Below are 144,179 nucleotides of genomic sequence, written 5' to 3' on the forward strand. Positions count from 1 at the left end.
ATTAATTATAAAATATTTAGTAAATAATAATATAATATTTTTTTAAAAATAAATGTTGATATGAATAATACAAAATACACATCGAAAATAAATTAAATAATATATATAAATATATTGACTAATTTTAATATATAAATAATATTTTTTATTTTTATAATAGTAGTTTTTTTATTGTTTTATATTATTTTTCTTTGCAGAACTTACTCAGACTATGGAAGTTAGTGTGGAAAGTGATGTTCATAGTTTTGGAGTGCTTTGTTTCGAAATCCTCTTGGGAAAGCATCCGGCAGATATTGTAAGTTCATTGTTGTCTCCATCAGCAGCATCAATAAATTACAATTTGCTATTGGTTGATGTTATAGATCAAAGGCCTCCCAACCCTGAGAACTCATCAGTTGTGGGGGGAATAATGTATGTGGATCACAAAGTGGGCACTTGAGTGCTTGAACCAAAGTCCACGATCTTGGCCAACCATGCATCATGTATCTAAAGAACTCATGATGGGAAAATCACCTTTCGCCGATGCTCACTTTCCCATGATCAGACTTGGACAACTCGGTGAAGAACTATTAGGAAGTCTACTTATGTGTGATTAATCTTTCTTTCTTATGAATAACTATAACCCAACTTTGCATAGGATTGTTTAATGATGAGTTTTGTGGTAGCATGGATAATAGTGGCTAAGAATGCCCAAGATTTGACTAACCAATAATTTTAGAACAAGTGGCAAGAAGAGTTTTGTGAATGTAGTGGATTAATGTTGCATTATGTAATGGCTTTTAGATAAGCACGGTAACTTCAAAAAGTTTACCGGTCAAACATCATTTATGCTAGGTGGGCCTATAAATGTGTGGACAAAAACCAATCAATTTAAAAGCCTGTTTGGTATCTAACCAAAAAAGATAAATAAATGAATTTTGGACTTTGGACATAAACTATATAATAATTTGGAGAGGCCAATATGGATGAAAAAATCAAAATACAAAAAAAAAGGTAACAATTTAACGTATTTTTCACCTTTTGAAAATTAAGATTAATTATGGTTATGGAGGTTCTCAATTTAGTGCCATTTGTTTTTTTCATAATTTTATATTACTATAATACTGAAATGTCAAACATAAAATAATATATATGACGTATGAAATAATAAATTATAAAATTCTATAATAATCAAGACTCTTCTTACGCTAACGAACTATAATTCAAATGGCATAATTTTTCCATACTCAATTAGAGATCATGAATTTAAATTTTTCTTTTTTTGGAATATATACACACACACATATATATATATATATATATATATATATATATATATATATTCTACAATAATCAAAACTCTCATATTTTCAAAAGCATATAGAACTCATTTTGGATTTTACTCAAATAAACAAAAATTATTACCAAATTATTAATTTTATATAATTCTCATAAAAAATAATATTGTATTTTTTTATTTTATGTTTGATTTATTAAGTTATCTTTAGTTTCATTATTTTTTTAAGTTATCAATTAGTATTTTATTTAAATTCTCTAATTGTATCACATATTATTCTTTTTTATTATTATTCTTTGTATAGAAATGAACCCAAAAAGGAGTAATATTAAATTTTACATTTTTATGTATGAGAATATTATGGCTTATTATGTTTTAAAAAAACATCGTACCACATATAGAAAATTATAATTATATATTTACTTTTTATCATTTATTTTATTTTCTTTTAATAGTATAAAGTAGTCTATATTTTATGAAATTATTTATATTATTTATTCAATATTTTTTTGTTTTTAGTAATTATCCATTGATAAATGTTGAATTAACGGTTATATTTATTATATTTCAATATATTTATTTTAAAAGCATTTGTTAAAAATATACTCATTATATCATGTATTTTCTTCTTATTACAAATAAAAATATAATAAAAAACTAAGAGCAGCTAAATTCAAAGAATATTTAAAGACTTCACTGTCATTTGATTCATAGTATTTTGGATTAAACATGGTAAAAAATTGAGTTTTCAATATTTCATCCACTTGTAATATTATATTAGTAGATATAAATCATCTCTTACTTAGTAGGAAGCTCATTGTTTTTTTTTTTTTTCATTTGGTGACAAAAAAAAAAAAAAACAACCAAACCAAAAAAAAAAAGAAAAAACAAAATCCTAAAAGATTAACAAGATGTAGGACGGTCTCGTTGAATACTCAACTCAAACTCTTTTTAAGGCACTACAAAATCGACATATAGAGAGTGTGATCTTATCACTATCTTTGTCATGGTGTCCGCTATGATTTTTACGTCTCTCAGAAACAGGCAAAAATCAATACGCCACTTCCAAGTCATGATATAATGAATTTTAGAAATAATGAATTTTTTATACATAAAAAAATTTAAATATTTTAAGATGAAAAAATTAAAAGAGTAAAGTATCGTTTTTGTCCTCAACGTTTGGGGTAAATCCTATTTGTGTCCCTAACGTTTAAATCGTCCTATTTGTATCCCTAACGTTTGTAAAAGTGATTCAATGTTATCCTGCCGTCAATTACACATCATGAGCGGTTTAGTTTGAGTTTTAAAAATCTCTTCTTGAAGTTAGAATACCAATATTTGGGATAGAATTGATGATCTACTTCGAAAAATAGCTCATCAAATGTTGAAATTAATTCCTATAACATTTACATAATTCACTTTTCCAGGGACATAATTGAATCTAAACACAAATAGTGGGTATAATATTAAAATCAACCACATCCAAGTGAGACCTAATTGAGAATGAATACATCTAAGTGAGAATAATTGAAAAATATAATCTGATTTGTTAGTATAATTGATAGTAGGATAACATTGAATCACTTTTATAAACGTTAAGGATACAAATAGAATGATTTAAACATTAAGGACACAAATAGGACTTACCCCAAACGTTGGGGACAAAAACGATACTTTACTCAAAATTAAAATAATAAAAAAATTAATTATCGTTAATTTTATGACTTTTATAAAATATATTTTATTACTTTAATTTAAGACTAATTAATTGTTTATTTTATTAAGTTATTACTGACTTTTTTTTTCGTTTAAAAAATATTGATTCATAAGAGAAAAAAAAATCTCACGTTACCTATTTTCCATCCTATTTCACAAACAATAAGCTTTAAATTAATTTGTAAAGAGAGATGGAAAATCAAATCATTTTAGTAACATTTTGTTAAAATTAAAATGTAACAATGATGTTAAAAACTTATTTTTGTAACCCATTTTTTAAAAAATTTTAAAAAATACAAATTCTTTAACAATTTATGGTTAAAGAAAAATTGCAAAACTGATATAGCATTTACTAATAAGAAGTTGATAATAATAAGCTCATTTTTTACGGACAGTAAAATTAAATTACGTGAGACACTGAGTTAATTAGTAATTTTCATCCTTTTGTTTTCCTTTACTAGCAAAGTGAGCTTGAAACTAATTTCAAAAACTAAAGACAAATTCACACTGACTGAACCCTATCAGCTACTGAAATCCACGTTTTTCATCGCCCATGGACTCTCCGTCGGCCATACGGTGCTGTAGCCGCCGAATAGAAGCTAACCTCTTCCTCCAACTTTAATTTTTTCCGTCGGCATCGCTCAAGTTACTATAAGCCATGCTGATTCCTCCAACTCTAATTTTCCTGTCGGCATCGCTCAGGTTACTGTAAGTCATGCTGACAGTATTTTTTGCCGGTGCACCTCAACTCCGTCGCAGACTCGCATGCCTATTTTCGGAGTCATTTTTTTTAGATTGGACATTTGTTTTCTTATCTGCCTTTGTTTCTTTTCTATTTCTCTGTATTCGCCGCACTCTATACATAATTTATATTTTATGTTAGTAATTTGACAAATCAAAATGTACTACCAAATTTTTTTTATTGTAACTAAAATAAAATTTTAATTTAACCTCCAAAATTGACTCCTTCTCCTGTTTTTTTTTTTTTTTTTTTATCTTTTTCTCGCTTTTCTCTCGTTCTCTAATTTTTTTCTATTCTTTTGTTCTACAAAACATAAAATTAACAATATAATATAATTTAAATAAAAAATATAATTATATGCATATTTTTTTTATTTAGCTTTAATTTTTTATTGGATATCTTTCTTATTTATGTTTTTACTTTTTTCTATCAAATATTTATTATATATAATTTAAAAAAAATACTAATATTGTTATTAAAAATTAGAACCGATATAAATTTTTTATGCTAATATGTAATTATATTTTTATATATATAGGGTGAAAAATATTAATTTTAAATAGCAAATATAAAAATAAATTATTTTTATTTATGCAACAGACTTAATACCTAATCAAATATAAGAGTATACAAGTTAAATTCTTTCAAATTTTACATAACGAATATAAAAATTAATTATTAATAAAAAATTAAGTTCTTTTATATGAAAATAATGAAAGAGCCTAGCAGCGGAAACGACACAAATGTCCAACACAAGAATAATATAGAAGCACTTACAACACAATATGGCAGCAACTATAACAAGCAAATATATAGCAAGTAAAGCAATAACAAGAACACACCGAGATTTTAACGTGGAAAACCCCCTCAATGTGAGAGGTAAAAATCACGAGTCGTCCAGACCAATGAAATAGCTCCACTATAATCAAATGAGGTACAAGAGAGTCTCAAACAAAGCACAAAAAAAAAGTGCATATAACCAGCCAAAACATCAAAGCACCAAAGCTTACAAATTAGAAGCAAGAAGATGAAATATACCCAAAAAAATAGAGCTGCTGTCGAAGCCAATTTCTCCCTCTGCAGATCTCCAATTAAAATCTCCACTGTTCAGAATGAAGAACAAGATGTGAAGAATCTACAGTCTAAATTTCAAGCCGATCCAACGATGAACAACTGAGAAAATGCCATTTGAAATTTACTGCTTTGGGCAAAAACGGGAATTCTGTTTTTCCCCTTCTCTTTCTCTCTTTGGTGGCTACTCTCTCTTTGTTTTTTGGCCAACCGTGGGGAGCTCTCACCACCGGGGAGATTTCGGGGAGGAATCAAGCGAGAGAACATAAGATGAGAAGACACCACATCCAACTCAAAACCTTAAGGTGTCAAGTTAATGGGTCTCTCATCTTATAAACTCCTCACTCTTCCATGCTTTCTTTGGCATGGGACTAACTTCAACACTCCTCACTCTTGCAACATTAACAAATAATAACTAAAGAATTGATTATTTATTTTTTTGTATCTATGGATCGGAGACTCTGGTCGTCGTTTTCAAAGGAGACTTTTATCTTTTACAACCTTTTTTGTAAAAGTAGTTTAATGCTATAATTTTTTTTATGCATAATCAACAATATCAGGACCGACGTAATTTTGTAAGATTTATATTCTCGTAATGTTATTTTGGATAAAAATACTAGTCAAATTTAAATTAAGTCACACATGTATTTCCGTACAAATATATTAATTGTTAATTTCGGTGACTAATTTTAATATAAGAATAGTTTTTTTTATATAACATAATAAAAATGATTAAGTTTTATATATATAAATTTAAGAAAACTATTAATAACTAATAATATCTTTCATGTTTGACAAATTAAGCTTAGCTTTATGTTACGGCCCGGCCCAAGACCCCTGCGGGTCTACCTGACCCGGACTCCACCCGGCCCGGCTAAGCGCCTTTCAACCGACCCGGACACGCGTTCCGTACGGCCTGCACGCAGCTATGGAACAGCGTCCTTGAGAATATGGGCCTGTCCTTCCGAGGGGCCCACAGCTGACACGTATATAACGGGAAGACTGGCTCTTCCCCCAAGGTACGCCACATTCTTACACCATTCTCTTTCCGCCTGCACATATTCTGACAAGAGCTTCGGAGTGTCTTTGCAGGTGGCACCCCCCTCCTCTCCACACGAAGTGCTCGGGACCTCGCATCCACCCGGTTGGAGGACTACGACCTGACGAGCTCCTTCCACCACTCAGCATCCAGACCCGAACCATCCAGTACCCGACTTACCGAACATTGGCGCCGTCTGTGGGAACTCGTCCATGGACTTCGTGCTAGTCCAAACTGGGACAGGTTGCGAGGCAGCGCCTCCCGTGCCGGGGGGAGGCGCCGTCGCGGCGGAAACTCGGCAACAACAGAGGTCGCCCCCAAGGGACGCGACGCAAACCCACGAGAGACGCCCCTTCGGGGGGACTGGCGACAACCACGCCAGAATAATGCAAGAGCTGCGCCATAGGATGCAAGACTTGGAACGCAGGCTAGTAGACAGAGAACGCGACCAACGCACTCCCAAGCAGAGCCCCACCCGCTCCCGTTCAAGAAGCCGCTCGAGGCGCACACCCAGCCCCCAATACGACTCGGAGAGCAGCGGAGGACGGGGGCGCGCCAGAAGAAGAAGCCGAGACCCCATCATTTACGCCCGTCACGAGAGGCGGCGTGCGTCGAACAGGGGCGAAGAGGACACCCGTCGGGAGAACGACGAGCCGAGGAGAACTACCCGGGGACCCGTGATAATAGGGGCGACCCCGTTCCACCGTTCCGTATTCGAGGTCCGGCTGCCGAAACACTTTGACAAGCCGACGGACTTGAAGTATGATGGAACGCAAGATCCCCTGGAACACTTGACGGCCTTTGAGGCCAGGATGAACCTAGAAGGAGTGGGAGACGAGGTCAGATGTCGCGCCTTCCCGGTCACCTTAGCGGGCCCAGCGATACGATGGTTTAACAACCTCCCGCAGGGCTCGGTGACCCAATTCTCCGACATCAGCCATGCCTTCTTGGCTCAGTTCACGACCAGGATTGTCAAAGCTAAACACCCAATCAATTTGCTAGGGGTGACACAGAGACCCGGGGAGCCGACCAGGAAGTGCCTGGACCGCTTCAATGACGAGTGTTTGGAAATTGACGGTTTGACGGACTCGGTGGCGAGTTTGTGCTTGACGAACGGGCTCTCGAATGAGGACTTCAGGAAACACCTTACCACAAAGCCCATCTGGACAATGCAAGAGATCCAGTGCGTGGCCAAGGAGTACATCAATGATGAGGAAGTCAGCCGGGTCGTGGCTGCCAATAAATGGTAACCCGCTTACAACCAAGCCCGACACTATGAGAGCAGAGAAAGACCAAAGGAACACGCCAGAGACGGCGGTCCGAGTAAAGCACCCAAGCCGTTCCCCCGAGTTGGGAAGTTCACTAATTATACCCCCCTCACGACATCGATCACAGAAGTCTACCAACAGATAGCGGAGAAGGGGATACTGTCGAAACTCCGACCTCTGAAGGACAGGACGGGAGGAAACAAGAACCTCTACTGCGAGTACCACAAGGGATACGGCCACAAAACCCAAGACTGCTTCGACTTAAAAGACGCCCTGGAACAGGCGATCAGGGATGGGAAACTAGCTGACTTCTCCCACCTTATAAGGGAGCCAAGGAGACGCCGTCGGGACCATGAAGGCGAAGACAGGTCCCGGCCGACAAGGCGACGCCAAGAACCAGAGGGTGACGACCACGGCCTCACGGTGGTAAACGTAGTGACGGCCAGGAATACCGCCCCGAGGTCAAAATCAACGCAGAAAAAAGACGCCAAGGTCCTAGCGGTCTCCTCCTCGTCCGCTAGAAGTTCCCGAGGTCTCCCATCCATCTCCTTCGGCCCAGAAGACCAATGGTTCGACGAGGTGCCGGAAAGTCCACCCATGGTCATCACGGCCCGGGTCGGAACAGGCCTCGTCAAACGAATCCTGGTAGATACGGGGGCAGACTCAAACATCATGTTTCGAAACGTTTTCGACGCCCTGGGATTGAGAGACGCCGACCTGGCGACCCACCAGCACGGTGTGGTAGGGTTGGGGGACCACTTCATCAAGCCGGATGGAATCATCTCATTCCCGACCTCTGTGGGACAGGGACCGAGACGAAGAACAGTCATGGCAGACTTTGTAATATTACGAGATTCCACGGCTTACAACATCATCCTGGGGAGGAAGACCATCAACGACCTGGGGGCGGCTATTAGTACAAAGCTACTGGTGATGAAGTTTATTGCTGATGACGGATCCGTAGGATCCATTAAAGGCGACTTGGAAACGGCGGTCGCTTGCGACCACGCCAGCCTTTCTCTCAGGAAAAAGTCCAAAGAAGCATCAGGGGTCTTCCTTGCCGACCTGGACGCCAGGATAGACGACAAACCCAGACCAGAGCCAGAAGGAGACCTGGAAAAGTTCAGAGTCGGCAAAGAGGACGATAAATTCACATTCATAAACAGAAACCTCCCCCATGAGATAAAGGAGCCTTTGATGGAAATGATCAGGGCTAATGCCGACCTCTTTGCCTGGACGCCTGCCGACATGCCCGGGATAGATCCCCAGCTCATGTCACACCATCTGGCCGTCAAGGTGGGAGCCAAACCAGTGGCCCAGAGGAGGAGAAAGATGTCGCAGGAAAGGGCAGAAGAGGTGGCCAGGCAGACGGCCAGCCTCCTAGAAGCAGGGTTCATCCGGGAACTGGACTACTCGACCTGGTTGTTGAACGTGATTCTGGTTAAAAAGCACAATGGGAGATGGAGAATGTGTGTGGACTACTCTGACCTCAACAAGGCGTGTCCCAAGGACTGCTACCCCCTGCCTAACATTGACGCACTCGTCGACGCAGCGGCGGGGTACCGATACCTGAGCTTCATGGATGCATATTCGGGATACAATCAGATACCGATGCACCGACCCGACGAGGAAAAAACGGCGTTCATAACACCAGGAGGAATCTATTGTTACAGGGTAATGCCTTTTGGTTTGAAGAACACCGGGGCCACATACCAAAGACTGATGAATAAGATATTCAGTGAACTCATAGGCAAAACGGTTGAAGTCTACGTGGATGACATACTCGCGAAGACCGCTCGACCGGATGACCTCCTGAGCGACCTTAATGGCGTCTTTTCGTCCCTCCGACAACACGGCATGAGGCTTAACCCGCTTAAGTGCACGTTTGCCATGGAGGCTGGAAAGTTCTTGGGATTCATGATCACTCAAAGGGGAGTGGAAGCCAACCCCGAGAAGTGCCAAGCAATTCTCCAGATGAAGAGCCCAGGTTGCATCAAAGACGTCCAGTGACTGGCCGGGAGATTGACAGCTTTATCCCGATTCCTCGGCGCATCGGCAGCAAGAGCCCTACCCTTCTTCAATCTAATGAGAAAGGGGATGACGTTCGAATGGACCCCAGCGTGCGAAGAAGCATTCAACCACTTCAAAGAGATCCTAGCAGCACCACCAGTTCTCGGGAAACCTAAGGCCGGAAAGCCCCTTTACCTCTGCCTATCAGTAACCGAGGGAGCGCTCGCCACAGTACTCGTTAGAGAAGAGGGGAAGACCCAACAACCCGTTTACTTCGTGAGCAGGGCCCTCCAAGGGCCAGAGCTGAGATACAGCAGGTTGGAGAAATTGGCACTGGCGCTCCTAATCTCCTCTCGGAGGTTAAGACAATACTTCCAGAGTCATCGTATAGTAGTGAGGACGGACCAGGCGATTCGCCAAGTGCTGCAAAAACCTGACTTGGCTGGTAGGATGATGACCTGGGCCATCGAGCTCTCCCAATATGACCTACAGTATGAGCCCCGACATGCAATTAAAGCCCAGGCAATGGCAGACTTTTTAGTTGAAGTGATGGGGGATCCTCCCGAGGAAGCGGGCGCGCGGTGGAGGCTTCACGTGGACGGGGCCTCCAACCGGACATCCGGAGGAGCAGGGGTCATCTTAGAGAGCCCAGCAGGGGTCATCTACGAGCAATCGACCAAGTTCGAGTTCCCAGTGTTGAACAACCAAGCAGAATATGAAGCTCTCTTGGGCGGACTGACGCTGGCTTGGGAAGTCGGGGCGACAAAGGTCGAGGTATGCAGCGACTCACAAGTTATCACCTTGCAAGTAAACGGAAGCTACCAGGCCCGGGACCCCCTCTTACAAAAATACTTGGAAAAGGTCAAAGAAATGACAAGTCAGTTCCAGGAGGTCGTCGTCCAACACGTCCCAAGAGAAAGGAACACGCGGGCGGACCTCCTGTCTAAGCTGGCGAGCACAAAGCCAGGATCGGGTAACCGGTCTCTCATCCAAGGCATGGTGAAGGAGCCAATGGTCGCCCTCCATTTGACGAAGTCAAGCCCCTCATGGCTAGACCCCATCACCAACTTCTTGGAACTCGGCAAGGTGCCTGAAGACGAGAAAGCAGCCAAGGCTTTGCGGAGGGAGGCGGCCAGATACGCAATCATACAAGGACAACTATTCAAAAAGGGACTCAGCCAGCCCCTATTGAAGTGTTTGCACCCCGACCAGATGGACTACGTGCTTAGAGAGGTCCATGAGGGGTGCTGCGGACACCACATCGGGGGCAAGGCTCTAGCAAGAAAGCTCATCCGAGCCGGATACTATTGGCCAACAATGATGAAAGACTCACAGGAGTTTGTCAAAAGGTGTATAAAGTGTCAACAAAACGCCAACTTCCACAAGGCACCGGCCTCCGAGCTAAGCTCTCTGACGACTACTCGACCTTTCGCACAATGGGGAGTCGACCTCCTGGGACCTTTCCCGGTCGGCCCAGGACAAGTCAAATACCTCATTGTCGCCATTGACTACTACACCAAATGGGTGGAGGCCGAACCATTGGCTACGATATCGTCCTCCAACTGCCGGAAGTTCATGTGGAGGCAGGTGATAACCCGTTTCGGTATCCCGGAGGTCGTTATCTCGGATAACGGGACCCAGTTCACGGACAAGAAGTTCATGGAGTTCCTCTCTGGCCTAGGGATAAAACAGAGGTTCTCCTCGGTAGAACATCCCCAAACAAACGGGCAGGTAGAGGCTGCAAACAAAGTCGTCCTCCTTGGTCTAAAGAAGCGTCTAGACAATAAGAAAGGAACATGGGCCGACGAGCTCGCTTCCGTCCTATGGTCCTACCGGACAACCGAGCAAAGCGCCACGGGGGAAACTCCCTTTCGCCTAACATACGGGCTCGATGCAGTGATACCCGTCGAAATCGGCGAACCGAGCCCCCGACTGTTACTCACGGGCATGAGCGAAGCGGTCGAAAAGGACCTGGTCGAGGAGACAAGAGAGATGGCTCACTTATCGGAAACGGCGTTGAAACAAAGATTAGCCCTCCGTTACAACGCCAAAGTCCTCAAACGAGATTTTGAGGAAAGGGACCTCGTCCTGCGACGCAACGATATCGGTGTACCGACCCCAGGAGAAGGAAAGCTGGCGGTGAATTGGGAAGGCCCCTACAGGATAAAAGAGGTGCTCGGCAAAGGCGCTTACAAGCTCGAGAGACTCGACGGCAAGGAAATACCCAGAACATGGAACGCAGGTAACCTAAAGAGGTTCTACCCATGACCTAACGGCTCGCCGACCAGGGAGCCTAACCAGATAGTTGATACTTGCCCTGTCCACATGTTAATTTACCTTGTCTATTTACTTTATCAAATGCTTGCCCAGCTGACGATTAATTTTCACTTGTTAAAATTTCTTACTTGTTAAATTTTTTTTTTACTTATCTGCTACCCCCTAACATGTGTTTTACACGACTGATCCCTAAAACGGTATCCCGGGATTGATCACCCCGGGAGCCAGACGGATCATAAGCCATAATTGATTCGGCGACAACACGACCAACCCGGACCGAACCGTTACCAACGTAAAAACGGCGAGACGGGCACAAGCAATAAGCCCGCCCCGAAAAAGCGGTAACAAAGAAAAACAATCCAACGAGCAAGACGGAAGACAATAACGGCGACACGACCAGACGACGACATGAGCGTAAATCATAAAACAACCAAATAAGCATAACTTATAAAGTGTCAAAACACGGATCGGACAAGCAATTTGTTCAAAACAAACAAACGACAAATACGCAAAAGTTACAAAGTATCACTTCCTTGGCATATCTACAATCTTCCCATCTTGGATCATCTTGAAGACCCCGATAGCAGAGATGTCAAAGTCGGGAGCTACAATCTTCACTTGAGCCTTCAGGGCATCCTCAGTCATAGTAATTGCATTCTTCCCCTGCTCTCTGGTCGCCTTCAGCTTCGTTTTGAGCCCCTCGACTTCCGACTTAGCGGCCTTGGCCAACGAGACGGCCTCATCACGCTCTTTCTCCAAGGCCGCCACCCGAGACTGGGCAGAGTTCAGCTGGCCCTCCAAGGTCATCTCCCGCTCGGTTAGGCGGGCCACTGTCTCGTCCGACACTTTCAACTTCTCGGCAGCAGACGATGCCCTCTCCTCCGAAACCTTGAGCTTCTCCGTTGTCTCAGACAACTGGCCCTGGATCTGCTCAACTTGAACTTTGAAGTCGTTGTTGGCTTTAACAGAGGATTCGAGCTTCCTCCGGAGGGCCTGCATCCCCGACAACTCGAACTCGGCCTTTCGAGCTATCACAGCCCCCCGGAGCAAAGTTCGATACATCCATCTAGCCTGCCCAGCCAGCTCAGTGCCGAGAAAATGCTCCTCCGTCCCGGGGATCAGCTGGGAGTCTATAAACCTTGTAGCATCGAAGTTCCTCTCCATGATGCTAAGGGCCCCCTCCGGACTAGCTGACGACCTCCTCTTTTTGGGTGTGTGGATAAGTTCCACATCATCATCTTCTTGGCGGGAAGTGGTCGAGTGTCCGCCGGTCACCTCCTCGGGGATGGGGGAGTCCAGCTCCTCGACAGGCCTTTTCCCCACCGCAACGGCTGCCCGCGGAGAAGGCTCAGTCTGATCCTCAGCCTCCACGGCAGGACCCTCCGACTTACCGGCCTGATCCTCCGGCTTCCCAGCCTCCCTCTCAGCCTTCTCGTCATCACTATCTTCGAAGAAGGTCTTCATCAAATTTTCAAGTCCAACCACAGTGGAAGACATTTCCACTACAACAAACAGCAAACGCATTAGTCGTCAAATCGGATAAAGAAAGCAAAGATAAACACGTAAGGGCAAGCAAACAAGACAACTCACGGATATAGCTCCTAGCGGCCTCCCGCTCACCCATAAGGAGATGAGGGTGCACGGGGTTCTTTTCAAAAATGGCGAAAAGTACGTCAGCTATTTGCTTATCTACAGGCGACAACCTCTTGTATGTCACCTTGATGAAGGAATTCGACCCCGCCCTAAAACTCCAGTAAGTTGGGATGAGGCGCTCCCCCTCCAACGACAACCAGAAGGGATGACGACATTTGGTGGGACGAACTTTGAAATACTTGTCTTTGAAGCCATGGTAGGAGTCCTCAAAGAGGCCAAAAATTCTCCTACCCTGGGCAGAACGGAAAGAAAGGAACCCCTTCCTTGCTTTCCCCTGCTTGGAAGGGTTGGTGAGGTTGAAGTAAAAAAGGAAGACGTCCACCAACACCGGCAGCTCGAGGTACTCGCAAACCATTTCGAAACAGCAGATCGAGGCCCAGCTGTTCGGATGGAGCTGCGAAGGGGAGACGCATATCCGGTTGAGGAGCGCCATTTGGAATTCGGAGAACGGTATCCGAACGCCGACTTGTGTGAACATGGACTTGTAAAACCAAATCCAGTCGGGGACACGAGGAGAGTGGAAGTTGAGCTCATAGATGCGCTCATGGGAGGCAGGGACGGCGGTCTCGTAGTTGGCCTCCTCGTCCGTCCCCCCACACAAGTAGCCGGCTCGCCGGAACTCGGTCAACTCCTCCAAATCCATCTGGTTGGGCGAGTCCTTTACATCGTCAGTCACCCAGGTGTACGGGTCGTAAGCCGCGCCAGAAACAGAAGCCCGGGAGACGATGCGAGGCATACCTACAGCGGGGTACCACTCCATTAGTTTAGGAGGTCGGGAGTCCACAAAAACCCAGAAACTACACCTTTTCAACTCTACCATGACCAAACACGGTCAAAGCCGAAGCCCACCGCACAAATTACCCCAAGAAGCCTATCCCGGAATGGTACCCCTCCCATAATTTACCTACCCCAGCATTGGAAAACCATTCGGTAAAAATAAACTAGGCATGGCATGCAACAAACACAAAACAGCAATCGCACAGCAGCAAGACATAGCGCAGATACAAAAGGATAGGGACCAAAAAATTACCTGGAATGATGGAAGAAACTTGGGTTGAAAGAGAAACAGGAGGGGGTTCGCACTAGGAGCTTTGGATGTCAGGGAGAGAAGGAGTTGAAAATAGCAAGAGTGGGAGGAGGGGAGAAAGAAAACTGTTTAAAAACCATCACAAGAAGCGCGAAAGAAGGCAGGGGCAAAATAGTCTTTGCACACATGGTTTTTTTAAAATCATTATGAGCATTTAATGCTCAGCGCGAACAACGAAGTGACGAACGAACGCCTCAGCAGACCAAGAGACACGCGTACAAGAGATGCGTCTCTCCCACGGTTAGCCGACTCGACGACAACACACGAACGAGGGCATCACGCGCCACCCATGGCCTTAACGACCATCACTGGCGCATCGGGGGCACTGTTACGGCCCGCCCCAAGACCCCTGCGGGTCTACCCGACCCGGGCTCCACCCGCCCCGGCTAAGCGCCTTTCAACCGACCCGGACACGCGTCCCGTACGGCCTGCACGCAGCTATGGGACAGCGTCCTTGAGAATATGGGCCTGTCCTTCCGAGGGGCCCACAGCTGACACGCATATAAGGGGAAGACTGGCTCTTCCCCCAAGGTACGCCACATTCTTACACCATTCTCTTTCTGCCTGCACATATTCTGACAAGAGCGTCGGAGTGTCTTTGTAGGTGGCACCCCCCTCCTCTCCACACGAAGTGCTCGGGACCTCGCATCCACCCGGTTGGAGGACTACGACCTGACGAGCTCCTTCCACCACTCAGCATCCAGACCCGAACCGTCCGGTACCCGACTTACCGAACACTTTACTTGATTAACTACTCGGTCTGTGTGGCAAGAATTTTCGGTTATTGTTATTTTATTTTTTTTTTTGTTTTTCTTATCATAAATAAATTTGACTTTAACAAATTATATTTATGTAATACAAAAACTTTTAATATTGTTTGAATATTTAATAATATAAAAAATATTTAAGACACAACTAAATTTTTTTTAAAGATGGGCACAAATACAAATTACGATATAGATATCATACATATTACAATAAAAATATTGAAAACATACATTTTTTTAATTATCATTTACAGCATAAATATCTGTTTTTTTATTAAAGTTGTTTGTTAACAATGAGTTGTTATTGCTCTGATAAATTTCTTGAATAAAAATTAATAATTTTGTGACATATAAAATAATTATTATATTCTTTGATATTTTTTTGTTATCCTAGTCGAGTATGACCGAATATTTGACTTTAAGTTTATGCACAATTGTATCAAGATCTTCTAACAATTTACAACATAGACCTTCCATGCATTATATTTATCTTGTTGAATTTTGTGTAATCAAATTACTAGACCTAGTGTATTATTTAATTCTTCATACATGTTTTATTAAAATTTCTTAATAAAAAGAGACATTTAGATATTAAATAGTGTGAGACATTTAGATATTTAATAGTTTGAGATATTTTTAGCTGTTTGTTAATGTGCAGGATTTATTAAATACATGACATTTTATACATTCTAAATTTTGTACAACTAACTACGCGAATCACAAAATAAAAACTTGGTATATTTTTTAACAGAAAAATATTTGCTTTAAAAGGAGAATATAAAACTTCAATAATATGGTGTTGCGTCCAAAAGACTACATCTTAAATTGTTTATGAAAAAAAAATGAGATATTATCCTCAAAAGGACAATCAAAGTTAATAATGTTATAAAAACGTATTTTAGGGTCAGTTCCTATAAAAATTATTTAAATTATTGAACTTTAGTTTCGATAATATTTACCCATCGTAAATTATGTTAAGAGGAATGCTAGGAGCCAGAAACTTTTGTGATTTGTAGCCGTCAAATAACCATCAATGATGATTTTAATGGTGTGAGATTGATGTGAGATTTTATCCGATGGCTCACGTTTCTTTGCTGGTTACATGCTGGCCAAAATTTAACAAAGTTGATGGCCCCTAGACTTTTTCTTATGTTAAATATATTCCAATGTGACTGACAACAGTTAAAAAAAATCTTCATAAAATTTATTTCCAATATTAAAAAAAAACAAAAGTAATCATAAAAAATCCACTTGTTTTTTTGTTATAATTAATCTGTAAGGACAATTAATTCTTCTTACTCGATGTTCTGCAATCTATATGAAACCCCTTTTCATGCATAATTAAGATGAACTTGTCATTTTAATTCTATAATACCCGGTTAAATGATCTTAATCAAACGATGAACAAACTAAAAGTAAATGCACACTGTAGTCAATTTTAACTTATAATTTGATTATAAAATGTAAACTTCATAATTATGGAGCACAACATTGATGTCATTTATAAAGAAGAATCAAACCTCGTCCGCATTATCTTCATCTGCCAAACAGTTGCGGCGGTCATGACCGAACCCAAAGCACCTTCTGCAACGTCTCCCATTCTTCATATGAGTGCTGCCTCGAGGAGTACCCTTTGACCTTATGATATGAAGATTTCCAATGTCAATGTCATTTCTAGCAGGATGTGCCTGTCCACCCTTGTTGCCTATGTAGCACATGGACTCTAACTCGTTAGACGTCTTCGCGACTACATTCACCACTTTTTTGTAGGTTTCTGAACCCTGTGCTCCCAAGAAGCACATCTTCGAACAAGCAGCCCACAACGCACCGTACCTAACGCGGATTGCCCGGTCCGATCTGACTAGACCTCTATTGTGCTAATTCTATCGGATTTTGCATCTTTACACCACCTCTTAAGAACCAATCGATCAGGCAACTCTTCTATGTCCAGCTCTTTCAGAACGCAGAATATGTGACCATAAGGAATACCTACACTATTCCACAACTTGCATGAAAACTCGAACTTGTCAGAACCCCTATCATACAGCACCGCATGAACACGATGTGGCTTTCTAAACTTCCTTAGCATAAACTTCTCAGTGCTACCAAACCTATCTTTGTGCAGTACAATCATCCCACCAACACTTTCGATTTGTTTCTTTACCTCGAAGAATATTTCCCTTGTGTACAACTTACTAGCCGACCCCTCAAGAGACTCCAATCCGGTCGTCAGCACAAGATCAGTATACAATGACCTGTAATCCGCAATGAACTCGTTGTTGCGGTAATCTTTCACAACACGATCGAGGTTCTCTACCAGCTCAAGCAGGCAATTTCCAGATTTTATAAATTTCTTTAATGATGAGTTGATGCTCTCACATCTGGATGTTGTTCGCAAGCCTGCACAAAATTTGTCGCACAAGTAAGCATGCGCCCACTACTCCTTTTTCTCGTATGTGCTTGCAATCCAATCATTATCCTCCAACCCAAAGCTACGGACCACTTCTGCCCAGTAATCTTCAAATTCCTTAACATCAAAATGGCCATACACAGCTGTCTTGAACGCAGCACAGAAATCACTATCTTTTATTTTTTGAAGTGCATTCCGAGCAAGGTGCCAGCTACAGAGTCGATGGGTCGCGTTAGGGAACTCACTCCGAATCGCCTCCTTCATAGACTCGTCACCATCTGTGACAACAACTTTTGGCTCCTTACTCTGCATAACCTCCAAAAAACAGCCCAACAACCATTTATATGATGGAATCTTTTCATCCTCTAGCAAACCAAATCCAAACATAATAGTCTGCCTATGGTGGTTAGTACCAGAAAAAATAACCAGAGGCCTGTTGTATAGATTCTTCTTGTAAGTGGAATCAAATGCCAACACATCTCCGAAGCACTCATAATCATATTGCATGTGGCCGTCTGACCAAAAAAGATTACCTAGATGCTTCTCAGCGCAGTAAGAATATTTTACAACTGCTAACGGATCCATCTCAGTTTTATCCTTTAGATAACTAATTGCTGCCGCAGTGTCTCCTTCAACAATGCGGGATTGCCGAACATCATCCATATAGTTATACAAATCCTTCCTGATAAAGTTGACATTCCGATATCCACCACACAAGTGAGCAAAGAACCCCATGATTTGAGTTGTCTAGAATCCAGCCTCATGCATGCTATGTATGTGAGCTTTGTCTCCATCAGTCAGCTTCCGATGCGGCGCCATTACGTTGGTGAAATCTGGTGGGGCCAAATCGTGATTATGATCCACAATAAACGTTTTCGTCCTCCACTTTCTAGAACTCATGTCCAAGTATACAACATACTTGGCATGATAATTGGTTCTTGTCTCTGCTTTATGAGCCCTCTTCCTATCGACCCTCTCATAGTGCTTCTTCTCACGCAAACCTTGTCGATTGCAATAAAAGAACTTCTGCACGATATTCCCTTCCTCATTTTTCACAGAATCACCCTTTCGTACAGCGAATCCAGTTGCCTTCGCAAAAGCCACTATGCTTTGTACGCCTCTTCCACACTATTATACTCAGCTGATTCCAATGCGGCGGCAGTTAAAACCGCTGATCCCAATTCTTCGTCACCATATTCTGTGTCAGCCGCAACGTGTATTCCAGTTGGTACCGGCATGGAACCCTCATCACCAGCCACTGAACCATCTTCTCTATCCCCCGCTGCCGATTGAACTTGCTCTGTCTCTAGTGACCATGCAGCACTTCCTTCATCATCATCCGTTAAGTCCGTGCTCCATCCATCAGTCCATTGGACGGAGAAATTAGAACTTCCTTCTCCATGGCTTTCCATCTCAAATTGGCAGCACTATGTAAAGAAATTCTCATTCTCAATAAGGCTAACTATTAATACCAAAGACCAAGGACAAGATATCTGATTAGCAGAACGGCTAACAAGATAGATCGATAGCAGAATTAAATTAAATACTACAATTAAATTAAACACAATCAACAAGACAAAAATAACATGCAGGATATTGGCTACGAAAGAACATGATAACATGGTGCGATGAATTAAATTAATAACTGGCAACACCACAAAAGCACTATGCACCATCATGGCTAACAAGGAAGATGATAAATTCATCCATTGAATTAAACTAATTAATTTAAATTAACCATAACGGCTAAGAATAAAGGTGAACTCATTTGCTACAATAAACTAACTACAATCCACACCACAGAAAAAGTATGCAGGTCACGAAGTTAGTGTAAATGCTCTCCACACTGAGCAATTCTTCTTGGGATTTAACTGGCCATTTAAGTTGGCAACATGCAGATTCATCGTCAATCATACAAGAGACGAATGTGATGTAAAGAATAAAACAAATCAAAGGTTACACTTACCTCAGATCGAAGGCGCCTTTGGCGTCGATAGCCACCCACACGGAGGCGAATGTCGCGGACCTGGAATGAGGCTGAGTGCCTGCGTATACTGCTTCAAGGATTGCACCCTACCAACAAAAAGATACACAGCCGCACATCGGAGGACACTTCGATGTCGTCAGCCACCCTAACCTCTGCGATTGTTGCGGACCTGGAACGACGCAGTAGTGGCTGAATCTGCTACTGTACCAAATGCGCCCGAACCACAAGATGATCGACAACTAGAATCCTCCCCCGAAACAACCCGGGGGCTGACTCATGAAACCACTGGTTAATAACTCACCGCCAACAATGGTCCAAGTTGACCGCAACATGAACTCCGGGTGATGGTCGCCGTCCACAGCAAACCTTTCAAACTCAAGCCTGGAGAGTTTTTTGGTCATTTAGGTTTTTTTTGGGTAGTTTTTTGAAATTCCTAATTGGCCCTTCCCCTAAATCTAATTAACTCTCAACATAATGTTCCTAATTTACCATCTAAATTTTTTACCTTGTATAATTACCTAAGTTATTATGGTCAGCAAAGTCAAACAAACCTTTGGATCTCTACTTATTAAGCCACATGCCAGCATTCATTTGGTTTGGCCCACTTAGTCACCTTAGCCACAAAAAATATAAGCCACCAGAGTCTGCACCTTGTTTAATTTGTCAGTGTATGCAACATGTATGTATGAGATACTTTGCTTCTTTGATGGTGTTTCCAATAGCAAACGGATTGGTGTGTAATTTGATCTGGGCCAGCATCTACCTGAACTTGTGTAGGTGACTAGTAGATTAATGTGTTTTGTTAATGATAAGTTTGTTGTACCAACCTACCAAGATAGATAAGTTATGTGGTGTGGGAATGCATGAATAAAAGCAAGTCAAGTCATTATTAACTTTCAAAATACGAGGGTCCAATTTGTTAATTAAAATTAAAAAAAATAAAATTTATATTAAAAAAAACACACACCAACTAACCATTACATTAGATTACACACAACCTTTCTCCATTTCTAAAAAAAAAACCTTTATTTGCCATACCTTCGATTAGTCCCCTTAAAAATATGCTTTTGGATTTTAGTCAAAAGAAAAAGACAAAAGTAGCCTATGAATGAACTCAATTATTAATTTGATCCCATAAACTACATGAAAAATATTAAAATATACATGTTTCTTGCCAAGACAAGGACTAATTTATATGCAATAATGCTTCATTGAAAAAAAAAAAAAGAAGCAAAAAGGAAAGTTATTTCCATTGTGGATTGAAAATTATGTTGATTGTCATTGTTTTAATTTGGACACATTCTTTATAGTGACCTTTACTTTGAGACTAATAATTGAAATATGAATAGAGGAATACTAGGGGGCCAGCAACTTTTGGGATTTATAGTCATCAAATAGCCATCAATGTGGCTTTTAATGGTATGAGATTAGTGTGAGATTTCATCCAATGGCTCACTCTTCTTTGCTGGTTACATGCTGGCCAGAATTTAATAAAGTTGCTGGCCCTCTAGATTTTTCCATATGGATAATTTGTGACACATGAAACCAGCTATTGGATGCTCAAAGTAACATGTGACAGGATTTAAGTTTTTATTTGCATAATAAAAGCAACCAACCCATCAAACCACAATATTAGATGATAAGTAGAGATAGAGGCTATCTGATACATAGAACCAAAATGCTACTCCAAATCCTAATGCTTGTGTTATAAGATTGTATGAGGTTTTGTAATTAAAATAGATAGTTGCTGACACACTACATTTTAAGGATTATTGTCTTCCAAATAGTAACAAAAGAAGTTAAATGAATTAATTTGGAACATGAACAAAAAGGAATACCTGAGTATAGCAGGAGCTGCAATTCTTGAATCATTAATGTCCTGCTCACCCCTTTACAATCTTGCATCAAGTCTTATTGTTAATTCCTTATATAGATTATCATCCTTTGGGAACAAAAAGGAAAAAAGAAACACATTCAAGCAATTCATCAAATACGTGATATGCAAATCAGTGAAGCACTTGTTAATTTCATCCTAAGGAATATTCATCAATGAAAACTTTGCTTGTTCCTGACTTTTCATTAACTAACTCTAATGTAATCTGATATTTGGTTCCATTCGTTTGAGTCTTCAATCTTAGGATTCATATCCGCTAACAGCATACGAAGATATTACTGCAATAAACATTTTTGTTTAAATCCTAAACTGGAATTTTCTTAAGCAACTTTTCTTAATAAACATAGGACTACTAAAAATCTAATGGCAACTTTAATTTAGAAGTAAATAACTCATCATGATTCGTTAAAGAGGACTAAAAAGCAGTGAGATTTTGATGTAGATGACTTTAGACTTTTAATGTTACAAAACATAAAGTTACAGAGAAAATTTTTCTAAAGTACAACGATGTCTGTGAGCCTTTTTTTTTTTTGACGTGTGTTGTACGTACCAAAAGAGATAAGTTTGCTGTGTCAGAATGCATGAACATTTTGTTATTAGAGAAAAAAGTATTTATCAATGTATGTAACGGTAAAGCAAATTAGCAAATCCATGATTGACGTTTCAATCACTCCCCTCATATGCATGCTTTTGGATCTTATAATAAAAAAAAAGGAAAAAAAAATACATCTGGAAATGAACTCGGGTATTACTTTCAAGTTTCACCTCATAATAATACATTTGTTTTTATGTGATGTTGATAACTGAGAAGTTAGATAGTAATTTAGTCAAATTTATCATTTAACCACTTTTAATTATCAACTTCATATTTAAGTTAACTGTTGATGAGCTTCTACATAATAAAATACATGAAAATATACATTATGTTGCTAAATTAACAAGATATTTCTGTTCATTCATAATTTGCAACAGAAAAAAAGTGGCATGGTATATGAATTCACTACATAATTAAATTGGAAAAGAGAAACAAACACGCCAACACACCATATCAATCACCTGAATTCATTATTAAAAGTTTGAAGATACTCCAGTCTTTTTAGGGGTGTTCATGGATCGGATCCGATCCGCATATCCGCAGTATTTATCCGAATCCGATCCGAAAATTGCGGATATGGATCCGATCCGCAAGGCTTTCGGATTGGATCGGATCAGATTCGCTCACTAATCGGATCGGATTGCGGATTTTGTGTTAGTATCCGCATATCCGATCCGCGTATCCGCAAAAATAAAGAAATAAATAAATAAATATTCTTTTTATGTTTTATTTCAACTAATAATTATCATATATGTTGTATTATTTTAATTTATTATTTAAGAAAAATATGTTTAATATTATTTTAAGAGTAAACATATTTAAAAGAATAGAAAAAATGAATTTTATTAATATTTTTTTAATAAAAATAAGCTTTTAAAAATATTTTTGTGTTTTGCGGATATATCCGATATCCGATCCGATCCGATCCGCACATTTGCGGATCGGATCGGATCGGATCCAACCTTAAAAATAGCGGATATTGGATCCGATCCGATCCGATGATTTTAGTGCGGATCGGATCGAAATTTTGGCCATATCCGATCCGATCCGATCCGCGTGCAGCCCTAGTCTTTTCGTAGAAATTGACGAAATTAAAGATGCATATGGTGCGTGTATAATGCAATAATGCTTCCATGGAACATCATCTCAGTTCTCAGGAATCAGGAAGCAGTACGTAGGGCTCACATTTTGGCATGTGGGGGCAGGGGCTAGCTAGATAAATTATAAAGAAATTAAGCAAAGAAAAAAAACCAAGGTCCCTCCATCTTTGGTTGGAATATATGTTAGTGGTACCCTACTTGTAAGTGTCATTATCTCAATGGTGGCTACTAGGGATGGCGATGGGTAGGCTAGGGTAGGGTTTGGATCCAACCCTAACCCTACCCGCGAGTTGAGATTTTTATATAAACTCAACCCTATCCTATTCGCGGGTTGAGAATATCCCAACCCTAACCCTACTCGCTCTTAACCCGCAGATACCCGACCCTACCCGCGGGTTACAAAAAATATACAACATTATTATATAACTTGATGATAATTTAAAATAGAATTGATTTTTATGTAAAAAAAAAAATTAAATTATCAATTAATGATTTTCTTTTAGTAGCTAAGGATCTTTTGCATTTAGTGAGAGGTCTTTGATTCACATCCACTTAAAACATATTTTTATATAAGTATATAATATAAACATATATAGAGTGCGGGTTGGTCGGGTAGGGCTGAAGCTCAAGCCGCACCTTACCCGACCCGCACGAAAACCCTACCCGCACCCTACCCTACCCGCTGCGGATCGGGTTGGCAACCCTACCCGAGCGGGTGGGATCGGGTTGGATACCCGCGGGTAGGGTACATATTGCCACCCCTAGTGGCTACTCTAATGAATTTTATGATTGTCATTATGTGAAGATACTTCATTTTAATTATTAGATAATAAGTTGTAGGACTTGATCTTTATATATTATAAAAATGTTATTTTTATTTAAAGTATAGCTAAACAAATAAGTCATACTTTTTAAATAAAGATCATAATGAGAAGATGTTTTTGACATCGGGCCTGCTACACATACAAGCAAAAACGAGTTACAAGTTTTACAAGTTGGCCCAGCCCATAAACAATACACACACATGAAGAGGGATTGAATGGAGTGTAACATTCACGCGCTCCCACTCAAACGGTTACGTTTGCTTCGAGTAATGGCAGACTCTTCCACTTCTTCCACTTCTCAAGGCAATTCAAAAAAAACGAAACCCTTCCATTTTCGAGCAAAATTCGAAAATCAAGATATACAACTCGTCGCTAACCTTCGAAACCTCCATCATCACACCATCAAATTCTCGATCAAGAATCTCCATAGAAAACAAAACTACAATACTCAAGGTACGTTACATTACGATTCCTGTATATTTTCCAGATTACGAACTAGGTTTTACTTTTCTTCTACGTTGTTGTTCTAGGTTTTACTGTTATTCTTGCTTCTTTGTTACACTGTTCTTCTACGTTGTTGTTCTAGGTTTTACTGTTATTCTTGTTCTTCTGGTAATTGATTTTTGGGGGTATATTCCGTAGATTGGGGGGTGTATATTGCTTGACCTTGCAATGTTGCTTGATATTGAAGCATGTTTGAGTGATACCTGACTGATATATATGGATGTATTTGAATCATATCTATGGGTGTATCTCACTGTTATCAATGGGTGTATCTGACTCATATATATGGGTGTATCTTACTGATATCTTTGGGTGTATCTGACTCATATATATGGGTGTATCTCACTATTATCAATGGGTGTATCTGACTCATATATATGGGTGTATCTTACTGATATCTTTGGGTGTATCTGAGTCATATATATGGGTGTATCTTACTGTTATTAATGGGTGTATCTGACTCATATATATGGGTGTATCTTACTGATATCTTTGGGTGTATTTTTCATTTCAGAGAAAATGGCAACAAGAAACCAAAGAAAAGACCTTAAGTGTGCCACACATCTCCTAAGTGATAAATTCAGAAACATGAGTAAAGAGAAGAAGGCAATTGTGAGGGTCTCGGATTCGGTGGGTTGATGCACATCCCACCACTAAGGGTGCATCACCAACTGTTAAGGGAGCTGGCAAACAACTTCAAACTTGGGGAGAACAGACTGGAAACAGGATATGGTTCTTTTAAAATAACACCAAGAAAGATAGGTCATGCGCTTGGCATCAATGCAACAGGTAACTAGCTAAAAATTATAGGTGTATATTAACTGATGCTTGGGTGTATTTAAGTTGATGCTTGGGTGTATTTGAACCGACTTTGATACTTTGTTGTTTTCCTTTTTGTAGGAGATCTATTTCCTCAGAAAGTCGAGTATAAGAAACTTTCTGAGGATGACAAAGTAATTTTTAGAAGATTCCAGGGTAAGACCCTCAAAAGTCTTACCGATGAGATGATGGATATCGGCGTTAGTAACGAAGAGGAATGCCTAATGTTCAAGAGAATTTTCATCCTCTATATACAGATGGCGTTCCTTTTGCCAATGACGATAAACAAAATCTCGCATGTGCACCTGTCCCCAATTTTTGAGATGGACAGCATCACTGAGCGAAACTGGGGGGGGGGGGGGCATGTTTTGACCTTCATCGTCAAGGGCATCTCCGACTACAAGGAGAAAAAGAAGAAGGCAATTGATGGCTGCCTATTTGCCCTGATGATAATTTACTTTCATCTTTCAAAAAACAAAGGCAAGAAGAGGGCTGAAAGACCCCCAAAACCCTGGATTGCCAACTGGAGTAAGGAGCAGTTGGTGGAAAGAATGAGTGCAGAAACAGAGGAAATTTTGGTAAGTAAACATAATATGTTGGGTATATTTTATTTACCTGAATGCTGCTAACTAAAATATCTAATGTTTCAGGGGATTGTAAAGATGGCGGAGACAAGAGAAAAAATGAAAAAAATAGAAAAAAAAGAAAAAAAAATAAGAAATAAAAAAACAAAAAAGGAAGGCGAGTTCAACATCGTCTTCGGAGACAGAAACAACTACTGACAGTGACAGTTCTACCTCTGAGTCTGAGACTCAAGAAGACTCAGAGGATTCACCAAGAAAACACCCCAGCAAAAAGGGGAAAAAGTAAGTACCATACTTGGGTGTAATTCCTTTGTCGAGTTGGGTGTATTTTGTGGAACCATTTGGGTGTATTTTGTTGATCAAGTTGGGTGTATGTAGTTCATTAAGTTGGGTGTATTTCGTTTGCTGCGTTGGGTGTATATTGTCCATTCTGTTGGGTGTATCTTGTGCATTCACTTGGGTGTATTTTATCTTTAGTATGTTCTAAATAATGATTGTTTGCCTTCCAGAATGGACTCCAGAAAAAGAAAGAAGAGTCAAGAGGAGTCAGATTCTGATTCAGAATCTGAATCTGAATCAAGTGATGAGTAATGTTCTGAAATTATTACTCCTTTCTTTTGGCTTCATTATAAAGATTTCGTGTATTAACTGAAGTGTCTCTTATTAACTTATAGAAGCGAAGAATCATCACCGGTGGAGAAGGAAAAGAAAAAGAAAAAGACAAAAACAACACCAAAAAAGTAAGCACTTCTTTGGATAATATTCTGTGATAAAATTAATTTTTTATTTCTAATTCATACTTTTTTTTCCACCCAGAACACAACCCTAAAAGAAAAAAGTTGTTGTTGAGCATTCATCTCCTGAAGAAGATCAATACTTTGATAGGTACAGTACCTCATAAGCTATACTACCGTCTATCATCGTAATTATTTTTGTTAACATCTTCTTTTATGAATGTAATGAGAGATATGAAATATCAAGTGAAGATCTAGATGAATGGCTAAGGGAAAACGTTGAAAAAACTGCTGTAGAGGGGTATGTCTTGTTGGGGTGTCTATTTCAGATTTTAGTGTGTTTTCTTTGCTAATAATTGTTTCTTGTTTCGCAGGGAGAACGAAGCTGACCTGCAATCGACAGAAGGTCGCTATGTCTCCTCTGAAACGTAAGAAGCTTTATTTAATAAAATCTTGTTATCATGAGTTGGGTGTATTTTGTAAAACCATTTGGGTGTATTTTGTTGATCAAGTTGGGTGTATGTTGTTTATTAAGTTGGGTGTATGTTGTTTATTAAGTTGGGTGTATTTCGTTTGTTGTGTTGGTTGTATATTGTCCATTAAGTTAGGTGTATCTTGTGTATTCATTTGGGTCTATTTTATACCTGTATCATATTTTGTCTGAATAACATGAAATCTGTTTAGAATACCAGCTGTGAACTTGGGAAGTGATGATCCTTCCTCTCAAGGACGCACAGAACAGAGTAGTGTAAACCAGCCGACAGAGAGCATGTAATTTCTCTTTCAAATAACTGTTACTTTTGTTCTTCTATTACCTTCTACTTCTAATTCTGTATATATATTTTTTTAGAAAAAAAGCTCTTTATTATTTTATTCAAGAAAAATAAGGCAGGAAAAAAAAGCAAAAACTGCAAGTATGTAAGTTCTCAAAAAACAAAGCCTGTCTTCTTTTTGAATTGTTCGGGTGTATTTTTTGACTTTCTTTGGGAGTATTTTAGGTTGAGTCCGGTTCAACAGTCAGCCAGTGAGCCGGCTGATTCGAATATGATGGTAGTGAGGGAACAGACACCGTCGGATGCGCTTGTAATGTGAGTTTTTCAAGAATATTTCAACCTTATAACCTTATTATTTTCAAAGGCGTTGTTAACCTTTCATTTTTCTTCTTGTTTAGAGTCCCGATTCAAGTTTTTGTGCCGGCGTCCCAAACAACCACTGTGCCGGAACTTCAAGAAACACCTGAGTCAGATTTTGAACCAACCCCTCTGCTACAGATTGAAGGAACTACAGAAACGTAAGAAATAGTATTGGGTGTATATTTGTTTAGAGTTTGGGTGTATATTGGGTTACAGTTCGGGTGTATATTTGGTAACAGTTTGGGTGTATATTGTTCCTGAGTAGTTTTTTTTTCGCCATGATTAATTTTGTGTAACTGTGCAGCACTCCTGAACCTCCCAACAACTTCAAGAAACCACACCCACGCTTCCCCCAGCTCCATCTAAAATGTAAGTTCATCAGACTAAAATCAATCTTTGCTTATGATCCGTATATTCTTACTCTTATAATACGTTATACATGATGACGCAGTCATCCAGCCGCAGAAGACGTTGCTGCCCTGATGATGATGGCACAGACAGCATCCTATGTTCCTAAAACAGATCCAGTGCCATCATTCAGCCTTGGCTTGACTGATTCAAGCTAGGAGGGAGCGTCAACGCAGGAGACAGAAAGGGCAAAATCTCCAGAAATTGCAAATTTGCTAGAACAATTAGACGATTTGGTACAAAAAATAGCAAGCAGTGCGGCGAAAGAAAAAAGTAAAAGTCCACAAATTCAAAGGGAGACTGGGGGAGAAAGTTCTGGGAAGTTTGAAACTCCTGAGGGAATAAATCAGATTACGGATGATATGAAAGAAAAGTGCTACATCTGGAGGACGCGACTGAAGACGTACGCAGATGGCGGTACTAACGAGTATGACCACATGTGCACTCTGATTGCCCAAGATAATTACATTTTAAATAGAATGCACCTTGCATCACTCCAGGCAGAAAGTTATATAGAATCTGATGTAATATTAGAATAACATTAATGTTTTTACACCAAAGTTCACTGCTATGTTTATTAATGTAAATTGATTTCGGCATATATTTCTAGATTGTATCTGCCATGTGCATCATCCTCAACCAAAAAAATGATAAAAGATTTCAAGAACAAGTATACTGTCTCCCCCCCCCCCCCGATATTGTGATAAGTGTTACTTCTACGAATTTTGGGTGTATTTTCTGTATTGATTTGGGTGTATTTTTTACGTTCGATTGGGTGTAAGTTGTGTAGTCATTTGGGTGTATTTAAAGTATTCACTTGGGTGTATTTTCAGTATTTTATTTGTTGTTTCGCAATTGTTGCAGAACATGGCCCTTTCGAAGCACCCAAAGGGGAATTCATATCACCTAAAACCAATAAAGAATTCAGGGTGTAATACTACCCGAGTTTTATTCCCTTCATAGATGCAAAAAAATTAACTTCTCATCCATATGTAAGTTTTCATTTGCTAAATTTGTTAGTACCGTTCTTTACTTATATGCCAAATAAAATAACACACTGTTGAAATGTGGCAATCCTTCAGATTTTTGCACCTGTTTGCTACTCGGGCCATTGGTGGTTATGGGTGATTGATACAACAAAGCGGAGATGTCATATACTTGACCCGCTACACAAGAAAGCTCCAAGAGATGAGAGAAAGAAGCTTAATAAATTCACTGTAAGTTGCCTCTGTGTTCTTTACTTTAATAGATAGGTCTATTTCAGTTCAATATAAGGTGTATGTATGTTTTGCTTTGGGTGTAATTATGTTCTCCTTTGGGTGTAATTTCTTTGTCGAGTTGGGTGTATTTTGTAGAACCATTTGGGTGTGTTTTGTTGATCAAGTTGGGTGTATGTTGTTTATCAAGTTGGGTGTATTTCGTTAGTTGTGTTGGGTGTATATTGTCCATTCAGTTGGTTGTATCTTGTGCATTGATTTGGGTGTATTACTGATTTGTTTTGGTATTTAAGGAATATGTATTTTCAAGATTGAGAGCATATGCCGGCGGGAAACCTCTGAAGAAAGACGAGAAGGAGAAGGAAATTAAAGCATCATATGTTAAAATATCAGGCCAAAAATCAAGGTATAAATTTGTGACTCTGAACATTAAACTTTCCTAAATGAGATTTGTAATTTATTTTCTTCATTTTCATCTATGACTGCGCTATCTACGTTATGAAGTGACTTGAGTTAATTGAGCCGGAAAACATGAAAAAGGGGAAGTATGAATGAGATAATTGGAAACAGGTAACTGTCTTTAGAACTATATAACTCTGTATTACTTTATTGAATTAATATTGCTGTTTAAACAGAATATACTTTTTAATTGTAGGAGGAGGTGGACCATTATAGAGTGGAGTATGCTTCGCGGATACTATTCAGTGAAATGAATAAAGACAGAGATCAAGCAATTAGAGAGAGTAATGCAATAAGGCTGTCGAAGCCATCCTCCGTATTATTGAGTTCGTTTTGTCAAATAAATTCTACTGATATAGAAACTGCGTAATCCAACTGCTGGGTAGTTTGTAAAATGAACAAATACGGTAAAAATTTGCCATTTATCAACAACTTCTATTCAATGTATATTTTTTTCCATAGTTAAACTATCTGTGTTGTTAAACTGTCTGTGTTGTATTCAAAAGCTGTATTACAGGTGGTAAAATATGAAGGAAAACATCAAGACAGATATAAACACAAATTATAAACTTTTACACCCAACGAAATGTTTAATATACACCCAAGATTGCTTAAAATATACACCCAAAATGTCTGTGATGTTAAATTGTCTGTGCTGTATTACAGGTGGTAAAATATGAAGAAAAATATCAAAGGCAGATATAAACACAAAATATAAACTTTTACACCTAACGCAAGTTTAATATACACCCAAGATTGCTTAAAATATACACCCAAACTGTCTGTGCTGTATTCAAAATGTATGAATTACAGGTACTAAAATATGAAGAAAAACATCAAATCAAATATACACCCATAACCTGCGAATTTTTACACCCAAATAAAGTTGAATATACACCCTGAAATCTATCCCCCCTGATGCTTTGAGACTAAAAACCTGAACCCTAAACACTTAAAACATAAACCCTTACCCCAACCTGTAAACCCTAAAACCCTAAACACAAATATTATATATATGTATCTATATGTAAATTGTGAATTAACAAAAATACACCCAAAAGAACAGTGTTTTTACACCCATATTCTGTAAAACTATACACCCAAAGAGTTATCCCCTACTGCTGGTACCCTGAACTGATAATTCATAACATGTCCTTGATATTGGCTGGAATTTGAATGCACCACTGATGCAGCATCAAACAGGTTTATCTGAATATAACACTCACATATTAGCTAAACTATTAATGAGAAAAATAAACTCAATCGCCACAAATTTAAAGAACATTACTTTTACCTCGCTTAAAACTTTCGTTTTCTTCTTCTTTATGGCATTTGCAATCTGTTTGTCCAACTTTGAACCTAGCCTATTTTTTGGACGTCCTCTTGTTCGAATCCTTGGCGGGCTTTGAAGCTCGTTAACGGATTCCAAGTTGGCGTCTTCGTGGGATAAAGAAGATGTCCCCTTCCTTTTGGCTTTTAATGATTCCATCTCGGCCATGACGTTATCGTACGCACGGTGCAGAATTACAGTCAGCTCCTCCAATTCGGATTCAAATTCGCAAATATTTTGCGAACGAAAAACCAATTGGTCGAACCTCTTGCTTCTTGGCTCCATCAGTGGCTCGTCGTGGCTGCTCTTGATGTGTGTGTGTCGCCTCTTTACCTTCTTGCTCCATCGTTCCAGTTTATATCTAGGTGACACTTGGCTTACTTGTTCGAAGCTTAACATGCTTCGTGCGTGACGGCACAGTATCCCTCTCGACTCGAATAATAAGCATTGGCATTTTACCTCGGCTGCAACTGAGTCGTAAGTAACCACGAACTTGTTGAATATTGAGCTGGAAACTTGTTCTCCGACTTCGTATACTGAATAGCCTAGAGCGGAATTCGTTAATCTGGTGATGCAATTCGCCTTTCCTCTGAATTGCGCTTGGACTTCCCTAAACTTTTGATGAGTGTACGCATCTTGAAACTGAGCTTCAATGGAGGATTTGGTTGCACACGGTATGACCGTATGAAAATCTGCAGCATCTGATTCTCTCTCAGCTTGCTCCCTGCTTCCGAGGCAATTATCGTATTGTTTGACGAACTGAATAAGCGAGCTGTTCCGGGTGATAAACTTGTTAAAAAAATGAATGCATGCTCTCGCTCCTTTGTGTGCTTCTCATCCCTGCCCAGAAGTGGTGATCCAGATAGATAGGAACCCATATGTGATGGTCTTCATACAGATCTGCAGAATACACCCAAACACAAACTATAAATACACCCGAGAAAACATGCAATTTATACCTCTGCTGCAGATTTTAAAAAGACATTACCTGAAAGCCACTTGTTGTCCGCAAGACCAAAATTCAGCAGAAAATCATTCCAATTCCTATCGAATGAGTCTTTGCTATGAGAGTTCCAAACAACTTGGCTCATTTCTTGTTCAATATCGGCATGTCCCTTGTACCCGTTTAATTTGCTTGGAATCTTCTTCATGATGTGCCAAATACACCAACGGTGAATTGTTGTTGGCATACAGGCCTCTAAAGCCCTTTTCATTGATGCGCATTGATCGGTGAGAAACCCTTTCGGAGCGTTTGCTCCCATGCAACGAAGCCAGCATTGAAATAACCATTTGAATGATTCAATTTCTTCGTTCTTCATCAAAGAGCATCCGAGAAGTGTTGACTGACCATGGTGATTCACCCCGACAAAAGAACCACAAACCAAATTATACCTGAAACAAATTACCATAGTGCAGAATGCAAAATCATTAGGTACACCCCAACAAATGCTTTGTATACACCCAATGAAACAGCCAATATACACCTCTGGTGCGGATTCATAAAAATACATTAATTTAGCATCATAAACAGGGGCAGTTTGTTACCTGTTTGTATTGTAGGTGGTGTCAAATGAAATGACGTCTCCGAAATACTCAAAGACAGCTCTACTTCTTGCATCGGCCCAAAAAGCCAGCTTAATCGATTGATCCTCCTCGAGTTCGAGCTCAAAAAAGAATTTCGGATTCTTCTCTTTCATTCTTAACAAATATTTTCCGAATTCCTTTGCATCTTCTTGTTCGGAAACATTCTGCACTTCCCTGGTAATGTAATTCCTCACGTCCTTTTCGATAAAATTTAACTCACGGTGACCCCCGGCAGCCGCAACAAATAATTGGTAGGTTTTGCTTGGTCTGATACCGGCCTCCTCGTTATTCTCTATTGTACGACGAATGGACATGCTTAGTTCCCTGTGCTGTTTGAGCATCTCTGCTTTACTTGGACAGCAGGGGTGTGAATGATCCAGCACAACCTTTGAAATGATCCAAGCACCGACATCCTTCAATGTGTGTATATAAATTCTTGCAGGACAGTTTAAACCGGCTGTCGGATTGGTCTTCTAGGTCAGAGATATTTTAGATTTCCATTTTCCTTCTCTGCTACATGTAATCAGTTGATTCTTAATCTCGTTTCCCTTCCTATTTGTGCTCCGAACTCTTGTAGAGAAACCTGCAGCCTTGGCGTAGTTCCTGTAAAATTTTCCAGCATCTTCAAGGGTGGTAAAAGTCATTCCAACCTTCGAAACAAGCTGGTCATCAACAACCGAGAGAGGCTGCAGAATACACCATGTCAAAAACTGTAAATACACCCATAGATATGATTCAAATACACCCAATCATGTCTGATATGATACACCCGAACCGCAACAACTCAACTAAAATGACAATAAAAGCCATAAACTGTAAATACACAGGCTGCAGAATACACCATGTCAAAAACTGAAAACACACCCAATCATGTCTGATATAATACACCTGAACAACAACAACTCAATTAAAATAACAAAAAAGCAGTAAAGTGTAAATACACCCACACTTCTAGCAAAAATACACCCAAAAAAGGTCTGATCTACACCCGAGCATCTGCTATAAATTTCAGATAATTAATCAAAACTAATACATTACATTCAATCCACAGATTTATCTTCATGCATTATTTTGACAGTCAATGTTCACAAATTATTCCCCTACACATTGCTATACAAATTACTGCAACAAAATTCAGAGTAATCCTATGTAAATCAAACCTCAGGAACCTCGTTAGATTCAAATTCATAGTCCACTTCGCCTGGATTCAGCTGACAATCTGAGGTTGAATCATCCATTATCTTCAAAAACGAATTCAAACTTTGATTTCAGAAATCGAATAGAAAACGAAGATGGAGTTGCAGAGAGAGAAACTAGCGTAAATGACAAAGAACATACCAGTGAGAAAGGAGGAGAAAAGAACGATCGAGAAGAAGGAGGAAGACGCGCGAGAAGAAAACGAGCAAATCTGAAAATAAGGAGAACGAAAAAGGAAACAGATCTTTTAAAATTTGGTAGTTATATATACGCATGATATTTATAGAGCGCGTGTATTCGACGTATGTGTAGCAGCGCGTTTTTTGGGTTTATTACTTAATGAACTTGTAAAGCATACAAGCCCTAATGGCTTGTATGCAGAGCTTTTCTGTTTTGACATTTTCATTGCAGTAGTTGCCTTAATTTTAATGCATATTTTCATATAAATCAATATTTATATTTACGGTTGAATTTTTTTTCGGTAAAACTTTACCTCTATCATTTAAAATTAGAGGTTATTATAATTGGGAGCCACTTAGATAAAGATATTAAAAACGTCTTCTTTTAAAGATATTTTTTAATAATTAAAATTTAACACATATAATCGTTAAACTGTGTTATTTTTTATTAAAATTAAACCGGACAAATTAGTTTAACCAAAAATTCAATAAATTAATTTTTTTTTATAAAAAATGACTACAATATCCTTATTATAAAAAATAATTAAAATACTCCTATATATATATATATATATAAATTTTGAAAATTCTAAATTCTAACTCTATGACAATAAAAAAAAAAGAGCTAGAATTTAGGATTTTCAAAAATTAATATATAATAGGAGTATTTTAGTTATTTTTTATAATAGCAGTATTGTAGTCATTTTTTATAAAAAAAATATTATTAATTTAGATTAATTCAAAATTTGATCCACCATTTTTTTTGTCAAATTAATTTATTTGGCCTAATTTTAATAAAAATAACATGGTATAATCGATTATATGTGTTAAATTTTAATTATTAAAAAAATCTTTAAAAAAAAGACATTTTAAACATTTTTATCTAAATGGCTCCCATTATAATTTGTCTTGTTAGAAACAAGAGACCAAACTAAAGAAAGTGTTTTGTGTATTATTCAATCTGATCAAAAAGTACAATGTATAAGGGGTATATATAGGTGCCAGAAGAATCAAAGTAATAAAAGCATAGAATCCTACAATTAATATACAGATATGATATATAAATATAAACGATACTGACAGAAGACATATGATGCTCCCAGAAGACAACATGACGAGATATACGAATACGTTTAGAGAGAGGATCCCAACAATGATAACCCTTGTGTTCAGTGCCATAACCAAGGAAACAACACATACGAGCCCGAGGTTCAAGTTTGCTATGTTCATGAGGCTGAAGAAGAACAAAACAGACACAACCAAAAACTCGAAGAGAACTATAATCTGGGGAGGTACGATAAAGACGCTCAAAGGGAGTAACATTACTAAGAACAGAAGAAGGGAGTCTATTGATGACATGAACAGCAATAAGAACAGCTTCACCCCAAGTACGCTCAGGACAGGAAGAAGAAAGAAGCATTGCACGAATAGAGTCAAGAATGTGACGGTGTTTGCGTTCAGCTCGGCCATTTTGTTGAGACGTACCAGGGCAAGAAAACTCAGACAAGGTACCATGTTCTGCAAGAAATTTTAAGAGTTTGGAATCACGGTATTCCATAATATTATCACGGTGAAAAACCTTAATGACCTTGGAAAACTGAGTTTTAATCATAGTGGCAAAGTTAATATAAATCTGAGGTAACTCATGGCGATTGGCCATCAAATAATCCCAAGTAAAGCGTGAATAATTATCAATGAAGACAACAAAGTATCGAGCTCCTCCCATAGAAGCGGTGGGAGCGGGACCCCAAACATCAGAGTGAATTAGATCAAAAGGAGAGCAAACAAGAGAGAAATTATTGTGAAAAGATAAAGCAGACTGTTTGACAGTTTGACAAGAAATGCAATCAAAAGATTCAATAGGAACCTGACCCAAAACACCTTAATACACAAGAGGACGCAATTTTCCTAAGGAGCTGTGGGCAAGACGTTGATGCCATAAGTGAAGGGTAGATGGAGAAGAAGCAGCACAGAGATTTGGTACAGGAGGAATATGAAGATTCTCAACTTCAAACAACCTTCCAACCTTACGTCCAGTCCCGATGACTTGTCCCGTTCGACAATCCTGTACACGACAACCAGAGATAGAAAAAGTGACATCAAAATCCAAATCAACAAGTTGACCAACAGAAACAAGATTAAAGCTTAAGTTGGGAATAAAATAAGTATCAGAAAGATTAAGAGTCGACTGGGAGATAGAACCCTTGTGTGTTGCGTGCAAAAGGGAACCATTACCAGTGTTGACAGAAGGTGCATTTGTAGTGGAAGACAGAGACGAGAAGAGATTACTCAATGGAGACATGTGATTAAAGCATCCCGAGTCAAAATACCATTTAGAATCACCTGAAGGAGTCGAAAGAGCAGCAGGGGTATTACTAGAAAGGGAGAGAAGGCGGCGAAGAAGAGATGCAATATTAGATAAAGAGACAGGAGACGGGTTGAGAGGTGCAGAGGTGGTAGATTCAAGAGTAGCATCAACAACAGAAGCAGGCTTAGGACGTGGTGGGCGAGTAGGACAAGTAGTAATCAAATGTCCAGAGAGCTTGCAATAATGGCAGAAAAGTTATGAACAGTGGTAGCTAATGTGACCTTTCTGGTGGCATGTGCGACATTCAACAGAGGGATAGACAGAGAAGAGGTGTCCAAAACTGTTACAATTTCGACAGAATATATCCTTTCTGTGTGTGGTAGCAAAAACAGCTGACTTTTCCATAATAGCAAATACAGAGATCACGGAGAGGAGAGAAAAACTGCAACTTGGGAGCCGAAAATGAGAAAACGGAGGACAGAATCGGAAAAATCTCACCAAAAAACCTTAGGGAGAGTCCCACTGTGTGCCACGTCAGCAACAAGTCAGTGCCACGTCAGATGACACGTCAGCGGCCACGTCAATGCAAAGGGACACGTGGCGCTGCGTGATTGGAGACAGGGAGGCGCTGACTGGGCGGGCGAACACGCGGGTCGAAGGGCGGTTCGGGTCGGGAACGCAGGTCGGGCGATCGGGATCCGTCTGGCTGCTTGGTGACACGTGGCGCGTCTGGAGTCGTTGATCTAGGCGCTGATCCAACGGCGCTGGAGGCGTCTGGAGGGAGGGCTGCTTCAACCGGATAGCCAACTTTGACCGGCGCGTCCGGCGGCATATGGTGGTGATTCTAGTGGCGTTGGAAACGTCGCAACAAGGAGAAGGCTATGGTAGCGGCGGTGACAAACCAAAGCGTCGGGAAAAAGTCGAAAAGTGAGCACAAAGTACTGCCGGAGGAAACAAAATAAAAGGACTAGACGAAACTGCCACAAGGAAACATAGACGAAACGCAGACGAAATTGCCACGAGAAAACGCAGACGGAACTGCCACGAGAGAACGCAGACGGAACTGCCACAAGAGAACGTAAATGGAACTGCCGAAAGAGAGCGAAAACTATATAATTTCTTCATTAGAATAGGTAAGTAGCGGATGACAATGGTGTTTGATCATTCAACTCAAAATAGGCTAGTCGGTAAGGTGAAAAAGCATCAAAGGAGTGACAAAAGGGAAAGAAGAATGGCATAGAAAAAAATACAAAAACTACGGTGATTTCACCACAAGAAAAACAACCTATCTTCTTCAAGGAGGATACCAAGGCTCTGATACCATGTTAGAAACAAGAGACCAAATTAAAGAAAGTGTTTTGTGTATTATTCAGTCTGATCAAAAAGTACAATATACAAGGGGTATATATAGGTGCCAAAAGAATCAAAGTAATAAAAGCATAGAATCCTACAATTAATATACAGATATGATATATAAATATAAACGATACTGACAGATCTAAAATGATTCTAATGATTCTCTAACATGTCTAATTATTATTTTTTGATACTGACACCATTCAACCTAATTATAATTTATCTAATTACTATTTTAAGAATTTATTAGTTCCTATTTTCACAAATCATTTTTACGTAAATCTCATACTTAACAGTTAACACATCAATAGGTAACTGTTTGAAGACGTTTTGTTTTTCGAGTAAGTGGTTAGAGACTGAAAGCAACATTTACATTGATAATTTGATATTATTACTAATCAAACCATACAATACAATATAATATATATAGCCAAAAACAAAGTCTATAAACACGTAAGGCATAAGCATAAATCCTAATGAGGATAAGAGTATAGCAGAGGAGGTTACGTGATAAGCAAGAAACAGAATTGAAAAGTTAGTTAGAACAGAATTACATAGTTAGTTAGTGTAGTTAATATCAGTAACAAAGTTTCCTATGTATCTACCAGTATAGCTATCAGTAGTGAGAGTGGTAGAGATGGAAAACTAACTTTAACAATAATACAGAAAACAATTTAGATTAAGTCTCTTCTCTTTCAATCCTTCTACTCTGCATAATCATTCTGTTTTGAACTCTATTAAATCCATAACTAGGAACACAAAACTCAAGATACCACGGTGTTGCACATGCCTTTAAAATAGACACAAAAATCAAAACACAAAATCTAACCAGGAAATTAAGACAAAACAAATTTGGATATTGAATATCGATTTCAGCTCTTGATTAGAATAAATAATGATACAAGTATGTTCAGCAATTTTTTGTTACGCATCCATAAATTTATTGTTACGCAAGCACATACACAAGTACACAACAGTTAAATATTATAGTAATAACATGTTACAGACATTATTATTTCACATACATACATACTAGTAACAAATATTAACACACTCAATTCACAAGATTTTTCACTTGCGGCGTCTGATTGTGATAGGACTCCTGACTCTATGCTTTCTATCTGTCCATATCATTTCACCAAATTGATATTTATCAACTTGAATCACACTTGATGCCTGCACTATGGCCTTAAATGTTTTCTTCTCATACATTCTCTTGAAAGTCAAGGAATTGGGCACGATAGTAATTTTGCATCCATCCACTTTGGCACTTGCATTATATGTGCCTGAAGGGCCTACATTGGTTAATGTACGAATAACCGTTACCGGACTCAACCCAAGATTTGGTAGTGTAATTGAAGGGTAGTTCAAGTTATCAATGCTATGACTTCCTTTACAAACAAAAGTTTTGTTGAAATTAAGTGCTGAAATTGCTTGTTGGTCGTATCCAGATGCACATAAGAAGTTCAAATAATCAATAAGGTGAAGATCATAAACAAGTCCTGGCTCCATTGCAAGGTTAGGTTGAACATGTCCTGACCCATAATCAAATGAGTTTGCTAAATCACGATCAAATGCATCCTGAATCGGCCTATTTGTGTTGTCCCGTGTGGTTGCTGGAATAATGGAATCAAGGATATCATACACACTTCAATAGGTAAAAAATTAATAATCTTAAATATATATATATATATATATATATATATATATATATATATATATATATACAAACAACAACAAAACCTCGTCTCATTAGGTGGAGTTAGCTACATGAATTAAAGTGTGCGTGTGCGCGCGTCCTTCTATCTCTCTATGTTTATTTTATACTAAATAATGCATCAACTAGTGTGTCTATGGAAGCTATGATATGTATATATAGAGCAGATATAGATATAGATCATTAGCATACCAGTGGTCATGATTGCAGATTTAATAGCTGCAGGACTCCAATCAGGATAACGTGTTTTGAGAAGTCCGGCAATACCAGAAACATGAGAGGCGGACATAGAAGTTCCTTGAAGCACATTGAATTCGAAGCGACGACGATCAGTTTCAAGATTAGAGGGACTTACGCCTAGTGAATATGAAGCAAGTATATTTACTCCAGGTGCAATCACATCAGGCTGAAATCATCCAAACCAAATTCAGCCATCTAATTCAAGATTATTATTAAGGATTATTATTATACTAAAGTAAAATATTCTTAAATAACAAATGTAAGTACATACCTTGAGTATGGATGGCTGAATCTTATTGGGTCCTCTAGATGAATAAGAAGCCATAACTGGAGCTGGCTTTGTTCCTACCACCGTTGTTGCTTTGGAGAGTTTTACTGTAAGAGACGGCGTCGGAGAAGGAGGAGTTCTGGTAATAATCAAAGAAAAATATGGTTGTTTTTACATGAAAACAACTTCACGTGAGTAGTAAGGAAGTAAGGACTATTTATCAGAATAGTTTACGTGGCAGTTATGACGTCATAATAAGAAGGATTGGAATTGTGGGATGTTAGGGAGTTAGGAAAGTATCCAGGCGTTGGACCCCTCCCTCGACTGCGATAATTGACACTGGGCACCATCTGAGGTTCATCGCTAACTGTTTTGCCTTGTTTTTGTTGATTTTCGAGCAGCATTCCCATTGCACCCGCAGCATTTGCTTCCAGACTCTCAGCAACTGATTTTATATTCCCTTCTCTCAAGCAGTTCACAATTTTACCTGCAACTTTTGTACGGTTAAGTGTACCTGGCCTGCAAAATTGACTATATACATATGCAACAAAAATAGCATATGGGTTAAGACTTCAAATTCTAACAGAGATTTAATTATAACAAAGGAAGGTAGCTAGTATAAACAACTTACGCATCTTGAATTGTGGCATTGGCAAGTTTACCGTCAGTAGCCAGGATAAAATCAAAGGCCTGGTTAGGTGGCAATGTTACTGAAAGACTACCTCCCTAGTAAAGAGAGGGAAAAAGAAACCGAAATCATTATTTCAAGATTACAATATGATATAAGACACAATGGTATGATGAGTTCGTTAAAAAGTCAATTTTTTATATGACAAAGTCTAGGCGATCACTTTTATTAAAATTTATCCGTACTTAACTAATAAAAGAAAAATAAGTAATTTTATATCTAAAAATGTTTAGTAACAGAAAAAAATCAGCTAAAAATAGTTATAATTTGTCTTATTTAATATTTATTAATTATTGTGATAATTAATAAATGTTAAATAAGACAACTTCTGGCTGTTTTTTTGTTTCTATAGTATTACCGTTCCATACTATTAGATGTAATTTCACACCATTAAAAATATTAATGATGACTAATTGATGGCTATAAATCACAAAATTTACCGATTTCCTAACACTTTTTTAACATATATTTATATTTTAATATGTATTTTATATTGGTGGCTGACTTTAGAAACTGATTTTAATGTACACATAGCATAATCATTTTATAATTATAATGTTTTAAAAAATATTGTTAAACTTATAATATATTTTTATTATTATACAACATTTTTTTAAAAGTGTTGTTTAAAAAAATATTATCAAAATAACAAAAAATATAATTTTAATTTCAACCATGTCCGTATAATTATCATAATCACCATAATATAATTGTCTCAAACATAAAAAAATACTTATCAATTCACTAATAATATTTAGCAAAACACTATGGCAAAAGTAAAACAAAAACCCAAAATGAGTGATTATGTAGTGTTAGGAATTCAGTAAGTTTTGTGATTTGTAATTATTAATTAGTTATCATTGATATTTTTAATGGTGTGAGATTTTATCCAATGATATAGGATTGTTCATTTTTTTTTTTTTTCTGGTTGAGTGCTGACCAAATTTTTTTTCGTTTACAAAATCCACGTTAAATTAAACATGTTGGGAGAGAATATAGCTAAGTAATGTTATATGATTGGGTGTGATACCGTGATTTGTCGACCGTCACTGAAGGTAATGGTACTGCGAAACTCCCTATCTATTGTGCTAGCACCAATGGTGAAGATCCAAGGAGCACCATTGACAACAGTTTGAGGTGCAGGTCCATCGTTCCCAGCTGAGGCAACTAATAAGATGTTTCTAGAAATTGCATGGAAGGCCCCTAAGGAAACCGCATCGGTGAAGATGTCTTGTGCAGTTACAACTTGGCGACCACCAACAGAGAGGTTAATGACATCGACACCATCGCTTATGGCTTGGTCTATTGCAGCCAATATATCACCCTCGTGGCAACTCTTTTCCTCTGTGGGAGACCAGCAAACTTTGTAAGCTGCCACTCTGGCACTTGGGGACCCACCTTTTGCGGTGCCGTTCCCAACTGCAAATACATGCGCTCCCGGTACAAAATTGCCACCGGCTATTGATAGAGTGTGAGTGCCATGCCCCTCGAAGTCACGTGCTGTATGCATCGCTGGGCTGATGATGTTTCCATTCGTTGCCTCAAAAGCTTTGCTGAAGTATCTTGCTCCAATTAGCTTCCTGTATGTTTATTTCACATTCATTCAACATATATCAGAATTTAAGTTTAATACATCAGATTTATGTGTTTTAATATACAACAATTTATAATTAAATATCCCTGTTATATTATCGGTACATTAACATTAAAAAGGAATGTAATTAAAATGATAACCTGTTACAAGGATTTTTTGTGGAACGAGGGCGCTTGTCTAATTGACAAACGTTGCCCCCTTGCCATTTTGATGGGACGGGGCCATATCCGTTGTCACTAAAGCTTTTGGATTCAGGCCAAACCCCTGTACAACGAGAATGAGAGAGAGAGTTTGGTTATCTATTTCCATACATATATTATACATTATTTTGTAATGAATTTTATGGTGTTTATAATTTAGTATTTAATTTTTATTTAATTTATTTTTTATGATAAAGTTTAAATATTTAATAATTATTTATTTTATATTTTTAAAAATAAATATTTATTTTTAATTTTTTTTAATAAATTAGACAAATATTTTTAAACACCATAATAATCATGTTGTTTTGTTCTTATTTAGCAGTTATTTACATGATTTGAAGTGTAAAAAGTAAAAACAGATTGGTAGTGTGTGAAAAATACCAGAAATCAGTTAGCAAGGTAATTACGTGATATATATACAGTTAGAGCTAACTACTCACACTAACTAACTCTGCCACGTCAGTATCTATAACCAGAAACTTCTAATGCTCACACTAACTGACTAACTTCTAATGCTCACTTCTTTAGTTTTTACTTTCTACAAATTTCTCTTTTCCTTTCTCCTTGTCAATGTGTTTTGATTAATCACCGAAATAATAATGGGGAGATACTCTCTTAAAAACATCTTTACATTAAAATAATATTATGAATTATTAGATAGTTTAATAAAATATATAATTCAATTTAACATATCAAACTTTTTAAGATTTACAATACTATTTTCATAGAGAGATATACTAAAAAAAACAATTCTATTGTCACGCTTTAAAAACATGCCAAAAAACTAAAAAAAGCATAGCAGAGTTTTTTTTATTATGTGAGTATTTTTCATAATAATTTTATAGAATCTGAAGTAATAGAAATAAAATATAGATTATTACCAGCCATTTTCAATGTACAATAGTTTTTTGTGTAGGATCAAGAATAATAAAATTACCTCATTGAACGAATTGAATCATAGAATGTTTAGAAGTTTAATTAATTTCTCACTTCTAATGTGTAAGAATAATTTGGATATAAGTTACTGTTTAATTTTATACTACCTGTGTCAATGTTGGCGATGATTGTATTTTCACCAAATCTACCCTTTTGCCATGCAGTGTTCCTAGCATTTCTGCGAAGTCCAAGAAATTCCCATGACCTTGTGGTTTGAGGTTTGCGCTCTTTGCTCAAGAACACTGACACCACATTCGCTTTTTCTGTCCCACCCAAAATACACATTTTGCATGTCAGTTATTGTCACCGGCTATGACTAATTGATGAATAACTTTTAGGCAATTCTGACAAAAATTTAAAATTAAGAAGAAGTATAAAAAATTAATTTTTAATTAGTTAATATTAATTAATGTTTATATTGTAAAATTTTTTATTTCTATTTTTTTGAGGATTTATTATTTAAGATTTAAAATTTAAATTTACAATTTTAAATTTAGAGTTTAAAATATAAAAATAATTTTAAAAAAAATTGATTAATATTAATATTAGTTGAAAAAAGATTAACTCTAGAGTTAAATTCAATAAAAAAAATACTAGCATGATTTTAGATTATATTTAATGTATGTTTTCAAAATATTTCTTATTATTTTATTAATTATTAAAATTATTATATAAAAATATATATTTTAAAATATATCAAATAAGTATAAAAGCATGAAAAATGTCATTACTACATAAGGCATATAGGGGATATTGGGGACATACTAGGGTCAATGACAGCACATAATAGGGTCGGTGACAAAAGGTAAAAAAAAAAAAAAAAGCAAGTTGAAAACAAGGATTTAGATTTAGATCTGCATCTGCTCCAATTTGATGTCTAATTTCGTATCCCTTTAATTAAATCACGATAGGTGGACCAATTTGTTAGTTTAGGTTAAAAATTAACATTAATTCGTGTGGTAAAAACACTGTTGGAATGAAGTATATTCTCACTTGCAATAATTGCTGCTTCTTCTTCGTCAAGTAAAGCTGCAAAGCCATTGATGTGCTTATTGTATGAGTAAATCATGCCTTCTTTCGCTTTCTCATGGCTGTTATCAAATAATGTAAACACACTTAGTCCATTATTATATGTTTTTTTGTGCTATACATAGCAAAATAGAATTAATATCTACTAACCAAAAAATTTCATTATAGCAAAATCATTAAATTTGTGAAAAATGATAATGTCACTTTCATTTTTTATGTCACTTTATACATATTTTTTGTATTATATATTTATATAATTTTATAGAAAAAAGAAGCAATATTATTATAATAAGTTCAAAGTAGTGATAATATTTATTTTCTCAAACTTTTAGTATTAATTAACATTTAATTATGTTGTAGCATATACAAGATTTTTAAAACAATATAATCTTGTTAAATAACATTTGTCATCATTAGCAAACTATTATATACTAATAATATTTATAAAACAAATACTCACATAAAATTATCTTTATATAAAAATAATAATTAAAAATAATTAGTTCAACTATTTAACCATTTCATATGTCATCTTCCTATGAAAATGACTTTATGTGAGTAGTAATCTTAGAATTGATGATATATTATCAAATTACTACATCTTGCTAATCCATGCTTTATTTGTATACCTTCCCAAAACTGAAGCTAGTAGACCATAGTGAGAAATTGTAGCGGCTTCCATGTCTAAAGTGGTAGGGCTTGGTCCATGAGAATGTGCTCCCATGTATACAATGTAACACTGAAAAAAAAACAATAATAATAATAATAAGAAAAGAAACCAACAATAATAATGTATGTGTAAATTAAAACAAAAAAAAGATGGGAAATTCATCATTATTACTACGATTTTTCAAAGCAGAATCTCAAGAGAGCATACCCTTTTGCTGCCATGGACAGTTTCCGGGAAGAATGTGAAAAGAAGAAACGATGAAAGAATAAGGTGAAGATAGTAAATATTGGAACTCCCCATAGTTTTGAAGGAGTAGTTGTTGGCAGGATTAGGGGGCACACAATTAGCACTCATATATACAGAGATTTCTTTTCTGAATTATTTTATTACTCAATCATTAACACTTAACATTCCAAGTATATTTAAAGTGCGTTTTATCAATTTCATTTGAGCTACACTGTATTCTCGTCACTTTTTGTTTCCCTCTCAATAATTAACTTCTTTAGTTATGGCTGCATTTAATTAAAACTAATTTAAATATAAAGTATTAGATTTATTCTTTGGGTATGCTGTTTGGCAAACAAGTCCTTACTTTAAGTGCCATATATATAAAAGAGATTAATTTTGATGCCGTCCTATAATCATATTCGTTTTTTGGATGAACATTCACATTTACGTTATCAATGTAAAAAATAGTTATTTTTATTGATATAGTATTATGTAATTAAATGCACATATAAAATTATTTTATATTTACAGTACATCAAAATTAAATTCATATATAAAATACCCTGCGTGTTTTAGGATTTAAGAATTGAAGTATAGATTCTTTGTTGGGTTGTGGGTCAATTCGATCACCAAAAAAAATATTATAAAAAATTAATTTGGTAGATTTACATGTATATATTACATTAAGTTAATATTTAAAAATAGTTAGATAATTTGATAAATTTGTCATTTAATAGATTTCGACTATCACAACATTCACGCTAAAACACAACTCATGTAAATTTTTACCCATTATAAAAATGATAAATATATTTTTAAAGGGCATTAATTCTCAAAAAAAAATACTCGAAAGCAATTACAACAAAAGAGGTATTTTTTTTTTTTTTACATTACCTGGCCTCTTGTTGTCGCACTTATCTTTCACCCTTGATAATTATATTACCTAGTACCAATAAGAGTTTGTCAAAAAAAAAAAAATTCTAGATGATTATTTTATATAATCAAGAGATGTATGTAAACAACTTTCTTTAACTACTAATAATCATCAATAATATTTTTGAACATTTTCCGTAATAATTAATTTTTTTTTATCTTTCTAGTAAAAGGCAAAGACAGAAAAAGCACAAATTTTTTATTTCACCATTTGTGCACTGAGTTCTGTCTCAACTACTCAAATAATTTAACAGGACTTATATATCTTCGTCTTGAAAAAAGGAATAAATATTTGATTTTCATTCTTTTAGTTTCATTAAAATTTTATTTTTCTTGTATGAAGATTTATTATTATATAATTTTTGTTAAAGATATAATCATTTATTTGTCTCTTTTTATCGGCTCGAATTTAAAAAAAAAATGTTTCATGATATAATATACAAAAAATCACATAAATCTAAAAAAAAAAATTCGTATGAAAAATATATTACAAATATAATCATTTATATATATATATATATATTCTTTTATATTTACTTAAATTTAAAAAAAAAAAGTAGTTTATAATTTAATTGACAATTTTTTTTTAATTATTCTTCACATACAAGTTATTTACACATACAAGTTCATATAAGTCACTTATATTGTATTGTTTAAAAATTTTTGGTGTATGTGTATTGATAAATTTTGTATAATTCAAAACTCTTCCTCTTCTTTCTTGCATTATAAAAGTGAATTTTATTGAGTTAGAATTAACTTGTATAAACTTGTATGTCAAAAAAATTTGTATGTGTAGCAGGTCTCTTTTTTCTTTCCTCTTCGTGCGTAACTAACCCTTTTATTTTGGGGGTCATAATATATACATACATATATATATGTTTTCTCCCATCAATTCATCACCATATGTCTTAAGGAATTTCCTCAAAGAACTTTTACAAGGAACTAGTGAATGTTTCTAAAACGCATTTATAATGTATTTCAAAAATTTTATAGCTAATTTTTTCTCAAATTATCATTTAGGCTCTTTCATGTTTTGTGTTCCATATAGTATCTACTTACAGTCAAATATACTGTTCAAAGTGAGATGTTTTTCATGTAAGGACAAACAACTAACTATAAAATACTTTTCATGTCTAAAGCGAAAGCATGCAATAAATTATCATACCACAATAATGAGATACTTACATCAACTTTATTTTGGTACATCTTTATTTTTTTTATGTTATTCTACTTCTTAACTTTCACGTTAAATATTTAAAAAAAAAACTTACATAAAAAATATACAAGATCCGAATCAATTCACATTATTACTCCGAATATATTCCAAGAAATTCCCCCAAGTTTTTTGCTTTTGAGTTCAGACGTTTTATTGTAGATTTTGTTAGACCCTGGAGAGTTTTTTACTATTAAAATTATTTTAGAAAAGAACGAAATAAAAATAAAAAGATATAAGATAAAAATATATTACATACAACTCAAAATCTTAAGGTGCTAAGTTAATAAGTTTTTCATTTCTTTATTTTTCTTTATTTTCTCTTATGTGATACGCTCTTTACACTTATTACAAATTGCAACATTAATAATAACAAACTTTTATTTCCTTTATCTTTCATTATTCTTTATTTATAGAAGTTTATTGACTCTGATGAACTTTCCTTTTCTACTTTATTTTCATTCCGTTCATTATTACATTTTGAATTGAATGCATGTGTTTCACGAATTCAGGGGCATGTTTGGAAAGAGAGTTTGTGAAAAAAAAATGGTTATTTTTCAGTTTTTAAAATAAAAGTTATTAAAGCACTGTTAGGATGATTTTCTTTGTGAGAATAATTTTAAAATTCAGATATTGTGTGTTAGAGTTTTTTATCTTTTGAAAACAAGCTAAAGTGAGAACGCGGAACAGTAGGTTGTTGTGGGCTAGAGTTCATAAACAAACTTTCACAAAGATAAAGTTCAATTCATCACTAAAAAAAAAAAAAAATACTCAATGTCGTTGAATTTTTCGTCAGATTAGATTTATCTTGTACGTTAGTAGCAGATTTACTAGCAATAGAAAAATGAAATTCACCAGGTCAAAAATTTATTGGCAGATTTACCTTTTCGATGATAAATAAAAAGAGAATTAATTAAATTTTATTTTCTCATAACTTTTAAATTATCACATATTTCTTTTCTTTCATGAAGGTACATGGTATATTTATTTTTTTAGTTTTTTTTTTTTTTTTTGTATTTCTCATGGTAAAAGGTAATATATGTGTGGGGTATATGAAAAAAATTATTTGAAAGAAAAAGTAAAAAGAATTAACTTAAAAAAAATATTCATTATTATGTCAAAATTCTTTTGATATATTTCTATTTTGTAATCATGAGTCTAAGAAGTTTTCTTATTAAGTTGAGTAAGCATTTAGTATTGAGAGTTTAAGGAGTGAACCTAACCGAAACAAACTTGGTAAGAGCTTGAGTTCGTCGTGAATAGGATTAGGAAGAATTCTAGAGAATTGGTGTTTGTAATCTTTGATAAAAATAATGAAAAGTCTACCATAATTATGGTGGATATTAGATGTAAATCACATTACACAAAGTGATTAAATTAGAATACATAAATGTATTATATTCTCTTTTCTATTTTATTTTATTTCATTTTTTATAATATAAAATTAAATTATCCCCTCCATTATCGATATCACAAACACAACAATAATAAAATTATAAAATATGTTTTTAATTTTCAAATTTTAAAAATATGAAAAATATCCTAAATTTAACCCTCCTTCTCTACACCACTAAAAACTTTTAGACTAAATTCAGTTATACCAATTATCCTACCTTCTCTTTCAAAAAAACCCAACTCAACATGGTCACATATGAATACTAATACGCAAAGCAGACAAATTAAAGATAGGTTGAGACTTGAAAGATCAAAGTCTAAAAGGTACTTAGAATATATGGCTCTCAACAAAGCAGTCACATGTATGTAATATGTGAATGCAAATTAAAGAAAGCCACCTATATTACTCACACAAATTAAAGGTGTAATAAAAGAGATAAAAATAAGTATCATCAACAAAGAAGCTATAACTCAAATATTAAAGTCTCTCAATACTCACCTAAAATTGCAGATTCTTATATTCAACCGTCACAAATTGGAGATGATTAAATATTTATTTTAAACTTTGAAAATAAATAGTAATTCCATCATAAGTCTAATAAAAGAATAATGTGGTATAACCTAAAAATTTTTAATTTATTTTTGAAATATGATTTCTAACCACAAGATCCTACGTACTCTTTGACTCTTTCAATTTTATTGATTACACATGGTTTCAACTCTTCTCTTTTGCTAATAATTGAATTCGTGTCATCTCTTTTACATAAAAAATCCACATTAATATTATGTACCACTGCTTAGTAATGACATTTGTTTACACGGTGCGTGACAATTCAAAGTAATGGAGACTCAAATCAAGGTAATGTAAATTGTGAAACACGTGGCTTTATTTGAGAAGAAATGGAGAAAAAACTAAACTATATATATATATATATATATATATGACGGAAATTCTTAACATCAAAAATAAAAATACATTAATATTAATTTTAAAATTTATTGGACATAAATAAATCATGAGGAGAAAAACTAATAAAAACAATGTATTTTAATAGAAATAAACATTGCAACTTGCTTTTGGGATTGTTTAGTTAATTAAGGTGTGTTTTCTTGTTTAGTTTAGAAGAAATTTGGAAGGTTTTAAAAGGTTAAATATTCTTCCCGAGATTTAACATTCAGAAAGCAAGAGTTTTAGATATTTTTATTTATCTGCAAACTCCACATTTTCAAAATTTTCCACATAAAAAAAATTCAACCAATTTTAACTTAATTTACCTCTTTATTCCAATAAATTACTATATTCCTATTTATTATTATTTACCATTTTATCTCAAATATTTTGGTAAATGATAAAATTATAAAAGTATATAACAAAATTCTCAAATTTCTATTATTTATGTTAAACTCGTAAAAAGAAATTAAGATCTTAAACCTTCTATTTCTTTCTTTTGTAACTCATGAGCACGCTCTTCAATTCATACAAAAATGTTAAAATGATATATATATTATGAACATCGAAGCAGCCACGACATTTGAAGAAAGAGAATATGTTGTGAACTGAAGGGCGTATTTACCACATGTGGTGAAGAAATCAAAGTCCATCATGTCTTTATTAGGAAAGAATAGTTCGTAAATGTGGATATCCTTTGTGCATGAATTTCCAATAGTGAATCGTAAACTATTCACGTGCCATGCACTCGGTATATATATTAACACGAATTCTACATCATTCACCACCATATATAAACACAAAAATAATCCATCTACTAAGATAACATAAGAATATATATCTTGCATTATCCTTTGAAGTTTGAACCATGTCACCAATTATGTCGGAAAAAATGGTTGTCTTAATATTGCTTTGTGTGTTTATAGTACAAGTGTCTTCATCAAGTGAAGCAAATGCACTCTTAAAATGGAAGGCCAGCCTTGAGAACCAAAGCCAAGTTATGTTATCATCTTGGAAGAACGGGACAAGTCCATGCAAATGGAAAGGAATTCAATGTGACAAATCAAAATCCATCACAACCATCAATCTTGAAAACTTTGGACTCAAAGGTACACTTCACAGTCTTAGCTTCTCTTCATTTCCCAACCTCATTTCCATAAACATATACAACAACTTGTTCCATGGAACCATTCCCTCACACATTGGTAACATGTCAAAAGTCAACACTTTGAACTTTTCTTTAAATCATTTTGAGGGTTCCATCCCTAAAGAATTGTGGACACTGAGGAGTTTACAAAAGCTTGATCTTTCATTGTGTTATCATCTAAGTGGACCTATCCCTTCTTCCATTGAAAACTTGGCCAACTTGACATATCTAGACTTAGGAGAAAACAATCTTTCTAGCCACATTCCTCCTGAGATTGGGAAACTAAGAAACCTTTTGTTTCTTGGTATTGCTGAGAGTAATCTTGTTGGTTCCATTCCCCATGAAATTGGCATGTTAACAAATCTTGAGTATCTTGATTTGTCAGGAAATGTTCTCTCTGGTAATATCCCTTCTACAATTAGTAACATGACCAATTTGCATGAAGTTTCAATTTCTAATAACACCCTCAATGGTACAATCCCTTCCTCCATTGGGAGCATGTCTAACTTGACATTGCTATGGCTTGATGGCAATCAACTTTCTGGATCCATCCCTGCATCTATAGGAAACTTGTCTAATCTCTATTCGCTTCAACTTGATTCGAATAGCCTCACCGGATCCATTCCTTCCACAATTGGAAACATGACAAGTCTTGTTGAGATTTTTCTCCGCTTTAACAATCTTTCAGGACACATTCCTGCCTCTGTTGGCAATTTGATCAACTTGGAATCCTTATATCTCCAAGGAAACAATCTCTCTGGATCTATTCCTGACTCAATTGGAAAGTTGAAAAGGCTCTCCTTTCTTGAACTGTCCTTTAACAAACTCACTGGCACCATTCCACACTCAATTAATAACATTACCAACATGATTGACTTTCTAGTAGCCTCAAACAATCTCACTGGTCAATTGCCACCTAACATTTGCTTAGGTGGTTCATTGAATTTCTTCAATGTTGATCACAACCATTTCACTGGTCCAGTACCAAGTACCTTAAAGAACTGCTCTAGTCTTGTTAGAATAAGGTTAGAGCAGAACCATTTGAAGGGAGACATATCACAAGATTTTGGCATTTATCCTAATTTGGTGCATATTGACCTGAGTGACAACAAATTTTATGGTCAAATTTCACCAAACTGGGGGAAGAGCCATAATCTTCAGAACTTGTTGATGTCCAATAATAATATTTCTGGTGCTATACCAATACAAATTGTTGAGGCTACCAATCTAGGAAGGCTTCATCTTTCTTCTAATCATTTGAGTGGAAAGATTCCAAATGAAATAAGAAATATGAGAAGACTGTTTGAACTCAAGATCAGCAACAATCATCTTTCAGGAAACATTCCATCAGATATAGGATCATTGCATGGTCTTCAAATCTTGCACCTAGCAGGAAATGAATTGAGTGGCAACATACCAAGACAAGTTGTGCAGTTACCCAACTTGTTGGAATTGAATTTGAGCAACAACAAACTAGAGGGAAGTATCCCTTCTGATTTTCAATCATTGCAAACTCTTTACTCTCTTGATCTTAGCGGCAATTTGTTGAATGGACCAATACCAAAAGTGCTTGGAGAGTTGAAGGAATTGCGATTATTGAACCTTTCACACAACAATCTTTCTGGGACAGTTCCATCAAGTTTTGATGGCATGTCAAGCTTGATTTCTGTCAACATATCATACAATCAACTAGAAGGCCCTCTTCCAAACAATAAAGCCTTTCTTAGTTCTTCAATTGAATCATTGAAAAATAACAAAGGCTTGTGTGGTAATGTATCTGGCTTGGTGCCATGTCCAAGCAATCTTATCAGCAAAAATCATAAGGTCATGTTATTGGTATTGCTTCTTGTCTTTGGAGTACTAGTACTTGTGCTTTCTGTGGTGGCTGTTTCTGTATATATTCTTTGTAGAAAAGCAAGAAAGAAAACAGGCACAAATCAAGAAACACAGCCAAAAGAACTTTTTTCAATATGGAGCCATGATGGGAAAATGGCATTTGAAACTATCATTGAAGCCACCAACAATTTTGATGACAAATATATCATTGGAATTGGAGGGCAAGGATCTGTTTACAGGGCTGAGTTGCCTTCAGGTATGGTTGTTGCTGTGAAGAAGCTTCATACAGAAACATCCAACTTGAAATCATTTGAAAATGAGATCCAAGCATTGACAGAAATCAGGCACCGAAACATCATAAAGCTGTATGGTTTTTGCCAGCACTCGCGGTTCTCATTTCTGGTTTATAAGTTCTTGGAAGGTGGAAGCTTGGATCAAGTACTAAGAGATGAAACACATGCAACTCTGTTTGATTGGAAAAAGAGGGTGAATGTGGTTAAAGGAGTCGCAAATGCTTTGTCATACATGCATCATGATTGCATACCCCCTCTTGTTCATCGCGACATATCAAGCAAGAATGTTCTTCTAGATTCAGACTATGAAGCTCATGTATCTGATTTTGGAACAGCCAAGTTCTTGAAACCTGGGTCAAGTTGGACAACACTTGCAGTCACCTTTGGCTATGCAGCTCCAGGTAACTATTTATAAAAATAATTAAGCATATAAATACATTGCTTTATTATGAATAACTTGAAAATTTGAATGATTAAATGTAGAGCTAGCTCAGACAATGGAAGTGACAGAGAAATGTGATGTATATAGTTTTGGAGTGCTTTGTTTGGAGATTCTTATGGGAAAGCATCCTGGGGATCTGATAAGTTCATTGTTGTCACCATCAACAGCATTAATCAGTTGCAATTTGTTATTGGTTGAAGTCATAGATCAGAGACCTCCACATCCTGAAGAATTAATGGTTGGTGATATCATGAAGATCATAAAGTTGGCACTGAATTGCTTGAGCCACAGTCCACAATCTCGACCAAGCATGCATCAAGTGTCCAAAGAGCTTATGATAGGAAAATTGCCTTTTGCTAATCACCAGTTTCCTATCATCAGAATTGGACAGCTCAATGAAGAATGACAAACTCCACTTATATGATTCATCTCAGCATCCCTTTCTTATTTTTTTTTTTATTTAATTAGATTGGTGTGTTTTGTTAAAGATAAGTGTGTTGTGATGTTGTTGTGCCTACCAAAGGAGGTAGATAAGTTTGTTGTGTTAATGCATGAATAAAAGTAGAGTCGTATGTTGCGCTAATAGAAGAATTAGTCCCAAAAAAAGCTTACTTTCATATACGAAGGCTATATATAAAATATAAAGTATTTTTTAGATAAAGTATTTTTTAGATAAATCGTAATGATATTTTGATATTTTATTGATATTAAAATATAAATTAATTTATTTAATTATTTTTAATATATTATTTTAATTATCAAATATTTAAAATATTTTTTATTTTAATAAATAATAATATATACTATATCTAAATTTATTTCAAGAATATATGTTAAGAATAAGATTGGATACGCTGATAAGTGATGGTATTTAGGTGTATTTAAATGTGTTCGAAATTTTTTTTTTTTACTTTTTATTAAGACACAGTTGGACACAGCAGACACACATGTCAAACAAATATTGGTGAGTGTTGTGTCCGAAATGTGTCCGACACACGGATACAACAACTTAACGAAGCGTCGTCCTTCAAACTCAGCTATCAATTTGACCCCTAAATTACATTGAAAATTGAAAACCTTTTTGTTAATTAAGAATTCAAGCTATACTAGTGCACACATCAATCATTTCAAAGCACAATAATAATATGAGAAGAGATTAAGTAATTATACAGGTGTTTCAGGAAATTCAATATGACATCGGTCAAAATAAAGAAAAGTGAAAGTTTATAAAATAAAATACTCATTAATTCGGTGTTTTAAGATTTTGAATTGACTGGAATGTGAGAGCTAGTTAGTATGGTAATATAATATAATATTTTTTTTATAAAATAGTATGGTCATAATACTTTGGAGATTTGAAAATTAGGTTTGTTTTTTAATTGAGAAGAGTAAAGTATCGTTTTTGTCCCTAACGTTTGGGGTAAATCTTATTTGTGCTCTTGGACTCACGAATTTGGAGTATCCTACTTTCACGCAATTCACAGGGTTCAACAAGCAATCGATATTTTACGATCAAGGATGTAGTACTCTTTGTAGTAGCGGTCCTTATATATCGTATTAACAATCGAAAGATGGTCGAAAGAAAAGATCTCTATTTGACAGGGCTTCTTCCTATACCTATGAATTCCATTGGACTCAGAAATGATACATTGGAAGACTCAAAAGATTCTGCCAATATCAATAGGTTTATTGTTCCGCTCATGTATCTTCCAAAAAGAAAAAAGATCTCTGAGAGCTCTTTCCTGGATCCGAAAGAGAGTACTCGAGTTCTCCCAATAACTAAAAAGTGTATCATCCCTGAATCTAACTGGGGTTCGCGGTGGTGGAGGAACTGGATCGGAAAAAAGAGAGATTCTAGTTGTAAGATATCTAATGAAATCGTCGTTGGTCCTATTTGTATCCCTAACGTTTGTAAAAGTGATTCAATGTTATCCTGTCGTCAATTACACATCATGAGCACTTTAGTTTGAGTTTTAAAAATCTCTTGAAGTTAGAATACAAATGTCTGGGATAGAATCGATGATCTACTCCGAAAAATAGCTCATCAAATGTTGAAACTAATTCCTATAACATTTACATAATTCACTTTTCTAGGGTCATAATTGAATCTAAACACAAATAGTGGGTATAATATTAAAATCGACCACATTCAAGTGAGACCTAATTGAGAATGAATACATTCAAGTGAGAATAATTGAAAAATATAATCTGATTTGTTAGTATAATTGATAGTAGGATAACATTGAATCACTTTTATAAACGTTAAGGATACAAATAGGACGATTTAAACGTTAAGGACACAAATAGGACGATTTAAACTTTAAGGACACAAGTAGGACTTACCCCAAACGTTGGAACAAAAACAATACTTTACTCTAATTGAGAAAGAACGTAGTTTACTCTAATTGAGAAAGAACGTAGATAACTGTTCACAGGCACGGACCTATTCATTAAGGTCCCCATTGAGTTTTTAGAAAAAAATAAGTATATATATGTATATAATATCTTTATTGTAATGTGTATTTGTCCTTATATTTAAAGAAATTTTATTTATGCCTTAAAAAATTTATATTATTAAATATTAACACAATAATAAAAGTTATTGCATTATATAAGTTTAATTTATTAATATTCAAAAAATTAAATTTACTCATAATAAATAAACAAACAAATAAATAATAATAATAATAATAATAATAATAATAATAATAACAAGCCAAGCGAAAAAGGAGGGTAGAGGCCAAAAATCAGCAATCACCATTGCAACATTCACTAATTTTATTGACAATAACAAATTAGTGGATATTGAAATGGTGGGGCACCCTTTCATGTGGACAAATTGAAGACAAGGAGAGGATTTGGTGAAGGAGAGGCTTGACCGCTATTTAGTTGGGATGGAATGGAAGTTGATGTTTCCGAATGCAGTGGTGCACAGGCTCACAGAGTCAGGCTCGGATCATGCTCCAATTTTGATGGAAACCGAACCTCAATCCTGGCATAGTAAAAGGCGGTTTAAATACCAGGAACGTTGGTGTAGAGAAGAGGATGTCAAGAGAATTGTCAGTGAAGTGTGGAGAATGGAAGTTGTAGGCTCGGCTATGTTCTCTTTGGGCCAAAAGTTGAAAGTTTGTAGACATAGACTAGTTCAATGGCAGAAAACTCACAAAGCAAACTCCCGGAAAGAAATTGAGGACCTTCAAGCTAAACTAGAGGAGTTGCGGGTGGCTGGAATCAATGGGGGAGAGGAGGTTACCAGTTTGGAGGAGAAGTTGGAGCTGGCATATTTGAAAGAAGAGAGCTATTGGCGAGAAAAATCTAGAATCAAGTGGCTAAAAGAAGGAGATCAGAACACTAGATTCTTTCACCAGAAATTTCAATCAAGGATGCGAAGGAACAGAATTTGGAGATTAGTGGGGAGGGACAATGAGATTGCATCGAAATCGGAGGATATTGCAAAGGTAGCTGAGGACTACTTTTGCGATATTTTTACTTTTTCTTGTTCGGCTGATCCGAATCCATACTTAGAGGATTTGGAGCCTAAGGTTACAGCTTCCATGAACCGTAGGCTCCAAAGGCCAGTAACTATGGACGAGGTCAAAAGAGCTACATTTAGTGTTCATGCTCAGAGTGCTCCTGGTGATGACGGGTTTACAGCTAAGTTTTTTCACTTTTTCTGGGATATAGTTGGAGGTGACGTTTTTAAGGCAATGAGAAGTTTCTTTCACAGTGGCAGAATTTTAAAAAGCTTCAATCATACTCAAATTTATTTTATTCCAAAGGTGCCAGATGCCAGTGACATGACTCAGGTACGACCGATCAGTTTGTCTTCAGTTATGTATAAAATTATTTCTAAAGTTATGGTGCACCGATTACAAGGTATTATAAATAAAATTATAAGTCCAAATCAGAGCGCATTTCTCAAAGGAAGACTCATTTCAGATAATATTCTAATTGCCCACGAATGTATGCACTATTTGAAAAATAAGAGAAGTAGGGCAGAGCATGAGATGGCTGTTAAACTAGACATGAGCAGGGCTTATGATAGGGTTGAATGGCATTTTTTATGGTATATTATGGATAAGTTGGGGTTTGATGCTAAATGGATTAACTGGACTAAGAAATTGGTAACGACTGTTTCTTACTTTGTTGTTGTGGAAAGTCAACCTTTTGGCTATTTTAGGCCAAATAGGGGCATCCGACAGGGTGACCCCCTATCTCCATATCTCTTTCTTTTTTGTGCAGAAGGACTTTCCTTCTTGCTACACAAAGCATAGCAAAACAGATTAATTCAAGGAGTTCAAGTTAATCGGAGATGCCAAACAGTTAATCACCTTTTGTTTGCTGATGATTCAATCCTTTTTTGCAAGAGCGCACCTAATACAAGTCAAAGCATTCTAGAATTGCTAGAGACCTATGAGGGTTTCAGTGGGCAAAAAGTCAATTTGAATAAGTCGGCTATCTTTTTCAGTCACAACACACCTCAGAACACAAGACTAGCAGTTGCTCAGACACTAAATATTGAACATATTGGAGCACAAGATAAATACCTGGGACTGCCCTCTATAGTTCAAAAATCAAAGAAAGAAACCTTTGGAGCTATCAAGGATAAAGTTCAGAAGAGAATTATGGGTTGGAAAAGAAGTCTATTGTCATCAGGTGGCAGGCACACGCTATTGAGAGCGGTGGGGGAGGCGATTCCTATTTATACACTCTTTTGTTTCAAGCTCCCGGACACGCTGTTAACTGAGATTCATAGCATGCTCTCGCAATTTTGGTGGGGTCAAAAAGGCGCAGAACGAAGAATGGTTTGGATTAAATGGGACACAATGACAAGACCGAAGAAAGATGGAAGGCTGGGGATCCTTGATCTAAGGGAGAAAAATTTGGCTTTATTAGGCAAGCAATATTGGCGTCTAATGAAATACCCTAATTCTACTATATCAAGAATGCTCAAAGCTAAATATTTCAGATATACAGATTTCCTACATGCAGAGATAGGAAGTGTACCGTCGTGGGGTTGGAGAAGTGTTCTTGAAGGACGCAAGGTGATCGAGAAAGGCTTGTCATGGAAAATAGGCTCCGGCACTAATGTTCGCATCTTCCATGACCCCTGGCTCCCACCACCAGTTCCCCTTAATGTACCTCAAAATGCACTCACAATTCCGCCAAATCTGCAAGTGTATTACGTTAGCGCGTTACTAAATCTTGATAGAAGCTGGAATAGAAATCTGATTGAGTCAATTTTTTCAGTTGATATATGCAATAAAATTTTTTCAATCAAACCAACAGAGGAGGAGGATGAAGTTAATTGGTGCTGGACAAAATCTGGTATATATGAAGTTGGATCAGGATACAAAATTGCTTATGGATTCTTTCATTCTCCTACTTCATTGAGACCCCAGAACATACACAACAGAGTCTGGAATAGCATTTGGGAGTTGAAATTACCACATAAAATTAAGATTTTTCTATAGAAAAGTCTTCATGAAAAGCTTCCGGTGTTGCAACAAGTTCACAGCCGGTTCGCATCCACTCCTGTCACTTGTCCAAGATGCATGTTGAAGGCTGAATCAATTTCTCATGCTTTGTTCCAATGCCCCCTGTCTTCAATAATATGGAGCCTAAACTTAATAACCTCTGACCTATGGATGAGAGAAGAAGAAACTTTTTTCAATTGGTGGCAACGAGTCTTATCTTGGGCAGCGGCTCAATTCGACGGTAGACAAAAGACCCTAGCTACTCATAGCGGCACTGTTTTGGAGCACTTGGAAAGCGAGGAATCAGTGTGTTTTTGAGAAGGTAATAAGCCCGGCACCAAAGATAGTGAAAGAAGCCAGCAATTTAGTGCGTGAACTCGTGAGTTATACCTGATAGATGCTACTAATTTTCTTTACTCTTCTTTTAAGCTCTTAGTCTTTCAGTCACAGTTGGTGATAAATGGGAATACCCAATTCTTTTGTACTTCCTTATGGAAACACTTTTATTTTATATTAATAAAATAACATTTATCTTTTAAAAAATAATAATAATAATAATAATTCTTGCCACATTAGCCAATTAATTAATTAAGTAAAGTCTAAGTTTAACTTCTCAAATATAAAAGATATTACTAGTATTTAATAATTTTTTTAATATATATATATATATATATATATATATATATATATATATTATTTATTTGTATTATTTTATTTAATTTAGTTTTAGTCTTACATATAATGATTATTCTCATTTAAAAAATTTCTGCCATAAATTTTATAGAGTATCAACTCTGATCTACAATTAAATGACAACAATTTATTGAAACATTAATTTACAAAAAGAAAGATATTTGATTATTTAGACCTAAATATAAAAAAAATTGTAATTGTTTAATTTAAATTTTTGTCTTTTTTACTACTATGTTTTTTTTTTTTATCTCTCTCACATAATTATATATTGAGATGTAATTTTTTTTCATATTATATAAAAGATAATCAATAAAATATAATCTGATAGATATAAAATATTTGATAAGGTATTAATATTAAACGTATTAAACACAACATTGTCACAATATTAAAATAAGAAAAAATAATTTTTAATTAATATGCTTTTTGATATGTTAATTAAATTATTATAATTTTGTTAATATACTTAATTTTAGATATCTAAATATATATATTAATTTTTTAAGAAAAATATTTAAGGATCATCAGAATTTATTATTTTTTATCATTATTTTTAGTCATTAGTTCAATTCATTTAATTTAGTAAGTTAACAACATACTTTTAGCTCGCACTTTTAAATATTGATGGTTTATTAATGACCAAAAACAATAAATTTTAATAAATTTTTAATATTTATTATTATTATTGTATACTAATTTTTCCCCACTAATAAAATTTTCAGGTCCATCATTGATTGTTTAAGCATGTTGGTTTGCAAGGTTTTCTAACAAGGAGAATTCTATGGTGTGGATGGCATTAAACATCCACACCAGTGGATATTACGTGTGCATAGTAGTTGACAAACACGTTTGAGGTAGCACAAACTTGCAGGTTCAATTGATGTGACAGCTTATCCGATAGTAGCAATTCTTTTGCAGCTTCTTTGCACAAATGTACAGTAAATTAGATGGCTAATGAAATAGTAATAAGACAAACGCAATGTTAATATTTTTGGCAAGTTGGGTCTAATAGAGAACTTGTGTTCTTTTTATCTATGTGGCTATGAAAGATTTTTCGGTTTAGATTACCACATTTGTTGAGATCTATAGAAATGATTTTCTTTGTAGATAAAACAAGGTAAAGGTAGCATAAAAAAAGAAATGGGCCGATTTTTTTTGGACTTGTTTAAGATAAATAGGCTTTTTGTTTTCTAAAAAATGAGATTATATAGTCTTGTTTGAATTTTTTTTTGTATAAAATGGAAGGGATTTTACATTATTAAATAGATAAAGAAACTCATTGGCCAGCAACTCATTGGCCAGCGGCAAACCTTTAAATGGAGCTCAGTACCGCGACGGATTAGTCTTTGGCCTGTCAGGTTAGGGGATACCGTGAAAAACCAAAAAAAAAATAGATAAAGAAAGCAAGAAGATGTAGTGGAGACTTAGCTCATATGGTAATTCATGTAATTTTTAATTTGGATTCGAACCTTGGTGAATACTTTCGGTCTTGTGAAAGAGACGTTGTTTATCCCTTTTTTTAATAACATTAATTTCTATTTTTTGGTCAAAGAATAAAATTTTTTAGCATTTCTGTGGCTTTCAGCAACATGATGCAATGGCATCCAGTCACACCTAAATTCTCACATACGTGTTTTATTGTGATCTTTTTCACATAAAATCCACACCTGTAAATAATATATTAAATCTACACTAAAGACTTTTCCTTTTAACAAATTAAAAAAAGGTTTGTAAGATGCATGTTTTGAGGGACGAATAATAGTACTACTATTAATTATCGGAGTATATATTGATTAAAGTGGTATAGAAAGAGTATAAATTTTTTTTATAATTATTTTTAATTATTTTATTATTGTTTAAAATGTGAATTGTAACTTTCTCAATCTCTCTTCATCTCATAAAAAAAAATCTGTAAACTTACATATTTATCATATAATTTACCGTAATTAATAAGTACAAATAAAACAACAAGAACTAGGATCAATATGCCAATTATAATCATAATTTCATTTATAAACTAATATTAAAATGCAAAATATAATTTAGTGGCTGATGTAAAATATGATTTAGTGGCTGATTTTTTAATATGTATATAACAGAAAAGTATAGATAGACAATAAAAATATTAAACAATATGAACAATGAATATATCGAATGTTCAATTCAATAGGTATGCGGATGGTTGATTATGTTGATTCTTAATTGGATAGTTATTTCTTTTGATTCGGTTTATTCATGCACAGTTAACAATAACTGAATGTTTAATTCATTAGGTGTGCGGATGATTATTTAGAGTTTAAGAGAGAATTTGGGATGAAGTGTTTTTTTATTTTATTGGGTCAATTCTAGAGTTTATTGTTCACAATATTCACAAAAGTCATTATCTACCTACCAAAACCATAGGAGATAAATCGACTAAATCTCCATTTTGATCCCTGAGATTCACGCAATTATTCATTTTGGTCCCTGAAATTCAAAATTATTGATACTGGTCTTCCAGATTCAAATCCGAACACTAATGTGGTCTTTCGACTCTTTTCGCTGATGACTAGACAAACGGAATGCTGAGATAGCACTCTCCATGCCACACTGGATGATGAATAAAGGACTTTTTATCCTTGGCACCCAAACAAGGATAAACGACATCGTTTACTCATCATCTAGCATGGCAGGGAGGGTGTCATTTTAGCACTCCGTTTGTCTAATCATCGGCGGAAAGAGTCGAGGTACCACATTAGTGTCTAGACTTAAATATAGAGAATCTCAGAGTTTAGGGTTTAGCGTTTAGGGTTTATGGTTCAGTATAGGTAATTTTGAATTTCAGAGACCAAAATGAATAATCGCGTGAATCTCAGGACCAAAATGGAGATTTAGTCGAGATAAATCACTGCAAATGTGGCAATAGTGAGTGAGGAAACTACCCCACATGCGCTGTGTTATTCTACACCATAGACATGGCTTCGAGATAACCATACATGATACAACATAGCTTGAAAGATAAAGAGAGAGAGAGAGAGCGAGTGAGTGAAAGAGATAGCCTCAGAAACAAAGGCATTATTAAACAGAAAGCAGAAGCGTATTAAATATTTTGTTAAAATTGAAAAGCAAATAGTGGAAATGAATTCACTTATGTTCTTCAATTCCAAGCGCTACCTTGTACATACTATGTATATCTATATACTAATTCTACTACTTCACTATTCATCATATGCTTCCATTCACATCAATCCAAGTAACTCTGACTCATCTTCTAACAACTTTCAGGTTTACATTTAATAAGTTTACCTTTCATTATTGTGCCTAAACACCTTTTATTTATATATGTTATTTGAATATGGATTTCAATTAAGGCCTTTCAGATTTTCTGATTCTTATAATTCAGTGTGACCAAGCTTCAGCAAATGATGGAGGAAATCCAAGTGTTTGGAACACCCTTGTTGGTGAGGCATATCCAAGTAAGGGGGCAGGTCTTTTTAGACTTTTAACAATATTGAAAGCAATTTTGGTCAATGATTAGCATTATTGGCATTTTTTTATTATTATTATTGTAACTTATATATCTCAGGTTTTCCTATGTACTATGGCACAGCCTCTGTTAAAAGAAGTAGCTTCCCCACTGATTTCATGTTTGGCACAGCATCCTCTTCATATCAGGTTTGATTTTTCCTATGATTATGTTGATCCACCTTCTTAATTAGCATGTCCATTATTTAATTAAAATTAATCTAATATGCCACCTTGGTGTATGGTTATGTAAAGTATGAGGGTGCAGTGAATGAAGGTGGCCGAAGTCCAAGTATATGGGACACTTACACTGAGAAATACCCAGGTACATTAACACTTCTCTTTCCATTGAGGGTAGCAAAAAACCAAATTTTTTTTTTTTTGGTGGCAGAAAGAATAAAAGATCATAGTAATGGTGCGGTTGCTGTTGATTCATACCATCTTTTCAAGGTACATATTGTTGCCTTTAGTTTGACCTTAAGCAATGTTGTAAATTGAATTTGCAAACGAGAACTATTAGATGGATTGAAATGTTTAACTAAACTGCTTAATATCACACTTGTTTGCATATTGTGATTCTGGGTATTGCGGCCGTTGCACTGTGCGTTGTGATGTGAAAACTTTGTTTGCAACTTGAAAATTAGTATGTTGTGTTGTGTTGTAGCCTATTGTGATTAATTTACTTAATTAAGGGTAATACTATGATTGTGGAATTGGTGATGTGAAAACCTTAATTTAAAACCATGACTTAACAGGACATTGTGTTCTATATCTATCTTTCACTTTAGTTAGTTACTAAGCATATGTTTTCTTAATAGGAAGATGTGAATATAATGAAGGACATAGGATTCAATGCATATAGGTTCTCAATCTCATGGAGCAGGATACTTCCGGGTAATAATATTATATGCTTGAACTCTTGTAGTCCTAGTCTTATGATTACCAAGAAATTTAGTGCTTGCTAATTGTACTGTGATCATTAGGTGGAAACATAGCTGGAGGAATAAATAAAGAAGGCATCCAATATTACAACAACCTCATTAATGAGCTTCTTTCAAATGGTTTGAAATTCATAATCCCCTCTGTTTTCCATTGAAATTCATCAATTTTTATGTTAAGACCTTAGTGGCTTTTCTGACAGGAATACAGCCCTTTGTAACTATTTTCCATTGGGATTTGCCTCAGAGCCTTGAAGATGCATATGGTGGCTTTTTGAGTCCACACATTGTGTAAGGATATGCTTACCTAACCCAGCAAAACCATTAAGCTAAATTACCCTGTTCATAAAGATTGATGTAGATATGTAGCAAAGTAAATTATAATATTAAGTGATAAGTGATTAAGGTTAATCATATCATAATGTTAGGGATGATTTTAAGGACTATGCAGAGGTGTGCTTTAAGGAATTTGGGGACAGAGTGAAACACTGGATCACATTGAATGGACCATCCATTTTGTCTCTATTAGGCTATGCTCATATTTTGAAAGCCCCAGGAAGATGCTCAAGCTGGTTGCCCTTCAATTGCTCCGGTGGAGATTCCGCCACTGAACCTTACCTTGTGGCTCACCACCAGCTTCTTGCCCATGCTGCTGCTGTCAAACTTTATAAGGAAAAATACCAAGTAAATTCTTTACTTCAACAATTTCTCATAAAGCCAAAGCCAAGATCATGTTACATCATTGCAACTATCAGCAATTATTATGCTACTGTATAACTTTTTATTCATTAGCATACTTAAGTTCTTACAAAATTCATTATTGATTTTTTAAGTTCATACTTTATATGTAGTCTCAAACTAACTATCTCTTAAATCTTATAGTAAACTATATCAACTTTTCTTGAAGTTAGATTTATTAAGGTATCAAGTGTTATAGAAATTAAACCAGGGAAATTAGTATATGCTTTTTGCAAATGAAGGAGTGTAGTGTGTAATATTATTTAATTTCAAAAAAATTAGTATGATTTACCTAAAGTTGTAGATTAATCTAAAATCGTTCTGCCATACTTTTTAGAAACATGATTATAGAGGCATGTTTAACATGAATATGAAATTTGAGCCTTTTTAATATGATTTGATTCTTTACAAAAACATCAGAGCTTCTTTCATAAACTGGTTTTAGGAATGTTAAGTATATTAAGTTAGTTCTAAAGCCTCATACATGTAAGGCATCTAGTTTGTGTAATATCCTACTTTGTGAACTAATTTATACTTAAATGTGATCATTTCTATCAGAAATCTCAAAAGGGTCGAATTGGGATTGCTCACAGCATTGACTGGGCTATACCTATATCCCATTCTGCTGCTGACATTGATGCAACATCAAGAGCACTGGCTTTCAGGATAGGATGGTAATTTGCACTATTTTATTTTTTCACACATAGTAAAATTGTTTACCTATGACTACCAATGTCAAATTAATTAAATTGACTAACATTGTTGTCACAATTTCTATTATTCTTTAAGGTTCATGGAACCAATAACTTATGGTTCATACCCTGTTGAAATGGTTAACTATTTGGGAGATAGATTGCCAAGATTTTCTCAAGAGCAATCTAAAATGGTCCAAAATTCATTTGATTTTATTGGTATCAATTATTATACCACAAATTATGTGACGGATGCTGAATGTCAAGTTGAAAATCAAACAGCCTTCACAGACTCTTGCACAGAGTTAACAAGTAAGCTAATTAGATAGCTTTAATCAAGCTTATAAAATGCTTTTCTTTTCTTTTTTTTTTTCTCTAATTTTTGAAACTTTTTATCTTTCTGATTTTACTCCCTCCAATGATATTTGAAAATGTTGCATCAGATGAGCGAAATGGGATTCCTATTGGTCCAAAGGTATGCACTAACAATTAAGATCATTTAATGTTACTGAATTCTTGATGTAAAATTATGCTAAGATCTATATTATTAAGATTATTTAGTGTATGGAATATCACGTTTTACTTGGTGCATCATAGCATTGTCCTTCAAACACATACAACTTGGGATAGTTGGTTCATATTCATTTTATTTTAAGTTTTTATTATGTCCATGAAAATTGATTTGATGGTTTTAACTTAATCAACTGATAAGCTTTTATTTTATTTGATGTTTCCCATTTCCTGAACATTATTGTCTACAAATAGTTAAATATTTAGAAGAGCATACTAACATGGATAATTTTATTTTGCAGGGTGCCTCAGATTGGATCTACCTATACCCACAAGGAATTGAGGAACTACTAATATACATGAACAACAAGTACAACAATCCAATTATATACATAACCGAGAATGGTATATAAATTATTATTATTATTATTATTAGATTTAATTACTCTATTGATTCTTATAGTTTCACTAAATTTTCAATTAAGTTTTTATACTTTTTTTCTTTCCAATTGAGTCCTTACACTGCTTTTAATTTTGTAATTAGATATTTTCTAGTATAAAAAATGTTAGATTTAACTGAATAGATCTTTGATCACATATTTATTAAAAGAAATATTTTATTAATTTTAATATTCTTGACATGAAAAAGACCTAATTACAAAATTAAAAGTAGTGTAGAAATCCAATTAAAAAGAAAAGAGTAGAGACCTAATTACAAATTTGATGAAACCACAAGGACGAATAGAGTAATTAAACTTTATTATTATTATTATTATTATTATTATTATTATTATTATTATTATTATTATTTCTAAATAACATTTTATGCTCTTATACTTCAACTGCTTATTTTAATTTGGAGGATATCCTGAGGCTAATGATGGAAAAATGTCACTTGAAGACAAAGAAAGAATAGATTGTCATATTCAGCATCTTTACTACATTCGCAGTGCTATGAGGTATGGATCATTAAGATTTGCAAGTTGCTAAGGTGAAGGGCTACTTATTTGCAAATTAATTTTTTTTCTTTTTTTTCTTTTTTTGCAAATTGTAGAAATAATGATGTTAAGGTGAAGGGCTACTTTGCATGGTCATTGTTGGACAATTTTGAATGGACAGATGGATACACTGTTCGATTTGGACTCGTTTATGTTGATTATAAGAATCAATTAAAAAGATATGCAAAATCTTCAGCCAAATGGTTTAAGAATTTTCTCCATAAACAAGTAGAATCCCTCTCAAGTCTGAACAACAACCAACAAACAAACACATGCCTGTCCTCACTAATTTACTATTTCTTTTTTTAAGTTGAGATGGTTTGACTAATTAAAAAGAAATATCTCTTTTTTGCATATAAATGAATTACATATAATTTTACACATAAGATTTCATTATTTTTTAGCACTTTATTTTAGGTATAAGTTTATTTTATTTTAATTTTTGTATACTATCCGTTGAAAAGAATTTTATACAAATAATCAATCGTATCGAGAGTTTTTTACAACTTTAAAAGGAGTTAAATCAAGAATACCTAATAATTTTACGCATTATTCACCTTTATTGTAATAAATGATTTATACAATAGATTTTCTATCTTTTATCTCGTAAAGTAAAAGTAGATGGGAAAAAAAAAATAGAAGATTGACACAATTATATATTCTTATTATTCAATCTCCAATAAGGTCTATATTGAATTTTCATCACAAATCATGATAAAATTTTTATTATAATCAAACTAATAATTACAGCTACCAATTCAAAAGAATTCAAACCAAGTTAAACAATAATAACTACCTAAGTTTAAATCAATTTTACTAAAACTAGTGGATGCAAATCAAATATATTAAACCAATGAATTTCAAACCAAGTATGCCTAATTATTTAACTCAAATCAATCATAACAAATTTCTAAAACGTTGACCCAATTTAGGAAAGGAAGACTATATGAATTCAAACTAAGTTTATATCTCCAAAAATTGAATTACACTGAATAATGGCTTAATTTAAATATGTTTTCATCTTAACTCTCTTATCTTTTCAATTCATGGCTTTTTTATTCTTTCTTGATCATTTTAATAACATTTTTCTATTACAAAAGGAGATAGACTAAAAAACAAAATAATTCTACGAAAAGCTAAAAAATCCAAAGAGATTCGTTTCTAATTAAAGAAAATAAAAGATATTTCTTTGTAAGCATGAGGTGGGAAAAGAAAAAAGCGTCCGAGAAAAGGCATGTTAATAATGATGAATAGATATATACTCTCTTTTATTACCTTTTAATTTTGGAAAATGCAAACTATATAGATGAATACCAATTTTCAAAATTAAAATTCTTTGTTGTAGATTATGATGTTTTAATTTGCTCATTATTATGATGGCTACCCTCTATGGCTTTATCCACGTTGATTGTCCTTATTCCATATGATGATTGTGTCAAGTAAGTGTGTTGTTGTGACGTTGTCTTTTGTTTTTTTTTTTTTTTTTTTATCATTATTCGATCGTTAATAATCGAGGAAGTATAGGGAGTCAATGAAGTATCTGTACAATGTGTATAATGGAGGTTTATAGATATTCGATTCAGTAAGATATCAAATGTTTATTATCCCTGGTATCCGGATGGTTATTCTGGATAGTATGGGTGTATTGTGTTTGAAAAATTAGTAGTATTTTATCTTGAATGTTCATTTTTTAACTCATATTGGACCAAATAAATAGCCTATTATACACATTGTATGTAAGACCCAAGACTTTTGAAAAGTCCTATTTTGAATCAATCTTAAATTATATATTTATTTATGGTTTTAATTTCAGAAATTATTTTTAGTGAAAATAATTAAAGGTAATTAATTGGATTTGAAATAAATTAAAGTTTTTATCTAAACTCTATTTCTAAGGATTATTTTCCTATTTATGATTTAAAGTTCTAGAAATTTAAAAACAATGGGGTTTGGCTATTTAAATTAGAATTTCGTCTAATTTTATAATTATTGATTTATTTTCTATATTTAAATTATAAAATTGGTAGTTACGAAATAATAAGAATTTTATATGATTGGATTTTAGATAATTTAATTTATATCATTTAATACTTTAAGTTAAAGGTAAAGAAAATTAATTATATTACCATGAATTTTCAATTAGAATAATTTATTGAGAATCAATTAGTATTTTTATACCACAAATAATATTTTAAAATAATTTTAGAGATTTAATTAGATTTCAAAATTTATATTCCATGCCTCAATTTTATTAAAATTACTTTACTATAATTAAATCTAAAATCTTAATTTTATACACAAACTCTAATTCCAATTAAATTACAATTTTTTCCTTACTCCTAATGAAACCTTAGCCGCCATTAGGCTTCACCAACAGCAGCTGAAACCCCCACCCCCCTTTTGTCTAACCAAAATATGCACCCATCAGGAAAAAAAAAGAGAAAGAAAGGGGAAGAAGGAAGGGGGACCGAGGAAGGAAGGAGAGGGGGGAGAAGAGTGAGGAGATCTGAGAGAGGAGAGTGTCGCGAGGGAGCCGCTGCGTCGCGTCGCCGTTTGCGCCAGCACCGAGGAGGACCGCGCAAGAAGGAGGCGCCACCGTCGCTGTCTTCATCGCGTGTGGAGTCGCCGTTGCCGACAAGCCCAGCCGCCGCCTAGTTATGTCGCCGCCATGAAAACCTCGCCAACGTCTTCCCCTTCGCAGATCGTCGCCGTCTTTGGAGCAGAGCGAAAGAGATCTCACGGTGGAGGAAACAGGGAGGCGCCGCCGTACAGCGAGAAGCTACCGCCGCCGTTGCGCACTCCGTCACCGCTACTGCTGGGGCTGCTGATGATTGGATTTTTGACGGTTTAGAATTTCACAAATGAAATCTCGTTGAAGTATAGTCTCTAAACTAACAATAATCCTTTCATGCAAAAATTTATTTGTCACAAGTACAAACCCCTAAAATCTATAAACCGAAGTATTTAAACCTCGGGTCGTTCTCCCTAGGAATTACAATAAAGTGTCTTGTTATTGGTTGTGAGTTATTTTGGGGTTTTGGATAAGAAGCATGAAAAGTAAATGGCAATGAAAATAAACTAACAACTATAAAAGGCTCTTGGCAAGGTATGAAAATTAGAAGTCCTATCCTAGTTATCCTTCTCAATTGTGATGAGAATTGTTCATTGCTACCACTTAGTTAACCCTTACTAGTTAAAGGAAAGTCAAGTGGATGAATTGACTTGAGCCACAAGTCCTAGCCAACTCCCAAGGAAAGACTAGCTTTAGTGCACTCCAAACCAATTAGCAATCTCTCTAATTATCAATCAACAAAGGAATTAGATAACTCAAGTGTCACTAATTACTCTACCTAGGCCAAGAGGAACAAAATCTACACTAAAACTAAAAGAGACATTTCAACAAACACATAAGGTGCAAGAGGAGTAAACATTATTAAATGCAAGAATTAAAGGAAGCTACAACTACAAAGGCAAGAGATCAACAATAGAAAAGCAAAGAAGAACAATTATTATGAACTACCTCTTATTGAATTGGAAGAATGTAGAAGGAACAATACTAGATCTACAACAAAATATAAGAACAACATAAAGGAAATTATAACAAAAGAATAGAAGAAGATGAATGTAGCAACAAAGAATTGAGAGATAGGAGTGGAAGAAAGCAAAGATTAAAACCTAGATCTAAGAACTAAACCTAATCCTAATCCTAATTCTAGAGAGAAGTGAGAGCTTCTCTCTCTAGAAACTAACTCTCAAAACTAAACTAAGCTAAACTATGACTAATGATGACAAGTATATTGATCCCTCTTCAATTCTTGGCTTAAATAGCATCAGAAATGTGTTGGATTGGGCCCACAAGGCTTTAGAATTCGTTGGCCACGTTTTGCTTTAAGTGAACTAGGTGGCAGCAACGGCGCGTGTGCGTACTTTGCGCGTGCGCGCCACCATACGTGTAGCAACTATGGCAAATCTTATATCGTTTCGAAGCCCCGGATGTTAGCTTTCCAATCCAACTGGAACCGCATCATTTGGACCTCTGTAGCTCAAGTTATGGCCAATTAAGTGCGAAGAGGTCGGCTTGACAGCTTTCCGGTTCTTCCATTTCTTCATGAGTTCTCCAACTTTTCATGCTTTCTTTCTTCATTCCCTTGATCCAATCTTTGCCTCCTAAACCTTAAATCACTTAGCAAACATATCAAGGCATCTAATGGAATCAAGGAGAATTAGATTTAGCTATTTTAAGTCCTAAAAAGCATGTTTTCACTCTTAAGCACAATTAAAGGAGAAGTTATAAAACCATGCTATTTCAATGGATAAATGTGGGTAAAAGGGTATAAAATCCCCTAAATCAAGCACAAGATAAACCCTACAAATGGGGTTTGTCAGCTGCGCCGCCGTGACCGAGCTTCTGCCGCTCGAAACCCGCCGCCACTGCCACCAGAAACCGCCACTGAGGCCAAAGTCAGTTTGGTAAGCTCTAATCTTGCCTCAGATCTTCTTTTCTGTTAAGTTGCTTCTACCGTGAGTTGTTACTGAGGTTGTTTGCATCGGATTATACAGGCACCGCTGCTGCAAGACCATCAGAGCTTCTGGCCGTTATTAGAGCTGTTGTCTAGTCAATTTAGAAGCTGCTATTGTGTCGTTCTATTCTGTTTATCATGGTAAGATTATTCGGTTCCGTTCTTGTTTATCGCAATACACCATTATCGATCATGTTCTAATATCGCTCAATATCCGTCCCGCGTTAACTCTAAATTATGTCAGATATGTGGTTGTTGCTGTGATCCCTGCGGTTGATTGGGAATTTCTACTGTTGCTGCCGATTAACATGAGAATAAGGATTTAATGGGTTTAATTATGCAACTTGCGACTAATTGAGGTAGGGTTTTTCTTAAATTCTATTTTATATTACAGAGTTGTTATAAATAGATATTGACGCAGAAAGATATACTTTTGTGATTATATTTGTCTTGTGAATGTGATGGTTTGTTAGACTGAATTATTGGTTGCTTGATTGCTTGAGTGAAGTACGGTTGTTGATAAGAAATGAGTTTGAAAAGTTATTTACTTAATTATTATGAAAATTGGTTTTTCTTGGGTTGGAGTTAAAGCGGTTTGATTTTGAGTCAGTCTGATTTTATAAATGATTTAATACTTGAGCTGGTTTGATTTTAAAAAGAGTTTTATTATTGGAATTGGTCTGATTTGAGAATAATTTGATATTGGAGCTGGTTCAACTCTAGAAAATGTTTGGAATTTGGAAATGGTTGAGAAAAGGTTTGAGAAATGTTTGAGTGGGACCCGAAAAGGGTGGCAGTGTTCGAGTTTTAGAGGAGATGCTGTCAAAATTTTATAAAATTGAAAGTTTTGCCTGAAGTAATTATTTAAAAAGATTTAGTTTTTGAACGTTATATGTTTTAAGATTGATTTATTTAGAAAAGAAAGAATTATGTTTTGAATTGAGATTGTTGATTAACAAAAAAAAGGATGATGAGGATTGATTTGAAATATGATTTTTGAATGAATTTGGAAATGGGATATTGATTGATGAATGATGATGATATTGAGAATGGATTAGATATTGATGAATGATGAATGAATTATTTATATGGCTTATGAATTTGAAATATCTGAGATACGAGGTTCCCTGGATTAAGTGCCGTGACTTGCCACCATGTGTACCAGGTTGAAAACTCGATACTCTGTTGACCCTACGACGTAAGTGTGACCGGGCACTATATAAATTCCCGGGAATGATACCCCCATTGAGTAATATTGATTATTTGAGAAAAATCTATGCATAGACTCTTGGGGATGCACGTCGGGGGACAGTCTAAGGACAATTCAGACTTGTCGGGTTGGCTGGATAACCGACAGACGAGCCTCATCAGCCATAGGACAGGCATGCATCATATGCTTTTGTATGATTTGTTTGGGTTTGAACTTGTTTTGGTTTGCCTAATTGCTAAACTGTTCTTAACTGCTACTTGAACTATTTGTTGTAACTGCTACCTACTTGTGCTTTCCTTGTCTGTCTTGCCTGTGTTTGTCCTGGCGTGCTACATTTGAGAATGAACTTGGATGCTGAATTAATGATTGTGTTGTTTGATTGCGTGGTTGATTTCTGATTGAGATTTTCTTATAAGAAAGGAAAGATTTTGGATTTCTGAAAGATTAAACATTGTTTCTTTGAAAAGGGTTTTGAACGATTTCCTATTGGTTTTAAAAGATTCATAAGGCAATGATAATCACTGAGCTTGAAAACAGTTTCTTATTAAATATCTTCTTATAACAACTTTGAAACTCCGTGGTGAGACCGTGTGGTTAGGTTCTCACCTCCTACAGCTTTACCCTTTTCAGGAACCAAATGAAGAGGCATTAAGGAGAGTTATACTGCATTTGGGTTATATGTTATTGTATTAATTAGATTATTTTCTTCCCTCGTCTTTGTTATTACAAATTTGTAAGAGGGATAGGAGTTGTATGTTTTATATGTATATTATATTATGAGTTATTATGTAAGGAATTTTGTATATGAATCTATGCCTGCTTGTATTTTTCTTAAGATAAAGTATTTATTTCCGGTTTTCAAAGAAATCAGCGATACAGTGTCGAGTCACAGGCTCCTATTTTAGTATTTAGTATGTAAAGTAGTCGTAATACTTCTTCCTATCAGAGTGGCGCAGCCGGAAGCGTGACTGCTGATAGTGAGGGTGTTACATTATGGTATCAGAGCAGTCTTTCCTGTAGAGCCTTGAGAATGGACTGATTATGCTTTAATTGCATACTCTGAGAGTCTGTCATGTAGTCGGTCTTGTTTGAATAACGAGAATTAGAGCTTTATGCACATGACGGTCTATTGATTAATGCCATTAGTCTTGCATTGCATAATTCCTGGTATTAAGTTTGGCTGGCTTAGCACTAGTGAATTATGTATATGGAAGCACCAATGGGTTATCATAGACAATATGCGAGTCATAGGTAATGCGAATCGCGGGTTTTGGGAACGTTAGGAGTTAATTCTTGAGGTTACTCGGTTAGGTGTCTTGAACTCTGCGAATATCACGTATCTTATTCCTGCTTGGTATGCTCTAAGGTTCTTGTCTACGATACTTTTCTTGGAAAGTGAACAGATTATCTTTCAATCCTACTCTCTTGTTCACGTACGCTTTTGTTTGATCCTAATTGCATATGCCTGTTTAAAACCCTTGGTGTATTTACCTTCTTTGTTTAGGCACTTCTTTTTGAATCATGTATTTTTTTATATACATTTGAATCTATTTTGATGCAGAACACCTTTTTAAGTTCATATTTCGAGTCCTTTGTAAATAAATTGTAATTTAGTTTTCCTCTTATTTGATAATAATTACAGCCATTCTTTAAATCTTAACCAAACCGTTTTTGATTTGAAATATACAACCGCTTTTAATTTGATATGTACTTCTTTATATAAACGTTGAAAGTTTCTTATACAGTTTAAAACTAGTTGTTTTCAATACCTCGCCTGTTTCTTCACTGATTTATGGAAATGTATATATACTTTAAATACAATTTGATTTTCTAACAATTTTATTACAGTTTTTACGAATATCCTTATTTGATTATATATTTAGATATTTTTCAAAGAAAGGTTTTTATCTCTTCCCATTTGGTTTTTGTTTGGTAGACTTCACCTATTTTATTTTTAATTTGAATTTGGTTTAGCATACCACATTGTTTATGCAATTGTTGTTCTTTTAGAAAAAAAAATGTTGGACTCATGTCTTCTTGTGAATAGACCAATTTCTTCCTTAAGCTTTTCATTTCTGAGAATGTCATATTTGATTCTATTTTTAATTACTCTTATTTTTTTTGAACATCATCATTAGTCTTAGTTCTCCATTTCTTGTGAATCTCATGCTCGTCCGAGTCAACTTGAATTCGTTTCCATCTAACGCACCATTTGTCCTTTTATTTGTCTTTCTTTAGTCAAAAATTCTTTCTTGATAATTTTCTATTGATTAAGTTGTCTTTCCTTACGCGTTTTGTATTCCTTTGGACCAATTGGAAACTTATTTGATAATCCATGCCTATTGAGTTCTTGTTTGAATTCCCTTAATTTAAAGGTTCTTTCTTCCATGGGCTGATTTCATTTTAAGCACATCGTGATCTTCTTAAATGATACTTGCGAGGTGGTTATTTCAAGTATACTTTTAGAATTTTGTTTTGAACCATTTTTGAAAAGGTTTTGAATTCTTTTGAAGAAATTTAAGTTTTGAATCAACTTTTTAAGTTGTTAAGTTTCTTCTTAAACTTTTTGTTTCTATGAGTGACGTGCTTTATGAATTCTAATTGAAATCCTTTAATTTAAGTCTCTTTCTTAAAATGAGTTAGTTTCCTTTTTAGCACATAATAATATTATTGAACATCCTTATAAAGTTGTGACTTCAAGTATATTATTGAAGTTTTGTTTTAAACCTTTTTAAACAAGTTTCGATTTATTTTTATGCAAAGTTGTCCCTGACTAGAATTGCTTTACTTGAGCAGTGCCTCTCTTTGATGTGATTTGAACTTATTTTGGGGCAATATAACCGTCTATTGAAGTTTTAACAAAATTGCTTTCAATTTAGCTTACACTTCTTTACCTTATACTCTGGAAATTTCTATGTGATTTAAACCTGTTTGATTGTAATGCATCATCTTTTTCTTTTATGAGTAAAACTTTATCTCAGATTTTCTTCCAACAAGATTATAGTTTTCATACATGCTTAAAAAATAAGAGAAAATACAATTTTGCTCTTAGCCAAATTAATCTTTCCATTTACAAAGTTTGTGTAATCTATTTCCACTTGAATTTATAATGAAATAATGCCACATTTACATTTTTATTACTCTTTTGAAGGATGTTTGTTACCCATTTTCTCTTTCAGAACATGAAATGATTTCCCCTTAAGTTTCCATTCTTTACGAACAATGTATTTGAAAATATTTTTAACCATATTCTTGAGTTCTATAAACTTTGTCTTTGGTTTGGATATACTTCTTCTGCAAACCTCATATTTACTTGTCTCAACTTGAATTCGTTTCAAAATACTGCATTATTTTTCATCTTATTGGTCTTATCAAATTCCTTCGATTCAAGAGTTACCCTTAAAGTTATCAGTTGATTCTCTTTCTAGCATTCTTCATTACTTGTTTACTCTTGTCTACTTGTGATTTCAACAATTTTTTTCAAATTCTCGCGAATATGATCCTTGCTGCTTTTCTTTCTTTTCTAAGGTCTGTTATCCTTCTGAGTATACTCGAGATTAGTTTTGGTATCTTGTGTGACTATTGGACTTAGTAAACGCCACATTAACTCTTTAGGGTACGTTTGGTGGACGCAAAAGGTGAAACTCGTAAATGTACGACATCACAAGAAATTGTGGAACCTTGTTTTACGTGACATAGTTCTGTTGATGTGGAATTTATGACCAGTAATAAGGTTTGCAAAGTGTTTAACGAAGTTAAGAACCGTCAGATGAGTTGCGCAATGAAATACGGTTGAAAATGGTGGAGATAAATTATATTGAAGTTTGAATAGTTGAATCTCTGAAGTTGGTATGAGATTAGTATGTGGACGTTAAGTACATCGTTTAAACCCCAGCAGGTTTCATACCTTCTGACGCCTTGCCTTACCATCACATGTTTGAAAACATATTATCTTGTACATCAAGCCTATTTTGTAACTTCTGTTTGCATCACACTTATACCCTTTAATACCCTTATGCCATATGAAATCCTAGTATTTGAAAAAATATATATATATATATATATATATATATATATATATATATACTGAGAACTTTTCGCCTTTTCTTTGAATAAGTTCAAGACTGAAGTAAAATGAAATCTCTTTTATTTTATATCAATTTTTGAGGACAAAAATTTTTATAAGGTGGGTAGGATGTAAGACCCAAGACTTTTGAAAAGTCCTATTTTGAATCAATCTCAAATTATATATTTATTTATGGTTTTAATTTCAAAAATTATTTTTAGTGAAAATAATTAAAGGCAATTAATTGGATTTGAAATAAATTAAGGTTTTTATCTAAACTCTATTCCTAAGGATTATTTTTCTATTTATGATTTAAAGTTCTAGAAATTTGAAAATAATGGGGTTTGGCTATTTAAATTAGAATTTTGTCTAATTTTATAATTATTGATTTATTTTCTATATTTAAATTATAAAATTGGTAGTTATGGAATAATAAAAATTTTATATGATTTGATTTTAGATAATTTAATTTATATTATTTAATACTTTAAGTTAAAGATAAAGAAAATTAATTATATTACCATGAATTTTCAATTAGAATAGTTTATTGAGAATCAATTAGTATTTTTATACCGCAAATAATATTTTAAAATAATTTTAGAGATTTAATTAGATTTCAAAATTTATACTCCATGCCTCAATTTTATTAAAATTACTTTACTATAATTAAATCCAAAATCTTAATTTTATACACAAACCCTAATCCCAATTAAATTACAATTTTCTCTTACTCCTAATGAAACCCTAGCCGCCATTAGCCTTCAGCAACAGTAGCTGAAACCCCCCCCCCCTTTTGTCTAACCAAAATACGCACCCATCAGAAAAAAAAAGAGAAAGAAAGGGGAAGAAGGAAGGGGGACCAAGGAAGGAAGGAGAGGGGGGGAGAAGAGTGAGGCGGCGCGGTGGGTGTCACTGCCACCGTCGCAGCCGCTGCTGACAGAGGAAAGAGGAGATCTGAGAGAGGAGAGTGTCGCGAGGGAGCCGCTGCGTCGCGTCGCCGTTTGCGCCAACGCCGAGGAGGACCGCGCGAGAAGGAGGCGCCACGGTCAATGTCTTCATCGCGTGTGGAGTCGCCGTTGCCGACAAGCCCAGCCGCCGCCTGGTTGTGTCGCCGCCATAAAAACCTCGCCGGCGTCTTCCCCTTCGCAGATCGTCGCCGTCTTTGGAGCAGAGCGAAAGAGATCTCACGGTGGAGGAAACAGGGAGGCGCCGCCGTGCAGCGAGAAGTTACCGCCGTCGTTGCGCACTCTGTCACTGCTACTGCTGGGGTTGCGTCGCCGTGACCGAGCTTCTGCCGCTCGAAACCCGCCGCCACTGCCACCAGAAACCGCCACTGAGGCCAAAGTCAGTTTGGTAAGCTCTAATCTTGCCTCAGATCTTCTTTTCTGTTAAGTTGCTTCTACCGTGAGTTGTTACTGAGGTTGTTTGCATCGGATTATACAATCACCGCTGCTGCAGGACCATCAGAACTTCTGGCCATTATTAGAGCTGTTGTCCGGTCAATTTAGAAGCTGCTATTGTGTCATTCTATTCTGTTTATCATGGTAAGATTATTCGGTTCCGTTCTTGTTTATCGCAATACTCCATTATCGATCATGTTCTAATATCGCTCAATATCCGTCCCGCGTTAATTCTAAATTATGTCAGATATGTGGTTGTTGCTGTGATCCTTATGGTTGATTGGGAATTTCTACTGTTGCTGCCGATTAACATGAGAATAAGGATTTAATGGGTTTAATTATGCAACTTGCGACTAATTGAGGTAGGGATTTTTCTTAAATTCTATTTTATATTACAGAGTTGTTATAAATAGATATTGACGCAGAAAGATATACTTTTGTGATTATATTTGTCTTGTGAATGTGATGGTTTGTTAGACTGAATTATTGGTTACTTGATTGCTTGAGTGAAGTACGGTTGTTGATAAGAAATGGGTTTGAAAAGTTATTTACTTAATTATTATGAAAAGTGGTTTTTCTTGGTTTGGAGTTAAAGCGGTTTGATTTTGAGTCGGTCTGATTTTATAAATGATTTAATACTTGAGCTGGTTTGATTTTAAAAAGAGTTTTATTATTGGAATTGGTCTGATTTGAGAATAATTTGATATTGGAGCTGGTTCAACTCTAGAAAATGTTTGGAATTTGGAAATGGTTGAGAAAAGGTTTGAGAAATGTTTGGGTGGGACCCGAAAATGGTGGCAGTGTCCGAGTTTTAGAGGAGATGCTGCCGAAATTTTATAAAATTGAAAGTTTTGCCTGAAGTAATTATTTAAAAAGATTTAGTTTTTGAACGTTATATGTTTTAAGATTGATTTATTTAGAAAAGAAAGAATTATGTTTTGAATTGAGATTGTTGATTAACGAAAAGAAGGATGATGAGGATTGATTTGAAATATGATTTTTGAATGAATTTGGAAATGGGATATTGATTGACGAATGATGATGATATTGAGAATGGCTTAGATATTGATGAATGATGAATGAATTATTTATATGGCTTATGAATTTGAAATATTTGAGATACGAGGTTCCCTGGATTAAGTGCCGTGGCTTGCCACCACGTGTACCAGGTTGAAAACTCAATACTCTGTTGACCCTACGACGTAAGTGTGACTGGGAACTATATAAATTCCCGGGAATGATACCCCCATTGAGTATTATTGATTATTTGAGAAAAATATATGCATAGACTCTTGGGGATGCACGTCGGGGGACAGTCTAAGGACAATTCAGACTTGTCGGGTTGGCTGGATAACCGACAGACAAGCCTCATCAGCCATAGGACAGGCATGCATCATATGCATTTGTATGATTTGTTTGGGTTTGAACTTGTTTTGGTTTGCCTAATTGCTAAACTGTTCTTAACTGCTACTTGAACTATTTGCTGTAACTGCTACCTACTTGTGCTTTCCTTGTCTGTCTTGCCTGTGTTTGTCTTGGCGTGCTACATTTGAGAATGAACTTGGATGCTGAATTAATGATTGTGTTGTTTGATTGCGTGGTTGATTTCTGATTGAGATTTTCTTATAAGAAAGGAAAGATTTTGGATTTCTGAAAGATTAAACATTGTTTCTTTGAAAAGGGTTTTGAACGATTTCCTATTGGTTTTAAAAGATTCATAAGGCAATGATAATCACTGAGCTTGAAAACAGTTTCTTATTAAATATCTTCTTATAACAACTTTGAAACTCCGTGGTGAGACCGTGTGGTTAGGTTCTCACCCCCCTACAGCTTTACCCTTTTCAGGAACCAAATGAAGAGGCATTAAGGAGAGTTATAATGCGTTTGGGTTATATGTTGTTGTATTAATTAGATTATTTTCTTCCCTCGTCTTTGTTATTACAAATTTGTAAGAGGGATAGGAGTTGTATGTTTTATATGTATATTATATTATGAGTTATTATGTAAGGAGATTTGTATATGAATCTATGCCTGCTTGTATTTTTCTTAAGATAAAGTATTTATTTCCGGTTTTCAAAGAAATCAGCGATACAGTGTCGAGTCACAGGCTCCTATTTTAGTATTTAGTATGTAAAGTAGTCGTAATACTTCTTCCTATCAGAGTGGCGCAGCCGGAAGCATGACTTCTGATAGTGAGGGTGTTACATTGTACAAATACTCCATTGGCTCCCTAGCGGAATTCTTAATAATATAAATAATGGGAAGAATTTCACCTGTACCAGTGTACTTTACTGGTACATTGGTGTATAATGAATCTGCACGGTTAAAATAATAATTTTAAAATATGAATGGATGAGATTTTTTTATGGAACTTCAGCTTATGATGGAGGGGATCGTGAAGTGTGCACCCAATTTTGCGTTAATTGAGGTATGATTGTATGAAGAATGGAAGATTACACCTGCTGCCCTTGGCGCAAGCTTCCCGTGTTAGTGGCTTGGTGGCTGCTTTTTTTAGGTGGCTTACTTTTGTCTTGGTTTGGCTGGTTTTTTTTGTAGGGATAATGGACCTTTTTGGCCCATAATTATTGCTTGTATTAATTTGAGGGTAATTGATCGTTTTTGGGTGCGTTATTTTTGTATAGTTTTTGGCCAGCATTATACTATTGGGTTAAAAACTGTAGAGGTATAATTGTTAAATTTTGCATCGTTATTTATTTATTGTTTGGTTCATAATTTGGCACTAACCCTTATACATGTACTAACATAAAGTAGAGTGTTTGCGGTTCAGTTTGGATCGGTTTTAGATCGGTTTTGAGTAAAAAAATTATCCGATTCAAACACTAATTTTATTTGTGATGTGGATTGGATTGGATGAGAAAAAAAATCGTATCCGATTCGATCCAATTTCTAACATCAAATTTTAAATAACCAATAATGACATAACAAGTCTCAAAAATATCTTAAATAATCAACGATAAGTCGATAATATAACAATAGAAATAAAATTATAAGTGAGTTATAATAAAATAAATAATTCACATGGTAAACATAAAATATTTATTAAATAATAAGAATACATGAATAATATAAAAATATATAACAAGTTGAACATGTTATAAGTATAATTGTAAATATAAAAATAAAATAGTAATATTATAGCACATTGTACGGTTTGGGTTGGATTGAATCTGTTATGAGAATTCGATCCAAAATTTGATCCAATTCAGTGGTTTGCAAAAAATTTAATCCAATCAAATTTTTAATCGGTTTTCATTGGATGAGCAGTTTAATTTGAATTGATCTGGATTTGAACACCTCTGTAAAGAACCATACCGCAGTCTTCCTTATTCACAAAGTACTATTTTGGTCCTCTAAATTTGGGACAAATCTTAATTTGATCTCTAATGTTTCGAACACTATTTTCGAAAAAGTTTTAAACAGGTTAAGCGAATAAGTTATGTGGACGTTAATAAAGTTACTAATTAACTCATATCTTCTTCCATGTGTTAGAAAAATATAAACAGAATCCTAATAAAAAAAATAATACCCAAGGTGGCAGGCACAGACCTAGAGAGGGTGAATAGTGGTTTCGATCCCTCCCCAAATCTTAAGGAACTTAAATTTATGTATACATATGTGGTCAAAAAAAAAATAAAATTGTTTAATTTAGTAGTTTTATATGTATTATTTGTTATTATCTAATAGATTTATATCTTAGTTGTTGAAGTCACTTAAATTTTTTACTTAAACAATTTAATATGATAGCTTCAAGTCTTTGTGTCGTTTAAATTAGTTTTTATATAATTATGTTTATATCCAATTTAAAAAAAAACGTTTGTTTTGTAAGATTAATATATTTAACTATTAATGATGTAGTACTCATAATTAACTATCAAAAAGAGCTTGATAAAGTTAGTGCAACAACAAACTTGGAGACCCAACCTCAACAGAAGAATGATGGTTCTGCGGTGCAAGTCCACAAGGAGACACTTAGAGATAGGGGTCCATCAACGTGAGGTAGAATGATTAAACATTCCAATTATTTAATTTATTTTTTATGGATTGTGACCATTTAAATATTATTAGTTGGAATGTTAGGGGGCCTCAAATAAGATGTCTCGGGTGCACTGTAAGGAGTTGGTACGAAAATTTCAACCAACTTTTTTTATTTTAGTGGAAACTCATATTGGGTTTGAAACTATGAAAGAATTTTGGGGGAGATTAGGCTATTATCCTGTTGGAATTGTAGATGCTGTTGGACACAAGGGAGGAATTTGGTTCCTCTCTGCTAATTTAAAATTTTCTTGTAAAATTCTTTGGGCTATGAATCAATGTGTAACTTTGGAAATTGATGGTGGTGGGCGAAGATGGATCTGCAGTGCGGTTTATGGCAGCCCTCAAGCCACTAATAGAGTAGAATTATGGAGTCATCTGCTTGATATTGGTTTGTGCATTCAGGACCCGTGGGTGGTGGTTGGGGATTTTAATGATATTTTGAGTGTTCATGAGGTGAAGGGGGGTAATTTCTATTCAAATCGCAGTAGTATCTTTGCAAGTACTCTAGATTCTTGTGGTCTTTTTGATCTAACAACCTCTAGAAGACAGTTTACTTGGTTCCGTAAAATTCAAGGAAACAAAGAAATTGCAAAGAGATTGGATAGAGCTTGCTGTACTACAGAATGGCGCCTTCTTTTTCCAGAAGCTTTTGTTGAAGTTCTCAATCGTTCCCACTCTGATCATTGTCCCCTACTTATCCGATGTCAAGGAGTTCCTATCAAGAAAGGAAACCGGCCTTTTAGATTCCAAGCGGCATGGGCAACGCATCCTGATTACAAGGCCATTGTTCAGAAATCTTGGGATAGTACAGACTTTGGCATCCATAGGAAGTTGCTGGGGGTCCAAGAAGCTTCGTTGGAATTCAACTCTACGATTTTCGGCAATATTTTTATTAAAAAGAGGGAATTGGAGGGTTATTTGAATCGTATTCAACAGAAAATGGAAGCTGATGATGATCCGATTCTGAAGCACAAAGAGGAAGAATTGAGAGCTGAGTATAATATAGTTTTGGCCCAGGAAGAATTGCTTTGGTACCAGAAGTCAAGAGATCAATGGGTTCGGTATGGTGATAGAAATACTAGCTTTTTCCATATGCAAACCATCCTTAGAAGAAAATCTAACAAGGTTCATGGGTTGCTAGTTAGTGATGGGTCTTGGTCTGATGATCCGGAAGTTTTACAAAGGGAGGTTGTTCATTTCTTCAAAAATATTTTTTGTTCTACTGAGCCTGTTGAGGTTAATTGCATGGGAGAAATTTCTATGCCATCTCTTAGCCAGGATGCTTGTAATAATTTGTCTAAACCAGTAACAATGTTGGAGGTTAAAGAAGCTCTGGATAATATGAGCTCGTTCAAAGCTCCTGGGCCGGATGGTTTTCAAGTTTTTTTCTTCAAGGAATATTGGGATGTGGTGGGTCATGAGGTATGGCGTACTGTTCAGAAAGCATTCTTAGGGGAGACGTTAAGCTATTCTTTGTTGGAAACTTTGATTGTTCTTATCCCTAAGTGCGACCCTCCAACTAGATTGAAGGATTTTCGGCCAATAAGCCTTTGTAATGTAATTTATAAGCTAGTGACTAAAGTGCTGGTTAATAGATTACGACCATTTTTGGATGAGATTGTTAGCCCAACTCAGGGAGGGTTTATTCATGGTAGAGGAGCACCTGATAATATTATTGTCGCCCAAGAAGTTCTTCACTTTCTTAAGCGGACAAAGTCTAGAAAAGGAGCTATGGCTTTTAAGATTGATTTAGAAAAGGCTTATGATAGAGTTGATTGGAATTTTCTTGAGCACACTCTTGAATCTTTTGGCTTTCCTTCTCTAATTATTCGGCTTGTAATGAATTGTGTTCAGGCCTCAAATCTTTCCATCCTTTGGAATGGGAATAGATTGGACAGCTTCCAACCTCGCAGAGGGCTCAGGCAAGGAGATCCAATTTCTCCGTATTTATTTGTTTTGTGCATGGAGAGATTGGCGTGCTTCATTTCCAAACAAGTTGACGAGGGTATTTGGGATGGTGTGGCTGTTTCTAGAGGGGGACCTAGAGTTTCTCACTTGATGTTTGCAGATGACCTCCTCCTTTTTTGTAAAGCGAAGAAAAGTCAAGTTCAGAATGTTGTGCACACCTTGGAGTTGTTCTGTAAAGCTTCAGGTATGAAGGTTAACATTGAAAAATCTAAAGCTATTTGTTCTAGAAATATCTCTAATAGAAGGAAGGAAATGTTGTCTGGTGTTTCTCATATTCCTTTTACTAGTGACCTAGGCAAATACTTGGGGGTGAACCTTAATCATCCTCGAGCTGCTAGATCTATTTTTTCGGACTCTTTAGAGAAGATCAAGAATAGGCTGGCTAGTTGGAAAGGTCGGCTCCTTAACAAAGCAGGCAGGCTTTGCTTAATTAAATCTGTTGCTTCTTCTCTTCCTATTTATCAGATGCAAGTGACTCTTTTTCCTACTTCGGTTTGTCAAAAGATTGATTCTGTGCTTAGACAATTCTTGTGGAAGGGAAAGGTGGGGGAGCGTTGTTTAAATTTGGTCAAGTGGAGCAAAGTTGTCACTCCAAGAAAATATGGAGGCTTGGGAATTAGAGATACTCAATGCGTAAATTTTGCTTTACTCGGAAAGCTTGTTTGGCAATTATTGCATAATAAAGATAAGCTTTGGGTAAGAATTATGTTGGCAAAATATTTATCTTGGAGTTCTTGCTTTTCACCCAAATTTTCTAATAATGTTTCAAGCACTTGGCGAGCGATTTATAAGACAATAGAAAAGCTTCGTGATGGTTTTGATTGGTGTACAGGCAGGATGTCTCAATCCTTTTGGTATCATGCTTGGCGACCATGTGGAACGCTAGCTCCTTTGGTTCCTTGTGCACATTTCTGATTCTCACTTGAAGTTAGAAGATGTCTGGCACTTGGGCATTGGCGGTGGGATATTCTTTGCACAATGATTCCGGAAGAAGTTAAACTTGATTTGATGCTCTTTGATCCTATCAAGCAGGCAGGAGATAAAACAGGTTGGTTTTGGACAAACTCAAATACTCTCACCTACTCGACTAAAAGCGGGTATGAATGGCTATTGAAGAAGAAATTTGGCTAGAATGATAATGAAAATTGGCTTTGGCTTTGGCGCTTGAGAATACCGGAGAAGATAAAGTGTCTGCTCTGGCTTTGCCTCAACAACGGAGTTCCCACAGCTAATTACCGGTTTCAAAGAGCGGCCTTTTGGTGGATTTGGAGGGATAGGAACAATGACATCTTCCACCAAGATGATCCATGGAGTAAGGAGAAAATTGTTCACTTAGTTAAACATGCTGCTCGAGATTTCTCTAATGTTGTTATCAACCATAAACATATTATTCCTTCTTCTTTGAAATATAACTGGGAACCACCTCCAATGAATGTCTGTAAAGTGAACTGTGATGCAAGCATTTTTGAAAATGAGCAATTAGCTGGCTTTGGATGTATTATTAGAGACAGCATGAGAATTTGGATAAAGGGTTATTCCGTCAGTATACATCTTTCTAGTATTCTCTGTTGTGAGCTTCATGCTATTTGGAGAGGGCTTGTTATGGCTTGGGATTGCGAGTGCAAAGAGGTCATATGTGAAATTGATAATTTTGATGCGTTTCTTCTTGTTTCGCGAGGCACAACCAGCATGATTAGGAATGACTCTGATCTGCTTGACAAAATCAAAGAGATGCTCCAGCGCAATTGGACAGCTACTTTAGTGCTCATCCAGCGAACAGCAAATAGAGCGGCTGATTTAATGGCTAAGACTGCTGTTTTAAACAAGCAGGTGTATTTAGAGTGGTTACTGCCTCCTAATAATTTAGACATTATTATTAGAGATGAGTACTACTCTTTTTCTTAGGTCTTTTTTCTTTGTGTTATGTTCAGTCACCAAAAAAGAAATTATATATGCGAGTACCATGACACAAATACATTAATTTTTATTCGATTGAATTTAATTGTTAATTTAGATTATATTTATCTAAACCTAAAATAAAAAATTTTGAATTTAGAAAATTTTAAAATTTTAAATAAGTTGAATAAAATTATATGACATAAAAAAAATAAGAATACACCAATATAATAGTGTTGAGAAACATTATAATAACATAAGAAGCTATGTTGTACATGTGTTGAATAAATTTAAAATTGTAAAATTTGTTCTTTTAAAAAATTTTAAGCGTTATTTATTTCAAATCATATATTTAAATAATCCATACGAATAGAATAATATAAATATTGTGGTTAAATCATTAAAAAAATAAATATATTTTTTTATTATTAAAAACAAATCGTGAATATGAACTAAAGATTTATAAAGAAAATGAATCCAAGCAAATTTACTAATGTTTTTCTAATAACATCTAGAAATGGGTCGAACCTCATTAGGGATGGCAAAATTCTCCGAGACGCGGGGATCCCTGCGGGGACTGCCCCGAATAGGGATCCGATTGTGGGGAATTTTTTTCGCGGGGATGGGGATGGGGGACAAAATTCCCCCGAAGCAGGCGCGGGGACCCGAGCGGGGATCCCCGCCCCATCCCCGCTATTCCCCGAAATTTATGAATTCCTTAAATTATCCTTAATAATTTATTTCTCATATATGCTTTTTAGTCATTTCTCACACACACATATATAGAAACCCAAAACTCCTAATCTTTATTTGCATAACCCTTCTTCAATTCAGAGATCCCTAAGGCTGTCCATACTCCATCTAACCTCTCTGCAGCCACCCCCTCGTCACCCTTCTCACCGAATCGTCACACCTCACTGTGCCATCACCCTTACCGCGTCGTAATTTCTATTTGCGGCGTTCTTTTTCATAACTCTGCCGTCGTGTCCATTCTCCTCTCTGTTGCCACGTCTCTTACCTCGTCCACTGCTTTTTCCTTTGACTCGTCGTTGCGTCCCCCTATTGCGTTATTTCGAGAGAAGTCACCATCGTATCATTTAGATTTTTTGTATAAAATCTTACAGTTTTTGTATAAGATAGATACTTGCAGCTCTATTCATATGGAAATTAATAATTAGTTAGAACTATTATGTAGATGGGGAATGGGGTCCCTGCGGAGAATGGGGCCCCGTGGAGAATGGGGATGGGGAGCAATATTCCCCCACGGCGGGGAATGGGGCGGGGATGGGGAGCAAATCTGAAGGCGGGGATGGGGAGCAGGGAGGCATCCCCCGCCCCGCCCTGCCCCATTGACATCCCTAAACCTCGTGCCTTAGATGGGGAAGAAGTCCGTATTTTTTGTAACACGTATCTATTGTATGTCCGTTCAGTTTTATCATAGAATAAACACTGCATTCTTGTTCTGCCTCCTCTGTCCCTTTCTCTAGCTTGAAATCTGCCTCTCCTACCTCTTTCAGGTGTTGTCAAAATTTGAATGTTTGAGATAGTTTCAAGACCGAAGAAGAAGTTAATATTTTTAAAATACCAATATCTTTTTTTTATAAATACATAATATTTCACTTTATATTCTCTTCTAATTGAATAACTATATTGAATTATATACAAATCACAAAATTAATATTTTGTACAATATTTTTAAATTTAATATTAATTTATATATTATTTAATCAATTTATAAATAATATAACACTTTTAAATTTATATTATAAATTATTTTTTCTTTTTACGCTTCGTATGGATTTTAGTTTAGTTATTATAATGTCATTTATTGCTATTATGAAATTTTTACTATTCATTAATAAATTCATTACCAATGTATCTATTTCACTTAGCGGTAGAAGAGAGAATTTTTTATTTATACAAATTAAATATATTCAATAATTACTGAAATAAATAATTTTAAAAGTTATTATGAAAATACGTCAGCCTCTCATATCTCATTTACACTATAAACGAGATAATTTTGTACGTATCTTATTTACACAGTAAACGAGATACATAAAAAATTATCTGATTTACAGTGTAAATGAGATAAATAAAGGTGATAGATTTTGGTAATAATTTATTAAAATAAAAAATTAGTGGAAGAGATCTTAATAACAAAAAATTAAAAACTTACGTTTAACAAAAAACAAAATAAGTAAACATTGTTCATGTTGATGACCATGGATAGAGCAAGTTCACCTTACTGAAACATAACCTTTGATTCAACAAAATTTTATTAAATTGGTTTTATTGGGATGCAAAATTATTCGTCATCATGCCTTAGATTGAACGAAATTACTAGTCTTAATCATAGTAAGTTAGTGCTAATTAATTTATGACTGGATCGATATTTAATTTTAGAAAAATTTTATGAAACATTATTTTAGTTTTCTAATAATTTTAATTATCAAATCATTGTTTAAACTTTTATTTTATTAAAAGAAATTAATTTTTATATTAAATTATTTGTTCTATATAGATATTCAAATTTTTATTATTTAATAAAAAATACTAGAAGGTCATCAAAATTTATTATTTTTGATCATCACTTAGTCATTAATATCTAAAAGTATGGGATAAAATATGTTATTAGATTATTAGATTAAAAAGATTAAACTAAAAGAATTGAGCCAATAGCTAAATAATGATAAAAAATAGGTTTAATTACCCTGTTGGTTCCTATAGTCTCGCAAAATTTTCAATTAGGTCCTATACTTTTTTTTCTTTTAATTGAGTCCTTGCACCAAATTTTTTTTAATTGGGACCTTACACTTTTTTTTCCTTTTATTTAGGTCCTTATACCAATTCTTTTTTTTTTTTAGTTGAGTTCCTATAAAATTAAGCCAGTTACTACTAAGAGGGACTTAATTGAAAAAAAAATTAGTGCAGGGACCCAATTAAAAAGAAAAAAGTATAGAGACCTAATTGAAAATTTCACGAAACTATAAGGATCAACAGAATAATTAAACCTAAAAAATAATAATTTTGATGGCTTTCTAACATTTCTCTAAATAATAATAAAAGTTGATTTGTATATTTGTTACAGAATTTAACATAAAAATTAATTTGTGTAATAAGTTTAGTAACTGAATTAATAATTAAAATTTGTTGAAAATTAAGCTTTTCGACCAAAAAATTTTAAAACCAAATTTACTATATTATTCTTAATTTATTGTTTTATGCAGAATAGGTAAATAATTAATTATATAATCTATGTATTTTGTTGGGGTTATTATAACGTATTAGAACACTAATTAAAAAATTAGATCGTGTGGGTTCATGGTATACTGTACTCTACCATATTCTATCCATATCTCTAATATATTATATAATATATATTTAAAAATTATATGTATGGTGAAAAAAATGGGCATCGAAACTTCTTTTTTGTAAAAACTCAAAGTAATTACTAAACTAATCATTTAAATTATTAATTTAGTATGTTTATTTTCTTATAAAGTTAACCTAAAATAAATAATTAATTTATCTTTATTTGTATTATTTTAATTTTATTAAGAACTTAATGATCATGTTATTTGTATTACGTTGGATTTTTTTAAAATTTTATTATTTTTTATTTTAATTTTAATTTATTATTTTATTTTTTATTTTATTAATAATTTAATATATATGAAATACAAAATGATTGAGTTTTATATTTGCTTAACTTAAAAATTTTTTATTTTCTTATAGAGATAGAATTGTCCGGTCGGATAAAATAGAATTGAGAACTTTAGGATATAAATAGATTAAGGTTAAAAGATTTTTAATTCGTAAATAAAATAAAGTTAAATTTTAAAAAAATTTTCTCACACATAAAATTATAGTAAAATTTAAACCCTATTTTACCTTGTTATGCATACCAGACTAAATAAAACGAATTCTAATATGACTGATTATATTAGCTTACTGGAGCCTCAAGCACATAACTTCCAAATTTTCCTAACTTTTGAATTGTTTATTGCATTTTGTTTGACCATTCCTTATTCCCTAGCCTTGTATAATTAAGTTAAGAAGCTTATTCGTTCATGTTTTGTTTTTTAACGTTTTAAAGATACTTTTGTAAAAGCCCATCAAATTAAGGATCCAACAAAGCAAAGTTTTCACGTACTTATAATGGCTGGCTCAGCTCTGCACTCATTGTATACCCACACATGCCTTGCAAAAGAACTACCCTCAGCCGTCTTTATCATGTTCTTCCAGGTACTTTTTTGCCATTTCACATAGCAGAACAGGACAAAAAAACCTTCTGCTCACCAAATCCGTACTTGATTTACTGAAGTACCACTAAAGTGACTGGTACACGTGAAAACTTTCCTAAAGAATATTATCATTCTTTTCCTTTCTTGGCTCTGAATTAGCATAAGTCTAGTACTCTTCAACGTTACTTAATTAGGTTTTCATCGTGAGCTTTTATGTTCTGAATTTTTTACCTACAACATTAACATACACATCAAACTATACTAATCATTTGGGTTATTTATTCAAAGCCAACAGATATTTGTCATCATAATATACTGTTAATTTATCTAAATACATAAATCTGATTAAATAATTATGTAAAATTATTTATATTATTCTAATTATTTTACATAAAAGTATGTTAAATCTTAAACACATCAAACATGCATGTTGTGCATAACTTATTTGTACATGCATGCATGACACAATATATAATACTAGCTGTATAAACAAATTAAAATTAAAAAAAAAAGGGGGGAGAGGATAGATAAACGTATTGGGCAAACACACTCCAAGCGAAAAAAGTCCAACAAACAAATAAAATAAATAAAAGAGAGAAGAAGCACACTGAAGAGTAAGTGATGTGGCAAAATCATAAAGTCAAAAACCAATACAATAATTTGATTAACAAGTAGTGAGTAGCTCAAACACTGAAAACAACATATTCATGCATGTACCAGAAAAAGAGGCAAAGAACATTAAAGCAGCCGCCAAATAAAAGCACAAGATAGATATGTTATATGAACATATACTATATTTCATTAGATACGTTCTTGCCCCTTATCTTTATTGGTCCCTTCTGGAACAAGAAATTGTGAATTAAGAACAAGTTGGTGCATGATTGTTTGAAACAAAAATAAGTACTACATTCATCTTCAAATAAATTTCCTTTTTTTAATAGTCTAAAAGACAAGGGTCTATATATATAGTTCAAAACCAGCCCACAAGTTCCACCCTCAAATAAAATAAAATAATACACACCCCACATGCAAATTGTATGCTATGCCAAAAGAAGATTTTCTATACTCTTCTAATATACATACGGAAGATTTTCAAGTGTACCGTCATAAGGTTGATCTTAATTATATATATTATATATTTTTTTTATAATTAAAATCAACTGTTAAAAATAACTAAAACATCGTTAAGACGTTTAGAATGAGTGTTATATCTTAACGTGATAATTTTTGGTGTTTTTTAAAATTATGGGAGGTACACAAATCAGACCCTCCGATCTGTGTTTAAAAAATTTTAAAAGTTTAGAGTACACAAATCGGACCCACCGATTTGTGTTGAAAAAATTAAAAAATTTTAGAGTATCCGATTTGTGTACTCTAAAATTTTTTAATTTTTTCAACACAAATCGGACGGTCCGAGTACAGAAATCGGACGATCCGAGTACAGAAATCGGACGGTTCGATTTGTGTACCTGAAAATCAGACGGTCCGATTTCTGTGTCTCTTAAAAATCGGACGATACTCTATACATTAAATTATCCTATATTTTAGAAAAATACTATAATAGATCACAATTTAAAAAAATACCATTATTAATCCAATATTAAAAATAAAAAAGTGCATACATGTAAGAGTATATAAAGCTGTCAAAATTAAGCTTGTATATGTATATAAATAACATTATTCTTTTGGATCTAGCTATGTGACGTTTTATTCAAATTTTTCTTCGTCAAATACCTCCTTTTTCACGGAAAGTAATTCTCTGTCTTGTTTCGCTTTGCATATACAATGTAAGTGAACAACATATAGGAACTATGGATAGAGAGGATAAATGTATGGATAATCAATGATACAATAGATGCTTATAAATAGTACATGTATAAGGTCAGCTAGTCATCATAGTTCAATATCTCAATCGAATTCATTTTACAAAAAAAGAAAGAAAGATACATGGATAATCAAGCAAAGAGTAGTGGTGCTTCCTCTTTTACTAGTGCTATGAATCTTGACCAACAAGGAGTGTCTTCTATTCCTCAACGCTATGTTCTACCCCCTTCACAACGCCCAAACATCATTCATCATGATGAACATGTTCTTCCTCTCCCTATAATAGACTTGTCTGATTTTCATGATCAATCTCGTAGATATCAAATTATCAACGAAATCAGAAATGCTTGCAAGGAGTTTGGTTTCTTTCAGGTATTTATATATATATATATATATATATATATATATATATATATATATATATATATATATAGCACAATGCTCAATTATTCAATTTTGTATATCATTTAATTTTTATTAAACTACTCTTCTACCTTAGTCTATTATATCCTCTGCTCCTCTCTTGAGGATGCAACTGCTTCAATGTCACTCATTCTCACGAATTTGTTCACAACGCGCTTCTCCTACTACACGTTTTTTTTTTCTTCTTTAATAAAATTGTGGAATAATAGAAAAAGAAAAGATAAAAAAATTTTTATTAATTGTTATTGATTGAGTGAATTAGGATTGTGGACCACGAAATTTTTTTATTATTGTCATGGATTAAAGTAGAAGAGTAGTTTAATAATTTTGTTAGAAAAATACATGTATGCAAATACAAATATAGATTTTGTAGACTATTTCATTATTATATATTCGAGTTCACGTTAGCTTGTACATGATTGTCGATAATTGGGTACCGTTACAAATTAAAAAATATGGTTTATTATACATTAAGATTTAGTATAAGTGGATTTCATTTTTACACTCTTTTAAGTGTAAAATTTTTTTACACTCTCCTGGTGTAAAAAAAATTACATTGTTAATTAGCTATTACAGCATTAATGAAATAGTAACGTTAAGTAATCAACTTTTTTTTGGTTAATATCAATTGACTTTTTATTTAATTTTAACAATTTTATAACTGAAAATATTTAATTTAATGACAATATAAAACACATTATTAGTGTATAATAATATAACAATAATAATAATAATTATCACTCTCTAAATACTTAATATATTTGGATAACTATATATTATTTAAACAATGATGATGTACTCATTTTTTTATTTTTAATTGCAATTAGGCACATTATTAGTTAGAAATGATCAATTAGTTAAAACTTATGGAAAAGTGTAGGGGCCAGCAACTTTTTCAAATTCTGGCTAGTATGTAACTAACAAAAAAAAAGTGAATCATTGGATGAAATCTCACATCAATCTCACACCATTAAAATCATCATTGATGACTATTTGATGGCTACAAATCACAAAAGTTACTGCTCCCTAGTACTCCTCAAAACTTATTATTACCAATAATATTTTATTTAAAGTGAAAATATTATTATGCAAGTTGTATGTATTTCTGATGGTTGCATGTATGTATATACAGCCCTTAAAGACTTTGAATAGGTATGTACACAGATGACATACCCCTTTTCAAAGCGACAACATAGACACCAAAATAATAATAATAATAATAATAATAATAATAATAATAATAATAATATAAAATTAAACAATTGTCTTAAGTAATCACAACATAAATTTATATGTCAAGTGGCTGAACACACTCATAATAATAGCAACTTTGATCTTGACTTCCAGAGATATATACTTTACTTCCATTTCCCATACCGCAATTTAAGATACACTGTCTTTGGCTGCTTGCTTATAAATGAATCATTCATAGCTTGTTACAAAATATCAAATGTACTTTCCTTCCTTATGTATAACAGCAACTAGCTACAAAAAAAAAACAAGCAATTTTTTCCCCCCTTAGAATGGAATTGTACTCATGTCATTATTATTCTTAATTCTTCCTATACATGTATATGGCTTTTCTTCATGCATGAACCAAATACAATACATTAGATATTATTAATATTGTTACTATTAAATTCAATTATGAATAATAATTCTCTTCGCAAAACTTATGATTATTATGTTGTGTAGGTCATTAACCATGGAATTGATCAATCAACAATAAATGAAGCCCTAAAAGCTGCAGAGGAGTTCTTCAACCTCCCTCATGAGGAAAAGATGTGTTTGTTTTCTGATGATGTTCATAAGCCTGTAAGATATGGAACAAGCCTTAATCATGCTAGGGATGAAGTTTTTTGTTGGAGAGATTTCATCAAACATTATTCTCATCCCCTATCGGATTGGCTTCATTTGTGGCCTTCAAATCCACCAAGTTATAGGTATTTAAAAAACTATTTTTTTTTCTGCTAATATAAAAAAATTTGAATATTTTTATGAGAAATGCTAGGGATCAGTAATTTTTTGTGTTTTATAACCATCAATTGGCCATCAATAGTATTTTTAATGGTGTGAGATTACATCCAATGGTGGAAGATCACTCACTTTTCTTTTAATGGTTAAGTGCTGGCCACAAAACACAAAAGTTGTTGGGCTTCTAGACTTTCTCTATTTTTATTTCTTATAAACCAGCTACTACATTTATAAAAAACATTTAGGATCTATTGTTATCATTTTCCTTTTCTATCTTCTCTTTTTCATTATACTCTATTTTTTCTAGTGAATTTAGTGTTCTATATATGAACCAATAATAAAAAGGTTCATTCATAAAATATTTCTATGTTATATTAAATATTTTATCAAATTTTTAAGAAAAAAAATAATTCAATCAACTATAATTGGTAATAGGAAGAACATGGGAAATTATGCTGAGGCAGTGCAAGGTCTTCAAAACAAGCTAATGGAGATGATTTTTGAGAGCCTAGGGTTAAACCCTAGCTACCTTGAAGAAGAAGTTAATGGTGGATCTCAACTCCTAGCTGTGAATTGCTACCCAGCATGCCCTGAACCCGAACTAACCCTAGGGATCCACCCTCATTCCGATTATGGATCAATAACTGTTCTACTCCAAACTCGATCCGGGCTCGAATTCAAGAACAAAAACAATAATTGGGAAGCAGTTCCTTTAGTTGAAGGTGGCCTAGTAGTGCAATTGGGTGATCAAATGGAAGTATTGAGCAATGGAGTTTACAAGAGTGTGATTCACCGAGCAACAGTGAATGTGGATAAGAAGAGGTTTTCAATTGTGAGTCTTCATAGTTTTGCAATGGACAAGAAGATAGGGCCAGCAAAAGAGCTTGTTGATGATGATCATCATCAATTACCAAAGTGTTACAATGAATTCAGCTTCAGTGAGTTTCTTCATTTCATTTCCAACAATGATATTACAAAAGAAAGGTTCCTAGACACTTTGAAGATCATGAAATAATTAAACCATATATAGATTTTGGTATGTATGTTCTTTTTTTTGAGTTTGTTTGTGATTTCAGATTTTGGAGATAATGAAAGGATTTGAAGAGTAATTAAAATACATTCAAATCACTTAATAAGTTTTTCTATCCTTTCATTATTTCTCCTTCTAAAATATATCTGAACTTGCAAATATACTTTTAAGATAGATGCAAGGTTTTTTCAAAGAGCTAATCCAGAAGCTGTTTGATTATATAAATAGGAACATATCCATGCACCTTACCTAATTGTTTGTTTAAGGATTTCAGTACTAAACATAGTTGGTATATATATGTAAGTGAAATAATTATAAAGCAATAAAAGATAAGGTTCTTTGTCAATCGAAGACTTCAAGGTGACACCATCAAGTCTTTTAAAGAAAACTTGAATCGGTGCAAATTGAATACGCATGTACTATTTTCCTTCTTCTTGCATTGTCACCATGCATAGCTTTTTTTTTTTTTTGGTCTTATTTCGCTTTCCTAATTTACATGAGATATTCTTATATATTCTAATAGCATTATTTGTGCAAGTCCCAGTCACTGTGACGCATTGATATAACTATCATTATTTTTATTATTTCCTGTTGTATCTCTCAATTCAGTTGGCCAAATATTAATCTACCGTATATCAAAATTTTATTTAAAAATTTGTTATTAATTAAAGAATTACTGAAAAAAGAAAAAATATCAAAAGCACTGAACAATTATTGAATTTCATATCATATTTTAGTTTTAATGTTTGGTATTAAGAAGAAAAATTAAAATAAAAGTATAATAAAGTTAAAAACATAATATTGGTCATAATTATCATAATTGAACTAGGCTAGATAATCTGATTATATAATTACTTAATTAGTGTTGGGCCAACTGTAAAGACTTCGGGAGGAATCAAGCGAAAAAACATAAAATGAGAAGACATCACATCGAACTCAAAACTTTAAGGTAATAAGTTAATGGGTCTCTCATCTTATAAACTCCTCACTATTTCTTGTTTCTTTCAATGCGAGACTAATTTCATACACCTCACACTTGTAACATTAACAATTAGACCAGATTTTATTTGGATCAGGTATCAAGAGAATTTAATATTGCAAAAATCTATCCAACTCAATTGCTCTATATAGTAAATTAAAAAATATAATTTATAGTATTCATCTTTAATATTAATTTGTTATCGTATTTATTTATAATGATAATTTGTAGTTTTAATTTTTATTTTAAATATTTATAGCATTTCTTGGTATTTTATCTATAATTTTTTATTTCAATTAGGTATTCGATTACTCAAACAAAATCAATTCTTATTTTAAAATTGGATTAGATCGGTTAGATTTTGAGTTAAAAAAATTCTCATAAATCTAATCTAAACCAATTCAATTACATTTTAATTAGTTTTAATATATTTTTTTACGAAAATATTTGGTAACCAAAGAAAATCAGCCAAAAACAGTCATAACTTGTCTTATTTAGCATTTATTAATTGTTGCGACAATTAATGAATGCTAAATAAGGTAAGTTCTCGCTGTTTTTTTGGTCTCCCTAGCATTACCCATTTTTTTTATTAAACATGAATCAATTTGATCTGATTACTCACTAATCAAATTTATTAGAGATATAATTATTCATGTTGCTTAAACTTTTAAGATGAGTGATTGGTTCCTAAATTTTATGTGATTTGGACTTCTCCCCTAAATTTCATGTGACTAAGATCTACTAGACCTCCTAGAAGTTTGATTGGCTTTCTAACATCCTCACAAAGATAATAATAATAAGTTTAATTTGAAATTTTTGCGGCTCTTGAGAGTAACAATCAAGCTTCTAGAACTCTAATAAATCTTTATCGATCATATGGAATTTGGGTGAAGAATCCAAATCACAAGTTAATGTACTAAGGGTCCGTTTGGAAAACACTAAAAAGCTACTTTTTTTCAACTTTTGACTTATAGAAAGTTACATTAATGTGTTTGGTATAATTTTTTAGATAAACTTTTAACTTTTCAAAAAGTTATTTAAGAGTTTTTGAAGAAGTTAAAAAATGTGACTTCTCCTATTTTCAAAAGCTATTTTATCACTCTTATTTAATGCACAACTTTAAAACAAGGACTTCTATAATAACTCTCCAAACTCAAAATAACTTATTTAAAAGTTAATATTAATAAAAGTCATTATATTTTAAGCTCATTTTTCAAAAGAATTTATTTAAGGGTTAATGTGAGTTGCGATCATAAATTCTGAGGCCCAATTTGAGTCCTTTGAAAATTAAAAGACCAAATTAAATCCAACTTTAAATTTTAGGAGTCAAATTGAATATTAACTCATTTCTCCTTCTCACCTAGATTCGTGGTTGGGTATCAGAATTTTATGTAAGCAAGTAAAAAAAAAAAAAAAACCTATATAATAATCAAACAAACTTAAAATAGACTTTTACTTGAGAATTATTGGAGTTCAACTCGTCTGTCCTATCAATGATAAAGTATATAAGAAAGTTTTCTATTATATAAAAAGTATTAGAAAACACACATAAATCAATATTTAAGAAAGAGATCAATCTCACAAGATTTTTGTTGTTATTATTGTATACTTTTTTTTTGAATAATTATATTAAATTATATACAAATTATAAATATTTTTTACAAATAAATTTTTAAGTTTAACATTAATTTACATATATTATCTAATTAATTCTTAAATAATATAATACTTTTAAATTTATACTATATAGTATAATTAATTTAGTTCTCTATACATGATGCGGGTCTTAGTGTCATTATCATAATTATCAAAAATCAAATTAATAATTGACTAAGTTAAAGCATGGGTTTTTGAATTAACGATTTAACTAATTAGTAATGAACTATTGATTAAACTACTTGTTTTGAATTTAATTACGTATACAATTATATAAATTATATTTTAATTAAAAATTTTAAATAATTTATATATTAACAGTCAAAATCATAACACCAATAATGTTGGTTAATGAGAATTGTGGGATTTAAGAAAGGCTTTGGATTTTGTGACAAAATCACTTGTTCCAAATATCTAATATAAACTGATAGGAAGAGACAATTTGCATTACAAAAAAAAAATTATTGAATAGTTATTCTATTGGCTCCCTATACTTTTTCAAATGATTAAGAGTGGTTAGACAATTAGTTTGGTCGTATTTGTTCCTAGTTTGTGAGATATATAATGCAAAGGAATTTTCTCTCTACATAACACAGTGAATAATACATTCAGTGAATTAATGCACAGTAGAATTGAATACACATATATTCTTTCAAAGCCTTTCATCATCTTCTTTAGGTAGAATCAAGATTTTTTTGATGGTATCAGAGCTTAACAAGATCCATGGCACAAATCATCCTTACTCCCACCACACCTCCATCATTAACCTTTGTTACTCCATCCATTTTTGATAAGCTTGACAATAAGTCATTCCGAACCTGGAAGCAACTCACACTTCATACTATTGGGTCAAGGTAGAGGTCGCTTCTCTTCCCAACAAACTGCTCGTGTTGAATGTCAAGTTTGTGGCCGCTATGGACACACTGCATTAACCTGCTTTCACAGATTCAATCACCAGATCCAAGCTCAATTTCCATTACTCCTGACCAACATAACCTTCTTACTGCAAGTGAGTTTAAGTTCTTTTAGGTAATGGTTCTGGAACTAAAATTGAACACATTGGTTATAGTTATCTCATCTCTCTTGACAATAATAAATATTTTATCTTGAGAAATCTGATTCATGCACCGGATATGTAGACATATAGTTGAGGTTGGTCTTGCTATGCTTGCAAAGGCATCCATACCAATCAAGCATTGGGATGATGCTTTCTCGTCTGCCACGTTTCTAATAAACAGACTTCCTTCTTCTATTCTTTCAAATAAATCACCTTATGAGATGTTATACAAACGTATTCCAGAGTTTATGGTTGTGCTTGTTATTCCTATATGAGACCTTATAACACTACCAAACTAGATTATAGATCCCAACTTTCTGTGTTTATAGATTATGCTTCCAATCACAAGGGCTATAAAATGCCTTACAAAATCAGGAAAGATAATCATCACAAGACATGTTCTATATTTCCTAATTCTAATTCTCACTTTCCTGCATCTTCTACACAATTTTCACATACTGCATTATCTATTCCTCTTATTACTCTTTCAGCAAGCAATACTAATCACTCTTCTTCTTTTACTACTCCTAATACCAATGCTACTTCTAGTGGATTTCTCAAACCTAATAGTGTATCTAATCCTCCCTCTTCTAATAATTCAGCATCTGTACCTACTCACAACAATTTAATTCCTTCTAATACAACTAATCCTTCAACATCTCATACTGATTCTCCTTCAATTCCCATCTCAGGAATTGAGATACACTTACCCTTCCCCCCAAACTTCTTCTAATCAACATCCTATGCTGATTCGGTCAAAATCTGGTGCTTCAAAGCCTAGAATTTTGCACACTAAGTTATCTACATTTAATTCAGATTCTAACTTTCTTCAAACTGTACCCTTTTCTGCTAAGCAAGCCATTGAACTTTCTCACTGGAAAGCTGTAATGCAAGCTGAAATTGATGCCTTAGATAAGAATCACACATGGCAATTGGTTCCTACACCATCTAACTCTCTTGTAATTGGCTCAAAATGGGTGTTTGCTATTAAGCGAAGTCTAAATGGTTCTGTCCTCCGATATAAGGCCAGGTTAGTAGCTTTAGGAAACCATCAAAAAAGCTTATGCACTTTTAGTTATTTTTTAGGAATCGAAGCTAAACAGCTTGATTCAAGTGCATACCATTTATGCCAAACCAAATACATCTATGATTTACTTGACAAAACTAGCATGCTTAATGCCAAGCCAGTCCCACTCCCATGATTACATCAGAAAAATTAACAAAAGGTGGTGTTGCTTTCTTTTCTGATCCTACACACTATAGGGCTGTAGTTGGTGCTCTCTAATATTGCACCCTCACTGGACCTAAGATCTTCTATTCAGTAAATAAAGTAGCACAATATATGCATAACCCTGTTGAAACTCATTGGAGGGCTGTTAACCGAATTTTGATATACTTAGTTGGAACTATTCACCAAGGCCTTTTGTTTCACCCCTGCACTAACTTGAGAATTTTTGCTTTTTAAGATGCAGATTGGGCTTCGGATATGGATGACAGATGCTCCACTTCTGGTTATTGTGTTTACATCATGGTTCTGAAAATTGAACTGGACCGGCCGGTTCAACCGGAATAACCGGGAACCGGTTACCTAGCCGGTCCGGGTAAAGTCAGAAACTGTCTAACAAAAAATCGGTGAAAAAATCGGTCGAACCGGCGATTAATCGGGAGAACTGTTCGGTTTTTTAGCGGTTTTTTGGTTTAATTATTCCCTCCAAAACGGTGCCGTTTTGAGCCCTTTAGGTAAAAAAAAAACACCTAAATAGCTACCCGATGCCCAGTCCCCCTAGCCCCCAGTCCCACTCATCTCTTCTCTCTGAAAATTCAAAGAAAGACAAAGAAAAGAACCCTAGTGGCGTAGCCCCCCAGCCCCAGAACCCGCAGCCACCGCAACCTCCACAGCCACCGCAACCTCCACAGTCACTGCATCCCTGCAGCCCCGTAGCCACCACAGCCCCACAGGCCCCACAGCCACCGCATCTCCTCTCCTCTGTTCGAGCTCTTTCTCTGTATTCGCCGGTGTCGCCGTCTCTTCTGTCGCCGCCGTCACTCCCCTTCCTCTTTGCCGCCGGTAAGTACTACCCTTCCTCTTGTTCATAATTTTCTGTGGAGTTTGTTGATTTTATTGTGGAGTTTGCTGATTTTAGTTTTACCGTGAAGTTTACTGAGTTAATTTGTTCATAATTTTGCTGTGAAGTTTCTTGATTTTATTGTAGAGTTTGCTGATTTTAGTTTTATGGTGGAGTTTGTTGATTATTTTGCTGATTTTAGTTTTTTTTTGTTGTATATTGAAGATGGAGCAATCACAAAGAGTTAATTATATGAATTAATTAGTCTGTATTCCTGATTTGAATTCTGAATTATATGAATTAATCATTCTAAAGGTTGGATTTTGGATTTTGGATTTTGTATGTAATTTGTAATTTGGATTTCAGAATTTTGGATTCGGATCAGCTTCTTTAGCCATGACAAATTTCTCACCCAATTCAATCAATCATGGCATTGTGGAATATGATTGTACATGCTCACACATGTTCTGTCTCAAAGAGATTGTTTTCTAGAATGGTCACATTATATGATCATCATCATTTGCCAAAAAAGATGATTGAGGTATATTTTTATTGTACTATCAATCTTACTATACCTTGATGCAAGCTGTTCAGCAATTATAAGGTTAATTCTTCTATGCTTTGACATGGAGCTATCATGTTTGTAAGTTAGATATTTTGCAGACATGGAGGAGTTGCAGGTAAAACCTGATGAAGATACGGTCAGACGAGTGGCAAATGCCTTTAGAAAACTTGGCCAAGAAGAAAAGAGTAAATTGGTTACAAAACGATATGGGCTCAAGTGGAAATATATTCACTTTATTGGTGAACGGGTTAATGTTAGAACAGAAGCTTGGGAAGAAGAAGGTCCATCTAGAAGTTGAAATTGGTGTATTCCAAATTGTCAATGAGGACACTAGTACACCACCACATTCTATTACCTGGGATCTGCTGTTGTTGCCGATTATATTGTTACATTCCTAAAGCTGCTGTATTAGAGGTTCACTAGTTTGGTTTCTTAACATGTTTAGAGCTTAGTAGCTAACCAATCAGGGGAGGAAAAAATTATTAGTGCTTCTGGTTTCATTGTAGAAAAAAAATTATATTATGCATTAAGAACAAATTGTATCCACCATGATTATCTCTCTAATTTTTGGTTCATTGTTATGAGTTCTTATAATTGTGCAGTTGTAATTTTGTCCGTGTTTAACTAGTATACATTAGTCAACCAAACCTTATTAATAAATTTTTTAAGAAAATTACTAATATCAAATTTTGAGGTATAATATTTTTTAGTCTCATGTTGAAGTATAACTCTAAAATTATTTTCATATTAAAATTTTTTGACTTAGAAATTATTGAATATAAATATTTAAAATTATATATTAAATTTTTAATAATTTTATTTAATATTTAATTAAACCGGTTGAATCCCGGTCGAACCATTGAACCAGTGAACCAGTTGTCTCACCGGTTCATTGACCGGTTCGGTTTTCACAACCTTGGTTTACATAGGAGATAATTTGATTGCATGGTCCAGCAAGAAACAACACTATGTTAATAAATCAAGTGCTAAAGCAGAGTTTAGAGCCTTATCAGACACTACTTCAGAAATTGTTTGGCTCCAAAATTTGTTATCTGAACTTCAATACAACATTCCAACCACTGCAGTTATATATTTTGACAATGCAAGTGCAGTTCAATTATCTCACAATCCAATTCTTCATCATGGAAGCAAACATTTCGAACTCAGACTGCATTTTGTTAGGGAGAGAGTGAACCAGCAAAAATTACACATCATATCCCAGGCACAGATCAAGTTGCTGATATATACACTAAACCCCTCTCCTTATCAGCCTTTACACGCTTCAAAAACAAATTTAAGGTCACTTCAAGAGTACCCTTAAGTTTGTTGGGGGGGGGGGATGATAGGACAGAGGAGTTGAACTCCAATAACAGAAATGGTTAGGAGTGGTTAGACAATTAGTTTGATTGTATTTGTTCCTAGTTTGTGAGATATATAATGCAGAGGAGTTTTCTCTCTGCATAACACAATGAATAATACATTCAGTGAATTGATGCACAATAGAAATACTATTGAGGAAGCAAGTATCTGGGGTCGGGTCAATATCTCAGGAAACTGCTTGCAACACTGTTGTTTTCAAACACTATAACTAGACCGGAACATGTATGGGAAAACACATGAAAATTACTTTCGGATGATATCCTACATAAACAAAGGAGGATACTTGACAATCAAGGTAATTATTGACTACCACAAACTTTATTAGTTTATTGGTTCATTTTCTTTAATATTATGAAAAAATTTAGTATTTTTGGTACAATGGTTTAATATTAGTTTTCGCATCTAATGAAATTTGTAATTAACACCATATAAAGGATTAGTATAATGACTCAATCTAGGTGATGTTCTAAACTAAATTTGGTAACATTCAAATATAGGTTTTATTATTTAGGGTAAAACTTTGTTTATGACCATATTTGTACTAAAATAAATAGAAAGTGACATTATTCCCATTAACAGGTGTCTCCCTTAAAAGCATGTCAAATTCATTATAGCATTCAAAAAATGTCGTGTAGTTTTATAAAGAAGCATGTGTTTTTTTCATACCTTTTGTTAGTGTAACTGCAGAATTATATGATGTCACTTCCTTCTCAATACCCATCATTGATTGCATCACTTTAGTAAAAAAATTGTATCCTTTCCATTGTTGCGATCAGATTTGCTGTATAAGAATAGATTTAGCAAAATATCAGCCATAGAACACGGATTATAAGCACATGACACACTGAATTGAGGTAATAGCATGTTGGTCAAATACAATCTAATTAGCATGGAGTAAACCAATTTTCATTCTACACCTCTGTATTATGTGTCCAAGTTTGCAATCGATATATATTTTCAAAAACTTATATTGATATATAAGTGTGGATGAGAACACTAATATCTTATTTGAAACACATGGAAAAAAAACTATTATTATATACATCTATATAAAATTGTCGTTGATTGGTTACACTGATGCATGAAGTATCGCTTTGGAACTAGAGTGGGATGGTACACTAATATAATAGTATGAATATAGTTAGCCTCATAATTTCAAATGATTTATAACAAATACATATATTCATAGCAGTTCCACATATATGAATTAGACTTATATATAAGGTATGATTTTCAGTATAAGATTGTTATATGTTTGATTTTTTATATCTCAGTATATGTAGATTTTAAACCCACATTAAGCCAATTAGAATTACCATGGGAGCACAGTTATTCAAATCTTTAGTTTTTACATGGCCATATATGTAATAAGTAATTTTACATTCTTATCAATTGCCTTTTTATATTTGTTATTTATCAAAAATTAGAATTTGAATATTAAATTTGATATTTAACATTTATATGTGTGACTAATGAAATTTTATTTTAATACCTCAGATTTACATCTGACAGAGACAGAAACAAGAGACTTGACTCTTATTGAAATTGAGAACTTATTAAAGGGATACAATAAGAGCCTAAGAGACACCCCTTCTATGCCATTCTCTAACATGGACATGTGTTATCAACAGTTGATGTCCAATGGTGTCAATAGGCTTATTTGTGATGAGCTTCGTTATGATAGGCGACAATTGGTAGTGGAACATGCAGATTTATTACAAAAGCTAACAGATGAGCAGAAGAGAGTGTATAAACAAATATTAGCAGCTGTCAACAGTGGTGATGGTGGTGTGTTTTTTCTATATGGATATGGCAGTACAGGGAAGACATTTGTTTGGAAAACATTAGCTGCTGCAATTAGATCTAAAGGTCAAATTGTCTTGATAGTTGCTTCGAGTGGGATAGCATCTCTCTTGCTCCCTGGTGGAAGGACAGCACACTCGCGTTTTGCAATCCCTATTAACCTTGACGAGTTTTCATGATGTAACATTAATCAGAACAGCCCTTTGGCAGAGTTGATAATTCGATGTAAGCTTATTATATGGGACGAAGCTCCAATGGTCAACAGACTTTGTATCGAAGCACTTGATAGAACAATGAGAGACATCTTAAGGTTCAAGAATGCTAATAGTCTTCAACAACCTTTTGGAGGCAAGACTGTTGTATTTGGCGGGGATTTTCGACAAATATTACCTGTCATACCCAAGGGCAGCAGGCAAGATATTGTCAATGCAACAATCAATTCTTCATATATTTGGGATAGTTGCAAGTTGTTGTCACTAACACAGAACATGCGGTTGCGGGCGGACACTCTTGATGAAAGGAATAATGAGTTAAAATAGTTTGATGATTGGATTTTGTCAATTGGAGATGGTCGGTGTGGTGATCCTATTGATGGGATAGACAAGATAGGAATTCCTGATGATATTCTCATTGATCAATGGGATGACCCTATAGTATCCATCTGCAAGGCAACATACCCGGAATTGTTTCTAGGGGTAAATTGTGTATCACATTTGAAGGAAAGAGCTATACTTGCACCAACTCTACATATGGTTGATGAAATCAATAGCTTCATGATGAGTTTGAACAGTGAAGAATCTAAAACTTATTATAGTTCAGACACCGCATGTCAATCAGAAGCGCACAATGACTTATTGGCATCAGTTCATACACCCGAGTTTCTAAATAGCATTAGATGTTCAGGTGTTCCCAACCATGAATTAACATTAAAAGTAGGGACCCCGATAATGTTACTAAGGAACATAGACCACTCAGCTGGACTATGTAATGGGACACGGTTGGTAGTTTCTAAACTCGGAAGACACATCATTGAAGCAAGAAGCTTTTTAGGCAGTGGGAACGGTGATAAGGTATTCATACCACGGATGACCCTCACTCCATCCGATCATAGAATACCATTCAAATTTCAACGCAGACAGTTTCCAATAATGGTATCCTATGCAATGTCAATCAACAAGAGCCAAGGTCAATCATTGTCAAACGTAGGGTTGATTCTAAAAAAACATGTTTTTACGCATGGCCAACTTTATGTTGCACTTTCAAGGGTCACTCATAGGAGAGGTCTCAAGATTCTGATTTGTCATGATGAACATGAGAAGAGGAAAACAGATAATGTGGTATACAAGGAGGTGTTTAGGAATTTAAGCTAGAGTTATTTCACATAAGACACAGAGGTAAAACTAACCCAGTATACATGTATATTTACAACTTTTGCATGTTTTAATGCCATTTTTTAAGTTTCGCGATTAATCAAACTATATTGAAATTTTTTGTTTATTCTGTAAATTACTTTTACGCAACAACTTATTGTTTAGAAGATTGAAAATTTTAACCCTAACTCTCATGAATTAACTCTAGCTTTTTAGGATTGTAAATGCTTCATTTAAACACTCATTGAAGTCCATTCATTTTTTCAAGCAGACAGTTGTACAACTTTATTTCAAATAAGGATCCAGTCTGAATCATCAAAGTGCTCCAGCAATGATTACACGTACAAGGTAATTTATAAGATGATGCACAATGTGTTAGGTACATGTTCTTATCTACTCATTCAAGTTTATATGCAATAGGCAATTTACAATATTTAGCTTTTTTTAATTTATAACCCATATCTTACGGATTATATTGCCTAATTATTTTTGGAGAATCTATGATAGCACATTTGTTTTAATGTTTGGCCATACAGTATGAAAAAAGCTATCATTTCAAAAAGCGACTCAATTTTAATTATAAGCCAATCGGGGAACAAAACTTATTTACAAATTGTACTCTTCATGTATTGCTACCAGATAAGACAATCCCATTGATTTTCAGGTAAAGATTAACTTTCAAAATATCTATTTCTCAATGGGACATTCGGGTTTTCTTTAAACTCAGTTTAATATTTTATTTTGAAACGGAAGTTGCTAGCCAAAAGCCACAACACATGTTAGGATTATTTCTCCTATTATAGCCCACATTTTCTATTAAAAAATTTATAGCATTCACACTTTTGGTGCCAATTCAGTGTTTTGTTTCTGATTTCGCAAGGAGATTTGTATTTTCATTATGAATTTCTATTATTTATGCCTTTCCTTTTATAAGAGAAAATATTTTTCATACACCAGTTAAAAAATACACATTTTTATCAGTCATATTTCTTCGAAAATGGTCAATTACTCTTACAATCTAAAATAAGAAGACTAGAGAAGTCTAAACCACTACATATTACATGACAACTTTTTTTTCAGATTATTTTTAGACCAGATTAAACATGCATTTAATTAGCATAATTTAATTATTATGATATATTTAGTTCTAATTGAGCAACCCTTTCCCAACATAGAATTCATTTGTAACATAAACCTTCTTTGTGATATTTCAACTAATGGAACAACTACAAACTGTAAAAGATTCTACTAATTCTTCATGTAAACCAATTATATATAAACATAATTAACATCTCTAATCAACTTTGTATCCACCCAATTTCATTTCCATGTGATAAGTATTAACCTTCATTTAACATTTTGCATACAACGTAGTTGGATATCATGATATTTTTGGTTAAACATGAATGACTAATCAAGTAACTAAAGCATGGAAGAAGTCTCATACCTTTGAGTAGACCACTTATAATTAAAGATATTATATCACACCCATCATCAACAATTTCATCATTAAAGGAATTTTCCAGATCCGGATCACAACCAAGCACCAATTTGTAAGAACTGCAAGACAAAACAACAACTTAAATCAATTATCTAACTCTGTTTTAACAAAATATAAAATTAACATTGGTAGAAAGGGAAAGATATGCGATGATTATGTTATTACCCAAACTTGGTGGTTACCGATCTCCATGGAGAAAATGTACAGTTCTCACAGTTTTTTGTTTCCTAATTACAATGAAAAAATAAAATAAATCAAAACCAAGATCCACCTCTACGAGCTCAACCGTTACTGTGCTCAATAAATAAATTGAGCGAGAGGTTTGTACATACTACTCTATACAAGGAGCCAGTCAAGTAATAAAGAAATTATTGTCATTTTCATTCAGTGATTATTCCATTACAATATGATTTCACTTCGTCACCTGCTCATTTCACAAACCAACCAACAATTGTTAATTACATATTTTACTGTTTCAAACTTCGAAGGAAAACAAATATAAACATGTATACATATTCATCAGATTACCTTACCTGCATGTGTATGCGGCTGTAACCAATGCATTCTAAGAGATTCCCATGAGTAACATATGAAGCTATTTAGAAGTAGTTGAAAAATGATCATGAAAAAACTTTTCCATTTTTTTGGCGTTTCCCTTGCCACTTAGATGAAGAAAAATGAACCTTTTTATGAGCCAACGGTCATGAGTAAATGAAGTAGGTGGGTTCAGTCAATTCAAAATTAATATATAATAATATCTCCATAAATTGGGTTCAGCCAATTCAAAATTAATATATAATAATATCTCCATAAATTCACATGTAATGGGCCCAGTGTTACTCTTTTTTGGCTAGCCAAAAAGTTGAACTTCTTTATAAGGAAGCGTTTTTACCTTCTATACAAAATTTATATCCATCTTGCACAACTAAACAAGCATTAATATTTTAATATCCATATCCATTAATTAAATCCTTCCAACAACATTTTAAGAACTAAGATTTTAAAATGAGTATTCATTTTAAGCATATTATTCAAACAAAATTCTTATGAAACAAATGGCATACGAAATTAATAAATAAATAGTCATTAAAATGTTATTAAATCTTTAGTAACAATAAACATGTATATAAAATTGTAAGTAGGAATAATTAATCATTAATAAATTTTTATGTTTAATTAAATTATTATGTGTAATATCACGTCACACATTTTTTTACGCAATAGGCAAATCACATAAAATTTATCTAATATTATTATATCCCAAAATAATTATTAAGTTTTGCACTATAATTTAATATTAATTTTATTAAACATAGCTGTATATATGTAGAAAAAGATAAAATATACTGTGTAGCACCATCCGCGTATCGCGCGGGGATACACTAGTTAATATATAATAAGCAACTAGTGCATGTTTCTTTGTTTGACAAGTGTATAACTTCTGTACATGACAAGTGTATAGCTACTTAGTTTCCAAATGACAGCAAGAGAAAACAAGTAATAGAGTCATGTGTTTGGACAGTAAATATTTTACAAGCAAAAACCTATTTAAATTATTCAAAGTAAATATTTTATATAAGACGAAAAAATGGCACATTTACTTTTTTAGGAGACTATTTAAATAGCCAGTCCTACGCCTTGGGTAATAAGCATTTTATAAAAGTTATCTCTCTTTATCACTTTCTCCCCATCAACTTCATGTAGAACCTGAAAAAAATGGAAGAGAAATTTGATTTAGTAACTGATGTGAATCCAAAAAAGCTTCAATGGCATTTCAAAGTGTATGTTGTTAGGATATGGGAGGTTCCAAGCAAATACAATGAGAAAGAGATTGGGTCGATTGAAATGATTCTCCAAGATGCAAAGGTATCATTCTCACACTGAAATATGTATTCTTTCTATTTACTGTTGATATTTTTATAGTAGTGTGATACATGAACTAGACAAGAGACATTACTTATTTCCAAATCTGTTTGTAATGCTAAAACAAGGTGGTAGAATCCATTGCACTATTCCCCGGGGGTTGGTAAAAAAATGGCGTGGTGCCATTCTTGAGTTTCAGATGTACACAATGACTAATTTTATTGTGTTCGACCACAAGTATAAGAAGAATGGTGTGAGTAGGATGGTATTGACATTCTCCCAGAGGACTTTGGTCAATCATGTTAAGAAGCCAAGCTTTCCCCTTGAGGCTTTCTACCTTAAGTCTTATGTAGATCTTCTAACTGCTGACAAATTACCAGATTCTGAAATGTTTGGTGAGTGTCATATATACTTATAGGATTGATTATGCATTTAAAAAAGTTTGGGTTTATGTTCCACAGAAGCTAATACCATTATTAACAAGTGTAGATTTGATCGGAGAGGTTGTTAGTAAGGAAGATCCTAGGGACTTGATCACTAGCAAAGGGAAGGAGACTAAGCGATTGGTTATCATCCTTCAAGACCTCGAGTATGTATTATATACACATTTAAAGGTTTAAGTTAAAATTATTTTCTTGACAAGTTATGGTGACAGAACCTTATCCTTGGTTGTGTTATACTAAAAAACAACAGGATCAATTGCATTTTGTTTGGTGAGTTGGTTGACCATCTCCTACCGCACCTTGAAGAGGAGAGAGCTGAACCACTTATTGTTGTGCTGCAATATTTTAAGGCAACAAGGTGGAATGGGAAAACATCGGTGCAAAGCAACTTTAAAATCTCGAAGGTCCATATTAATCCTGAATTAACAAAAGTCATCCAATTCAAGAGCAAGTTAGTGTTGTAGATCCTCTATATGTTTTGATTTAGGAAAAAGATAAACACTTTAGTTTTATCTAAAATTTTGTGACCATTAATGATTGTAGGTTAAGTAGTCCTGCCGCATCAAATCCGACCAGGATCAGCCAGGTGTCATCTCCTAATGCTTGGTCTGCCTTGGATGAGTTAAAACACGGAAGTGTGGCTATCAAGACAATAGAGGAAGCTCTCAATTCCATGGAGGTCTAATGTGGCTAGATTTTACACAATAAATTTTGATACTAATGCATAACACTGTTGTAAATTGATAAAAAAAAAACCAATCCTATTCAAAATCATTGATGACTCATATCCTATATTGTTTTCACATCATTGTAGGAAGGTCCCATATGGATATTAGGGACGATTGTATCCATCAATGCGGGAAATGATGATTGGTTTTACAAATCTTGCAGAAGGTGCCCTAAAAAAGTTGAAACCCCCATTGGAAATAGATATGAATGTGGCAAGTGCGGACACACACACGGAACAGCGGCTCTTAGGTACAAATTAGAGGTAACAGTGCACGATGGAACAGGGAGCATGTCACTACTCCTGTGGGATAGGGAGACCACACAGTTGTGTGGAAAGACAGTGGACAAGATTATTTGTGACAATGTAAGTAAAATCTGAGTTCATAAACTCACATTCCTTTAAAATTACACTTAATTATGTTGTATATTTAGGAACCAGAACACTAAAATAGTTGTTTTGATCTATGTACTTGGTTAGGGAGTTGGAGAAGATGATTACCCACAATTGCTGGACAATATGATGGATAAACAAGTGCTATTTAAATTAAATGTGAAGTCTGGCAATATAAAGCATTATGATCCAGTGTACACAGTGATAAAAATTTGTGACGATGAGGATATTATCATGAAAAACATGCCAGAGAGCCTTCCCAATAAATTGGCTGTTAATTAAGATGTAATTATCTCAAATTACATGTTCCCACACACATTGTTCTTACTTTGGTGAATCTTTATGTGTTATCTAATTTTTAATAGGATTTGTCTATTCTTAGGACCATGACTACAACAACTTGGTTGACATTTCAGGCATTGTGGTCAATCTTACGAGTGATACTGATACTCATCTTACTATGGTTAGTTATCTAAATACTTGATAATGTGATTATACCTGCATATGATGAAGAAAATGTGCATTATATTCTGTACGCATATTTTTTAGTGTGGTGGGTCTTTATATAATTTTTTCTATATGAAGGATTCTGCTGAGGAAAGTGTTTCTAGCCTCAAGTTCAAAACACTAACTAAGAGAACTACCAGCGGTGTAAAAATTGGCAACATCAATGTTAACCTGATTGAGGAGGAAGGACAAAACTCTACTAATAGGCTCAGGAGCAAGGGGACGAAGAAGCTAAAATCTCAGGTTAATGATTCTGATGTTTAATAAAATTAGACAACTTTGTTAGTAATAGCTAATCTGCCTTTTTGTTATCACATATATCTTAAACCCTCTATAGAACTGGAATTTCTGTCTAGAATAGAAGTTTGGCAATGAGCAGAGTATGATACTATATATTAGAATATGTGTTTTGTGAACTATATGTTGTTATCATGCAATTAAATTTGAATTAGTTGATCAACATGATATTTCTTATAATTTAACATTGATATGACACATGAACTAATTGAATATGAAAGAACAGAATCAAATCTAAGTTAGGGTTGGAATAGCATCCTACAGTGAATTTAACTAAGTTGAAAAAAAAGTTCAATACAATATCCCAAATGTTAGAAGTTGTGGCATATAGAGTACATCCCATGAAAAAAAATATAGCCCCTAACCAATTGTATTATGACAAGTCTTTAACTTATAAAAATCATAAAATCTGACCTATTATGTGATAGTGTATAATAAAACATCCTCCAATATATATAATTAAACAATTTAAAAAAGGTGTGAACTAAAAATCAAATGCCACAATTGAATAATGCACATTGAGCTAAATTTAATGAATATGTATTTAAGTTATTGATTTGATCTACTATTTGACAGTTAAATAATATGCACTTTAGTTATGAGTTCGCTATGAGTTGATATTTAGTCCCAAAACTTAAAATTTATATTTTTAATGAGATAAAGATGTAATTGGAGAAGAATAAACAGGATAAAATAGTGAATAAATTAGATGGTGACATTTAAGAGAATCCTTCATAAATTGAATATATGAGAAAAAATACATAATAGCACTCCCACATTCCAACCATGAGCTAATTGTTTTAAGTTTTTTTTATCTAATTAAAACTAGATAGCCAAAACTCATGGAGTTGGATCTGATTATTAACTGTTGACAACAAGGAAGAAAGTCATGGCAAAACTCACAAATGCTTCTTATTATTAATTGTTTAAGTCTCATGTGGTATTCCAAAACTTAATGACAGTGAATGAATACACTAAGTTGAAAAAAATTGAAATACTTTGCATGAAGAGTGTCAAGTCCAATTTTTGCTGAGAGAGGAAATAAAGTACGCATGATCACATTGTCAATATTGGATGTAGTGCAAAATCTAAACAACTTAGCAAAAAGTGTGTCAAATCTAATTGTTTGGGACAGAAGAAATAAAGTAACCTGCTTAGATTATCAATGTTGGTGATAAGTATGCCTAAATAGTGAAGAAAGTTATTAGCGTGATACTATAATGGAGGCTACATTGTCAAAGCCTTGATGAAATAAAAAGTAATTTAACCATGTCATACTAATGATACTATGAGTAATAATACAAAATTTAGAACAGGCTGCTAATGTATAGATCTATGCTGCATAAGGTGATCTTTAAGCAGTTTTGAAGAAATTAGGATACAAATAAGCTCATGTGTACCAAATCTGATTTTCCATCCAATTTGGGCTACACCTCACTAATACATCTATCAAGAAACAAGCTTAACAGGGGGTTTTATCAAAAGTAGGCATTTAAGGTCCTACTATTATATAAATTTGTAGTTTTATTGGTCATGAAGTCTTATGCTACACACTCACCATGCTAAAGGTTCTAACTCATCACAAGTAATGAATTAAGAAAATTATTGGTGTCTAAACTAAACAAATCATGAATTCTTATTTTATACCCTACATTCAGAGTCTAGGTACAACACCAATCCAGGCTCTATTTGTATGCTGTTCAGACTCACAGAAGAAATTTCTCCAAACTAGCAATCAGTCAATGCTTTCACAAGGTTTAAGGTTTTTAAGGAATGCCATATATATCATATTACCAGTAATAAGTCAGAATTTATATCAGACTGCATCATGAGTGGTCAGAATTGTGTGGCTCAGTGATGCAGAAGGTGATATTAAACCAGTTTTCAAGAAACCAGGATAAAGATAACATTGTGGATACTAAAACCATTTTTTATGAAGTTTGGGTTAGACTTTACTAATATAGGAAGCAAGAAATAGTGTTAACAATGGACATTTGTGATTTTTAATGTCTGGTGGAGGATTTTATCAAAACTAGGTGATTATAACCAAGATAATTTTGGTGGATGTAGTTATATTGGTTAGCAAGTATTATGCTAAACACTCAACATGCAAATTATTGTGCTCCTCTTACCCAAATTTACTTGCTTTTTTTGAATGATGAGTGTCCTCAAATAAATAGTTTCAAACTAAAATACAAACATATAAAAAAGATATAGTGAAAAAAATCAAGAACAATAATTCAACAAAATTTAACATAGTTTTGGTAAAGCACTTTATGAAAAATAGATTTTTAAAGAGTAAAGATTATAAATTGAAGAAAATTTCCATGTTCCAACAAAGATATCAAAATATTTTGACAAATGAAACAAGTTGCATGATGAGTGTTCAGTCAGGTTCTTATTGATGGTAAAAGATTTCATGAAAAAGCATTATTTGATATTACTTCTTTAAAAGAATGGAAAAAGATTTCTATGTTTCCAACAAAGATATCAAATTAACTTCACAAATAAGTACCCTAATCAAATGGTCAATATTCATAGAACATATGTAAGATAATAAGAAGGGATTCAGAGTCTACATACAATGCCAATTTAAGCTCTATCTGTTTGGTGTTCAGACTGACAAAAGAAATTTCTCCAAACTAGCTATCAGTCAATGCTTTAACAAGGTTTGAGGTTTTTAAGGGATGCTAGACATATCATATTACCAGTAATAATTCAAATTTTAGACCAGGCTACATAAGTAGTGGTCAGAATTGTGTGGCTCAATGTTGCAGAAGGTGATATTAAACCAGTTTTCAAGAAACTAGGATAAAGATAACATTGTGGATGCTAAAACTATTTTTTAAGAAGTTTGGGTTAGAGCTTACTAATATGGGAATAAAGTGCTCTGATCACATTGTCAATATTGGAGGGACACATATGATAATAATTAAGAAATTCATACTATAGGCGAAACACTAACCGAGGCTCTATCTGTATGGTGTTCTGCCTGATAGAAGAAATTTCTTCAAAATAGCCATCACTCAATGCTTCCATGAATTCAGAATCAACTAAGGGATAGCATATAAAGATAGAGAGATTAATAAGTCAGAAAGTAGAGCAGGCTGCATAAGGAGTGATCGGTATAAGTGATGCCTGATGCTGCAGAACTTTATCTGCAAGCAATTTTCAAGAAACTATGATAAAGTCAATCTGGTGAATACTGAACCTGATTTTCATATAGTTTGGGTATGTCCTCACTAATAAATATAAATGAATAGAGTAACCTGCTGAATTCGTGATTCCTAACTATAAAGTAAGAAAAATTACTAACAAAATTGTTTCAAAATTTTGTCAAAAATATCATCTCGATTGTTGAATATAAATTTTTTAGTAGGCCTAAACTAAGCAGATGCAGTGGAACAAAGCAAGCAAAGTACTAAATAATTCATTATGAGGAGGTGTATAGTTGAATATAGTTATTAAATCCAAAATATTGATAGGATGACATATTTTTTCTAGCTTTGGTAAAGCATTAGAGGGAATAACTTTAGTTGAATAAAAAATTAGAATAGGAAAAAAATTTCAACAGGTCAAAGAAAGTTAGAAAGACAAGAACTTTTTATTAATAGTTTATAAAATATATACGACATATTTATACTAGAAAAATACAATGAGCCTCCCTAAAAGATTATCATTAGGATGGGAGTCTCGAGTATTTCTTAAGTGAAGTTAGAATGATAGCCTTTGTTTCCCTACAAACAAAATATATATTAAAAGAGTCTACAAAAGGAGATGCAGTTATCAAGGTTATCATATTGATGCTAAACAATAGAATTATTTATTATTTTTCTCGATCCCAGACGGTGCAATTTAAAAGCAAAGAATTAATGCCTTTGGAATTACTATAGTTGTGAAAGTGGATAGTTTGACTAATAAATGCTAATAAAGTATAAGTGAATACACGTTTTTGTATTACAACAATAGTTTTTACCAGCACATGGGGGATTATACTAAATAAGTTAAAAAGAAGTGTCGTCGATTTTCGAACCAAATAAAAGGGAACACACATTCATTACTTTTAGTAAGATTCAATAAATAAGTTATCTGAATATATATATATCTAGAAAATAATAGATGTATTATTTATGAAGCTTATTTTAACAAAGTGCAAAAATTGACCAAGAAGATATACAATTCAGGAAACTTTGGAAACTGTGATGAAAGGCAGGTAGGTGTGAGAAAAAATATTATACAGAAAAATCAAATAAACTGTGTATTACAAAAAAAAAATCTTTGTCAAAACTATATCATGTGTGACCTAGGGAATGCGTTAACAAGAATATTTTATTATATTGTGGTGATATAAAAAATTAGTACTTCATAAACTATTGCTCATTAACTCACCCCTTTCAAATGTGAACACACACATCAGCTATTCCCTGATTAATCACCACCAAAAACACATCGCAAACATGGATAGTATCAAAGCACCAACAACCAAACCATTACCTAATAACATGTCAACCAGAATTTTAAGCTATTTGTCTACAATGGAAGGCACAACAACGAAGAAAGCACAACTAACTTATCTCGGTCAGGACATACTTTTGAAGATATTTACCAAGAGTGATCCAAAGACGGTGGGAAAATGTAGATGCTTAAACAAGACGTGGAATGGTAGGCTTTCTACCCCAATGTTTGCCAAGCAGAATTGGTTCGAGAACAAAGACAATAATAGGAATGTAATATTGGAGTTGGTCTTCCATCTATGGAAGAAAATTCCATATGGTTTACAAGAACCAATGTCGATTGTCCTCAGCAGATCCCTCTAAACATTTTGGTTGTGATAAATCAATTCGGTTGGTACTCGATTATTGGTTCTTGCCACGGTGTGCTCTGTATACGGTTCTCTCAAGAAGGATTGGATTCCAGTCTCCTAATTTGGAATCCATTAATTCAACAATTCCATACTGTTTCTGATAAGGCAAGGCAGCACTGTTGCCATGTAGTTTCTCTTTATGCATTTGGGTTCCTAAACCATTCAATGGAATATTGCATTGTTCATGTATGTAAGAAACACTACTCAAATACTAACATGTCATGGAGTCTCTATAGCTCAAATGACAATGATTGGACTCATTCTGGGATTGCTCAGACCCAGGTTCAGAAACTGGGCCCTAAGTCAATTGTGGTTGATGGATTTGTATATTGAATTGGATGGAATGGTCTTAACTTCACTGATCCTTCAGTAATAGCAGTGTTCTCACAACGGGTGTTCTATCAAACCGAAGTCCCAGTTGAGGAGAAGTCGATGGACCATGCACTCACACACTTTTACGACGGTGTTGGATTTATATCAACTGAGAAAGTTGGATATAACAAAACTGTGTTAGTTTGGTCTATTAAGAGAGATTTCCAGAATCAGCTTTGGTGGGAAAGGAAGCTTAGGGTTTCAGGTCTTGGCATTCCTTACAATCCCACTATGTTCCTTGAGAAGGACATCATTTCGGTTATGAAATTTAGGACAAGGTTTGCAAATGATACTAAAAAGACAGATCTTTTGCTTTCAAAACTGAGGAGCCACTTTGTAAGGAGGGAGCATTTATTGCACCGGAGCTGGGAGGATCATTGATGAGCGGATAATTTATACGTTTTTTGGCATTGTTTTTACATAGTTTTTAGTATGATTTAGTTAGTTTTTAGTATATTTTTATTAGTTTTTAATTAAAATTCAAATTTCTGGACTTTACTATGAGTTTGTGTGTTTTTCTGTGATTTCAGGTATTTTCTGGCTGAAATTGAGGGACTTGAGCAAAAATCAGATTCAGAGGTTGAAGAAGGACTGCAGATGCTGTTGGATTCTGACCTCACTGCACTCAAAATAGATTTTCTGGAGCTACAGAACTCCAAATGGCACGCTCTCAATTGCGTTGGAAAGTAGACATCCAGGACTTTCCAGCAATATATAATAGTCTATACTTTGCCCGAGTTTAGATGACGTAAACTGGCGTTGAACTTCAGTTCCATGCTGCATTCTGGAGTCAAACGCCAGAAACAGGTTGCAAAGTGGAGTTAAACGCCAGAAACAGGTTACAAAGTGGCGTTCAACTCCAAGAGAAGTCTCTACACGTGTAAAGCTCAATGCTCAGCCCAAGCACACACCAAGTGGGCCCCGGAAGTGGATTTCTGCATCATTTACTCATTTCTGTAAACCCTAGTAACTAGTTTAGCATAAATAGGACTTTTTACTATTGTATTTACATCTTTAGTTTCATCTTTAGATCAAATTTGGGGGGCTGGCCTCTCGGCCATGTCTGAACCTTTATCACTTATGTATTTTCAACGGTAGAGTTTCTACACACCATAGATTAAGGTGTGGAGCTCTGCTGTTCCTCATGAATTAATACAAAGTACTACTGTTTTTCTATTCAATTCAAGCTTATTCCTATTCTAAGATATCCATTCGCACCCAAGAACATGATGAATGTGATGATTATGTGATGCTCATCATCATTCTCACTTATGAACGCGTGCCTGACAAACACTTCTGTTCTACATGTAAACAAGCTAGAATGAATATCTCTTAGATATCTAATACAGAGGACCGAGTCTGAGATATTAGAATCTTCGTGGTATAAATTAGAACCCATGGATGGCCATTCTTGAGATCCGGAAAGTCTAAACCTTGTCTGTGGTATTCCGAGTAGGATCTGGGAAGGGATGGCTGTGACGAGCTTCAAACTCACGAGTGCTGGACATAGTGACAGACGCAAAAGGATAGTAAATCCTATTCCAGTATGATCGAGAACCGACAGATGATTAGCCATGCAGTGACAGCGCATTGGACCATTTTCACAGAGAGGATGGGATGTAGCCATTGACAACGGTGATGCCCTACATAAAGCTTGCCATGGAAAGGAGTAGGAATGGTTGGATGAAGACAGCAGGAAAGCAGAGGTTCAGAGGAACGAAAGCATCTCTATACGCTTATCTGAAATTCTCACTAATGAATTACATAAGTATCTCTATCCTATTTTAATTATCTTTTAGTACACTATAATCTCTTAATACATTTGAATCTGCTTGACTGAGATTTACAAGGTGACCATAGCTTGCTTCAAGCCAACAATCTCCGTGGGATCGACCCTTACTCACGTAAGGTTTATTACTTGGACGACCCAGTGCACTTGCTGGTTAGTTGTGCGAAGTTGTGATAAAGAATTAAGATTATGAACGTGCGTATAAAGTTTTCAGCGCCGTTACCAAGGAATGGAACCATCACGATTTCTGTGCACCAAGTTTTTGGCGCCGTTGCCGGGGATTGTTTGAGTTTGGACAACTGACGGTTCATCTTGTTGCTCAGATTAGGAATCTCTATACTGTGACATAGAGGATTCCATATTTTCTTTATTATTTCCTTCTTTGTCATATGAGTAGGAACAAGAATAAGAACATTCTTGTTGAGGCTGATTCTGAACCTGAAAGGACTCTGAAGAGGAAGCTAAGGGAAGCTAAAGCACAACTCTTTGGAGAAAATCTGACAGAAATTTTTGAAAAAGAATGAGACATGGCTGAAAATAATAACAATGCAAGGAAGATGCTTGGTGACTTTACTGCACTCAATTCCAATTTACATGGAAGAAGCATCTCAATTCCTGCCATTGGAGCAAACAATTTTGAGTTGAAACCTCAATTAGTTTCTCTGATGCAACAGAACTGCAAGTTTCATGGACTTCCATCTGAAGATCCTTTTCAATTCTTAACTGAATTTTTGCAGATCTGTGATACTATTAAGACCAATGGGGTTGACCCCGAGGTCTACAGGCTTATGCTTTTCCCGTTTGCTGTAAGAGACAGAGCTAGAATATGGTTGGACTCTCAACCTAAAGCTAGCCTAAACTCTTGGGAAAAGCTGGTCACGGATTTCTTAGCCAAGTTCTTTCCTCCTCAAAAGCTTAGTAAGCTTAGAGTGGATGTTCAGACCTTCAAACAAAAAGAAGGTGAATTCCTCTATGAAGTTTGGGAGAGATACAAGCAACTGACCAAAAAGTGTCCTTCTAACATGCTTTCAGAATGGACCATCCTGGATATATTCTATGATGGTCTGTCTGAATTATCTAAAATGTCATTGGACCATTCTGCAGGTGGATCCATTCACCTAAAGAAAATGCCTGCAGAAGCTCAAGAACTCATTGACATGGTTGCAAATAACCAGTTTATGTACACTTCTGAAAGGAATCCTGTGAATAATGGGACGCCTATGAAGAAGGGAGTTCTTGAAATTGATACTCTGAATGCCATATTGGCTCAGAATAAAATATTGACTCAGCAAGTCAATATGATTTCTCAGAGTCTGAATGGATTGAAGGAATCATCCAACAGTACTAAAGAGGCATCCTCTGAAGAAGAAGCTTATGATCCTGAGAACCCTGCAATAGCAGAGGTAAATTACATGGGTGAACCCTATGGAAACACCTATAATCCCTCATGGAAAAATCATCTAAATTTCTCATGGAAGGATCAACAAAAGTCTCAACAAGGCTTTAATAATGGTGGAAGAAACAAGTTTAGCAATAGCAAACCTTTTCCATCATCCACTCAGCAACAGGCAGAGAACTCTGACCAGAATCCATCTAACTTAGCAAATATAGTCTCTGATCTATCTAAGCTCACTTTAAGTTTCATGAATGAAACAAGGTCCTCCATTAGAAATCTGGAGGCACAAGTGGGCCAGCTGAGTAAAAGAGTCACTGAAACTCCTCCTAGTACTCTCCCAAGCAATACAGAAGAAAATCCAAAGAGAGAGTGCAAAGCCATTGATTTAATTATCATGGCCAAACCTACAAGGGAGGGAGAGGACGTGAATCCCAGTGAGGAAGACCTCCTGGGACGTCCAGCGATCAATAAGGAGTTTCCCTCTGAGGAACCAAAGGAATCTGAGACTCATCTAGAGACCATAGAGATTCCATTGAACCTCCTTATGCCATTCATGAGCTCTGATGAGTATTCTTCTTCTGAAGAGAATGAAGATGTCACTGAAGAGCAAGTTGCCAAGTACCTTGGTGCAATCATGAAGCTGAATGCCAAATTATTTGGTAATGAGACTTGGGAAGATGAACCTCCCTTGCTCATCAATGAACTAAGTGATCTGGATCAACTGAGACTGCCTCAGAAGAAACAGGATCCTGGAAAGTTCTTAATACCTTGTACCATAGGCACCATGACCTTTGAGAAGGCTCTATGTGACCTTGGATCAGGGATAAACCTCATGCCACTCTCTGTAATGGAGAAACTAGGAATCTTTGAGGTGCAAGCTGCCAGAATCTCATTAGAGATGGCAGACAACTCAAGCAAACAGGCTTATGGACAAGTAGAGGACGTGCTAGTAAAGGTTGAAGGCCTTTATGTCACGGCCCAAAATGAGCCATGACCGGCGCTCAGGAAAATAGTCCCTTAGCAAGCCTAAACCGACTCAATTATAAGTTGAATAAGTTATAAATATTTTACAAATTCTAAAATAAATAGTTATATATACTTTTAACAAAAATAAAATAATTACAAATGGTTGGATCCTGCCTGTGACATATGGAGCATATACATCTAGGAACTCGACAAAGAATACGTACTCGCTGCAGATTGTTACTCTTGAATAAAAAGTCTCACATAGTCAAGTATTTGTTCCTGAAAAATGTTTTTAAAAAAAAAGGGATGAGTTTTACAACTCAGTGACTAGACAATACATTTATAATCGACATGAGACCATATAAACATTATTATCAAAGTAACTTTAATTAGAAAATAATAGTTAATAATAATAAGTGAATCAATAAGGGAGTTCTCATACAGAAATCAAATCAAAAGTCCACACATGGGCGGCTCCACCTCTATGGGTAGCCCTTTCCTCTTGTGTGTCCTAACAGAATAACAGATCTAACGTGTGGCCTACACGTTAGGCTAGCAACACCCCTGCTAGCTGGAGTCTGAGTCAGATGCATCTAAGTTAACGTCATAACCGCCGTTAACTACGGTTTTCTAATACGAGCCTCCCAAACCAATTCAAAACATATAGTTTCAAATACAATAAATTTTTAATCTCTCAAATATATAAGGTATCGAATCAAATCAATTAGATAATACTTTCTTATCAGAAATATTTTCACATCATACTTTTTCAATCATAGAAATATATTTCATAATTTCTAAGTGAATGCCAACAAATACTTTAATACTTCAAAAGCATATATTCAAATAAAATCAATATTCTAAAATAATATAAAGTTTTATCAAACATATATATAGTCTCATGTAAAAATTCCTAATATATGAATTTCATAAGAAGAATTATTCAGCTATAATAAATCAAGTATTATAATCAAATCAAAGTTCTTCAATAATAGTTTTATAAATATAATTAAAACTCATAATAGCATAAACCAAAAGCTTAACGGTTATAAATGTAAAGCCTACTCACAGCATGGTCCTAACGGACCGAAGAGACTAAACCCAGAGTGCGTCTCACGACAGCGACAATGACCACAACACCAGGCAGTCATTTCAAATCGAATACAGAGACAAAGGCAGATAAAATTCTGGAAGATCCAAAACAGAACAAACACAAAAATAAATCAAAACAAGGACAAGGTAGAAAAATGAATTAGTGGCAGAGATAAGGTGAAGACAGGACAGACTAAGGGAAGAAGCTAGACCAGAACAGTGGCAAGGTAGTGTTGCCAGTGAGTTTGGAAGCTCCGACGTGTTTTCCGGCGACGGTACCGCCGTTCCTGGCGACTAGAGGCATGGCAACGAGTCTCCTTCTCCTCCGGTGAGTTCCTTCTCCCCCCTCTGTTCGTGTATGGTGATGTTTCTCTTTCTGCGAACTCTCTCGTTCTCTCTCCCGCTAGAGCTCCTCTTCCCGGAAACCCAACAGTGGCAGCGACGGTGCAGCAGCTTGGCGATGGGGTCGCCATTGGCAAAGACGGATCTGATGACGATGAGACTGACCGCGTCCCTCTTCCTCGCGGGTCCTCCTCCTTCTCGGCGACCATGATGGCGGCACCGCAAAACGCTAATGGCAGCGACACTCCTCCAGCTTCCTTCAACTCGCAGACTCCCTCTTTCTCTAGGGTTGACGTCGATGGCGACTTGGCAGCAGCAGAACTTCGGCGGCGAGGCGTGGAGGCAGCAGCCCCTTCTACCGTTCTCTCTTTTTTTTTTTTCTGCGTGGGTGTATTTGTGTATGGTGTGAGTTTTGAAAAGAAGGGGGCTGTGGTTGACGAGGAAGAGTGGAAGTTGTTTAGTAATTTAGGGTTAGGGTTGGGTAGGAGGAATAAGGGTAATGTAGGAATTTTGATAAAATTAAAGGGTAGGATAGTAATAATAGAAAAAAAAAAGCTTGGGACATTACATTCTACCCTCCTTATAAAAATTTTCGCCCTCGAAAATTGATACAGTGTACAAAAGAAGGTAACCAAAGTCAACGACAAATTTTTTTTTTTTTTAAAGATTTAAGAGAATGTTTCAGAACATAATCAGGTAAGATATCCATCAACAATGGATGCAACTAAGAGAGAATCATTTCACCATCTCAAAGAAAAGATATGAGACAAACATTTCAAGCATAAATACTATCACGTCAACAAATTTAAATTGAAACAAAAGATGCAAAATTTATGAATTAGAGGATACCTAAGTACACAACCAAGCAAGGATATGTATAAGCAGAAAGACAAAATCGACAACAGAGAAAGCAAGCAAAACATAAATTAAAATAAGACAACACATTCTGGAATAGGCGACTTAACAGTAACTATCACAAAATCAGTATGCTTCTTTTCTCTTTCTTTAGAAACCTTTGACTAAGCACCTTTAGATTATTATCATGACCTTGGATATTAAGTAACCATGTCATTAATAGATAGATTATGTAAAACATGACGAAAGAATATAAGCAATCATCTCATTATCCTCTAAGCCAACATTTACATGTACATCTATCTTATTATTATTGTAAAATACACTCAAATATTTTCATATTATCACATAAAGCCCATATAAGATAAATGAAATAAAACTAAAATTTGACGTGATTGCAATTAACTTAAACTAACATTAGTTATAATAACTGCTACTTTTTATTTTGTCTAAATCTTTAAATGTAATTTTGGGTTCCCTTTATTTCCACATCTCACCAACCTTTTATCAGCAATTGCCATAACAATAAATATTCTCAAAAATATTTGATGATAGTATAGAAAATCTATTTCTTAAATTCCATATCCAACATAATCACCAAAGCAATATTGGCAGCCCAATCTCAAATTTGTTTTTAAAATATCAAATGATTTCGAAATTGCACAAGCTTTATGCCCAAACGACCGTCTCGGATTAAGCTTTCTAAATAACTAAAAATCATACTTTTTTGCTTACTCTAACTTCGGAAATAGAAGCAAAACCATGACTGATCTGCAGTGCCTTAAAAACCAGAAAATAGCAGCAGCCTGTGATATTCAAAATTCATTATAAAATCCAAATTAAATCCAATGATCTTAAAAATTAACATGGTTCAACTTCACTCATCCAGGTTTTCTTTCCAATTGGTTCCAAGTCAATATCATTTTTAATAAAGGAGTTATGTAACTCAGAAATTGAGTAGTTTTCTACAGAATTTTGTCTAAAAGCCAATGAATATATCATCTTCCAAGTCCCATAACTCACTCATTAAAACATGGAAAACCCTGAAATTTAAATCATATATAATAAACATACTCAACTTTCACCTCCAATTGATTGCATCTTAAATATCACTTCAGAATTAAAATTTATAAAGTCTCAAAGTTACTGACTTAGAAAACAGGACCTGATTTTTTTTTTACTGCATAATGTATATTATTTCAAAAATCTATATCTTTAAAACCCCAACTCCACAAATTCTGAATTTTTTTTATGAAATTGGAGTGATAAGACTAAAGTTTCATTTAAAATTGGTTTTATTTCAAAATTCAAACTGGAGAATTTTCAGTAGAGGAAACAAGCTGCTGTTATGTTAAGCATTCTGCAGAAAAATCAGATTTGACATCCATAATTCAAAAATTCACCATAAATCATAAACTTAATGAAAAAGTCTTAAATTCACCAGTCCAGCTCCCTATATTCCCAAGCTTAATCCAGACTTGGTCCTATATAATTTCGATCATCACAGAATTAGTTATAGATTTTCAAAGTTTCTAGCTTCATTTAAAAAAAATGCAGAAAACCAGGTTTCACGATTTAACTTTGAAAAATCATAACTAATGTTCCAGTTATACGAAACCTTCAAAATTGAATCTTAACAATTTTACTTATTCTACTTTACTTGGCTTTTAATCTCGTATCATTTCAATCACTATTGAGTAACTGGTTCACTTTCCAAATTTGCCGTTGAATTCAAAATTCAGATTTCCAACAAGTTAGTTCAACTTCTCAAAATTCAGCTCTCCAACTATCCTCTAAACCCAACTCCAATCAATTTACCAACTAAGTCCGTTACAATAACCAGTTCAACAGTAATCAACCAATATAATCCATCAGGATTCAACAATCACAGCAATTATTGGTCAAATAATTCACAATTCGCATAATCAATCCATATCACTAATTAATAATTCCAATCACACGTCACAAGCACAATTCAGCATTCATATCATCAATTAATCACTCACAACAATTAAAGCTATTTGCAATTTACTCAATAAATCTTGTGGACATTCTTAAATTAAAATTGTTTAATTAAACCCCCTACATATGCAACAATTCAAGGTTTAAAACATAACATGGTTAACTTGCACAAGGTAAAGTAACTTCAAGCAAAAATGCTTTTTCGGATCATAAATTTGGAACTAAAAAACAGCTGAAAATCAGTAAACGGATTAGGAACTTGTGAGTAAAGGATCTTCAATGAAAATCCAAACAAGCAAAGCATTGCAGAAGTGCAAGGGTAAAACTTGCATTGATTAAAAGTTTAAAACAAAGGTCTATAAAGGAAGGAAGCTTGAACATTCAAAGCACTTTCCCATACAATAAATAATGTTACAGTATTTAAAAAAAATAAAAATCAAACAAATAAAATGCACAAAAAGAGAGAACTAACCAACAAGTATATATTCAAAACTTTTGAAAGGTATTGAAAACGATGCTCAACTCGGGTGTTGAAAAACAACAAAGAATCTTAGATTTCAGAACATGATTGAAAACAAATGAAGGAGGAAAGAAAGACCCTTCTTCAGAATTCAATGCAATATTCAATACACAATAAACTAAATTGGTTTGAGTTGTTTTTCACAACAAGGTAAGGGTATTAATCCAAAGCAGCATCAACCAGTAGGAAAACGAAAAAGGAAAAGAAAGAAAAAAAAAAGAAATCATGGGTTTTGAAAAAGTTATTACTATATAGAAATTCTATTCACAAAAATTCATGCCCCTAATTTGCGTGCTATTTTGAGTCATTTTACCATGAGAAATATGAAGTGTGTAACTGAGCAGAAATAAAATGAGTCAAAAATTGAAATCTAAATTTCAGAATCAAAAGAACCCTAAGATTGAAAAGGGAAGAACTTGAAGGTTCCCAAAAGAAATAGTGCCCTTGAAAGAAAAGCCACGTTCAACAAACAAAGCCATAGCAGAACAGATTATCAAAAAAAAAAATTCAACTAAACTTTCAGATCGGAAAAGATCTTCAATTCAACTAACAGATCATAAAAAAAAATTTGCCACACCTAAACAGAGAATATTATAATTCCAATCTAGCAAACAAGAATAACACTCCATGCATATATTCATCACGTAGTTCTTCTACCTAAGCAACTGAATAACAGTTTTTTTTTTTTATTATTATTGATTCGAAAGAAAGAATCACGAGTGGTTCAAAATTATGTTAACTTTAAAGATCATCAACATAAGAAGAACAAACTTGCTTTATCGAAATCCAAAACAAAGCATCTCAATTAGCAGCTAAGTGAATCCACAATCAACAATCCACAAATCTAAATACTGTTCTATGAGAAGAATAAGATAATAATTCACAGTAAAACATATCAAATATTCTAGATAATGGATGAAATATTGAAATCAGAAACCATAGAAAACAACATGAAGATGAAGAAGATTAAAGCAAATATTCACAAAAGCGAGGAAGATTAGAACTCGCTACAAGGCAGGAATTGCGAACCGGAACCGAAACTAAAGTCATTGCAAAAGCAAGTTCAAGAAAAGCTACCAAATAATAACTCAAGGATGGGTATAAAGAAGAGAAAAGAGGTGTCAAGAATCGACGGATGACTCATGATGACAAGAACCAAAAGACAAGAATGACAAAAAAAGAAGGATGACATTCCTATAGGCCTCTGATAGTGCCACAATTTGTACAAATAGGCGCGCTTCTATTTATACAATTGTGATCCTACCATAGGACACTTGCTCCATATTACACAGATTAAACCTAAGCTCTGATACCACTTTGTCACGGCCCAAAATGAGCCATGACCGGCGCTCAGGAAAATAGTCCCTTAGCAAGCCTAAACCGACTCAATTATAAGTTGAATAAGTTATAAATATTTTACAAATTCTAAAATAAATAGTTATAAATACTTTTAACAAAAATAAAATAATTACAAATGGTTGGATCCTGCCTGTGACATATGGAGCATATACATCTAGGAACTCGACAAAGAATACGTACTCGCTGCAGATTGTTACTCTTGAATAAAAAGTCTCACATAGTCAAGTATTTGTTCCTGAAAAATGTTTTTTAAAAAAAAGGGATGAGTTTTACAACTCAGTGACTAGACAATACATTTATAATCGACATGAGACCATATAAACATTATTATCAAAGTAACTTTAATTAGAAAATAATAGTTAATAATAATAAGTGAATCAATAAGGGAGTTCTCATACAGAAATCAAATCAAAAGTCCACACATGGGCGGCTCCACCTCTATGGGTAGCCCTTTCCTCTTGTGTGTCCTAACAGAATAACAGATCTAACGTGTGGCCTACACGTTAGGCTAGCAACACCCCTGCTAGCTGGAGTCTGAGTCAGATGCATCTAAGTTAACGTCATAACCGCCGTTAACTACGGTTTTCTAATACGAGCCTCCCAAACCAATTCAAAACATATAGTTTCAAATACAATAAATTTTTAATCTCTCAAATATATAAGGTATCGAATCAAATCAATCAGATAATACTTTCTTATCAGAAATATTTTCACATCATACTTTTTCAATCATAGAAATATATTTCATAATTTCTAAGTGAATGCCAACAAATACTTTAATACTTCAAAAGCATATATTCAAATAAAATCAATATTCTAAAATAATATAAAGTTTTATCAAACATATATATAGTCTCATGTAAAAATTCCTAATATATGAATTTCATAAGAAGAATTATTCAGCTATAATAAATCAAGTATTATAATCAAATCAAAGTTCTTCAATAATAGTTTTATAAATATAATTAAAACTCATAATAGCATAAACCAAAAGCTTAACGGTTATAAATGTAAAGCCTACTCACAGCATGGTCCTAACGGACCGAAGAGACTAAACCCAGAGTGCGTCTCACGACAGCGACAATGACCACAACACCAGGCAGTCATTTCAAATCGAATACAGAGACAAAGGCAGATAAAATTCTGGAAGATCCAAAACAGAACAAACACAAAAATAAATCAAAACAAGGACAAGGTAGAAAAATGAATTAGTGGCAGAGATAAGGTGAAGACAGGACAGACTAAGGGAAGAAGCTAGACCAGAACAGTGGCAAGGTAGTGTTGCCAGTGAGTTTGGAAGCTCCGACGTGTTTTCCGGCGACGGTACCGCCGTTCCTGGCGACTAGAGGCATGGCGACGAGTCTCCTTCTCCTCCGGTGAGTTCCTTCTCCCCCCTCTGTTCGTGTATGGTGATGTTTCTCTTTCTGCGAACTCTCTCGTTCTCTCTCCCGCTAGAGCTCCTCTTCCCGGAAACCCAACAGTGGCAGCGACGGTGCAGCAGCTTGGCGATGGGGTCGCCATTGGCAAAGACGGATCTGATGACGATGAGACTGACCGCGTCCCTCTTCCTCGCGGGTCCTCCTCCTTCTCGGCGACCATGATGGCGGCACCGCAAAACGCTAATGGCAGCGACACTCCTCCAGCTTCCTTCAACTCGCAGACTCCCTCTTTCTCTAGGGTTGACGTCGATGGCGACTTGGCAGCAGCAGAACTTCGGCGGCGAGGCGTGGAGGCAGCAGCCCCTTCTACCGTTCTCTCTTTTTTTTTTCTGCGTGGGTGTATTTGTGTATGGTGTGAGTTTTGAAAAGAAGGGGGCTGTGGTTGACGAGGAAGAGTGGAAGTTGTTTAGTAATTTAGGGTTAGGGTTGGGTAGGAGGAATAAGGGTAATGTAGGAATTTTGATAAAATTAAAGGGTAGGATAGTAATAATAGAAAAAAAAAAGCTTGGGACATTACACTTTACATCCCTGCTGATTTCATAATCCTAGACACTGGGAAGGATGAGGATGAATCCATCATCCTTGGAAGACCCTTCCTAGCCACAGCAAGAGCTGTGATTGATGTGGACAGAGGAGAATTGATCCTTCAACTAAATGAGGACAACCTTGTGTTTAAAACTCAAGGATCTCCTTCTGTAACCATGGAGAGGAAGCATGAAAAGCTTCTCTCACTGCAAAGTCAACCAAAGCCCCCACAGTCAAACTCTAAGTTTGGTGTTGGGAGGCCACAACCAAACTCTAAGTTTGGTGTTGAACCCCCACATCCAAACTCTAAGTTTGGTGTTGGGAGGTTCCAACCTTACTCTGAACATATGTGAGGTTCCATGAGAGCTCACTGTCAAGCTATTGACATTAAAGAAGCGCTTGTTGGGAGGCAACCCAATGTTATCTAATTATATTTATTTATTTTCCATTGTTATTTTATGTTTTCTTTAGGTTGATGATCATGTGAAGTCACAAAAACTACTGAAAAATAAAAAACAGAATGAAAAATAGAATGAAAAATAGAACACTCTAGAGGAAGAGCTTACTGGCGTTTAAACACCAATAAGGAGCATCTGGCTGGCGTTTAATGCCAGAACAGAGCATGAAACTGGCGTTAAACGCCAGAAAGAAGCAGCAGTCTGGCGTTTAAATGCCAGGATTGCACCCAGAGGAAAGCTGGCGTTAAACGCCAGAAACAAGCTCCATTTGGACGTTTAACGCCAGAAACAAGCTCCATTTGGGCGTTTAACGCCAGAAACAAGCATGGAGCTGGCGTTTAACGCCAGAAACAAGCATGGAAGTGGCGTTAAACGCCAGAATTGCACAATAAGGGCGTTTTACACGCCTAATTGAGGCAGGGATGTTAAGTCCTTGGCCCCACTTGATCTGTGGGCCCCACAGGATCTCCTCAGGATCTATGGACCCCACAGGATCCCCACCTAACCCTATTCTCTCCTCTTCACACCTTTTCACAACTCTCTTCCCCAAATGCCCTTCACCAATCACTTCCATCTTCTCTTCCCCATAAACCCCACCTACCTTCAAATTCAAAATATTTTCCCTCCCAAACCCAACCCTAAATGGCCGAACCCTAAACCCCTCCACACCTCTATATAAACCCCTCATTCCTTCTTCTATTTCACACAACACAACCTTCTCTTCTTCCACTTGGCCGAAACCTACTCTCTCTCCCTCTCCTCTATTTCTCTTCTTCTTCTACTACTTTCTTTCTTCTTTTGCTCGGGGACGAGCAAACATTTTAAGTTTGGTGTGGTAAAAGCATAGCTTTTTGTTTTTCCATAATCATCAATGGCACCTAAGGCCAGAGAAACCTCAAGAAAGAGGAAAGGGAAGGCAATTGCTTCCACCTCTGAGCCATGGGAGATGGAGAGATTCATCTCAAAGGTCCATCAAGACCACTTCTATGAAGTTGTGGCCAAGAAGAAAGTGATCCCGGAGGTTCCTTTCAAGCTCAAAAAGAATGAGTATCCGGAGATCCGACTTGAAATCCAAAGAAGAGGTTGGGAAGTTCTCACCAACCCCATTCAACAAGTCGGGATCCTAATGATTCAAGAGTTCTATGCAAACGCATGGATCACTAGGAACCATGATCAAAGTGTGAACCCGAATCCAAAGCATTGGCTTACTATGGTTCGGGGGAAATACTTAGATTTCAGCCCGGAAAATGTAAGGCTGGCGTTAAACTTGCCAATGATGGAAGAGAACGCACGCCCCTACACAAGAAGGGTCAACTTTGATCAAAGGTTGGACCAAGTCCTCATAGACATATGTGAGGAAGGAGCTCAATGGAAAATTGACTCAAGAGCACCATTGGTTCTTCAAGAAGAGGAAGACACCACCCTCACTAAGGTGGACTCATTCCTTAATCTCCTTGTTTATTTATTTTCCTGTTTTTTGATTTTTGAGCTTTATGTTTTATTTATGTTTGTGTCTTTACTATATGATCACTAGTGTCTAAGTGTTTATGCCTTAAAGTTATGAATATGAATCCACCACCTCTCTTAAATGAAAACTGTTTTAATTACAAAAGAACAAGAAGTACATGGTTTCGAATTCATCCTTGAAACTAGTTTAATTATTTTGATGTGGTGGCAACACTTTTTGTTTTCTGAATGAATGCTTGAACAGTGCATATGTCTTTTGAAGTTGATGTTTATGAATGTTAAATATGTTGGCTCTTGAAGAATAAGGACAAAGGAGAAATGTTATTTGATAATCTGAAAAATCATAAAAATGATTCTTGAAGCAAGAAAAAGCAGTGAATACAAAAGCTTGCAGAAAAAAATGGCGAAAAAAATATAGAAAGAAAAAAAAAGAAAAGAAAAAGCAAGCAGAAAAAGCCAAAAGCTCTTTAAACTAAAAGGCAAAAGCAAAAAGCCAATATCCCTTAAAACCAAAAGGCAAGGGTAATAAAAAGGATCCAAGGCTTTGAGAATCAGTGGATAGGAGGGCCTAAAGGAATAAAATCCTGGCCTAAGCGGCTAAACCAAGCTGTCCCTAACCATGTGCTTGTGGCGTGAAGGTGTCAAGTGAAAACTTGAGACTGAGCGGTTAAAGTCAAGGTCCAAAGCAAAAAAGAGTGTGCTTAAGAACCCTGGACACCTCTAATTGGAGACTTTAGCAAAGCTGAGTCATAATCTAAAAAGGTTCACCCAGTTATGTGTCTGTGGCATTTATGTATCCGGTGGTAATACTGGAAAACAAAGTTCTTAGAGCCACGGCCAAGACTCATAAAGTAGCTGTGTTCAAGAATCAACATACTGAACTAGGAGAATCAATAACACTATCTGAATTCTAAGTTCCTATAGATGCCAATCATTCTGAACCTCAATGGATAAAGTGAGATACCAAAACTATTCAAGAGGCAAAAAGCTACAAGTCCCGCTCATCTGATTGGAGCTAAGTTTTATTGATATTTTGGAATTTATAGTATATTCTCTTCTTTTTATCCTATTTGATTTTCAGTTGCTTGGGGACAAGCAACAATTTAAGTTTGGTGTTGTGATGAGCGGATAATTTATACGCTTTTTGGCATTATTTTTACATAGTTTTTAGTATGATTTAGTTAGTTTTTAGTATATTTTTATTAGTTTTTAATTAAAATTCACATTTATGGACTTTACTATGAGTTTGTGTGTTTTTCTGTGATTTCAGGTATTTTCTGGCTGAAATTGAGGGACTTGAGCAAAAGTCAGATTCAGAGGTTGAAGAAGGACTGCAGATGCTGTTGGATTCTGACCTCCCTGCACTCAAAATAGATTTTCTGGAGCTACAGAACTCCAAATGGTACGCTCTCAATTGCGTTGGAAAGTAGAAATCCAGGGCTTTCCAGCAATATATAATAGTCTATACTTTGACCGATTTTAAACGACGTAAACTGGCGTTGAACGCCAGTTCCATGCTGCATTCTGGAGTCAAACGCCAGAAACAAGTTGCAAAGTGGAGTTAAACGCCAGAAACAGGTTACAAAGTGGCGTTCAACTCCAAGAGAAGCCTCTACACGTGTAAAGCTCAATGCTCAGCCCAAGCACACACCAAGTGGGCCCCGGAAGTGGATTTCTGCATTATTTACTCATTTCTGTAAACCCTAGTAACTAGTTTAGCATAAATAGGACTTTTTACTATTGTATTTACATCTTTAGTTTCATCTTTAGATCAAATTTGGGGGGCTGGCCTCTCGGCCATGCCTGAACCTTTATCACTTATGTATTTTCAACGGTAGAGTTTCTACACACCATAGATTAAGGTGTGGAGCTCTGCTGTTCCTCATGAATTAATACAAAGTACTACTGTTTTTCTATTCAATTCAAGCTTATTCCTATTCTAAGATATCCATTCGCACCCAAGAATATGATGAATGTGATGATTATGTGACGCTCATCATCATTCTCACTTATGAACGCGTGCCTGACAAACACTTCCGTTCTACATGTAAACAAGCTAGAATGAATATCTCTTAGATATCTAATACAGAGGACCGAGTCTGAGATATTAGAATCTTTGTAGTATAAGTTAGAACCCATGGATGGCCATTCTTGAGATCCGGAAAGTCTAAACCTTGTCTGTGGTATTCCGAGTAGGATCTGGGAAGGGATGGCTGTGACGAGCTTCAAACTCGCGAGTGCTGGGCGTAGTGACAGACGCAAAAGGATAGTAAATCCTATTCAGTATGATCGAGAACCGACAGATGATTAGCCATGCAGTGACAGCGCATTGGACCATTTTCACAGAGAGGATGGGATGTAGCCATTGACAACGGTGATGCCCTACATAAAGCTTGCCATGGAAAGGAGTAGGAATGGTTGGATGAAGACAGCAGGAAAGCAGAGGTTCAGAGGAACGAAAGCATCTCTATACGCTTATCTGAAATTCTCACTAATGAATTACATAAGTATCTCTATCCTATTTTAATTATCTTTTAGTACACTATAATCTCTTAATACATTTGAATCCGCCTGACTGAGATTTACAAGGTGACCATAGCTTGCTTCAAGCCGACAATCTTCGTGGGATCGACCCTTACTCACGTAAGGTTTATTACTTGGACGACCCAGTGCACTTGCTGGTTAGTTGTGCGAAGTTGTGATAAAGAATTAAGATTATGAACGTGCGTATAAAGTTTTCAGCGCCGTTACCAAGGAATGGAACCGTCACGATTTCTGCGCACCAATCATGTGTCTGTAAACTCAGTCACGCTTCACGCATACAGTCTTTATATGGTGTGATGATTTGTATGGTGATTGTGTTGTAGTCTCTAGATCTTAAGTTGTTAGTTTATGGTTTAGTGCATAGATTCATGGTTTACATTAATGTCTTTAGAGTCATTAGGCATTAGTTGTTAGTAAAGCTAGATGGGTATCCCCATTGTATGGAGTGTGTCTTTAGTTGTCTTATGTTGTGTAAGTGTTAGAGTTGTATGTTCCTTTCTAATTTGTTGATAGTTCATTCAAATGTGTGTAAGTTTATTAGTACTAAGCTACTTTGTTTTATGTTATTGTTATTTCTCATTTTTAAATCAAGTATCTCATGTGTGGATCGATCTATCTACTACAAAGTTTAACAAGTAATATGGAATTAGAGATTATCCACTCATATTTAAACTATTATTCCACAACTAGTTTTAACATATTATGCAGAAATCGGTAGTAGAAATAATAGAGGTTCAAAGTTACACATGGTAGTTTCATCTTAAAATAAACATCAACCTCATGTATCCGACTTTCAATTTTAGGTGGTCCTTAAAAAGAAAGAATGTGACATATAAAAATAAGTGCATTATATAATAAATATGTATATGACGTATCCTACTTGCATTAGGGTGTATTTATGTATCATTCTTTCAATCCCTATATATGCAAATTGTTTCGATAAGAAAAAAAGTAGAAACTAATTTAAAAATTCCAATAACCCATAACAATATATATATATATATATATATATATATATATATATATATATATATATATATATATTCAAATTAACAGTATAAAATATACACTTCACAAGACAAGAGAATCCACTAAATGAATATTTTCAACCATTCATAGAATAGGGTGAAAAAATTGCACAGATATTTGCATTGAAAAACTTTAATTCAAAACTTTCGTACTTAAATGGCAAAATGACTTGATTTAGAAATTAATCAAACAAAGTGTTAATCTACATCATATGTTCCTATGAAACAATTGTTAGCATTCACTCAGCACTTAGACTTAGTTTGGTAAAGCTTTAACTTTTCAAAAGTAACATAAAAACTAATTTTTAAAAGATGGCTTTTTAAAAGTTGTAGCATTTATGTTCGGTAAATCAAATTAAAAATGGCTTTTAATAACCACAAGTAACAACAATTGTGTTTGGTAAAATAGCTTTTAAAATTTAAAAATACTATAATAGACATATATACAAGTATTAAATTTGATTTATAACATATGAGGTTATATTAGACTTTTAAATTTTGAAAAGTACAAGCCAATTTTAAAAAGCTCTATCTTAGGTGCTTTCAAAAGTATCCGGATCTTTTAAAAGCTGCAAACACAAGCACATGGTCTTTTTATATAATAAGCAAACACAAAAAGAGGAGCTTGAGCTTTTAAAAAATACAAACACTTCTTCGAAAAGCTTTACCAAACTAAACTTTAATCATGTCAATAAAAACAAGTGTTCCACTTTAAATGGAGTAAGAATCAATTACGGATGGATAAGAATAGGATCAAATTTATCATTTTATACTATATATTATATAATAAAGATGTTTTTAGTTGACAAGTCCTGTAAAATATTTTTTATTATAAGTAGTCTTTATCACAAGATAAATCAAACACCAAGGTCACATAAATCAAAATTCCACCGAAGCATAGTTGGGTCAGGCTTACTTACCAAAACATCCCACAAGAGGGTTAATATGGTTAAAGCATAGATAAGTGTAAGGCATTTTATCTAGGTTGGTTTTAATTCTATTCTCAGCATTCACATTCAGCTCATAAAGAAAGATCTTGAAAGTCATAAATAATATTGGAATCTTACTCCAACATACAAATAAGCAAGGATGCAAATGCAAGAAGTATTATGCAATGCTGGATAAGTTACGTGGTTAACGCTTTCAGGTATTTATTTTACTTATTCTTCATAGCTTATTAGCAATGCTAAATATAATAATCTGAAAAAATTAAATAATTTCTCTAATTTAAAGATCAACAAATTCTTATAGTTTTGTATTATAGAAGGTGTTGCATAAGAAAGCAAACAAAACTCACTCACTTTTTTTTTCTTTGGTGTGTTTGAATATTTTCATATTGTAGAATCCTAATGCTAGAATGATATTGAAACAGTGGGAACGACAAGCATTTCAAATGGATAACAACACTCCATTGATAGCTAGAAATAAAAGAAAGGGTATTATAGATGAAAAGAAGAAGAAATTTCAAACTTCTAGAAGGGATGGGGAGAATGAAACAATGCAAACCAGTCCGCTAAATCATATCAGTCTAAACACATGGTCACCTAGACGAGGTAAATTAATGACTATTAATAAAGTTTTCATTTAGTAGCTTGGAAAATATCAATCTATTTTTGTGAGGCAGTATATGGAAAAATAATTTATTTAAACTACTTAATTAGTATTTTTTGGTGCTATAATTCAGATGAAGGAAGTTCCAGCGTATTAAAAAACAAACAAAAAGCTGATACATGTATCAAAGATTTCGAGATGCAAGGTTAGTATCATGCGCAAGTTATTAAGAATACTACTACAGATTATATGTTAACAATAAGGGCAATCTTAATACTAAAATCTGATTGTAATTATTTTTTTAGGCACAAAGAAAAACTTAAAATCGACTCAATCAATAATATTGGGTGAAAATAAGGAAAATCAGCAAGTTTCTGGGAGTATGCTTTTTAAACCATCAATCACAACTTCTTCACCACCATTGTTAACAACAATTTGATCATTACAACTTTTGGCTCTGAATAGACCACCTGTAATGAGTAATTCTAAAGGTATGCACACACTAAGCTTTAATGTTTGGTTTATTTTTTAGGATTGGTAATTTTGCTGAAGTTTTTAAGTTTCTTATATAAACAACTTCGCTGCTGACAATGTCCTAACAAAGATCACGGACATGGAGTGCAGTGAAATGTATTTAAAGAATAAACCAACCATCCAATTGTCTTATAGAAGCAATTAGTCATTGGATTATGTATAGTTAATTCAAAAGCATAGAAAGATCCAACAATGAGTTTGCCAAAATACACCATGGATAGAGTAAAAGCAATAGTCTTAGATGACAGTTATTTATAAACTCTATTCACATCTATCAGTTTGAAAGAGTATGATTTTTTGAGTATTTGAAAATTTCTTTGATTCAGCCACAAGAATGAATATAAGAGAAAGAGCTATTAAGCTTGCTGGCAGAAGGCAACCATCTAATAAACCCACTCAATCAAGTTCGGGATAAAAAGTAGTACTACTAAATCATATGGATCACAAATTTATTTAGACAAATTCCAAGTTTGTGCCTTAATATGGTTTTACAACGCGCTGATTTTTGTTTTTTAAATTTAGAGACAACATCTACTCTTACGTCAAATAGGCCACTTCAACTGCAAGATAAACTACTAGGTATATCAAAATTTCACTCTGTTAACTATTTTTAGTTAATTTGATCAAGACAATATGAATAGTGATCTTATGAAGAAAATGAAAGGTTGGTAATATGTATTTTCTTGCAGTCTCTTGCGATAGAGTATTCAATGCAATTACACACGTAAGAAACACTATCTCTGAAACAACCACCATAGCAAACGGGAGCCTCCAGAGTGATATGCCAAACACTCATGATTGTGACAATATAGAGGTTAACTCATCATACAAGGAAGTTGATAGAAGAGGTAAGTACATGTTATTCTAAATCAGTTTCCATACTTATAAATTCAAAAATATTAGGCTTTAGTGTAATTAAACTAATTTCCAGATTATATATATAGTTGGTAAATTGACCAATTATTTCCTTGGAAATTGTAAAGGTGATGTAGACCAAATGGAAAAAAATAGAAGAGACAGGGCTGTGCTTTTAGGCAATACAAGAAAAAGTCACAACACAACAAACAAACAAGGTACAAATCTTTAGTCGTTAGGCTTCATATGTTGATTTTGGATCTGATTTCTTTATTATTGCAGTCGGTAGACCTCGGACCAAGAACTTAACTGATGCAAGTTGTCCCGCATTTCAAAATGAAGGTATTATTTGAAAATTGCTTTAGATAAATGTATTATAAGTTAGCCGATTATCTCAATCACCAGTGACGGATCCAAAAATATTTAGTAGTGAAAACAAAATATCTATAACATGATAATAATTTTATAACTATATTTTATTATTATAAAATTTAATTAATCTTCTAGCTATTTAACTAATAAATTAAAATACTTATATAGTAATTTAAATAATAACATATAACTTAGAATTTTATTCTTTCAAATTTGATCTTTTACAAAGATTGAATAATTCTTTCATTGTTAACACAAATAAATGTTTCATTTTTATATATATCACTAAATAATCATTTAAAATTCATGTCTTATAAGATTACAAAATTAACTCTTTATAATATTCATAATTAATTTTTTTAATTGATGTCATTATTACTAACAAAACTAGAACTAACTTCAAAAGAAGAAACATTTATAGATATCTGTATATTTGGATCTTACTTTTTATTTTAATTGTTCTTTGTTGTTAGTTAATATTACTATATTTCAAAATTCAAATAACTAATGGATCTTATTATTAAATAATATTTAACCATGTAATAAAAAAATATAACAATATAATTATAAAATAAAATTAAAATAATTGAATGAACTAAAAATATAAAAAATAAAAATAAATCTTTATTGAATCAAAAGAAATTAAAGAATGGAGTTAAAGAGTTTTACTAGGAGACAGAGAGTCAAGAACGAACAGCAAAAAAAGAGAATTAGAAATTTAGAAAGCATAAAAGAATTATGCTTTTAGTACTTAAATTTAAACTACTGACTTAATTTTTAATTATCTTTTTATTATTATTTAATTATTTTTATAATCAATATGATATTATTATAAATAGTGAGATCTTTTTTCTGTACATTATAGAAACGAGATAAATTTAAAAGAATATAATGGGGTTAAATTTATTTATTGAGTAGGGCAAATAATTTTTTGTCCCATATACTACATGTAACTCTATAAAATTTTAATGGGAGCACTTGCCCCCACACTTTCTAATGTAGATCCATCCCTGTCAGTCACATTCATTATTATACATTGGACTTTTGGTGATGTATTTAATTGCAGAGTATTGGCACATGGGAGATACAAGCCATGAATGCGAGTATTGCCATGCATTGTTTTGGTATGACGAAAGGATACAAAAGCACTACAACACAAATGATCCGAAATATACATTGTGCTGTAGGGGAGGTCAAGTTGAGATTCCTCACCTACAAGAAGCCCCAAAAATGTTGTATGATTTGTTGTTTGGTAATGACACTAGAAGCAAACACTTTCAGAACAACATTAGGACCTACAATAGCATGTTTCAATTCACCTCATTAGGTGCTAAGATTGACCGAACGGTTGCAAAGGATAAAGGTCCACGCACGTTCATTCTATATGGGAAAAACTATCATTTAATGGGAAGCCTCATACCACAAGAAGGGGATCACGCCAAATTTGCACAGCTATATGTCTTTGACACGCACAATGAGATTGAAAATCGCATTTCAGCAATAAGGTATGAATCTTTGGAATAAAATGATTTTGTTGGAGATGCCTTTGGTTTATACTTTACATTTTTAGGGGGAAAATCAAAATTACATGTCAAATTACATGGGTGTCTTGCAGCGGAGAAAACACTGAGAAAGTTCACGAAGACATTGTTAGAGATTTGAAGATCATGTTGGATCAACACAATGTGTTGGTAAAGGCATTTCGTATGGCTGGCCAAAAGATTAACGGTGATGCCACATCGTCAGTGAAGCTTAGATTGTTGGGAAAGCGGGGAAACGATGGTAGAAGGTATAACCTACCATCAACAAACGAGGTGGCAGCATTGATTGTGGGTGACTTTGATCTCGAAAAAACAGATAGGGATATTGTTGTCGAGACTCGAAGTGGAAGACTTCAGAGAATAAATCAGCTTAATCCTTCCTACTTAGGATTGCAGTATCCTTTATATTTTCCTTATGGGGAGGACGGTTTCAAGGAGCATATACCTCTTAACAAAGGACGTACTAACTCGACCAAGGGCCACGAAGATGTAACGATGAAGGACTTTTTTGCATTTAGAATACAAGAAAGGTTAGCTGATGGTTCCCCATTGCTATATTCAAGAAGATTATTCCAACAATTTCTGGTGGATGGATATTCTATGGTTGAGTCTGCTAGACTAACATACATTCGATTAGACCAGGACAAATTTAGGTGTGAGATGTACAAGGGAATAAGTGAAGCTGTATTGATGGGTGAAACAACACCTTCATCAAGGGGTAAATGTATCATACTTCCGTCATCTTTCACTGGAGGGCCAAGATATATGATACAGAACTATCAAGATGCCATGGCAATTTGTAATGTTGTTGGATACCCAGACCTCTTCTTAACCTTTACTTGCAATCCTAAGTGGCCTAAGCTTGAGGATTTTCTAAAGAATAAGGATCTAAATGCTGAAGACCGTCCTGATATGGTATGTCGAGCCTTTAAGGTCAAATTGGATCGTCTAATCCAAGACATCAGAAAGAACAATATATTTGGAAGGGTCGTTGCAGGTAAAATTATTTGTAATCTAAAATATATTTTGATGTTTACTTAAGGGTTGTAGTGTCTTATTTCCCTCGGTACAATGTGACATGGTTTTTAATTTTAATTATTTATGGTCAACTCAACTACTCACCTTGAGAACATTCCATAAGAATTATATTACGCACAAAATTTGGACCGGGGGCCGATGGATAATCTAAAAACCACATGCTCTTTCACTCTATCAAATTACTTCATACTTTCAAGGTTATTCTGTGAACTAAATTTGTTTAATTATTTCATTTGTATATACTATCGAATTCCAGAAGCGTGGTTTACCCCATGCACACATCTTGGTGTTTTTACATCGAGATGACAAGTATCCAACTGCAGATGATATTGATCAAATCATAAGTGCTGAAATACCAGATAAGGACAGAGATCCACTATACTATGAAGCTGTAGAAAAACACATGATGCACGGTCCATGTGGGAGCATCAAGAAAGACTCATCGTGCATGGAGAATGGGAAGTGCATTAGACACTTTCCTAAGAAATTCGTCAACAACACTACTATTGATGAAGATGGATATCCTGTTTACAGGAGAAGAGATGATGGAAAGATAATTAGCAAATGTGGGGTTGAACTTGACAATCGTTATGTTGTCCCACACAATAGGAAGCTTCTTTTGAGATATGGGGCACACATTAATGTTGAATGGTGCAACCAATCAAGATCAATCAAGTACTTATTCAAGTATGTTAATAAAGGAAACGATCGAGTAACTGCTTCGTTTTACGGCAGTGGCACAGCCGATGCAGAGAATGATGAGTGTGATGAAGTTAGCATGTATTATGACTGTAGATATATATCTCCATGTGAAGCAGCTTGGAGAATATTTGGGTACGGAATCCACTTTAGAGACCCTTCTGTGGTACGTTTGGGGTTCCACTTGCCAGGTGAGCAACCTGTTGTTTTTCAAGATCATGAAAATCTAGAAGATGTTGTTAAGAAGGCTTCTGTGAAGGAATCTATGTTTCTTGGATGGTTCGAGGCAAACAAGAAGTACGGTGAGGCTCGAAGTTTAACATATTCAGAATTCCCATCCAAGTTTGTGTGGAAGCCACTACCAAGGAAATGGTTCCCACGCAAGTCTCATTCAGTTATTGGACGGATATTCTTTGTGCCGCCAAGATCAGGAGAAATATACTATCTTCGATTACTCCTAAATTTTGTGAGAGGCCCAACCAGCTATGAGGATATTAGAACTATTGACGGTATTCTATACCCTACATTTAGAGATGCATGTTATGCACAAGGTATTCTAGATGATGACAAGGAATATATCGATGCTATTGAGGAAGCAAGTATCTGGGGGTCGGGTCAATATCTCAGGAAACTGTTTGCAACACTGTTGTTTTCAAACACTATAACTAGACCGGAACATGTATGGGTGATAAACCCATATTTCATGGTTTATTTTGTGCTTAGTTTGAGTGATTTATTCAATCCTTCACCCACTTATTCATATTAATTGCATGGTTTTACTTTCCCTTCCTTATTATGTGATGTATGTGAAAAACATGTTTCCTAAGCTTTAAAATTAATTATTTTAATTACCTTTATTTCCATTCGATGCCGTGATTAGTGTGTTGAGTAGTTTCAGATTTTCTAAGGCAGAATGACTTAAAGGATGAAAAAGGAAACGTACAAAAATGGAAGGAAAGTGCGAAACGGAGTTTTGAAGAAACTGGCATCCACGCGATCGCATGGACGACGCGATCGCGTGCCAAAAGCGAAGAAGCAGCGACGCGGCCGCATGACTGACGCGACCGCGTGCCTTAAGTATAACGCATACGACGCGGACGCGTGACTGACGCGACCGCGTGGCAAGGAAAAGCTCCAGATGACGCGACCGCGTGACCCACGCGGACGCGTGACAGAGGCCACGCACCAGAAATTGCAGAAAACGCTCATAGCGAATTCTGAAGCCCTTTTTGGCCCAAATCCAAGTTCAGAAGGCATAGACCAGAGGTTATAAAGTGGGGGAACGCATCCATTCAAGGAGAGCTCGCATTTTTACTACTTTCCATGATTTAGATTTAGTTTGAGAGAGGTTCTCTCCTCTCTCTCTTAGGATTAGGATTAGGATTTAGGACTTCTCTTAGTTTTTAAGAGTGACTCTCGATCCAGGTTTAGTATTCACTTTAATTTATGTTTCTATGCTACTTTTACTTTAATGCTTTTATTCGTATCTATAAATGTTGCCAACTTGACTTATGAACCATTTCCATGTTATGATTTGAATTAATGATTATTTGAGGTATTTCAGTTATTGATTGTTTTCTCTTTAATTTGTGTTACCATTGCTTTCCATCTAAGGATATTTTATTCCAACAATTTTACCTTTTCCCTTTTTGCTCTTGGTTAAGAAATCAGTAACTCAATATTATCAAACTCAGCATAATTGATAATCGCTATCTTGCTAATTGAACTGAACTTCAATAATCCCAACTTTTTCTTAGGAAATAAATAGGATTCGAAGGTCAAACTAATTAGTCCCTTGACTTTCCTTTGCTTTAGTAAAGGTTAACTAAGTGAAATTTAGATTCAACTTTCACTATTGCTGAGAAAGATAATTAAGTTAGACTTCCAATTTCTCTTACCTTGCCAAAAGTTTGCTTTACAGTTTTATTTATTTTAATTGCCACCTACTTTACTTGTCATTTAAATCACTTGCTTCTCACCTTCTAAACCCCGATTACAACCTTTATAGCCAATAATAAGAACAAACTTCCTTGCAGTTCCTTGAGAAGACGACCCGAGGTTTAAATACTCGGTTAACAATTTTTAAAGGGGTTTGTTACTTGTGACACCCAAAACGTTTGTATGAAAGGACTTTTGAAGGTTTAGAAACTATACTTGCAACGAAAATTTATCCGCAAATTTTTAGACCACGCAAAAGTTCTCTCATCAATGGGAAAACACATGGAAATTACTTTCAGATGATATCCTACATAAACAAAGGAGGATACTTGACAATCAAGGTAATTACTAACTACCACAAACTTTATTAGTTTATTGGTTCGTTTTCTTTGATATTATGAAAAAATTTAGTATTTTTGGTACAATGGTTTAATATTAGTTTTCGCATCTAATGAAATTTGTAATTAACACCATATAAAGGATTAGTATAATGACTCAATCTAAGTGATGTTCTAAACTAAATTTGGTAACATTCAAATATAGGTTTTATTATTTAGGGTAAAATTTTGTTTATGACCATATCTGTACTAAAA

General features: G+C 34.5%; 8 protein-coding genes, 1 long non-coding RNA gene, 1 other non-coding gene and 2 pseudogenes across 13 annotated transcripts; 9 read left to right on the plus strand and 3 right to left on the minus strand.

Annotated features, from left to right (window-relative positions):
• Window positions 1-9,209: 9,209 nt before the first annotated feature.
• Window positions 9,210-11,503, plus strand: LOC148569460 (uncharacterized). Its single transcript, XM_088485059.1, has 3 exons — window positions 9,210-9,755; window positions 10,710-11,229; window positions 11,493-11,503. Exons 1-3 carry the CDS (start codon window positions 9,210-9,212, stop codon window positions 11,501-11,503), a joined length of 1,077 nt encoding a protein of 358 aa, XP_088341185.1.
• Window positions 11,504-16,420: 4,917 nt separating this feature from the next.
• Window positions 16,421-18,728, minus strand: LOC107637213 (protein FAR1-RELATED SEQUENCE 5-like; annotated as a pseudogene).
• A 19,651-nt stretch (window positions 18,729-38,379) lies between these two features.
• LOC107635255 (subtilisin-like protease Glyma18g48580) lies at window positions 38,380-45,264 on the minus strand. The gene is made up of 11 exons (XM_016338670.3): window positions 45,081-45,264; window positions 44,833-44,942; window positions 44,168-44,265; window positions 43,282-43,437; window positions 42,176-42,299; window positions 41,472-42,021; window positions 40,385-40,479; window positions 39,988-40,284; window positions 39,757-39,892; window positions 39,438-39,651; window positions 38,380-39,144 (listed from the first exon to the last, which is right to left on the minus strand). Exons 1-11 carry the CDS (start codon window positions 45,225-45,227, stop codon window positions 38,600-38,602), a joined length of 2,472 nt encoding a protein of 823 aa, XP_016194156.1. The 5' UTR covers window positions 45,228-45,264; the 3' UTR covers window positions 38,380-38,599.
• Window positions 45,265-50,483: 5,219 nt separating this feature from the next.
• Window positions 50,484-53,715, plus strand: LOC107637215 (uncharacterized). Its single transcript, XM_016340651.3, has 2 exons — window positions 50,484-53,268; window positions 53,351-53,715. Exons 1-2 carry the CDS (start codon window positions 50,484-50,486, stop codon window positions 53,713-53,715), a joined length of 3,150 nt encoding a protein of 1,049 aa, XP_016196137.3.
• A 2,488-nt stretch (window positions 53,716-56,203) lies between these two features.
• Window positions 56,204-58,783, plus strand: LOC107637216 (uncharacterized). The gene is made up of 2 exons (XM_088485060.1): window positions 56,204-57,115; window positions 58,034-58,783. Exons 1-2 carry the CDS (start codon window positions 56,204-56,206, stop codon window positions 58,781-58,783), a joined length of 1,662 nt encoding a protein of 553 aa, XP_088341186.1.
• Window positions 58,784-62,418: 3,635 nt separating this feature from the next.
• LOC107635256 (beta-glucosidase 12) lies at window positions 62,419-67,242 on the plus strand. 4 transcript variants are annotated; one of them, XM_016338671.2, is made up of 15 exons: window positions 62,419-62,743; window positions 62,862-62,934; window positions 63,045-63,133; window positions 63,239-63,308; window positions 63,375-63,433; window positions 63,802-63,877; window positions 63,967-64,044; window positions 64,125-64,212; window positions 64,350-64,605; window positions 65,218-65,333; window positions 65,449-65,663; window positions 65,795-65,826; window positions 66,164-66,266; window positions 66,724-66,820; window positions 66,916-67,242. In XM_016338671.2, exons 1-15 carry the CDS (start codon window positions 62,597-62,599, stop codon window positions 67,166-67,168), a joined length of 1,752 nt encoding a protein of 583 aa, XP_016194157.1. In that variant the 5' UTR covers window positions 62,419-62,596; the 3' UTR covers window positions 67,169-67,242. The 4 variants fall into 4 exon arrangements, with proteins under 4 accessions (XP_016194157.1, XP_016194158.1, XP_020977619.1 ...); XM_016338672.2 differs by having other exon boundaries at window positions 62,421-62,743; window positions 63,069-63,133; XM_021121960.2 differs by having other exon boundaries at window positions 62,425-62,743; window positions 62,839-62,934; window positions 63,069-63,133.
• A 2,976-nt stretch (window positions 67,243-70,218) lies between these two features.
• Window positions 70,219-71,739, plus strand: LOC148569461 (uncharacterized). The gene is made up of 3 exons (XR_015881417.1): window positions 70,219-71,329; window positions 71,420-71,520; window positions 71,624-71,739. It is a non-coding gene; the product is annotated as an uncharacterized LOC148569461 (long non-coding RNA).
• Window positions 71,740-92,151: 20,412 nt separating this feature from the next.
• On the plus strand, window positions 92,152-95,458 carry LOC107637218 (flavanone 3-dioxygenase 3-like). Its single transcript, XM_016340654.3, has 3 exons — window positions 92,152-92,418; window positions 94,165-94,412; window positions 94,879-95,458. Exons 1-3 carry the CDS (start codon window positions 92,170-92,172, stop codon window positions 95,456-95,458), a joined length of 1,077 nt encoding a protein of 358 aa, XP_016196140.1. The 5' UTR covers window positions 92,152-92,169.
• Window positions 95,459-101,896: 6,438 nt separating this feature from the next.
• On the plus strand, window positions 101,897-106,349 carry LOC107637219 (uncharacterized). Its single transcript, XM_021122622.1, has 4 exons — window positions 101,897-102,077; window positions 104,674-105,053; window positions 105,174-105,401; window positions 105,519-106,349. The coding sequence occupies exons 1-4, from the start codon at window positions 101,897-101,899 to the stop codon at window positions 106,347-106,349; spliced, it is 1,620 nt and encodes a 539-aa protein (XP_020978281.1).
• A 3,217-nt stretch (window positions 106,350-109,566) lies between these two features.
• Window positions 109,567-112,047, plus strand: LOC148569462 (replication protein A 70 kDa DNA-binding subunit C-like). Its single transcript, XM_088485061.1, has 9 exons — window positions 109,567-109,712; window positions 109,837-110,103; window positions 110,198-110,301; window positions 110,397-110,613; window positions 110,706-110,835; window positions 110,971-111,249; window positions 111,364-111,549; window positions 111,659-111,739; window positions 111,862-112,047. The coding sequence occupies exons 1-9, from the start codon at window positions 109,567-109,569 to the stop codon at window positions 112,045-112,047; spliced, it is 1,596 nt and encodes a 531-aa protein (XP_088341187.1).
• A 7,978-nt stretch (window positions 112,048-120,025) lies between these two features.
• LOC148569463 (small nucleolar RNA R71) lies at window positions 120,026-120,133 on the minus strand. Its single transcript, XR_015882500.1, has one exon. It is a non-coding gene; the product is annotated as a small nucleolar RNA R71 (small nucleolar RNA).
• A 20,273-nt stretch (window positions 120,134-140,406) lies between these two features.
• Window positions 140,407-144,179, plus strand: part of LOC107637220 (uncharacterized) — a 6,400-nt pseudogene continuing 2,627 nt past the window's right edge.

This window comes from Arachis ipaensis, chromosome B4, assembly GCF_059453495.1.
Source record: "Arachis ipaensis isolate K30076 ecotype BB chromosome B4, ASM5945349v1, whole genome shotgun sequence".
Lineage (NCBI taxonomy): Eukaryota > Viridiplantae > Streptophyta > Magnoliopsida > Fabales > Fabaceae > Arachis > Arachis ipaensis.

Excerpts from the sequence above, each read along its gene's own strand:
- LOC148569460 (XM_088485059.1), top strand. The coding sequence starts at position 9,210 with ATGACGTTCGAATGGACCCCAGCGTGCGAAGAAGCATTCAACCACTTC. Across the intron at positions 9,756-10,709 it reads GGACATCCGGAGGAGCAGGG|GTGATAACCCGTTTCGGTAT; the intron begins GTCATCTTAGAG and ends ATGTGGAGGCAG.
- LOC107635255 (XM_016338670.3), bottom strand. The coding sequence starts at position 45,227 with ATGAGTGCTAATTGTGTGCCCCCTAATCCTGCCAACAACTACTCCTTC. Across the intron at positions 40,285-40,384 it reads AATGCCACAATTCAAGATGC|TCAATTTTGCAGGCCAGGTA; the intron begins GTAAGTTGTTTA and ends ATATGTATATAG. Across the intron at positions 39,652-39,756 it reads TTCAGCCATCCATACTCAAG|CCTGATGTGATTGCACCTGG; the intron begins GTATGTACTTAC and ends GGATGATTTCAG.
- LOC107637215 (XM_016340651.3), top strand. The coding sequence starts at position 50,484 with ATGGTTGTCTTAATATTGCTTTGTGTGTTTATAGTACAAGTGTCTTCA. Across the intron at positions 53,269-53,350 it reads CTTTGGCTATGCAGCTCCAG|AGCTAGCTCAGACAATGGAA; the intron begins GTAACTATTTAT and ends GATTAAATGTAG.
- LOC107637216 (XM_088485060.1), top strand. The coding sequence starts at position 56,204 with ATGGAATGGAAGTTGATGTTTCCGAATGCAGTGGTGCACAGGCTCACA. Across the intron at positions 57,116-58,033 it reads ATGCCAGTGACATGACTCAG|CTCCCGGACACGCTGTTAAC; the intron begins GTACGACCGATC and ends TTTTGTTTCAAG.
- LOC107635256 (XM_016338671.2), top strand. The coding sequence starts at position 62,597 with ATGAATTCACTTATGTTCTTCAATTCCAAGCGCTACCTTGTACATACT. Across the intron at positions 63,434-63,801 it reads ATTCATACCATCTTTTCAAG|GAAGATGTGAATATAATGAA; the intron begins GTACATATTGTT and ends TTTTCTTAATAG. Across the intron at positions 65,664-65,794 it reads CTCTTGCACAGAGTTAACAA|ATGAGCGAAATGGGATTCCT; the intron begins GTAAGCTAATTA and ends ATGTTGCATCAG.
- LOC107637218 (XM_016340654.3), top strand. The coding sequence starts at position 92,170 with ATGGATAATCAAGCAAAGAGTAGTGGTGCTTCCTCTTTTACTAGTGCT. Across the intron at positions 92,419-94,164 it reads AGGAGTTTGGTTTCTTTCAG|GTCATTAACCATGGAATTGA; the intron begins GTATTTATATAT and ends TATGTTGTGTAG. Across the intron at positions 94,413-94,878 it reads TCAAATCCACCAAGTTATAG|GAAGAACATGGGAAATTATG; the intron begins GTATTTAAAAAA and ends AATTGGTAATAG.
- LOC107637219 (XM_021122622.1), top strand. The coding sequence starts at position 101,897 with ATGGAGGAGTTGCAGGTAAAACCTGATGAAGATACGGTCAGACGAGTG. Across the intron at positions 105,054-105,173 it reads TTAGATCTAAAGGTCAAATT|AACAGCCCTTTGGCAGAGTT; the intron begins GTCTTGATAGTT and ends AACATTAATCAG. Across the intron at positions 105,402-105,518 it reads AGGGCAGCAGGCAAGATATT|TTTGATGATTGGATTTTGTC; the intron begins GTCAATGCAACA and ends GAGTTAAAATAG.
- LOC148569462 (XM_088485061.1), top strand. The coding sequence starts at position 109,567 with ATGGAAGAGAAATTTGATTTAGTAACTGATGTGAATCCAAAAAAGCTT. Across the intron at positions 110,836-110,970 it reads AAGCTCTCAATTCCATGGAG|GAAGGTCCCATATGGATATT; the intron begins GTCTAATGTGGC and ends ACATCATTGTAG. Across the intron at positions 111,740-111,861 it reads CTGATACTCATCTTACTATG|GATTCTGCTGAGGAAAGTGT; the intron begins GTTAGTTATCTA and ends TTCTATATGAAG.